The following is a 129,057-nucleotide window of genomic DNA, read 5'->3' on the forward strand; positions in this document are numbered from 1 at the left end:
GAGCTTTACAACGTCGGTGCGGGGGGGGGGGGGGGAAGAGGGGGGAAGGAGAAGGATTGGGATTGTGGGGGAGGGGGGAGGCTGGGAAGGGATGTGAAGGGTAAACAAAGGAGTAGGCTGCAATGCTTGATAAGAAATGTACTCATTATCTTGCCCATGTAATTGTAACCCCTCTGTACAGTATGTTCACAATAATAAATAAATAAATTTAAAAAAAGATTTTAAAAAAATCAATGGCTTTTCTGTATGCCAATAACAGTAAGAGCATGGCTGAAATCAGGAAAGCAACTCCTTTCGTAACAGTGTTACAAAAAAATAAAATACTCAGGAGTTAACTAAAGAAGTGAAAGACCTCTATGATGAAAACTTTAAAAATCTGAAAAAGCAAATTAAAGCAGCTCTAAGGAAGTGGCAAAACCTTCCATGCTTCTGGATTGGGAGGATTAACATTGAGAAAATGGCAAAACTGCCAAAGGCTATCTACAAGTTCAATGCGATACCCATCAATATCCCAACCTCATTCTTCAATGAAATAGAAGCAATCCAAAAATTCATATGAAACAATAAAAGACTCCAAATAGCAAAAACAATCCTTAGGAGAAAGAACAGTGCTGGAGGAATATCAATACCAAATTTCAAACTTTACTACAAAGCCATAATCATCAAAACAGCTTGGTACTGGCACAAGAACAGATGTGAGGACCAATGGAATAGAACTGAAAACCCAGAAATGAACCCACAGACCTACAGCCACCTAATCTTTGATAAGGGAGCTAAAACTAAATAGAATGGAAGAAAGACAGCCTCTTCAGTAAATGGTGCTGGCAAAATTGGTTAAACACTTATAGAAAACCAAAGTTAGATCCGTATATATCACCTTGCACCAGAATCAACTCCAAATGGACCAAAGACCTCGAAATAAAAGCAGACTCCCTGAAAACATTACAGGAAGGAATAGGAGAATTTCTAGGGCTCCTTGGCACAGGCTGAAATTTTCTTAATAGAAACACAACAAATCAAAGAAAGGGCAAATGGGATTGCATGAAACTGCAGAGCTTCTGCAAGACAAAGGATATAACTAGCAAGATCAATAGAAAGCCCATGGACTGAGAGAAGATCTGCACTAGCCATACAATGGACAAGGGTCTCATATCTAAAATATACTTACAACTCAAAAAACTAAATCCCCCAACAACAAATCCTCAAAGAAACAACTGCCTGATTAATAAGTGGGCTAAAAACTTAGAGACTTCTCTGAAGAGGAAATAAGAATGGCCAATAGACACACGAAGAAATGCTCAACTTCTTTAGCCATAAAAGAAATACAAATCAAGACAACGTTGAGATTCTACCTCACCCCAGTTAGAATGGCTATAATCAAGAAATCTAATAACAACACATGCTGGAGGGGATGTGGCCAAAAGGGAACCCTACTGCATTCTTGGTGGGAGTGTAAAACTTGTTCAAACACTCTGGAAAGCAGTATGAAGGTTCCTCAAAAGACTCCACATAGAGCTCCCTTATGACCCAGCAATCCCACTTTGGGGCATTTACCCATACAATCACAAACAAGGTCATACCAAAGCTGCCAGTACAACCATGTTTATTGCATTATTTACCGTAGCTAAGATATGGAACCAACCCAGATGCCCTTCAGTAGATGAATGGATCAACATATATATATATATATATATATATATATATATATATATATATATATATATATATATATATATATATATATAATGGAATTCTATGCCTCCATCAGAAAGAATGATATCACCCCATTTGTTAGGAAATGGAAAAAGTTGAAATTATATTAAGTGAAGTAAGCCAGGTCCAAAGAAACATAGATCCCATGGTTTTCCTTGTTTGCAATGACTAGTACATGTCTAGGACAAGCAGAGACGGTCAAAGGCTATGTACATATGACCACATGAGACATTGTTAAGCAAAATGTACCCCAAGACAGGAACACAAGTGGTTCTTTTCTTTCTTCCTATTGCTTTTAATGTACTTATAATGCACAATGTGATTCTTTTGCTCCTTTTGTATGTTCTTACTCCATGATATTACCCTTGTTTTCACCGTATTTGATTCTAGTGTTCTGCATCTTGTATATACATTTTTATAATTTGGGGAGGGGAAGGGGTATAACAGAATGCTTAAATGGGGATGCAGGTTGACCCGTCGTGACGATGAGATGTACAGGACACTATACTGAAAATGAACTTTACAATATCAGGGTATGGGGGGTAGGAGGAATTGGGGAGTGGGGACAGAAATAATGGTAGGCGGAAAACAAAGGAGGTAACAATGCTTGCTACAAAATGTAGTCATTACCCTATTCATATAACTGTAACTCCTCTGTACAGTATTTTTACAAAAAAAAGGAGCCAGAGTTCCAAAATATCTTCAAGGGCATGACCCCCGTGACCTAGCTTCCTAGGTCATGAGGACTCACCCCAGCAAGGGCGACAAGCCACACAGCAGCTGTAAACACTCCACTCTCTGACCTATCACTGCTCTAGCAAACTCACTCCAGGAATGCTATGGCTCACTACCAAGTTATAGGACTTTTGCCTACTAATATGTATGTGTAAAGGCCAAAAGTTCACCCAAGATGATTAAACAAAACTCTAAGCAGCATCAATACAGGACAGAAATCTTATCTCAGAGATCTGGCAATGGCTCTGCTTATGTCAGAAGACCACCCTAAAAATAAAAGATACTGAGCCCTGGGCCACCTCCTCATGATCATGGCTTGCCAACAACCAAAGCTGAGGATATGGAGTGACAGAGAAAGCAGAAAATCAAAGTATACAAAATCTCAATACTCCAGAAGCTTCCACACCAACTAGGACTAATGTCTCCAAAGCATAGGGGCAAGCAAGACAAGCTCTTCCTTAGGTGATGGTTTAAATGATTAATGCCAGTCTAATTTCCTCACAGAAGACTTGGTCCAAAGCAATACAACCCAAAGGATGTAGAAGTCAAAACTTCCCACCAAGATGCAGGGAATGTGATAAACTGAGCCAATTCTACTGTAGGATTGAGGGAGATGGCTGATGATTCCAGTGGTTAAAACGTGTCTATTCTAAGTGGGCTAAAAAAAAAATCTCAGGAAGCTCTATATCAAAGAACCTGCCTGTGCTGCTAAACCTTGTAATTCTTCCATCACCAATAAACCCCAGTAACCTTTTATGCTCAAGATGTTCTAGAGTGCAGTGAATTTAAACTCTAAAAAAATTGCCAAGTCTCTTGTTTTACTGCTTTGTTTCTGTGACAATTTTATTCTGAGGTCTACACTGGCCTGGACCTCATTAAGTTGCCCAGGCTGCTTAGTATTCAGAATCCTCCTGCTTCAGTCTCCAGAGTGCTGGGATTATAGGCATATACAACCAGATGGGCTCTGGTTAAACATTTAATAATGAAAAGGAAATAGAGGCATGGCTGCCTAGCAAGACTCACAACCCAATACTGCTAATGTGTATGTGTGTGTGTATTTAATGAACTTAAACCCAAACATTTACAATTAGACATCTGATGTGCCCTTAAATTTATTAGTATACACTAATAGTACAAGAGGGCATAATTCTATAGATAGGCAGTATACTTTGAATGAGTCCACCCCTTTATTCCCTTAATAAATTTTTATCAGCCTCTGGAAGAATCTTTTGTCTCTTCACCTCTTGAATCTGGTTAATGAGATACCAGCCATAGCACGGGTACCAAGAAATGAGCTCCTACTACAGAATTAAAAAGTGCATTCATGAAAGGGGAGGAGGGTGGAATCTTCTCAAAGTACTTGTAGTGTCACAATATAGTGTTTCAATAGCTTAAGTCCATCTTGAACAAAATGCAGATAAAGCAAAGCAAATTTGCTATCGGAAAAACAGCAAGGACTCACATTTGACCAGGCAAAAAGCTGCCGTACTTTCTATCTCCTCACAGACCAACTCAAGTGATGAAGCACCAAGCTGAGTAGTTACAGTTCTGTTGCCCAAAAGTGCTTTACAGAAGGCAGAATGAGGACAGGTTTCATAGGAAATAGCTGTGATTCTGTAATTCAAAGAAATTACCCAAAATTCACATAGAAAACCTTCACAAACATCTATGTTATTTGGAGATGAGAGAACAAACCTACAAAATGATGGAAAAGTCAGATTCCTTAGCATGCCCAGCCTCTTCTCTCCACTTCCTCCGCTACCATCCTAGGGCAAGCCATCAGCATCTCTTACTTGGGTTATGCCAAGCATGCACAATTCAACTCGCCCAGACTCTGGTCAATCCTCCAGAGGCTATAGGAAACCTTTCAAGACAGAAGTCAGGTCCCATCATTCCTTTGCTCACAACTCTCCAACAGCCTTACAATAGCTGATTTCATTGCTTGATTCTAATGCTTTAGCGCCATTTCTAGAGTAATTCCACCTCAGGGCTTTTCCATGACTGTTCACTGAGCCTGAAATGTTCTTCCTTCTTGACATGCACATAACTCAGCTTTTTATTGGCTTGTTTTTTGAGACAGGGTTTCACTATGTAGTGCAGGCTGGCTTATGTAGTCAAGACCAGACTTGGTTTGGAACTCTGCCACGCCGACTCCAGTGGAGTCTGCTTAGCATGGGAAACCATCTATCAGACCATGATAGGGGCTTCAGAGACCTATCTCTGAGTTTTGGGACTTCACCGAAGTCTACCTCAGAGAATGGGGCTTTACAGAAACCTATCTCCAAGTTTTGGGACTTCACCAAAGTCTACCTCGGAGAATAGGGCTTCTAAGAGGCCTACTCCTGGAAAAAGGCTGGCAAACCCCTGGGAAAAGATGTGTTTCTGTCTTTCTTCCCTCATAAGAGTGCCTGTTAATCTTTTACTGCTTCTACTGCTTTTTGTACTTGCTCATTGTCAATGTCCCCTTATTCAAAGCTTTTTCTTAAGAGTGTTGACGACTCCAATATCTGATGAGTGTCTTAAAAAATATGACTAACTCACCAGAGTTAAGTGCTACCCTGAAACCCCTCTTACGAAGGCTAGTAGACAAGTTATAAGTAAATATAAAAGTATTGGGGGTTTCACAAAGTCACTTCAGCAGAAGGAATTATTTGTAAGGGATTTACAAGAAGCTATAGGCTCAGCTAAAACAGAAAGAATGTATGGCAATTGCTGAGATAATTATTTAGGAGAGAGAATTTCCTGCTATTTACTAAGAGAATTGCTAGGTCTCCTTAAAGTTTACTATTAAAGAAGAGACAGGAAAGATCTTATGGGAAAGTTAAGGCCTCTATAAAAATAGGTAATGGTTAATTGGTGACAAACATCGAAACCCAAACCCATTGTATTCCTTAGAGATAAGCCGGAGACAAATGCCTATCAGGTGCCCAGCTGGTGACCACCCAAGAATGAAGCCATGCAGCAAGATTGTGTAACCTTTTGCCCTTTCTCATGAGACTTCTGTTATAAAAGTTTGCTATCCTCTGCATTAAATCGCACTCAGCACTCAGCATCCACTCCTAATGTGTGTGAGTTGTCTGTTTGCCATCTCCCCACCTTCCAGGTTCCTCCCCTAGGTATCCTCCGTCGTCCCGACAGAACCCGGTCCGCGGCAGAACTCACAACCCTCCTGCCTCTGTCTCCTGAGTTTGGGATTACAGGCATGTGCCATGAAGCCTATCATGACTCGGTTTCTTTATGTGTTTAAATATCATCTCTCAGTATGGCCTTTCTAAGAAATCTACTTTACACTGCCAACTCCTACTTCCCTGAGCATTCTCCCTTCTCAGTGTTACTTTCCTTCCATAGAATTTATTGCCTCCTGATAAAAATTGTTTATCTTCCTATTAAAAAGTGAACTATTAAAATAGAGCAATTTTGCCGGGCGCTGGTGGCTCACGCCTGTAATCCTAGCTACTCAGGAGGCTGAGATCTGAGGATCACGGTTCAAAGCCAGCCTGGGCAGGAGAGACCGTGAGACTCCTATCTCCAATAAACCACCAGAAAACCGGAAGTGGCACTGTAGCTCAAGTGGGAGAGCGCTCGCCTTGAGCTGAAGAGCTGAGGGACAGCGCCCAGGCCCAGAGTTCAAGCCCCACGGCCGACAAAAAAAAAAAAAAAAAAAAAAGAGCAATTTTTGTCTATTTTGTTCACTGATATATCTCCAGCATTTAATATACTCAAATATCTGAGTAATGGATGAACATGACAAATAATTAACTGTGAGAGGTGAACTGAGAAGCCACAGTTCCAAGAATGCTAATGGTGACAAATGCCCACAGATGTGCAAAAACAGAGCTGAGATAACTGATTATACCCAGTGATTTCCATCTCAGAAGTGACTTTGGCATGTACAAAGAAAGCAAAATGAATTCTCCACATTTGTCCAAATTGTCTTTATATATACATAAAAGTTACAGATGTCCATCATATTTAAATATTTACATGATTCTAAAAATGTATTTGCAGGAGAAAAATATAAAAGTTAAAATGTAAAAAGTTCTTCTTTAATACCATAAATAAATCTCTGTCATCACCACTCCAGTGACTGTTAGAGATGGACACCTGAATCAGTCTCCATAGATGGCTCATGACAAAATTTGTTAAAGTGAAGATGCTACCTTCCAGCTTCATGCAGCTCCAAGCTCAGGTAGGAAAGGTAGCTGGGTAGAGGATGGAAGAGATTGGAGCCCTCATTCTATTTGCCTTTTTTTGTTTTGGATGCCTTTTCTTTTCTTTTTTTCACATGTTTAGGAATCTTGTTTTTTCTTTTCTCTCTCTGGGCTTCCTTGACCATTTTTTTTCTTTCCTGTAAAAAAAAAAAAAAAAAAAAATCAAAAAAATCTCCATGTATTTCATTAAGAGTATTTCTATTATTACATAAAATTTGTATGCATAATAAATAGCCTAGCAATCAAAAATAAATACAACAAGCCACTTATAGTAGATAGTGAAATTTAGTCTTTGGATTTACTGTCTTTTTCTTTTTTGCAAAGCTAGGGATTGAAACCAAGGCTCCACATATGCTAAAGCATTCTCCAGCCATGCCCAAAGTTCAGCACTGAACTTTGAACTCAGGGCCTGGTGCTCACTAGGCAGGTGTTTTATCACTAAGTCATCTCCGACCTGTTTGTGCCCTGGTTGTTTTTCGAAACAGGGTCTCACTTCCTGCCAAGGTATATATCTTGGGCCTGGGTATAATATTATACTAAGATGAGAGACACACCACTGTGCCCAGCCATCAATTGATAAGGCATCTAATGAACTTCTTGTCTAGCCTGGCCTCAAATAGTGATCCTTCCAAATTGCTTGTATTACAGGCATAAACCATCAATGCCCAGATCAAGCCCACATGTGCCCCCCCCCCTTTCTTTTGAGGTACTGGGGATAGAACCTAGGACTTCACACATGCTGTAGCACACAAGTGCTCTAGCTGTATCCTAGCTTCTTAAGCTTTCATAATAGGAATTTGTTGACAGCCCAACAAAAATGTCCTGTGGATGTTAACACATTTCATATTTTGACAGAAATAAAAGTTGGAAAGAAAAATGTTTTATTCAACGAGACAGAGTATAGTATCCTCTCATTACATAATGCCTGAGGAATCCCTAATAACAACTTAGTTTCTATTATTACCTCCAAAAGCAAAGCTCAGCTTATTGAAAATTCTAATTAAAAATCCAATCAATAATGTTTCAGCTAACATCATCTCTTGAGAACCCTTGAACAAAGAATTAAGAACAGCTACTACCATACCGAAGAGGACAATGTAAGTTCTTGGCCAACCTTTTTATCAATGTCAGGGTCAGTGGTATGTTTTTTGCAGTGAGTATGGTCCCCCTGCTCTTCAGAGTCTGTGTCAGAGCGCTCAGAGTCTCCAGCATCTTCTGAATCAGAATGAGTCTTTTCCTCAACTTGGCTTTCTAGGAGTGCAGGGACCTTGAAATCATTACATATCCATATTATTTGAAGCAAATTGGCAATCTGTTTATTGTTACTAACATGTTAAAACCAAATGTGTACAAAAATAATATTCTGTACTGAAACATCAAAACTGCCCAAATGAACATGTGAGAGAAAGAAGCCATTCTACTAGGGCTCAAGAGCACAGCCAAGTCAAAGAACCTAGGGCTTCATGGATGACCCAGATCAACAACACAACTGGCCTCAGTCCACAAGTCAGAAGGTTGTGGTGAGATTTGGGAGTATATAAAGTATACATGGAGGCTGAAAATAAGGAAGTATTTAGATAATGTCACGCTGTTTTCCTTGGAACCACAAAACAATAAACCAATCAGAAGAATGGCAATATTCAACCGAGAGTAATTTTTATTTCTCTTGAAATGTAGCATAGTTACTTTTTGTTTTACTTTACTTTGTTTTTCTGCTGCTACTGGGACTTGAACTCCAGGCATTGAACTTATGGCCAACACTCTACTACTTGAGCCAAATTTCCACTTTTGGTTTTTTGTTAGTTAATTAGAGCTAAGATTATCTTGATTATCTTGTATTGGGGGGGGGGGGCGAGCTCCAAAACCTCTGTCCTCAGATCTCAACCTCCTGAGTAGCTAGGATTCCTAGTAGCTAGATTAACTAGTAGCAGGAACCCTACTGATAAGCTTGCCTCTGTCCTGTTTCTGCACTGGCTTATTCTGGGATAAGATGTCACTTTTTGCATAAGCCCATGCCTGGACCACAGTCCTCCTATTTTTTGCCTCTGTCATAGCTGGGATGACAGATGGGCACCACCACACCCCTCTATTAGTAGAGAAAGTATCTCCTGAACTTTTAATCAGGGTGGCCTTGAATCTCAACCTCCCAAGTACCTACTAGAACTACAGGTAAGCGCCATCATGCTTGGCCCCACATTACTTTTTTTTTTTTTTTTTTTTTGGTCAGTAGTGGGGCTTGAACTCGGGGCATGGGTGCAGTTTCCAAGCTCTTTTGCTCAAGGCTAGCACTCTACTACTCTACCACAGAGCCACTTTCAGTTTTCTGGTGGTTAACTGGAGATAAGTGTCTCATGTGAACTTTTCAGCCCAGGCTGGCTTTGATCTGTGATCCTCAGATCTCAGTCTCATGAATAGCTAGTATGTTATAGGCATGGGCAACCAACACGTGGCTCCATTTTAAACTGGCTGCAAAAACTATTAAGAATCACATGTTCACTGTTAATAACTTCAAGTTGAAGACCAGAGTATTAAAAAATGACTTCCTAAGGGATAGTAGAGGAAAAACAAAGGAGGAGGTAACAATGTTCGATAGGAAATGCACTCATTACCTTACTCGTAACTGTAACCCCTCTCTACACTATTTTTACAATAAAAAACATTAAAAAAAATGTCTTCCTTATTTGAACAGAAGAATTCAGGGACAGAATAAAAAATGTCTCCAAGTTTAATTCTAATATTTAAACTTTAGAAGAATTTTCACATAAACAAATAGCAACACATAAATTCATACCTTCTGAACTCCTGACAAATCTTTCTTTAATCCGGTGACAGTCTGGTATAAAATCTTATAACCAAAAGGGGAAAAAAAACCACAATCAATATAAAAGCAGACAATGATATGTACCACTAAACACTGTAGGCTACATGGTATTTTCTGTGATTGTATAATATACTTGAAATATTTCTCAGAGTAACAGAAAGTATATGGTGTTATTCTCTTCTGGCCAAATCCATCCAGACACCTGGCAGGTTTTCTGCATGAACAACTGACTCAGAACCCCACTAGGTATCATCCATTTCTCCCACTTTTTCATTGGTCACTCTTATTACAAAAAGTTGTGTTCAATTTTCATTAAAGTTTTTTTCATTTAAGGAAATTTTTGTTTGTTTCTTGTTATATGAAGACTTACATAGATGCCTAAAGTTTGCTTCTTAGCTGGCAAAGACTAAAAAATTTACTAAGTAGTCCTTCAACAGCAAAACAATTTTCCTTAAGTATGTACATTAAGGATCTACTTAATGTTAATGGATTCTACTATAAACATTGATAGATTAGACTTCTAGATATATCTCTCCTCTTATCTCACTATAGTCTGCTATACTCATTCAAATGTGTCATTCGTTCATAAATCCTGTAACTTCCCTTTACATCCAGTGTGTATAGAGGCATATTCATACAAAGAGAGCCACCTCGCTAGCTCAAAGCCAGCATTCAAGATCAGAGGAATTCAAAAGCCATAAACAGGCTTGGGACAATCCCCTTCTCCTATAAACCTGCTTATTATACACAAACCAAGCTACTCACATTGTCTTGTTGAGCATTCATGGCCATGTCCTCTTCTTTCAGTTTCATCATTATGTCCATGTCCCTCTCATAATTTTTTACTTCATTCAAGGTTCTAGGAATATAAGCTCGCTTGAATACCTAACAGAGAGGAGAAAAGTAAAACCCAACTATTATACTCATGCCTTTCACAGCCATGGAAGAATGGATGTGCACCATCTCCTCTAGCCCTGGAACTCAGCCCAGCTACACACACTACCAGGCTGCAACATCTGGGTGGGGTGTTAAAGCAAATCATTAAGACAAAACAAACACTGCATTTTGCATGCTTTATTTTAAAGGGAGGGAAAAAAAATACATTAGAGGAGACTCAAGGTTTCCCTTAGAAAAAAACATTCTTCTTATTCATTTGCATTCCAATAAGCTCTACCTCACAGAAGGGAAGGAGATGGAATTATATTGCTGTCCTTAAAAAGGAACACACTTTTTTATTTTTGCCAGTCTTAGGGCTTAAACTCAGGGCCTGGGTTGCTATCCCTGAGCCTCTTTGTGCTTTAGGCTAACTGGCACTCTACCACTTGAGCCATGGCTCCACTTCCAGCTTTTTCCAAGTAGTTTATTGGAGAGTCTCACAGACTTTCCTGCCCAGGATGGCTTGAACCGCAATCTTCAGATCTCAGCTTCCTGAGTAGTCACCAGCGCTCAGCCAGGAAGACATTTTTACACAGCAACATAACTTATCCAAGTGTCACAAGGAGTCCAGAACTTCCAGAGGGGAACTCATATTCATCCATCATGATGAGTATTGTGAGAATTTAAAAAAAACAAAAGAGCTACTATGGAGCCTTTGGGGGGAAAAATGTCCTGATTTCTGAGACTAAAATACTTTTACCTTTTAATTAAAATATCAGTATTTAAAGTCTGCAGTATTATGAAATCAACAGTTTAGTCATTTAAAAATTCCTACTTGCAAATAGTAACAAGCTTTTCTTTTTTGGGGGGGAAAGGGTAACACTGTGTTTGAACTCAGGGCCTCTATGCAATTGCTGGGTAAGCACTCTACCACTTAACCACATCCCCAGCCTGACCTTGAACTTTTGATCCAACTGCCTAGCATCTCAACTATTAGTATTACAGGTATGCACCACCACACTTGGCAGCTTTTCTTTCTTAACTCAAATACACTACAGGCTGTTTAACTGGGCTGGGAAGGTGGCTCAGTGGTAGAGTGCTTGCCCTGCATGCATGAGGCCCTGGGTTCGATTCCTCAGCACCACATAAGCAAAAACAAAAAAGCCAGAAGTGGCGCTGTGGCTCAAGTGGTAGAGTGCTAGCCTTGAGCTGAAGAGCTGAGGGACAGCGCCCAGGCCCAGAGTTCAGGCCCCACAACTGGACCAAAAAAAAAAAAAAGACTATAACTGGGCATTGTGTTACATGCCTATAATCCTATGCATTCAGGAAACTAAGGCAGGAGGCCCGCCTGGGTGACAAAGAAAGACCGTTTGCAAAGATAAAGTGAAACAATCACTACCACCACAATAAAATCCAAGTGTTTCCAAAGACTAAATTGGTAATAAATCCTACCTCTTCATCCACATGATCCTGGTTAGACCTTTCTTCTTTGGTCCTTTGAGACGCTATTTCCATGGCCTTTAAATGAAAGCAAAAATTACATTTAACCTAGAAGAGACACATCAACTTTCCAATGTTAAAATCAGCTTACTCTAATCTGCACACACACTTCTGGAGTATTTACTTGAGCTTTAATGGTTTATTCTCCACTACAAACCTTACTAAGAAGGCTGACACCAGCCCAAAGAAACAGAATAGACTCTCCAAGCCTCGGGAATTGTGAGCCTCCTTCTTCAAAAGCAATATTGAGGGCACAGCTCAGTGGTAAAGTGCTTAATATATACATAACCCTGGGTTCCAGCCCACAAACCAACAAAAAAAAAGAAAAAGAAAGTAATACAACACCTTTACAAATTTTCAAATTATGACCAAAATTAAAGAACTGAGACCCAAAGAATGAGGCCATTTCTTAATTCTTAAAAAAAAAAAAAAAATCAATGAAGGGGGCTAGGAAGGTGGCTCAGTGGTAAAGTGCTTGCCTCACATGCATGAGGCAATGGGTTTGATTCCTCAGAACCACATAAGCAGAAACAGCCGGAAGTGGTACTGTGGCTCAAGTGGTAGGGAGCTAGCCCTGAGCTGAAGAGCTGAGGGACAGTGCCCAGGCACAGAGTTCAGACCCCATTACTGACCAAAACAAACAAACAAACAAAAAATCAATGAAGAGCACTATGAGGTTGAGATATGATCTAATACTGGTTAGTATAAATGATCAGAATTCTTTAACAATGACTGAAACTAAGACAAAGATTTTACATATTTTGGGCTTAAACTTTCTACTCTCTAGTTAAAAAGACATAGACAAAAAAACAGTGGCAGTTAGTGTTCTATTTTAAGTACAGACACAAAAATCTGTTCTTACAGCTCTAGACTAAGAATGATGTGATTCTAAGTCAAATAACATACATAGTTCTCTACTACATGTCAAGTGCTAGCAATACACAAACACAAGTCCTATCCCCTTAAGAGATCATAATCTAACAAAGTGTGTGATCCCAGCATTTGGAGGCTAATAAAGGAAGATCACAAGTTTGAGGCCAGCTTACACAGGTCTCACCCTATCTCAAAACAAAACAAAATTCTTTTTTTATTTTTTTTTGGCGGCTCTGGGGCTTGAACTCTGGGCCTGGGTGCTGTCCCTCAGCTCTTCAGCTCAAGGCGAGCACTCTACCACTTGAGCTACAGCGCCACTTCCGGTTTTCTAGTGGTTTATTGGAGATAGGAGTCTCACGATCTCTCCTGCTTGGGCTGGCTTTGAACTGCGATCCTCAGATCTCAGCCTCCTGAGTAGCTAGGATTACAGGCGTGAGCCACTGGCGCCCGGCAAAACAAAATTCTTTTTTTTTTAATTTAATTTTATTTTATTTGTGAACATAACAAAATTCTTATAGCTATACAATATTGAAACGTAGGAAAACCATTTCTGCTGAATTTGTCCCCTAAGAAAGATTTCTCAACTAAGACCACCAGGCTGGGTGCTAGTAGCTTACACTTGTAATACTAGCTATTTGGGAGACTTGAGATTAATTGGAAGGACTGTGATATGAGGCCATCACAGGCCTCACTGATTGATATCCCACCTCAGCCAATACCACCTGGGCATAGTAGGACATACCTATCATCCTTGCTACTGGGAAGGCTAAGATCAAGAGGAATTGCAGTTGTAGGCCAGCCCTGGCAAGAAAGTTGATAAGACTTTATCTCAATCAATATTTGTGTTTGGTAGCACACAGCTATCCAGGGGAGCATGGGTAAAACACAAAACTCCATTGCAAAAATAATTAGATCAAGAAGAGTCTGTGATATAACTCAAGTAAAGCATCTGCCTAGCAAGTGGGAAAGCCTAAATTCAAACTCTGGTACTGTCAAAAAATAAAAATAAGAAAACAAAACAAAACAAAGTGCTCACAAAGCAAAGCAAGATGAGAAAAAGGAGAACACAAGGAAAGGGGTGATGAGGAAGTAGGAACACACTTGAAAACCTGTGTAGGGACATACTTGTGGTAACTTCACAATCCTGTGACTAGAAGAAAACACAGAACAGATAACTGGACTATATAAAAATTAAAAACTTCTGAACTGGGTGCTAGCATTGATAATCCTAGCTACTCAGAAGGCTGAAATCTGAGGATTGTAGTTTGAAGCCAGCCTGGGCAAGAAGGTCTGTGACACTCTCATCTCCAATTAACCACCAAAGGCTGGAAGTTGAACTGTGGCTCAGCTGGCAGAATAAATAGCCTTAATAACAAAAGCTCAGGGCCAGTGCCTAGGTCGAGTTCAAGCCCTAAGACTGAAGGTCCTCCCTACCCCCAAATAAAAACTGGGCACTAAGGTCCAAACTAGAGAGTGAAAGGCAACCTATAGAATGGAAGAAAATACCTGGACATCACGTATTTTATAAAAAGTTAATGTTCAGAATATATTACCAATATTACAACTCAACAAAACAAGTGAACAAAGGGGCCAGGATGCAGTAGGGCAGGCCTATAACCCCAGCTATTTAGAAGGCATAGGTAGAAAGATCTGTCAGAAACAGGCATGGGCAAAAACATAAGACACTACCTGAAAATTAATGCAAAAAGGGTTGGAGGCATGGATCAAGTAGTAGAACATCTGTCTAGGCAGCACAATTCAAACTCTAGTAGTACTGCCAAAAAAAAAAAAAGAAAGAAAAGAAAAAGGAGGGGCTGGGAAGGTGGCTCAGTGGTAGAGTGCTTGCCTTGCATGCATGAGGCCCTGGGTTCGATTCCTCAGCACCACATAAGCAAAAAGAAAAAAGCCGGAAGTGGCGCTGTGGCTCAAGTGGTAGAGCGCTAGCCTTGAGCAGAAGAGCTGAGGGACAGTGCCCAGGCCCAGAGTTCAGGCCCCACGACTGGACTCCCCCCCCCCCAAAAAAAAAGAAAAAGGAGGTTTTTAGGTAGGCAAAATATAAGGGAAAAACCTAAACATGCTCATAACTGCAGTAACTTTAGCCCAATGATGAACTCACTTTCAGTGATCAACCTGCCTTCAGTGATACAAGTTTTAAATCGTATTTTCTTGTTTCCTCTTCATCTTTTCTTTCCTCTCCTTCCTTTCTATTCCCCCATGAGTAGGAACTCAAGAATGTCTTTATAGCTCCAGGAAACATTATTTCAGTCCTCTTTCACAGGAGTTAAAGAACACCCAGGACAGTTTTATCTGGGATCCAACTCCAAAGACAGCACAGTGAGAAATGAGACCCATGGCAACCACCCAGCCCAAAGCCCCACCTGGGCCAGCATATCTGCAAGCCCCTGTATGCTGGTGGGGTTTCTTTGAAAACCCATCTTCAACCACTGGGAGGAGGGTGGTAGCATAGGGGATAGTAACTCATGCAGTCTCCATTTTGCCCAGCAAAATTAATAACCCTTCACTTCCGTTTCTCCAAAAACTTGCTCTCATTATTTGGGAACTGGCATCAAGTTCAGAGGGCTGTATTTCTGGTATCAAAAGGACGGAAGAGCCATTTCTTCAAAGATGTTCATATGGGCAACAAAGTACGGAAAGATGTTCAACATCATTATCATTAGGGAAATGTAAAATAAAACCAAAATTATACCATCTCCCACCCATTTGGAGGGCAAAAATGCCTGAAAGTAAGCACTGGGAAGGATATAGAGAAACTGGAAGACTTGTGTATTGTAGGTAGACTGTCATTGTAAACAGAGTAATGGTTCCACCAAAACTTACAATTACCACATGACCAGCTTTAGATAAGTATTGAAAAGAATCAAAAGCAGGTTCTAGAAGAGGTATTTATCCACTTATGTTCACAGCAGCATTACTAGCAGTAAGCAAAAGGGAGAGGCAACCTATATTTCACTGACAGATAAAGACAGGCAAAGCCTTAAAAAGGAGAGAAACCGGGGCTGGGAAGGTGGCTCAATGGTAGAGTGTTTGCCTTGCATGCATGAGGCCTTGCGTTTGATTCCTCAGCACCACATAAGCAGAAAAAGCTGGAAGTGGGACTGATGCTCAAGTGATAAGAGTGCTAGCCTTCAGCCAAAGAGCTGAGGGACAGCGCCCAGGCCCAGAGTTCAAGCCCCACGACCGACCCTCCCCCCCCCCCGCAAAAAAAGGAGAGAAACCTGTCACAAGTTACCTTATGCACTTATGCATGAACCTTGATGGCATTCACCACAAAAAGGCAAACATGCAAGACTATTTAGAAGTGGTACCAAGAGTCAGTTCATAGGCAGAAACTAGAATAGTGGTTACCAAAGGCAGGGGAGTTGCTGGGATGTTAAGAAAATTCTAAAGATAGTAAATAGTGATGTTTGCACAGTAATATCAACATACTTAATGCAAATGTTTACACTTGTGCATTTTCCCACTACTGTAAAAATGCTGACTTAGGAAGGCCCCCACAAACACCAGACAGGAATTAATGACTAAAACCTCAACAGGCTTCTTACAAGACATTCATGAAGGATAACAATCTCAACAATCTTGTCAGATGACTGCGGTCAGGAATCCTGGCTTTCCTCCTCTCACCTCTTCCCTACCCCCAACATTACCTTGGCTAGGTAAGCATCTATGTTCTCAGCTGTAATGGAAGGATCCGTTACAAACTCAAAGAGCTCCCGCATAGTCATGACAGCCACAGCGTGCTTCAGAAAGAAATCTGTCAGAAGGAAAATCATCAACCATACTTTGTAAGATACAAAGAGAACAAAGTAACTGAAATACATAGCACTTCCAGACAATTTTTTTTTCTTTTTGGTGCTAGGGAACCAGGGTCTTATACATGGTAGGCCACTGCTTTACCACCAAGCTATATCCCAGCCCCAGAAAATGAGTTAAATGTTATCACACTGGACAAGGCAGTGAGAGACTTTTTGTTTTGTTTTTCTGCATTGGGATCAAATCCAGATCTCATACTTGCACTCTCCCAATCTATATTCCAGTTCCTAGTGGCAAGGTTTTACATCCACAGTTTAAGCAAGTATAGAACTAATGGACACCAACAGGCTATTCAAAATTCCACTTTCTACTCACCGTTGACATTGGCACAGTCTTTTCTTAGAAACTCTAAGGCATGCGGGTGGTCATGTTCCACAGACTGAGAAACATCAATGATATACACATCTCCGCCATGATACCTTGGTGGGTCAGAAATACCAAAGCTGTAATGCACTACTTTTTGGGGAGGGGGAAGAGGATTGCTGAGATTGAAGGAGTGCAAAACTCTACCTGGCTAAAAGCATTTTGTTTTTGTGCTTTTGTTTTTGGTGTGTTTTTTTTTTTTTTGGGGGGGGGAGGGAAGGCCGGCTCTAGGTCATCAACTCAAGGCCTAGATGCTATCCAAGAGCTTTTATTTACTAGCCATCTAACAACTTCAACCCACAGCTCCACTTCTCTGGCTTTTTGGTCGTTAACTGGAGATCAGTCTCATGGACTTTCCTGTACAGGCTGATCTCAAATCTTGATCCTCAGATCTCAGCTTGAGTAGTTAGGATTATAGGTGTGAACAAACAGTGTCTGGCAGAAACATTTTATTCCCAGGTTGGGCATAGTGGTTCAAATCTGTAATCCCAAGAAGAATGGGAGGATCATGGTTTGAAGCTAGCCTGGGGCAAAAAGTTAGTGAGGACTCTCACACACACCCACACCATTTCAACAAAAAGGCATAGTGGCACACACTTAAAATCCCAGCTACATGAGAAACATAAATAGGAAGAATGTGGTCTAGGCCAGTTTGGGAAAAAATATAAAACCTTATTTCAAATTAACCAACGCAAAAAGGGATAGAAATAAGTCTCAAATGGCAAGAGTATCAGCCTAGCAAGAATGAAGCCCAAGTAACTACCAAAAGGTGAGTTCTTTCTGTCTCTTAAGAGCAAGGGAAATAATTCATAAAAGGATAAATAAGAAAGGACCAATGTGACTAATGAGAAGCTGAGAACATTTCCAAATCCCACTAACTATTAATGATTAAAGTGATTTCTTCCTTGTTTCTGCAGTGCTGGGGATTGAACCTGGGGCCTCATGCATACTAAGCAGTCCTTTCAAAATGGTCACTTCTAAACCTAAAGAAATGAGAAAGACACCTTTGCAACAGAAAATAGTATGACTTTGAGAACTGGGATATTGTTCAAAAAGGTATGAAATGACTAATGTCTAAGAGACAGACACTTACAGCATGTTAAATTCGCTGAGGTCTGCGTGGACAAGCCTGGCGTCCTGATACATTTTTCTCATGTACTGAATGACTTGCAGATACAACTCTCGGGCCTTGGATTCAGATAACTGGGTGTTTTTTAATAGTGGTGCAGGCCTTGAAAAAAAACAAAATGAACAAAGATAAAATGACCAGGAACAGGTTTTCTTGCTTTATACACTACACCGTTATATTCTCTTCTTCATGTGAATTGTATATGAATCACTCTAATATGACACTCCAAGCAGCTGCCAATAAACAACTAGATAAAACACTGAATAAAATATCTCAAAAAACACCAGGGATAACAATTATTCTGAGGCACTTTGATACTTTAAAAGTAACTTACTTTATAAGTAAGTTGCAATAAAAAGTAGGAAAGATTGAGGAAAAGAACTACTCAAATAATATTGGATAAGCACAAAATACAGTTCTGAGCATACATTTCTTAGGCTTCCCATGTACTCACATGTCACCTTTACCAATGAACCCCATGACAAGAACATGACTTCTTAGCATTATTGGCTTTGGACATGGTATCTCTGCTGTGTTCAGCCTGTGGTAAGGACAAGTGAAAAGTCAAAAAGGCATATACACAAATTACAATACCAACAGTGTACGATACTGCTGCTGGGAAACAGGACATTGAGTCCTCTCAATTACATTTTATTTCATAAATTAAGGTACCAAGGATTTTAAGTGATAGCACAAAGAATAAAGCAGCTGAGCATGTTGACACATGCCTATAATCCTTGCATTTGAAGCAGAAGGATAATGAGTTTGAAGCTGGTTTGGACTAAATAGTGAGACCTTGTCTCAAAAACAAAAATGACAGGACTAGGAAATTGGCTCAGTGGTAGAGTGCTTGCCTTGAATGAATGAGGCCCTGGGTTCGATTCCTCAGACCACATAAGCAGAAAAAAGCCGGAAGTGGCACTGTTGCTCAAGTGGTAGGGGGCTAGCCTTGAGCTGAAGAGCTGAGGGACAGTGACCAGGACCAGAGTTTAGGCCCCACGACCAAAAAAGAAAAAAAAAAGACAAAAAGACAAAGACAAAACACTAACAATTAAACCATTAGATCCCATAATCTATAACTTGTAACACTAAATTCAATTCTTGCACTGTAAATTAAAAAAGGGTACAATTTAGATGGAATACAGAAGGTAAGTGTACAATGTTCTTGAACACCAGCCTGAAGCATGCTTAATAAAACTGGTTGGCACTTTGGAAAGCAGTCTGGAGGGTCCTTAGAAAACTAAAGATTGTCCTCCCTTATGACCTAGTCATACCACTTCTAGGCATCTAGCCTGAACAACAGGAACCAATATACAAGGACATGTGCACCTCCCTGTTTATTGAAGCACTGTTCACAATAGCTAGGATATGGAAACAACCCAGATGCCCCACCACAGATGAATGGATCCAAAAATTGTGGTATCTATACATAATGGAACATTATGCAAATGACAAAATAATGGCATTTGCAGGGAAATGGATGGAGCTAGAAGGAATCATGTTGAGCGAGGTAAGCCAAGAGCAAAGAGACAAATGGTACATGGTCTCCCTGATAAGTGGATGCTAAATCCAAAATGTTAGGTGATACGACAAAATTAACAGGACTTAAGAAACAAAGATATCCTGCCCATGTAATTGTAACCCCTCTGTACAGTATGTTCTCAAATAAAATTAAATTAAATTAAAAAAAAAAAAAAAGAAACAAAGAACTCCCACTCATCTGGTCGAACCACTACTAAATATCCCCATGCTGTTGATCACATGTATGGTGTATAGTGTACACCGTTATATGTTATAGACTGTGATAGACAATTTGCTCCAGGAAAGTTAGAATGAACTTGTGACTTTAACTGAGCATCATTATTCTACAATACTGTGAAATTTGGGAAATTATGTAATCACTTAACCACAATTAAAAAAAAAAAAACCTCGGGGAAGGTAGAGAGGGAAAGGATGGTAGGGGGAAAACAATGGGGGGGGGTAACAATGCTCAATAGGAAGTGTACTCATTACCTTGCTCATGTAACTGTAACCCTCTGTATAGTATCTTTACAATAAAAAATTAATAAGAAATAAATAAATAAAACTGGTTGGACTCATACCTAATAGCTAATTGGGCACAAAATTTCAGAAGGACTTTCAAAACCAAAAGTATTTACTGAAGCATAAACAAACTAATGTATAACATGTATATGTAACAAAAAAAAAAAAAAAGACATAGTAAGAGGAAATAGTTGACCTCAACTAAATAAGCAAGTTTGTTTTTTAACTCTGTTAGTGCAAACCTGTAATATGTATGTTTGGAAGAAATACACAAATATATTCAAAACTGGACTAAGAAAATAAAATTGACACAGTATCTAAAATTCTAATAACTAATTGTGATACATCTTTCGCACTTCAATGTGTCATCTGTCTTGTTTAAAACCTGCAGCTGCCCAGTAAAAGTTCTATGTATTTGCAAACAGTTCCTCCACGATCTGTTTTAAGTAAATATGAGTTGCAGTCAAGTTTTCTGCTTATAACTGAGAACAGATAGCTACTATGTATAGTAATGTTTCCTGTGCTTGTCTCAGCAGGTAAGAGAGCTAAGTGGCATAAGGAGCCCATTTACTTGGGCAGAAACAGCAGGACCTGTGGGCAGGAAGGGCTGGAGCAGGTGTACAGCCCAGACACGTATATCCCAGATAGTCACCTGATTAAGTTCCTCATTTCCTTTTCGGCCCAAGTTTTCACCATTTTTCGAGGATTTCCTTTACAATAGCCATGACGAAATCTTGAATTTAAAAAAAATTGGTTATTTTAACCACTTATTATTTTAACATTTTATTAAATAGAAATTAAATAGGAAAGGGGCAACTGGGCTTACCTGAATTCCCCACTAACGTACTTATCCCGATCTTTAAACACCAGAATTGAAGTTTTATAAATTTTGATTGCTCTGCTCTCTCCATCTGCTGTGCTAGCATGGTATACATTAGCCTATTTTAAGCCAAAAACAATGAAACAAAGTTTATGTTAAATAACTACAGTTTTACTTTTCCAATCAATATAGTTCTCTTAAGAGAAATGAAACAACATGTATAAGCAACATATTTGGAAGATGTGAATTAGGCATGAATATAAAAAGGCACAGTAACTATGCCTCTCATATAGTATTGTACCCCATGATATTCTAATCATAATGGCCGTGTATACCCTAGATGTCCTATAGCTGCATCGCAGCCAAACTAGTTTTTCTAGGTTTACTGTTTGCACACAAAATGGTTTAATGATCTAATGCTCTGAAATGTATCCTATTGTTAAACAATGTGACAGTACAAACTGCGCAAAATCCAATTTAAGATACATGAGGATTGGTTTCAAACTAGTATATGGAAAATATTTAAAGATAATCTAACATCTAGTAATCCCCACAGAATGAGTTGTTAATTTAAAAATGATCCTGTTTGTCTTTTTCTACATCTACATATTTAAACAAATAAGAAAGACTTACTTAGAAGCAAGTCCCTAACCAATTAGTACTTTTTTGTCAGTCATGGGGCTTGAATTCAGGGCCCAGGCACTGTCCCTGAGTCTTGTGCTTAATGTTAGTGCTATACCACTTTGAGCCACAGCACTACTTCCAGTTTTTGAATGATTGGAGATGAGTCTCACAGGGACTTTTCTGCCTGGGTTGGCTTCAAACTGCAATCCTCAGATCTCAGCCTCCTGAGTAGCTAGGATTATAGGCATGAGCCACTGGCACCCAGCTCCAAATGGTACTTTTTAAACTAGGCCCAAAATGATCTAAGCACCTACGCTTGCAGTTGGACACAATCAGTTACACTCAATATAATGTAGTAATTGTAGTGAAAAGGCATGGCACTCTACAACTTCCCATCTAGCTATTAACTCAAAAACTATTAACCAAGATCTATCCTGACCTATGTATAGCTTTTTTTTTTTTTAATTGGTAGTAGGGGGGTTTAAATTAGGTGCCTGCCAGAGAGATACTCTATCAGTTAAGCTATGTTCCCAGCCACTTTTGCTCTAGCATGTTTCTTGTTGTTGGGGTGGTGGTCATGGGTGCTAGTTTCTGAGTTTTTGCACTCAAGACTAACACTTTACCACTTTGAGCCACAGCACCACTTTGTTTTCTGGTCCTACCCAGGTAGGCTTGAAACCATGATCCTTAGATCACAGCCTCCTGAGTAGCTAGGTTTATAGGCATGAGCCACAGGCACCCAGCTATGCTCTGGCATTTTGAAATAGGGTCTCCTTCCCTGCTCAAGTCAGCATATACTTCTAGTTATGGTTCCTACAGGCTTGAGCCACCAAAACCAGCTTTCTCTGTTAAGATGGGGATCTTCTGAATAAATGCCTCGGCTGGCCTCCAACTGTGACCCTCTGGACCTCAAGCAACTAGGATTATAAGCATATGCCACCACATCCAGTCCAGTCTGTTTTTTTTTTAAAGGCACAATTTATTTAGTAAGTGCCTAAGTTCCCTTTGGTATTTGAAATAAAGAAACTAACATGAAAACATTCAGTGATCCAAAGAAAAGCTCACTTCTTTTCCTGTGCTAATACATCCATTTATCTCTGTTATGATTCCTCGGGTCAACATCTTAAATAAAATCATTCTTGTTCTGGGGTCCAAAACCTACAAAGAAATGAAAAATAAGTTTCTAAGTCTTGTCATTAAAACACATCCTAATTACTAAACAGAAGCACAAATCTATAGTCTGTTAAATGAGAGTTACTACTGAGTTTTATTCTTATTTTTTTCATTCTCAATTTTAGTAAATGAAAAACCCATGTGAAGACCAAAGCAACCAGAAACAACAAATCCCGACATTCATCCAGCCAAGGAAATCAAAGTCTACCAAGTCTGATGAAAGCAGAAATGGATTCTAGACCAACACTGGTAAAGAAATATAGAACAAGCCATATAAAATAATTTTACAGAAAGTAAAACATAATAGGTGATATTGTTTTAAAATATTTCATTTAAGCTAATATGTCAGCATCAAAAATCTATTCAATTTAAAAATCATTAGAGACCTGTAGGTATGACTCAGCAATATAGCAACTGCCTAGCAAACTTTAGGCCCTGAGTTCAAACCTGAGTACTGCCCCCACCATAAAGAAAAATTAATGATATTTAGCATTCTATCTCTTTTTTTTTGGGGGGGGGGGTGTCAGTCGTGGGGCTTGAACTCTGAGCCTGGGCATTGTTCCTCAGCTCCTCAGCACAAGGCTAGTGCTCTACCACTTGAGCCACAGTGCCCCTTTGGTTTTCTGGTGGTGGTGATAAGAATCTCATGGACTTTCCTGCCTGGGCTGGCTTTGAACGGAGATCCTCAGACCTCAGCCTCCTCAGTAGCTAGGATTAAGAGGAGTGAGCCACTGGCACTCAACTTAGCATTCTCTTTTTTACACTATCTACACAAGATCTAGCCTTTACTTTTATATTTATAACATAACTCAGGCAAAGCAAACTGCAAGTCCTCATGCTACTGTTATAAACAGGCAGTTTTAACAGGTCAACACCCAATGGCCATGTTTACACAAATCCTAGCCATAGCCAATAAGCTAAATATGGTTTCTACATTTTAATAACTATTACCAAAAAAAATTATTATTCAACAGAAATCACAAATCCTGCCCTACAATGCCTGGAGTACTTGTTAGTCAGCTCTTTAAATAAAGCCTGATTGGGCTGGGAAGGTGGCTCAGTGGTAGAGCGCTTGCCTTGCATCCTGAGGCCCTGGGTTCAATTTCTCAGTACCACATAAGCAAAAAGAAAAAAGCTGGAAGTGGTGCTGTGGCTCAAGTGGTAAAGCACTAGCCTTGAGCTGAAGAGCTAAGGGACAGCACCCAGGCCCAGAGTTCAGGCCCCATGACTGGGCACCCCCCCCCCAAAAAAAAGAAAGCCTGATCATCTCCAGTATCCTTGATGAGTAAATCATGTGAGTCTCCTTCAAAGACACAGGCTTTTCGTTTAATAAGGGGCAAGGAACTTAAAGCTTGTTCTTGTTCTTCTGACACTGAAGCAGACCGACATTTGTACCTCTGTGGCTCAAGTATATCTTCTAGTTCCTGATGTGAGCTGGAAGTATACATTAACCAAACCTAGTTATATATTTTTTTTTTTAATTTTTTTTTTGGGTCCGGTCATGGAGCCTGAACTCTGGGCCTGGGCGCTGTCCCTCAGCTCTTTAGCTCAAGGCTAGCGCTCTACCACTTGAGCCACAGCGCCACTTCCGGCTTTTTTCTTTTTGCTTATGTGGTGCTGAGGAATCGAACCCAGGGCCTCATGCATGCAAGGCAAGCGCTCTACCACTGAGCCACCTTCCCAGCCCAACCTAGTTATATTTTAGGGACTATATACTTAGGTCATGTCATAAACCTACAGTTGATATAAACAAAAACAAGCTTAAAAGACAGTAGGACCAAATAGATGCTAGAAAAGAAAGGGAACTGAGTGAAGAGGCACTAATTTCCACCACTCTCTTGACAGCTAGGTAAAGGGGGAAGTAACCTGGCTAAATGTAGGAATCTACATTTGAGACTATGCGTTGAGACTATGCGTCTGCAAAATTGGGAATTAGAGAAGAGGAAAAGAGGAAAGAGCCACACACCAAACGGATTAAGAACATGGCAAAAAAAAATAAAGTGCAGTGGTTCATGTCTGCATTCTCAGTACTTAGGAATCTGAGGCAGGAGGATCACAAGTTCTAGGCTAGCCTAGGCTACCTAGTGAGCCCTTGTCTCAAAAAAAAAAAAAAAAAAAAGGAGAAGTGGTGCTGTAGCTCAAGTGGTAGAGCGTTCGCCTTGAGCTGAAGAGCTGAGGGACAGCGCCCAGGCCCAGAGTTCAAGCCCCACGACCGATTAAAAAAAAAAAAAAAAAGGTCAACTACATAGCCTAATACTGTAAGTATACACACCAACATTAAAAGAAACAAAAGATTTCCTAAGCTATTTTGAGTTCTTGAAAAATAGGGTTGCTTCATCTCTAAGCCAAAGCATACTGTTCTAAATCACAAAAACCAAATTAGACAACATAAATGATAGAACATGGACCCTGCTCCTGCTTACTAACGATGTCATTCTTCAATTGCATAAATAGTTCTAGATCACCAGTTAGCTTCTACTCCCTTGGGGGCTAAGGTACATAAGAAAGTGTGCTTAGGCATTAATGCAAGCTTATAGGTGAAGAGGGTATTACACAAAATGGGTTTGAACATGTGTGCATGAGTGGTGAAAAGTATAGCAAGCAACAGTGATGTTCTGACCCTTTCTATCCTTTCTTCACACCAAAAGTCTGGGCCAAAGCCATAACACTCATGGGCATCTACCCAGAATATCAAAAGCCAGGATACCATAAACACACTTGCATATCCATGTTCATTGTTGCACTATTCACAACAGCCAAGCTATGGAAACAGCCCAGAAGCCCTATAATAGATGAGTGGATTAAAAAAAATGTGGTTCCTATACACAATGGAATTTTACATAGCCATTAGAAAGTGTAATATTGTGTCATTTGCAGGGAAATAGATAGCTAGAACAAGTCATGTTAAGTAAGGTAAGTCAAGTTCAGAGACAGTGCATGTTTTCTCTCATATCCAAAAGCCAGAATTAAAATATACTGGGACATGATAAATTATACAGGACTCTAAGCATTCAGACACAGTGAAGAAAGATATTCTTAGGGAAGGAGCACAAATGCATAATTCCTATGTGCCTCTGATCATATAAAATAATATTTATTGAAATGAACTTCAGGAAATGGAAAAGAGGTATTTTTTGTAATTGTCTTTTTTCTTTTGGTCTTATTTGATCATTTAGCTGTCTTTGAGAGGATAAGGAGAGGCATAGGAATGGAGGGATAAAGGGTGAACAAATGCAGCAGAGGTACTCACTAAACACTATTCTGAAAACAAACTATACAACTTGTAGTTGAGGATGGGAGGGGAAAAATGGGAAAGAACAAGGGAAGGGGTGAGTGATATTGTCCAAAAAAAAAGGTACTAAACTACCTAACTTATGTACCTGTAACCTCTCTGTATATCACTTTTATAATAATAATTTTTAAAAAAGAAGAAAAGAAAATCTAGGCTACTGCCAACATCTAATCACATCCCTCTACATAGGGGAAGAAATTTAGTCCCCCGCTTTTTTTTTGGTCAGTCATGGGGCTTTAACTCTGGAGCTGGGCACTGTCCCTCAGCTCTTCAGCTCAAGGTTAAGAGTTCTACCATTTGAGCCACAGTGGTACTTCCGGTTTTCTGGTAGTTTATTGGAGAAAAGCGTCTCGCTGACTTTCCTGCCTGAGCTCGCTTTGAACTGCGATCTTCAGATCTCAGCCTCTCCTGAGTAGCTAGGGTTACAGGCGTGAGCTACCAGCACCCCACTAGTTCCCTTCTTGAACAGAAACACACAATTTCTAAACAAAGAAAGGCATTTCCAATTCAAAATTTGAAGCTATTATCTTTTCCTCTCTCTCACCCATAACCATACCCCTGCTTAATGGCAGATAATCAACCTATTTTCCATCAAAGCTAACAAAATCTGGAAAAAGATTCTGGGTCTGATGATCTCTGCTCACCCCTCACCCTATGGAGGAAAGCACTGCATTGTGGTCTGATGATTTCTGCTCACCCCTCACCCTATGAAGGAAAGCACTGCATCGTGGTTGTCACTGTGCTATGGAAGGACCACTAACTCTCTTAGGAAAGCAAGATGTAGGTTTCTAGACTATAAACAAAAGGAGTATTTTATATAGAACAATTGTAGGTAACACCACCACTTAAGAAGGATAAAAGTGTATCACAATTCAAAGAAAAGAGAATGCTAATTCAAAATAAGAATTACAACACTTAAATGGTACCTGTTCTACAGTTGCTCGATCAGCTTTATCCTTAATGCGATACCTGGACCAAAAAAAAGTGAAGTTAATACCTTAAAATTCAGTGAGAAGCCAAAATAAAGCTAAATGTACATCAATTTACAAAAATTCCTAAGTAGTTGTTTCATAGCAAAGTTCATGATTTAATTGTAAATTTTTCACTTAGTGAAACTTCTTTCATTTTTCCTGAACATAAAGTTCAATACTCTCAAGTAAAAGATACGTGTACACACCACATACACAGGAAAAAAAAAGTCTCTCCATATTCTTGAAGAACTATGTAAAAGAGCAGCTGGGAACTGGAAGTGTGGCTCAAGTGGTAAAGAACCAGCTATGGAAAAAAATCAGAAACAGCTCAAAGCCCAGAGGTCAAGCCCTAGCACATATAAACACATAAACACACCACTACCACCCTCCCATTCCCCATCACCAGCAGCAACAACTAGGTTAAAGTAACAAAGAAAACACCAACCCTGAACTTTTCAATGATCCTATTAATTTAATGATTCTAGAATTTTTTTGGTCAGTTGTGGGGCTTGAACTCTGGGCTTGGACACTGTCCCTGCACTCTTCAGCTCAAGGCGAGCACTCTACCGCTTGAGCCACAGCGCCACTTCCGGTTTTCTAGTGGTTTTTATTGGAATAAGAGTCTCATGGACTTTCCTGCCCAGGCTGGCTTTGAACTGCGATCCTCAGATCTCAGCCTCCTGAGTAGCTAGGATCACAGGCGTGAGCCACCGGCACCTGGCCTAGCAGTTTTTTTGTATATATTTTTATTGTAAAAATACTGTACAGAGGGATTAGAGTTTCATGAGTAAGGTAATGAGTACATTTCTTATTGAGCATTGTTCCTCCCTTTGTTTTTCCCCTATTACCTTCCCTCTCCACCTCCACAACTTCTCCCTCCCCACCCCCTGAAGTTGTAAAGTATCCTGTACATCTCCTTGTTACAATGGGTCATCCAGTAATCTTATTTCAGCATTGTTATTTCCCTTTTCATCCCCAAATTAGAAAAATGTATATACAAGATTCAGGGCACTGGAATCAAATACAATCAAAACAGGGGTTATACTTTGGGGGAAGAACAACAAAGGAAACAAAAAAATCACATGGTACATTATAAGTACATTAAAAACAACAGCAAGAAAGATAAAACCACTTGTGTCTCTATCTTAAGGTTCATTTTGCTTGGCATCATTTTATATAGTCATATGTACATAGCTTTTGAGCTTTTCTGCTTATCCTAGACATATACTCGTTAATGCAAGTAAGGGAAAACATGGAACATATGTTTCTTTGGGCCTGGCTCACTTCATTTAATTTTTTTCCAAGTCTTTCCATTTCCTAACAAATGGGGCAGTGTCATTCTTTCTGATGGAGGCATCTTAACATTTTTTTATATCATTTTCTCTGTAGTGATATTCTAGGAACACTTATGATTTCAAGACAGTCTTCAAATGTAGGCTCACACACTAGCTCAGTTCACACACTAGTTCAGTTCACACACTAGTGATTCAATCTAGCACACTAAATTAATGCAGATTTAAAGATAGTCAGAAATGTTAGTGGATCTAAAAAGGCTACTACCTCTTGGATATAGCAATTAACCATGGAAAACTGGTTATAAATTTAAATTCTATGCTGGGGTGCTGGTGGCCAATGCCTACAATCCTAGCTACTCAGGAGGCTGAGATCTGAGGATCTCGGTTCAAAGCCAGCCCAGGAGACTCTTATCTCTAATAAACCACCAGAAAATGAGAAGTAGTGCTGTGGCTCAAGTGATAGAGCACTAGCCTTGACATGAAGAGCTGAGGGACAGTGCCCAGGCTCAGAGATCAAGACCCACAACTGACAAAAAAAAATTTAAATTCCAAGCCTGATTTGATTGCTCCTATCTACAATCCCTGCTACTTAGGAAGAAATCAGAGGATCTCAGTCTGAACTTATACCTTATCTGAAAAATTTCCTAAAGCAAAAAAGGCTGAGGATATGGCTTAAGTAGTAGAGCACTTGCCTAAAAATCTCAGGGCCCTGAGTTCAAACTCCAGTATCATCAGTAAGTTGTAACATTGCTAGTTATATTATACTGTTATTTTCTATGATATTCTGGTAATATTAAGAGTTATTTCTGAGAAGAAAAGCATACATGGAAATAGTTCTCAGTTACATTACTATTTAGCTTTTAGTCTTCCTTGAATTTTAAAAAATATTTCTGGAAGAGAGCAATTCTTAATAAAAGCTAAAAAGGGAGAAGTTTTATATATTTAACCTAAACAAACACTGTTACTGTAATAAAAGCACACTAGTGAATTTCACACAAGATCATAGTTTTATCATGTTTTTAAGAATTCGTATATTTTTAACTTACAAGAGGTATAAAACACCCTCACTTAAGCTTTAAAAATTATCCTTTGTAAAACAATTGTTACTCATCAGAAACAAGTCCCTATTACACATGTTTATAATTAAAATAGTACTTACATATCTGCTTCTTTTTGTCTAGATTTTTCCGTGACTTTATTTATGACAGAATCAGTAACATTTAGCTTATCTAAAAATATAAAAGCCCACAATATAAACAATATGTAAGATAAGACGATATTAAGTTTCTTTGAATTTATCATAATTACAATACATTAGTTATGAAAAAAATTAATGTTTTTAATGGTAACTATTAAGTTGTGTTCCCTTCATAACAAGTATTACTTTCTTTTCAAATCTATAGAAAGTTAGGCCAGGCACCAGTGGCTCACAGCTGTAATCCTAGCTACTCAGAGGCTGACATTTGAGGATCATGGTTGAAAGCCAGCCTGGGCAGGAACGTTCATGAGACTCTTATCTCCAATAAACCACTAAAAAACTAGAAGTGGCAATGTAGCTCAAGCGGTAGAGCACTCGCTCACCTTGAGCTGAAGTGTGCAGGGACAGCACCCAAGCCAAGCCCCACAAGTGACCAAATAAAAAAAGAAAAAGAAATCTAGACATAGAAAAGAACTCTTGGGAGGTGGAGATGAGAAGGATCTCAGGTGAAGGGCTAATAGCGTGGCTCAAGTGATAGAACATCTGCTTAGCAAGTGCAAAGCCATATGTTCAAACCCTAGATGACATATTAAGCAAGAAAAGATCACAGTTAAAGAACAGCTGACAAAAAGTAAGCAAGATTCCATCTCAATCAACAAAAAGAATGTTGGTACATGCATGTGATCCCAGCTATACAACCATAGCAGGAGTACACATAGTAAGAGTATCAGACTTAAGAGGTATGCCTAAAGTGGAAGAGCACTTTATAACACTTTACTCTGTATAGCAAGCATAAAGTCTTGAGTTTCAAACCCAATCCTACCCAACCCTCAAAAAAGAAAAACTCAAAAAACTTCTTTAAAAAATACATATTAAATCTCATAATACACATAAAATGCATATTAAACCTCAGGTACTTAATATTCTTGTACAATATAGACAATGCAACTAACTGCCTGAATTTCAAAATAATTTTCTAAAATACTTGTTTTCATTATTTATTGACTACTTATATAAGAAACACTGTGCTAGGTTTATAGTCAGCCTTGTAAGGAGAAAATAATGGCCTTGCATTTAAAATAGTTCAAACCAGCAAATTGATTCCTTGAATTCAATAGTTCACTAAATGATTAACACCTACATAAAAGTCTTCAGTAAAATAATATAGCATTTTCAACATATTATTATGAGATGGCCCTACCAAAAAATCTACTACAGAATGAACAAGAACTTGAATGATTATCTGTAACTTCATAGTCCCTCAACAGATGAGAAAATAGCTAAAAAAAATGACACTTTTGGGGGCTGGGAAGGTGGCTCAGTGGTAGAGCGCTTTCCTTGCAAGCATGAGGCCCTGGGTTAGATTCCTCAGCACCACATAAGCAAAAAGAAAAAAGCCGGAAGTGGCACTGTGGCTCAAGTGGTAGAGCGCTAGCCTTGAGCTGAAGAGCTGAGGGACAGTGCCCAAGCCCAGAGTTCAGGCCCCACGACCGGACCCCCCCCCCCCAAAAAATGACACTTTTGGTTTTTTTCTAGTTTATATTGACTATTGACATGCAAAAAGTCTTAATCATCTTTAAGCAATATGTATAGTTCATAGTTTTTGAAGAATTTCCTCATAGCCTAGTGAGGTAATGTATTTTATGAACTCACCTAGATTAATTTTATTTTCAAATTTCCTTAAGACCTTATCAGTTGGAGTAGACATTCTGGCTGAATTGCAGTTGGAAGCCTGTCGATTAGCCTATAAGAAATGAATATAGAGAATAAGGCATTAGTTGTTCTAAGATTCATCATCATGCGTTTTCCTTGGTTTACAGTTAACTATTGAAGAATCCATACTTAAAGCAGGGCCAGTGGCTTACACCTACAATCCTACTACAATCCTAGCTATTCACGAGGCTGAGATCTGAGAATTGCAGTTCAAATCCAGCTCAGACAGTCCATGAGACTCTTTACCTCCAATTAACCACACACACAAAAAAAAGTCAGTAGTGGAACTGTGCCTCAAGTGGTAGAACACTGGCCTTAAGCAAAAAAGCATAGGGACAGGAGATGGGACAGAAGTCCTCTGAGAAAAGAACAGAATTGGCTCAAGGACATATTTTAAGAAGACACATGAAATAGAATAGAGTCAGCATAGGGACAGGAGATGGGACAGAAGTCCTCTGAGAAAAGAACAGAATTGGCTCAAGGACATATTTTAAGAAGACACATGAAATAGAATAGAGTCAACATGTTGTTTCCTTCTCTTCAATATGTAATTCATTATGATAAAATTGTTTTTCTAAGGTTTATAGATTCAATACTTTAAAATGTTTATCTAATCCATATTGTTTAATGAAGACCTTAGACAAACATTAAACTCATTCTAACAATTTTGAGTCCAGTATCTTGAGAAGGAAAATTAAGCATGATGCTTACCATTTAGCTTGGTGTAAATAGTAACAAAAGGAGACGGTATCTAAAACCCCTAAATAATATATTATATATAAACACAGTACCTCTTAAATTGTTAATTCAATATTTTTTATGTGCCAGTACTGGGGCTTGAACTCAGGGCCTGTGTGCTCTCCCTGAGCTTTTTTGCTTAAGGCTGGTATTCTACCACTTGAGCTACACCTCCACTTTCAACTTTTTCCCTCAGAGTCTCAGGAATTTTTCTGACTTGAGGGATAGCTTTGATCCTCAGATCTCAGCCACTTACATGGCTAGGATTACAGGTGTGAGCCACCAGCACCTGGCTTTTTCAATCCTTTTCTTTTTCTTTCCCTCCTTCACTCTCTTCCTCTTTCTTTAGTCCTCTGTATCTATGCAGTGCTAGGACTGAGCCCTGGACCTAATGCATGTTAGGGAAGTGATTGAACATTGAGCTGTACTCCCAGCCCAACAAAGATAAAAATTTAATTGCTGTAACTTCAGCACATAAACCTAACAGTTAACATACATTTAAGCACATATACTTCCATTCTTTTTCCCTAGATTTTTTTTTTTTTTTTGTCAGTTGTGGGGCTTGAACTCTAGGCCTGGGTACTGTCCCTCAGCTCTTTAGCTCAAGGAGAGTGCGCTACCACTTGAGCCACAGCACCACTTCCGGTTTTCTGGTGGTTTATTGGAGATGAGTCTCATGGACTTTTCCTGCCCAGGCTGGCTTTGAACAGCAATCCTTAGATCTTAGCCTCCTGAATAGCTAAGATTATAGGTGTGAGCCACTGGTGCCCGGCTTCCCCTAGATTTCTTAATAGGGATCACAGTGCATCTTGCAATTGCTCAGTCTCATCAATGAATCACTGGAACAGTTATCAAAACAAGACTACAGCAAATAAATATAAAGTTTCCATAGTTTTAAAGCATGTTTTCTGTATCTGATGGCAGCAGTTTGAACAGTGGAAGGACTACTGTTGGGTGTATCTTTTAGTAATCATTACATACGACAATAATCCTGTAGCTCTGCCAAATTCCCATCTGAGAAGCAGGTTCCATGTTTGGTAATTGCTTTTTGCACACAGACCATGACAATAGTTCCACCTAATTAACACAGATTTTAGAATAATATTCTAGTGTGTAAATCAGTCCTGAAGTTACTAATGCTCCTCTTTCATAAAGTCTTGGACAATCACTCTTTTAATTGTCTTGGCACACTCATAGAGGAAATGCTGGTCAAAGCCATTTGAAAACTTGTAAAGTTTCAATCAATTAATCTTCCAAATAACTGTACCCACTTACTTACCATCAAGTACTCATTATCTGTCAGTTTCATAAACAAGAGTGCCATGTCCACATACTCTTCATTACTTCAATTACTGAGGTTACATATTTTCTGTATTTGTACTATTATTCACAGCCTTTCCTCTGTGTATGTGTGTACATTTGTATGCATACATATTTTTATTTTTTGGCAGCACTGAGGTTTGCTAGATAGGTGCCCCATTATTTGAACCATTGCCCCAGATCTGTATGTTGTCATTACTCTCCCAGTAGGTCTTGCTTTTGGCCCAGGTAGGCATGTTCCACTATACCCAGATTTTTATTGGTTGAGATGGGGGGCTCTCAAAGTTTTTGCCCAGGTTGGCCTTCAATGGCAATCCTGCTGAGTAGCTAGGATTATAGGCACAATTCACTGTGACTCTATTCCTATGAACTTTTTGTTGGTCATGGGGCTTGAACTTAGCTTGGGCTGGCTTTCAACCTCAATTCTCAAATCTCAAGATGGCAGCCTCCTGGGTAGTTAAGATTTTAAGCATGAGCCACTGGTACCTAACTAAATAACTCTTTAACATTTAGTAATTATGGAAAGACTCCTAGCTCAGAAAATTGAGAAATATGGAAAAAATAGAAACATTTTTTTAAAAGATCAATATAAGCTGGGGTTACAGGACAGTAGAATCCCCCCCAAAAAATCTTCAGTAACTCAATTACAAAGCCACAAAAAGTCCTTTAAAGTGGGGTACCTGTGGCACACGTCTATAATCCTAGCTACTCTGAAAGCTGAGATCTGAGGATTGCAGTTCAAAGCCAACCCGGGCAAGAAAGTCCATGAGACTCCTATCTCCAATTAACCACCAGAAAACTGGAGGTGGCACTATGGCTCAAATGGTAGAGTGCTAGCCCTGAGCTGAAAGCTCAGGGACAGTTCCCAGGCCCAGAGTTCAAGCCCCGTGACCAACCAAAAAAAAATGCAGCTAGGTGCCAGTGACTCACATTTGTAATCCTAGCTACTCAGGAGGCTGAGATCTGAAAATCATGGTTTCAAGCCAGCCCAGGTAGGAAAATCCATGAACTTTCATCTCTAATATACTACTCAGAAAAAGCCAGAAGTGGCACTATGGCTCACATGATATAGCCCTCACCTTGAGTACAAAGAGACTCAAGGACACACCCAGGCCCCTATAAAACTTGTAGGTGGGAATAGGAGAGAAAAACTGGGAGTGAGAGAAGGGGTGACATTAAACAAAAAGAAATGTACTTGTTACCTTATATAATACTTCTGTACATTGCCTTTACAATAACTTTTTTAAAATACAAGTGGGATTGTCCAAAAATGAAATGTACACATTACTTGACTTACAAAATGGTAACCCCTCTGTAAACCAACTCTATAGCAATTAAAAAATAATTTTTTTTAATTTTATTTTATTTTATTTGAGAACATACTGTACAGAGGGGCTACAATTACATGGGCAGGATAATGCATACATTTCTTACCAAGCATTGCAGCCTCCTCCTTTGTTTACCCTTCACCTCCCTTCCCAGCCTCCCTAAAAAATAATTTTTTAAAAAGACATAAGCTGGGTGCCAGTGGCTCACACTTCTGTTTTGGCATGTTTACATATCCTCTAAGCAACATTCAAATACACCCTAGGAAAGGGAAGGTTGTGTTCCAGGTCAACCTTAGCAGAGAAGCCCATAAGATTCCTTCTTAATGAAGGAAGCTCAATGACCCAATGGCACACACCTGTCATGACATCAATAAATAATGGATGCCTAACATAGGTGGCCTGAGGCAAAGGCATGTACAGGAAGCAAGACCTCATCTCACAAATAACCAGCAATGGCTGGGAAGGTGGCTCAGTGGCAGAATGCTTGCCTGGCATGCATGAGGTCCTGGGTTCGATTCCTCAGCACCACATAAGCAGAAAAAGCTGGAAATGGTGCTGTAGCTCAAGTGGTAGAGAGCTTGCCTTGAGCTGAAGAGCTGAGGAACAGTGCCCAGGCCCAGAGTTCAGGCCCCATGGCCGGCAAAAAAAAACAAGGCAAAAAAACAGGGATGAAGGTATGACTCTGCAGTCTAGTGCCTGCCTAACAACGCAAGGTTCAAGTTCAAAACTCTATATAGGAGCTCATATCTGAAATCCTAGCTACTCAGGAGGCTGAGATCTGAGGCAAGGCAGGAAAGTCTGTGACATTCGTAACAAGTTAACCACCAAAAAGCTGGAAATGGAGTTATAGCTCCACTAGGTAGCCACTTGCTAGCCTTGATCAAAAAAGTTTAGGGACAACATCTAGGGGACAAAGGGAGGGAGCTGGTTGAGACACAATGCCAGTGTAGCCTGGTACACAGGCTTGCACCTGTTATACTGAGTACTCAGGAGATGGAGATCAGAGAAAATGTCAGTTCAAGACACACACACGCACACACACACACACGCACACACACACACACGCACACACGCACACACACACACACACACACACACACACACACACACACACACACACACACACACACATATGAGTAGAAACATACAGATGTACAGAATCATTTGATACCTGTGGGTTACTCCCTCCATTCCAGGAATAACCTTTGGTGAGTTTTCCAACTCCGTCATCCCAATCCCAGTCACTGTCATCATCATAGTAGTCCTCTTCTTCCTCCTTCTCATCTTCTATCTCACCTTCACTCTTCTCCATCACATGATTTTGGAGGTTTCCAAACAGACTGCCATCTTCCACTTTGATTGTCTTCAACTCAATGTTCTCACTAAAAGTAACAATGTTTTGGCATGTTTACATATCCTCTAAGCAACACATAAACACACATAACACATGCAAGCAATACATAGAGAATACAAATACACCCACTTTTATTGCTAATTCTCCATGTCCTGTCCTCCTAAGAAAGAAGTACACAATCTGTTAAATCTACTTCTGTCTTTAAAAAAAATAAGTCAGGACTTACATTATTTTTTCTATTGAATGAACTGACTTTAATCAGTGTGACAGATATGACCTAGGAAACTCATTCATGAAACTGCTAATTTATGAAGGGGAAAAAATTCCAACTAAATTTGGGAATAATTTTTTTTTTTTTTGCCAGTCCTGGAGCTTGAACTCAGGGCCTGGGCACTGTCCTTGAGCTTCTTTTGCTCAAGACTAGCACTCTACCACCTGAGCCGCAGCTCCACTTTCAGCTTTTTGTTTATATGGTACTGAGGAATTGTACCCAAGTGCTTCATGCATGCTAAGCAAGCACTCTACCACTAAGCCACATTCCCAGCCCTTGGGACTAATTCTAAAGCAATCTTATCTTGAACTCAATAATATCAAGATTACTATGACAGAAAGAATTTCAATCACTTATTTGTAAAAGAGGTGAGACATTACAGAAGAGTGAAATAGGCTGAGAGGGAAGGGACTTTGAGAAGAGGCTCCCATAAAGGGCACACAGATAATGAGGTCTTTTAATGCCATGCAATAACTGAGACTTTGGATTAGTTTTTCAAGATAAGCCAGAAATCCAAATGTTTGTGTAAAATCTTCCACATGATTGGTGTATTCTTTTTCACATAACTGATGTATTTAATTTTATATAACAGTTCATATCAAACAAAACATGTCTACAAGCCAAATTTGATAAAGGAATTCCCAGTTTTGATCTGTCATATAGAGTGAGAGCAGAAATCAAAACCCTTTTCCCTAAGTTTCTTTCTTTTTTTGGGGGGGGGGGGGAGGTCCAGTCGTGGGGCCTGAATTCTGGGCCTGGGCACTGTCCCTCAGCTCTTCAGCTCAAGGATAGCGCTCTACCACTTGAGCCACAGTGCCACTTCCGGCTTTTTTCTTTTTGCTTATGTGGTGCTGAGGAATCAAACCCAGGGCCTCAGCCATGCAAGCACTCTACCACTGAGCCACCTTCCCGGCCCCCCTATGTTTCTTTTAAGTAGGAGTTATCCTCCACTGCTCTTTTCTCAGATCCCTACACCCATTCAATCTAACACCAAATCCTAACACTTCTACCTCCAACTCATCTCTATAACTCTAGCTTTTGTTGGCTGTTACTGAGATTTGAATTCAAGGTCTGGGCTTGCTTGCTCACAGCCAGGGAATCTACCATTTGAGACATGCCCCCAAGCCCTAATTTTTTTCTTACTATTTTACTTTATTCCACTCTTGCTACTGAAGATGATCTTCCATAAAGCAAATGACACAATTCCCTTGCTAAAATCCTCTTAACCCCTTAGCCTCACTTGTGGGTCTATACAGCATCTGTCCATCACTTTCTCTATCTCCACTGTACTGGCCTCTTGGTTTTCCTTTAACAGACAAGGAGGATCCTATCTCTATGTGTCTTCTATGCCCACCATACTGTTCTCCTCTGCTCCTGCTCATTTCTTGCCATTTAAATCTGGGCATTCACTAGTTCTCCCCTGACCATTACTAAGTATGTAAATCTACTGTAAGTACTTAAGTGTAACGATCTGTTTAAGTGTCTTCATGGTTGCCCTTCTTCCTAAACACAAGGTGAAGGTCCACGAGGCAGGGACTTAAGTTTCTCTTGTTCAGCGCTACCTCCAGCTAAAAACAAAAACCTAACCGAGTGTTCCTACAACACTGATTGTAAACACCTGGGTTCCGCACGCCCATTAGCACTCTCCGTTTCTTCTCACCCCAGCCCCTGGCAACTGTGAATCCTATTCTGGGTGTTTTAAATCAAGTAGAATCATACCACAAAAACGACATGCTGAGAACCTCTGTTTCCCAGCTGCGATCTGCACGCCTGCCTCTCGGCTTCGCTGATCACCTGGGAGCCCGCACACTCCCTGACAAGTGACTTTCAAGAATCCTAAACTAGGGCGGCGGCGGCGGCCAGGATGCAGACACGAAGCCTCGACACCCTCAAAGCACAAACAAGAGTCAGCTTCCCAGAGGGGGAAAGGAGCGGGCAGAATGTGTTGGGGGGAGGGGGGAGGAGTGTCGGTGTGGTCCCCTAAGGCCTACCTCTCAGAGGACTCCGCGTCGTCGAACTGCCCGGGCTCCACCTGGCTCATCAGCAGCCGCCGGTAGTCCATGGCCGAAGGCGCTTCTTGCACTGCTGCCGGAGACCGGCCTCTGCCCTGGGACCCGAGTGGCACTGAGACGGTGTGACCTACAGCGACGTGGGTAAGCCGCTCCGAGCCGGCCCCACGCTCACAGCGCGGTCCACGTGCGGAGAGAAACCTGCACCGACAACTCGCGCCGCCGGCGCTCCCCGCGGACCGGAAGTTCCCAGCCGGAAGCAGCACCGGAAGTCCCGCTCGCGCCGTGCGGGCCGCCGAGAACTCGCTCAGGACGGCGTGCGAGAGGGACAGTCCTCAGTCTCTGGCAGACGTTTTGGACGGTCCGCACAAGTGACGCGTGGGCCGCTCGTTTTGCGTGTAGTTTTTCGTCCCTTGCGCATGCTCGGCTTAGAGTTTCCTCCCATCCGAAGAACGCACCAGAATCCCCACAGGCTCTTCCGTGGGGGCTCGCACGCTCCTAACGTCATGCTTCCGGGAGCGTGATTGACGGGCCCCGCGATTGGCCGGCGCCCGGTGACGCCACAGAGAGAGGACGCGATCCTCAGATCCAACGGCGGGGTCGCCGAAGGCTGCGGGGGGAAGGGGGCGTCCTCCCTCCCGCCGCGTCTGTCCTTCCGCGCTGGAACTGAGAACGCCTTCGTTTGGGTCAAAGAAACTATCAATGGATCATGGAAGTGAGCACAGTTTTACTTGTTAGCGAATTGGGTGCGTCGTTTTGACGGGAAGACGAGATAAGAGGTTTTCGAAAGTTAGAAGTTGGTGAGACTGCAATCTGTTAGGCACAAGATGGAAGGACACCTAGAAAGTTCCTAGGACGCCTCTTCCCCCTTAAGATAGCGGCTTGAGAATACCAACAGGATAGGTATCCTAACATTGAATAAGTTGTTTTATTGGTGCCAGCCCTGAGGCTCCTCCCTGAGCTTCCCCTCCCTCCTCCCCTCCCCCAAGGCATACTCTTTCCATTTGAGCCACGTCTCCACTTCCAATTTCGGCTTTGGGGCAACGAGAGACTCTTATCTCTAATCATAAGGTCTTCCCTGCCCGGATAACTTCAAATTGTGATCTCCTCACCTCTATCTCCTGAGTAGCTAGGGTTATAGATGAGTACCACTGGCGCTCAGCTGAATAAGTATGTTAAATCTGTTAAGGACTCAAATGGAAGGTGGAAGACTGGGGACATGGCATTAATCTTAAGGCCTTTGGTTCAGTACAGAAATTTTTAAACAGTGAAAGAGATGGAGAGAGAAAGGCTGAATTTAAAAAGTAATAATAGTGTGAGTTCTAATGGCTTTATGCCTACCTACTCAGAAGGCTGAGAGCTTAGGATAATGGTTCAAAGGTAGTATAGGCTGAAAAGTCTGTGAGACTCATATCCAGTTAACCAGCAAAAAGCTGGGAGTGGAGTTACTGGTGTAAGTGGCAGAGTGCTAGTCTAGAACTTTTGAAAAAAGCCAAGGGAGAGTGTCCAGTACTGGCACCAAATAAATAAATCAGTGCCAGAAGATGGATGAAAAAGTTGTAAAATTGTAATTGGGAATTGTGGATTTACAAATATAAACCAAGAAATTAAGCTTTTGCTGTTGTGCCTGTTTGTTGGTTTTTGCATTTGGAAAGCAAAGCAAAACTTTTCCAGATTCTCCAGTCACCACAACCCAGGGAACATTTGTTTGTATGTATGACAGGGAAATAATGAGTATAAGGTTGGGCCTTTCACTATTGCTGCCTAACCTCTTTGACTTACTTTTTTATAATATACCAAGTAATAACACAGGCTGGGACAACTTAAAATTATCTTAATTAATCTTAATACAGAGGCGATTTCAAGGATTGGTATATGTTGTAAACATAACAAAGAATGCAGAACTTTTTAAATTACTTCGTAGACAACACTGACCTGTCTGCAGTAGGAAATATTGGAAAGCCTCTGTCAATCTCTCCCCACACTCTTTTCCTCCCTCTCTTTCTGGTAGTGGGGCTTGGAGCTTGCCACCCAAGTACTATTATCACTTGTGCTACACTTCCAACCCTTTTACTTTAGTGATTATTTTTCAGATAAAGTTCTTGCTTTGAAATCTCAGACACCTATGCCAACTGAGTAGCTGAGATTGTAGATGTGTTCCACCATGCTGAGCTTGTTAAAATAGAATCTCTGCTATTTGTCCATGCTCTCCTCAAACTGAGATCTTCCCTATCTCCATGTCCCAGGTATCTGAAATTACCAGCATGCACTACCATCTTAAAACATCTTAAACTGCTCTTTTTATACAACAATATATATTCTCTAAATAAAAACACTGGGAGCACTGTGTGAAGATTCAAACATTAAATGAACAGATGCTAAATTGTTGGCTAGAGATTTAGAGACCATAAGCAATAGGAAATTTATGAACAGTTGGATGAGGAGATAGGAAAGTTTTTACCAGGGCAAGATGGCTCAAGTGATAGAGAACATTCTCTATGTGTAGGAAATAAGCTTGATTTGGTTAGAAGAGGAGAGGGGATTGGCTTAGCAGCTAAGTACAGATAGGCACTAGAGTGGTACTAAGTGTTGAAGGATCCAATGAAGAATCCCACACATCCATCCCAGGGGACCAAGCAGAGACAGGCAGCACAGGAGAAAGATTATTATAAGGTTTATTAGAGGAACCATATTTCCCCCAAGAGGGAGCACATGGCCTCTGTTTCCATCCAGGTAGCAGGAGAGTTTGGGGGATAGGTGGGTCTGGGCAGAGAGAGGGAGGGGCCAGCTGTATGGAGGGAACTCCAGGAATGGGAGGGGGCCCAGGTCTGGGTGGAGCTGAAGACCAAAGATGAGCATAATACTAACAAGTGTAACTGGACATCTACTGACAGATGAAAGTGGGCGTGGGCTCAGCAAAAGCAGCTTATCAGTTGTCCTCTTACATGGTTGTAATAGGAGATGAAGTGAAAGCATGGGTCATGAAGAGACATTTTTCTAAGGAAAAAGAGAAGGACAGGACTTAGTAACATGGCTGTAGATGATGAATTAGAGGGATACCCAAGATGCCTCTAAAATTTCAATCCCTTTCCATTGTATGGTAGCATTCAACTAAAATTCCAGTTCTTGGGAGGCTAAAATAGGGTTGTTAGCCCAGAAGCCTCCTCTTAACATGCTCTTTCCCTAGGCAACACTAGGCCCGTGTGGTAAAGGGAGCAAAAGCTTTGCCCCTACCCCCTTTCCCTGAGAGAGCACCCTGTTGGGATAGCTATGCCATATAAGGCAGCGAAATCCCCCAAATCCCGGAGATTATAAAGGTCATCTGAGACAATAGCTGTCATTTCTCACTTCCTCTCACCTGGTGAGATGGGATCTTGTCACTGCTGGCATTAAACCTTTCTGTATGGTTTTCTGGCTAAGTCTAATTTACTCTAACAAGGATAATCATAAGATTGGGAGTTAGATGCCAACCTAGGCTACATAGCAACAACTTGTCTCAAAACTTGTCTCAAAGCAAGAGTAGAGCAGCTTCTCGAGAAGAGTCTGAAAGGGTAAGAGTCATGGTCAGTTGGTGAGGGAAGGGAACTGTTCCTGGTGGAGGCCTGGTATGTACAAAGTCCTCAAGTGGAGATATAGTCTGGTAAAACAGGGTGTGCAGGAGTTGTGGGGTATGAACATTTGAATGTCCTCATTTAAAAAGTAATTATTCTCATCCTGTTGGTTATTAGCTCTATTGTTTAACTTTTTGAGGCTATTATATATTGTAGAAATTAACTCCTGCCTTGGATGAATATATCACAGATTTGTCTCCACTGCCCCCATCCCATCCCCAGAAAAGTAAGGGGAGTAGCCAGGTGCCCATGGCTCACACTTGTAATCCTAGCCACTCAGGAGGCTGAAATCTGAGGATTGTGGTTCAACACCATCACAGGCAGACAAAAAAAATCATAGAAATTATTTTTCTCCAAAGCCGGGCGCTGGTGGCTCACGCCTGTAATCCTAGCTACTCAGGAGGCTGAGAGCTGAGGATTGCAGTTCAAAGCCAGCCCGGACAGGAAAGTCTGTGAAACTCTTTATCTCCAATAAACCACCAGAAAAACAGAAGAGGTGCTGTAGCTCAAGTGGTAGAGCACTAGCCTGGAGCTGAAGAGCTGAGGGACAGCGTTCAGGCCCAGAGTTCAAGCCCCATGACTGACAAAAACAAAAACAAATTATTTTTCTCTAATTAACCAGGAAAAAGCCAGAACTAGAGTCATAGCTTAGGTAGCAGAGTGTCAGCTGTGAGTGGAAAAGCCAAGCGAGTGGGACACCCTGAGTTTAAGCCCCAGGACTTGCAAAAAAGAAAAAAAAAGTGGGAGGAATAGCTAAGAAAGGGTCATGGGGTAAATTTGACCAAAGTGCGTTATACATGTGCATGGTAATATCACAATGAAACACCTTTGTACAGTTAATTTATGCACATAGAAAATAAAAAGAAAACAATAGAGGGGCTGGGAAGGTGGCTCAGTGGTAGAGCGCTTGCCTTGCACGCCTGAGGCCCTGGGTTCCATTCCTCAGCACCACATAAGCAAAAAGAAAAAAGCCGGAAGTGGCGCTATGGCTCAAGTGGTAGAGTGCTAGCCTTGAGCTGAAGAGCTGAGGGACAGTGCCCAGGCCCAGAGTTCAGGCCCCAAGACCGGACCCAAAAAAAAAAAACAAAAGAGAAAACAATAGAGAAATTCAAGTCCAGTTGCTTGAGAGAATAGATGTGACAGGAAAATGAGGAAAGAAAATTGATTTACAGGCTTAGGCATAAAGTATTCAAATAAATAGAAGGTATTAGATAAATAGCAACAGTATTTTGTGCAGACTAATAGATTTGTAATGGTATTTGTAACTATTCTTTTTTTTTTTTGGGTCCGGTCATGGGGCCTGAACTCGGCCTGGATGCTGTCCCTCAGCTCTTCAGCTCAAGGCTAATGCTCTACCACTTGAGCCACAGCGCCACTTCCGGCTTTTTTCTTTTTGCTTATGTGGTGCTGAGGAATTGAACCCAGGGCCTCATGTGTGCAAGGCAAGCGCTCTACCACTGAGCCACCTTCCCAGCCCCTGTAACTATTCCTTAATTGACAAAGCAATCCATTTTTTGTAGTTCTTAAGCCTTTTATTATTATTACTATATAGTAGCCATACATATAACTTAGTATTGTCCAGATCAGTATGTACTATCATACTAAGCCAACAAATGAGATTTAAAATTTAGAGCAATGAACGTTGCTTCCTAAAGTGAAAGAGGGTAAAGGGGAACCTTTTTATGTGCACATACTAAAACTAAAATTTGTTTGTTTTAAGAAACCTTCTATCATTCAGCAATTAGGAATAAGAACTCTCAGACATTTTGGTCATCGTCCCTGGCACCGCAAAAAGAAGAAAAGGCTTTTGTCCTCCCCTGCATATCCTATACATTCTGAAGTGGATGCTTCTCATGAAAAATTAGGAAGCATGTCAGAATCAGATGCCGTGAATGTCAGTGGTCTTTCTCAAGACTTATCTCACTCAGATTCTCTCTTCTGTATGGAAGCTAGCCCTGTCACCCTGGACTTGCCTCAGGTGAGCTTTGTTACCAAGTTCTAGGAGTTCAGGTTCATTCATTACTTCTCCTCACATCTCCCCTACAAACATTTCCCCAAAAGAATGAGGGATAGTAAAAGGATCTCCAATGAACCCATATTGGAGGAATTCAGGGTCAGGTTTTCCTAGTCCCAATAACATACAAAGAAAGATAGAATTTTGAAAGTAGAGTGTTAAAATTTATCTTTCTTAGCTTGCTCCTGAAATTCCAAGAATATAGCCTAGGGTCCTCCACAAATTTCACAGTCTAGACTCAGTCCCAAGCGAAAGGAGACCCAAAAGGACTCGATTCCTGGTCGAAGGCTTCCATCACTGTGGTAGTATGCAAATGATTTGACTGGCATGTACAATGACAGTGACATCATCCTGAATGGAAATGACTACCAGCCTGTGTCTTCATGAAATCAGAGACTGTAATGTCTCAAGATCATGAGTGTTACTGTAAATGTTTGATAGTTCCCATCAAAAGAGTAAGGGAAGCCGGGCGTTGGTGGCTCATGCCTGTAATCCTAGCTACTCAGGAGGCTGAGATCTGAGGGTCGCAGTTCAAAGCCAGCCTGGGCAGGAAACTATGAGACTCTTATCTCCAGTAAACCACTCAGAAAATCGAAAGTGGCTCTGTGGCTTGAGTGATAGAGAGCTTGCCTTGAGCTGAAGAGCTGAGGGATAGTGACCAGGCCCAGAGTTCAAGCCCCACGACTGACAAAAAAAAAAAGTATAAGGGAATAAATAAAAATGTATTAAATTGTGCATATGTTAGTGCATCTTTCACAGTTAAGATGGAAATATCAGAAATTTCATATGGTCCAGCCTATGAATTTGTTCTAAAAGGATTGTTTATGATAGGAATTAATAAACTACCAGCTGGGGGCCGGTGGCTCAAGCCTGTAATCCTAGCTACTCAAGAGGCTGAGATCTGAGGATTGTGGTTTGAAGCCAGCCCAGACAGAAAAGTCCCCATGAGACTCTTACCTCCAATTAACCACTCATAAGCTGAAGGTGAAGCTGTGGCTCAAGTGACAGAGTTCTAGACTTGAGCACAAAGGATGCTCAGGAGCATCCAGGCCCGGAATTCAAACCCCACAGCCAACAACAACAATAACAAAAAATTCTTTTTTTTTTTTTTTTGGGGGGGGTTCAGTCGTGGGGCCTGAACTCTGGGCCTAGGCGCTGGCCCTCAGCTCTTCAGCTCAAGGATAGCGCTCTACCACTTGAGCCACAGAGCCACTTCCGGCTTTTTATTTCCTGCTGAGGAATCGAACCCAGGGCCTCATGTATGCAAGGCAAGCACTCTACCACTGAGCCACCTTCCCAGCCCAATAACAAAAAATTCTATCTCTAGGGAATACTCAAGTACTTAAAAAAATGGTCCATAATAATTTCACATTGGAAAAACATAATTTTTTATGAGTAAAGGAATAGTTATTTTATAGATGGACAGTGGAAATGTAACTTAAATATTCTACTAGTATATTTTTTACACAGGAAGCTGAGATCTGAGGATCACAGTTTAAAACCAGCCTAGGCAAGAAAGGAAATTTCTGCAAAAAGCTGGAAGTGGAATTTCCAAAAAGCTGGAAGTGGAGCGGTGGCTCAAGTAGTAGAGCCCTGGCCTTGAGCCAAAAATCTCAGGACAGAACCCAAGGTCTGAGTTCAAGCTCCAGGACACTCTCTCCTCCCCACCCCTCCCCACATGCACGCATACACAATATAATAAGTTAGAGGTATCTGTACTCTCATTCACCCCTATGTCTACAGAGAGTCATGATCTAAAATATTAAAACAATATTACTTAATGACTTTCCTAGAGTCATAGGTGTTAGTAATAGGAACTAAACACACAGTGGGGAAGATACTAGAAGCACATTCTACCTGTAAAAAAATTCTAATAAAAATTGCCTAATACATGTTCCTTTAGAAGTTTATGTTTATTTGAAATACAAATATTAATGCTCTTTAAATTATTAATACAGAATGAAACAAAGAATGTAAAAATGGAAAATGAGTCTACACCCACACTTTCTGAAGACGTTTATAGCATACAAGACAACTTGCTTAGTGGTGAGTATCTCTTTTTTTGCTGTTGTTGGTCATGGGGCTTGAACTTGCTCAAGGCTAGCACTCTTCCATTTTGAGCCATGACCACGTCCAGTTTTCTTGTGGTTAATTGGAGATGAGTCTCACAGACTTTCCTGACTGGCTTTGAACCACAATCCTCAGATCTCAAGCCTTTGAGTAGCTAGGATTATAGGCATGAGCTACTACTTGTGTCCAGTTGTCAGTATCCCTTTATGAGTAATATGCAAAACACATGCATTTATTTGTGCATCCTTGATAATAAGAGCAGCCATCAGGCACATATATATGACAGAAATATTATATACATTATATTATATTATCATATAATATATATGATATAATATACACATTATATATTATTATATATATACATATATCTTACATTTAATACAAAAAATCCTATGGCATGGGTTTTTAAATTTTTAATAAGGATAGTTTTTTACCTTTATTTTACATATGAGGATATTGAGGCCCAATAATTTGCCCAAGTATAGCTTTGTCTGAGTGAGCTGTGAGTCAAGTCAGTCACAACACTTGGATTATATATTGTGCAAGTATCTTAAAAGATGGATATTAATATAACCAAAGTGTCTTCTTATAGTCTTAAGTTGATAAATGAAAGCTATTTAGGAATTCATCATACAATAATAAGACACATTGATCATGTTCATTAAAGAAAACCCAAATGTTGTATCGAAATGTCTTTATTTTCTAGTATTTTTAAAAATAATATTAAAAAGACTCAAAAATGCCTATTGACATCAGAGACTTCAGTATGTACAGTATAAGAAAAATAAGGTTTGAAAAGGAAAAGAAATAGAGAGGCTGTGAACCCAAGATCAATATGCCAAGAAGGTTACAGTCTCCTGAAGTACATCATTGACTTGTTAGATGGCCACCTTCTTGCTGTATCTCAAACCCAGACTTCTCTGCACCAGTCATTCTGGATTTGGATCTACGGTTTTGACTGCATATGATGTACTAATTACTTTTTTATGACCTTGTCTTACAATATAGTCACAGTCTAAGCTATTGGGAGTTAGTGCTTTAATCTATATATTTTTGAATTTTCTATAATTATAGAAAAGCAAGAACTTTATACATACAAAAAAATGAACATAAAAAAGATGACAATAAGCTAAATACTGGTGGCTCACACCTGTAATTCTAGCTACTGAGATTTGAGGATTGTAGTTCAAGCCACCAGAGCAGGAAATAAACTACCAAAACACAAGAAGTGGTCTATAGCTCAAGTGAAAGAGTACCCAGCTCCTGAGTTCAAGACCCAGGATGGCACACACACACACACACACACACACACACACACACACACGCACATGCACACGCACACGCACGTACACGTGACAAGGAAACAGAAGTTGAGCTTGCCTCAAGTGGTAGAAGGGCCAGCTTTGACCAAAAACTCCAAAGGACAGTGCCCAGGCCCTAAATTCAAGTCCCAGTACTGGCATAAATGAGATGGGAGAAGGGAGGGAGAGAGAAAGGGAAGGAAGGGAACAAAGAAAAGACAAAGTAGCATTTACTTTGTTGTACTGGAGATTGAACCCAGGGCCTTGCACATGCTAGGTGAGAGAGAGTATACCACTTAAGAGAGGTAACTCCACCCCTAAAATATCATTTGGTAGATATCAATTTGACATGCCTGGAAGATGTAAAACATAAAAATTCTTATGCTATTAGTAGAATATAAATTAACACAATCAATTTGGGAAGCAATTTTACAATATCTAGTGAAGTTTAAGGTAAGTATTTTTCTGTAATTTAGAAATTCCATTTCTAGATTACATACCTGGAGCCTTCATATCCAGTGTATAAGGTAATGTGTGTAAGAATGTTTGCTAGAGTGCTATTTCTAATACTAAAATCAGAAAAATATTAAATAGTCAATAAAAGAGGGATATTAAATAAAAGAGGAATAATGTGTAATCTCTCAATACAATGAACTAGATCTACCTGTATATACATAGCTAGGTCTCAAAAGCAAAATTTTAAGTGAAATAAAAGACTTTTTTATTTGTTTTGTTTTGTTTGTAGTGCTGGGAGTTGAACCCAGAGTCTTACACATGCTGGGTAAAACTGTTTACATAGATAGGCATTGCCGCGGACCGGGTTCTGTCGGGACGACGGAGGACACCTAGGGGAGGAACCTGGAATAGGGTGGGGAGATGGCAAACAGACAACTCACACACAAGAGGAGTAGATGCTGAGTGCGATTTAATGCAGAGGATAGCAAACTTTTATAACAGAAGTCTTCATGAGAGAGGGCAAAAGGTTACACAATCTTGCTGCATGGCTTCATTTTTGGGGTGGTCACCAGCTGATCGCCTGATAGGCACTTGTTTCCGGCTTATCTCTAAGGAATACAACGATTACGATGTTTGTCACCAATTAACCATTACCTATCTTTACAGAGGCCTTAACTTTCCCAAATAGATCTTTCCTGTTTCTTCTTTAATAGTAAACCTCAAGGAGACCTGGATCTAGCAATTCTCTAGGTTTAGCAATTCTCTTAGTAAATAGCAGGAAATTCTTTCTCCTAAATAATTATCTCAGCAATTGCCATACATTCTTTCTGTTCTAGCTGAGCCTACAGCTTCTTGTAAGTCCCTTACAAACAATTCCTTCTGCTGAAGTGACTTTGTGAAACCTCCAATACTTTTATATTTACTTATAACTTGTCTCCTAGCCTCCATAAGAGGGGTTTCAGGTTAGCACTTAACTCTGGTGAGTTAGTCATATTTTTTAAGACACTCATCAGATATTGGAGTCGTCAACACTCTTAAGAAAGAGCTTTGAATAAGGGAACGTTGACAATGAGCAAGTACAAAGAGCAGTAGAAGCAGTAAAAGATTAATAGGCACTCTTATACAGTGAAGAAAGGCAGAAACACATCTTTTCCCAGGGGTTTTTCCAGCCTTTTTCCAGGAGTAGGCCTCTTAGAAGCCCTATTCTCCGAGGTAGACTTTGGTGAAGTCCCAAAACTTGGAGATAGGTTTCTGTAAAGCCCCATTCTCTGAGGTAGACTTCGGTGAAGTCCCAAAACTCAGAGATAGGTCTCTGAAGCCCCTATCATGGTCTGATAGATGGTTTCCCATGCTAAGCAGACTCCACTGGAGTCGGCGTGGCAAGGCATAATGATGCTATTTATGTAAAAATTTACAAAATATCATCTATGTATTTGTAGTTTGCCTAGGGTGCTACAAGGATAATTTGAAACTTGAGAACATCTCAAAGACCAGATATCTGACAAACTCCATAAACTAACAGCTCAAAGCAGCTCACTATTTTAATAATTTATACTATAACCCTTTCTATGATGCCTTTATTTGCAAAGGCAGGTTTTTGGAAGTTGCTGTGATTTAAAAAAAAGTAAATGCTGCGTGAAAATCAGTGTAGAATAAAGAAGTATTGTGCTGTTGTTTTATCTGATTCCAAGATTGAGAAAATACATGGTACTCATTTGTAGTTGCTATGGTTAAGACAGGATCTCACTGTCTAGTCTAAATTACCCTTGAATTTTTGTGATCCTCCTGCCTCAACCTCACAAGTCCTGGTATTACAGGTGTGTGCCAACAGTCCTGATATGACATGTATATTCTCAAAGAGCTAATGACAGGACAAATACTAACTTGTTTGGACTTACCCAATTAAATGGAACTCTTAGGTGTTTTGCTGCTGTTGTTCTAAGATTCTGTGAAAAAATTACTGAGACATTATTGAATCAAAAATGAGCAAGTAGGTTGAGATGAGGGTTAGACAAATGAAGAGGGAAAAGGCGAGCAAATGTAGTTATAATATTCAATGTATGTATGTGAAAAAGGAAAATAGAGGTGATGGTAGGGTTGGGAGAGAGAGGAAAATGATGAAAGGGGTGACATTGATCAAGATGAATTGTACTCATAAACTGACATTTAATTAAAACCGCTTTGTACAACTACTTAATGAAAGGCTTAAAAAAAAGAGCTGGGTGCTGATGGCTTACACCTGTAATCCTAGCCACTCAGAAGGCTGAGATCTGAGGATCATAGTTCAAAGCCAGCTCAGGCAGGAAAGTCCATGAGACTCTTATCCCCAGTTAACAACCAGAAAACCAGAAGTGGTGCTGTGGTTCAAGTGGTAGAGCACTCCCCTTGAGCTGAAGAGCACAGGGACAGCACGCAAGCACAGAGATCAAGCCCCAGGACTGACAAAAAAAATAGTTTAGAAACCTGATGTATAGTATTTGGGGTACATAAATGGCTAGTAAAAGTTGAAAAATATAAATAGGAAGAATGCATATAGTAGTTATGCTTAAAGAGGCAGAAGATGAAAATTAGAAAAGTGGGCCATTTTATAACATTTTGTTTCATTTTGTCTTAATTTCTTCTGATGTTTTAAGCATGTGTTAGATAACCTGGATTCTTTCCCATATTGAGAAATGGTACAGCATTGCATTTAGAAATAATATTCTAGAATATCACCTGTACTGCTTAGCAGATATGAGTCCTTAGCAAGTGACTTAATATTTGCTTTATCTCAGTTTCCTGATTTGTAAAAATAGGGATGTTAACATTTTCCTCAATGGATTTTTTTTAAGTAAGATAAGATAAGTAAGATAAGTGAGCTGCAAGTGGTAGAGTGCCAGCTGTGAGGGAAAAATCTGAGTAAGAACTCAGGCCCTGAGTTCAAGCCCTAGTGCCAGCACAAAAAGAAAAAATAATTAAACAGGTTTGTGTTTAGTATTATATCCTACAATTGTATAATCTTTTGAGATATTTTAAATTTAAAATATTTCAAAATTACAGCAAAAACAACTTTGAAGCTCTCTTAGAATTTATTGTATTTGAGCAGGATAATACATAATGTGCTTTCAACCACTAAGCCTTACCCTCAGTAGTATTTGGAGATTGAACCCAGGGCCTAGAGCATGTTAGAAGAGCACTCTGTCACTTGAGCCCTGTACCCAGTCCTTATATTTTGTTTTTTGAGATAAGATCCAGCCAGCCTTGCATAGTCTGGCCTCAAAGTTTGGTTCTCCTGCCTCTGTCTCCTAAATAGCTTGGATTATAGGCATATACTACCACATACTTTTATGTGGCAATCCTTTGGAGACTTCTTCCTTCCATATAAAAAGAGTTGCTTTGTTTCATTTGCTAGCACAAGCCATGCTAAATTCTATATAATGAATAAGGTTAAAATAATATGTAATTCTTAGAAGACTTTCATAGTTTATTTCTTAAATATAAGTTGCCACATAGATTTATGGTCAACCGTATCCTTATTTCCTCCTTTCTGTTTCTAAGGAGATGTCAGCATTGGAAATGACACACAGAATGTACAAATGGAGCCAGTTAACTCCAGCATTTCTTCCTCACGACAATTTGAACCCATTTGTAAATTTCACTGGATAGAAGAATTTTATGATGACACGACAACATTTCAGAATATTATGGAAAGCCTTTCTTATACAGAGAACTCAGAATTGGGAAACCATGGGTATCATTATGCAAAAGAGACCAATACAAAGCAAGATTCACTTGAGGAAGAAAATCCAATGGAAACTTGCCTGTCAGCAAATAAGGACCAACCTGCTCATAATTGTATCAACCAGTCTCCTGGAAATCCATCTATAACCTACTACAATAAAGAGACACCACAGTTCACAGAAAATTTAAAGGCTGAATGTACTGCCAAGGAATCTGCTGTCAACACTAGTCAGCTCCACGACTCTTTAGATAAAGGAAGTCTCCCCAGAAATGTTGAAAATGCATTTTATAATAAGAATAGCTTTAAACTGCTTGATCTGAGAGTTAATTATAAAGCAGAGGAGGTAAGATTATCAATAATGAGTAAAGCCTTGGAATATTAAAGGGAAAAGATGTCTTAAAAACATATATTTAGCCATGTGATGGTGGCTCACACTTGTAATCCTAGCTGTTCAGGAGGCTGAGATCTAAGGATGGAAGATAGAAGCAAGACCAAGCAAAAAAGTTTGTGAGACTCATCTCCAATTAACAACCGAAAAACCAAAAGTGGAGCTGTACTCAAATAGTAGAGCTAGCTTTGAGCAAAAAAGCTTAAGGACAGAGTCTAGGCCCTGAGTTCAAGCTCCAAGAATGGCACAAAAAGTGTATTTAATTTGTATCTCCCTGATGAAAATGAATTCTGAGCCGGGCGCTGGTGGCTCACGCCTGTAATCCTAGCTACTCAGGAGGCTGAGATCTGAGGATTGCGGTTCAAAGCCAGCCCGGGCAGGAGAGACTGAGACTCCTATCTCCAATAAACCACCAGAAAACCGGAAGTGGCGCTGTAGCTCAAGTGGTTAGAGTGCTTGCCTTGAGCTGAAGAGCGAAGAGCTGAGGGACAGCATCCAGGCCCAGAGTTCAAGCCCCACGACCGACAAAAAAAAAAAAAAAAAGAAAGAAAGAAAATGAATTCTGAGAGATTAGTCAGTTCAAATATTTTTTTTCTAATTCAAGTCCATTTTGGGCAGGAGTTCTACCAATGGTTGGTTTTATGCAGATCAGAACTCTTTAGTCATCTTTTTATATGTCCTAGCATATACATGGTGTGTTGAATATAATGTTTTTGTATTTGTTAAAGCTGTTATATTTGTTAAGCTTTCAGAAACTAAGATCATATGTAATGAGGGGAAAATAAGAAGAGGAATATGTGAGAAAGATGTTGATTAAGCTATTTGATGAGCTTGAGATCTTACTATTTTGTGTGGATAAATTAAAAAATCAAAATTTTTTCTGAAGTGAAAAAATTCATTTATCTTTTGGTTTATTTTTTATTTTTTGCTGGTTCTGGGGCTTGAACTTAGGGCCTGGGTGTTGTCCCTGAACCTCTTTCTGCTCAAGGCTAGTACTCTAACATTTGAGCCACAGTGCCACTTTAGGCTTTGTCTAAGTAGTTTTTTGGAGATGAGTCTCATGGATTTTTCTGCTTGGGATGGCTTCAAACTGTCATCTTCAGATCTCAGCTTCCTGAGTAGCTAGGATTACAGGCGTGAGCCACCAGCACTCAGCATGGTTTATTGATTATGGGCTTACATGTAGAATTCAAAAAGCACTGAAGATATCAACAATATAAGTTCTATACTCCCTAAATCAAGAAAAATCTCTTAAGAATTGGAATGGACAAGTACATATAATTCAAGTTTTCTTTACATTTGCAATATGTGAATAATAAGAAAAGGTATAGCTATTATGTTTCATTTTTAGATATAAGTGGAGGTTTTTAGTTATTCTTTTGAAGTAGATGGCAGAATGTGAAAGAGTTCATTTATCCAATCTTGATTTCTCAAGGAAACAGTAAAATCTCTACTCAATTTTTTAAGATTGTACCTTCTTCTTTCTGTTGCATTTAGTCATTTTTTCAGTCAATCAATAGCAATAAATATTTTGGCATCTCTTATGTGACAGGTCCCTTGCTAAGTGTTGATTATGTACGGGTTAAAAAGAAAACAAAATATATGGTTCTTTATGAAAATAACATTCTAGTAGAGGAGAGAGACAAGTAATCACACAGTACATGTGCACATGCAATAATGGTAAGAGCTTTATAAAAGTCAGCTGATTATCTACACTCAGGATACTTGCCTGGTCAGAGAGTCTGGGGAGACTTCCCAAAAAAGTGATCATTAAGCTGAGTTTTACAGTATAAGTAATTCAGAATGGGTGAGTGATTTGTGCATGAGGAACAGCATCTACAAACCCTCTGCGTCTTTTGGAATCATGGTACCGACTAGGACTTGAAAAACAACAACAGGGTTTCAGAAAACAAGATTATAGTTGATAAGGATGGAGAGGTGCCATAGGTCAATCATCTTGGGGTCTAGGAGGCCTCAATAAGATTACTTTTATCCCAGAGCAATTAAAAAATCATTAAAAATGTAAAAGCTGGCTATCTAAATTAATCTACTATTACTCTTATGATATCTCTTACTAGGTGCTTAATGTCATATTTATTTCAAGGTTTCATGTCATAATTTAATACCATTTGTTAACCCTCTCCCCACCAAAAACCCTGTATGGTGGGCACAAAGTCAACCATGAGGTTTGCCTGTCTGTTAATGTTCATAGAGTTGTAGCATAGTGAGGTAATGGTCTCAGCGAAGAAATTTTAGAAGTATTTTAACAGAAAAGCCATTGTAGTCTATAGGGCAATTGATACATTTATTTGTTTTCATTGATTTGAAATCAAAGAAAGCATCGTGAAAATTAGTATCATAGAAAATGGAGAATATCAAATGATACTTCATCTTTTGCGAATGTTACATATTTCTCATATACCTACTGGTTATTCTGTTGTGCTGTTAGGATCTGTACATATTTTCAGCTACTAATGCTTTGTTAAGTAGTTATTATTAGTGAAAGTAGGTGATATTATTATTTAGTAGCTGAGAAAACCAAACTAGGGTTCAGCTCTGTCTGACTCCTGAGCTCCCAACCCTCTCTACTCTTTCACATTTATTTTATTCACTATAATTTACAGACTGAAGTTTCTTCAAAAGAAATACAGAATTCCAGGGATGTCAGTCACCAGGAAGAAGTGACATCAGCAGGTGTGAAAAGCATAGGGATTGCCATGTCTTGGTCTCCAGTAGGCAACCCCAGGAGTGGTGTAGCATCTCAAAAACACTGCATGACACCTGCCGTGGGGCAAGACATTGAAAATTTATGGCCTCTGGAAGAGGACTTGGCTTTAAATGAAGTCTTACAAAAATTAAAACATACTAACAGAAAGCAGCTCGTGCAGATCCAAGACCTCCAGTATAGAAATGAGCACTTAGAGAAGCAGGTGAAAGAATTACAGATGAAGATCACCAAACAGCAGACATTTGTTGATATCATAAGCAAACTAAAGGAGAATATTGAGGAATTAATTGAAGACAAATACAACGTAATGCTAGAAAAGAGCGATACTAACAAGAAATTGCAAAATTTGCAAGAGATTTTCAATGACACACAAAAACATCTTCAAGAGACCAAGAAAGAGAAGGAAACTTTACAACTCCAGTTTAAAAAGCTGAAGGCTAATTATCTTCATTTACAGGAAAGATTCCTTGCTGAAATGCAAGAGAAAAACCTCTCTGTAGATCAGTGTATAGAAATGGACAAAACCTTGTACAAGAAAGAAGAGGAGATCAAAAGCCTGCAACAACTAAAAGGAGAATTGGAGATGGCCACTACTTCTGCTTTGGAATTGTTAGAAAGGGAAAAAGAGACCCGAGAACAAGAGCTCTTGACTTTACAAGCGGAGTTCCAGAAACAGGAAAAAGAAAGCCTGAGAGAAAAACGGAAATTGAAATTAAGAGTTGAGAAGTTGATCATGCAAGTTAAAAATTTGCTATTCACATGTGAACATGAAAAGGCTAAAAGTGCAAAACTTCAGCAGCATATTGACGAGATGAAAAATGAAAATGCAGAACTTCAGCAACAGATTAGAAGGTGTGGGGAGCAAAATCGTGTCCCTAAATTTGAGATGTCTCAGTTAATGGGCCAATTAGAGGATGTCATGGAACCAGGTATTATTAAGGTATTGATGCAGATTTCTTTTGCTTGCTTGTTTGCTTTTTTTCCTCCTGTAGTTGTTTTGTACAGATACTGGGCCTTTAACTCAGCTCTCATTCAACTTTTCACATTCATGGCTGTGCTTTACCACTTGAGCCATGTCTTCAGTTCTTCATGCAGATTCTTTTTTTGTTGTTGTTGGTTCTGGGGCTTGAACTCAGGACCTGGACACTGTCCTTGAGCCTCTCTGTGCTCAAGGCTAGTACTCTACCACTTGAGCCACAGCGTCACTTCTGGCTTTTTTTTTTGTTTATGTGTTATGAGGAATCAAATCCAGGGCTTCATGCATGCTAGGCAATCACTCTATCACTAAGCCACATTCCTAGCCCCCAGATTCTTAATCTCTAATAGAATTCCAAAAGTTTCTAGTAGTCTGGTGATAAACAATTCAACATATGCCATACTTAATACAGTATTTGTAGAAAGAATTACTAACAAAAAGAGAAACTAATAGAAAATTTCTCCACTAGTTTGGATAAATTTCTTTTGGTTCATGGGTGTTCACCTTAATGATGAATAATTCTTGGTTTCTTGTGATTATTTTTGTTGAAGTGGCAACCTGGGAATTTTCCCCAATCCTCTTAGACCTCTCTCCTCTCCCCCCCCATCCCCCCCCCCATCTCTTTCTTGTCCTGGGTCTTCAACTATGAGCCTGGGTACTACTCCTGAGCTTTTGTGCTTCAGGCTAATGCTCTTGAGCCACAGCTCCACTTTTGGCTTTTTGTGACTAATTGGAGAGAAGAATTTCAAGGGATTACCTGCTCAGGTTCGCTTTGAACCATGATCCTCAGATCTTAGCCTACTGAGCAGCTAGGCTTACATGCATGAACCACAAGTACCTGGCTTGACGAAGTTCTCTTTGAGGAAGGATTTTCTAAGTGTGACTGACAATCTTATTTAGCAATAAACTTAGTAATGCAATTGTACATTTGGTTTGCAAGGCAAAGCAAACCTGTGTTATAAAAGTTTTATAAAATGATAAAGTATTTAAAAAAACTACATTAGTTCCTCATATTAGTATGTTTACAGAGGCAGCAGGTTTTTGTTGTTTGTTTTGTTTGTTTTGTTTTGGTACTTGGGTTTGAACTAAGGGCCATTCTCACTCAACTTTCTTACTTATAGCTAGTATTCTACAACTTGACTGCATTTTGTTGCTTAATTGGAAATGGAATCTCATGGACTCTTCTGCTTGGGCTGACTTTAAACTGTGATTCTCAGATCCCAGCTTCCTGTATTGCTAGGATTACAGGTGTGAGCCACAGGTGCCTGGTTCTGTTTTTTAAATTCTATACTTCAAGTGATTCTTTGCTTTACAGCCAGGAACTTGAAAGCAGAAAGGGATAATTTCCACAAGCAGGCAGTAGTCTGCCTTAAAGTATATGAATCTTAACCAAATATAGGAAAATATTATTAACTCTGACTACTTAGAAAAAAAGCTAATTTGAGCTAGGTGGTTTTTTTCCCCTACATTTGTTATAATTTAAGCTGTCAAATTGCCTAGAAGATGTCCTTAGTGGACCCACATGATCTGTAATCAGTGTGAATAGTTTCCAAGTATATAATTACAATTTTAATGATTCTTTGGAAAGAATGGAACAATATTTCATGTTTTAAAAATTCTAAGATCAGCCTAGAATGGTGGTCCCACCTATACTCTTAACACTTCAAAGACTGAGGCAGGAGGATTTTGAGTTCAAGGCCAACTTGAGGTATGTAGTGAATCCCTACCTCAAAAAAAAAAATTAAGGTCTGCTAAGGATAATCTCTTAAGGACTATTTAAACCAGTGATTCTCTCATTTGGACTTGTGGCAATATGGCCTAGAGAACATGTTAACACATAAACTGCTGGGCCCCACCCCAGAATTTCTGAATCAGTTGGTCTTGGGTGGGGCTCAAGATCATATAATTCTTGTAAGATCCCAGGACTTACTGATGTTTCTGATTCATCAGGGATCACACTTTGAGGATAGTGGTTCACAGCCAGCCCAGGCAGGAAAAGTCCGTGAGACTTTTTTTTTTCAGTCGTAGAGCTTGAACTCTGGTCCTGGGTACTGTCCCTGAGCTCCTCAGTTCAAGGCAAGCGCTCTACCACGTAAGCCACAGCGCCTCTTCTAGGGATCACACTTTGAGAACAGTTGACTTCACTAAAGATGTTCTCCTAACTCACTCAGGATAAATTTTCAACCAGTAACTTCTGAATGAATTAGAGGTTTAATATAGTATGTAGTTTTTTTCTTCAAATCAAGTTCATTTTTAAATCTTGACTAAAGAGTTTTGCTTTCTACTTATTCTATGTTCACTTCCTCAAATTATAGTCTGAGACCATCTGTGGGGTCAAAAGTATTTTTTGTTATCATACATTAGTTATACAAGTGAGTTTCACTGTGAAATTTCCACATGAATATGCAGTGTATCACATCAACTCACTCCTTTCATCACTCTCCCTTATAAACTCCTCCTCAAAACAAAAATTACAACAGGTTTCATCGTTCTATTTTCATATGTCCAAATAAACCATCCTTATTTACTCTGTTAGCCCTTCCCTCCAATTACTGGTACTTACCCCTCCATCTTGAGTCTGTTTGAAAAAATACTTTCATAGGAATACATTATTGCCAGGTGTCAGTGGCTCATGCCTATAATCCTAGATAACCAGGATGCTGAGACCTAGGATTACAGTTCAAAGCCAGCCCAGGCAGGAAAGTCCCCGAGACTCTTATCTCCAATTGACCACCAAAAGCTAGAAGTGGAGCTATGACTTGAGTGGAAGAATGCTAGCCTGGCACACAAAAGCTCAGGGATAGTGCCTACACTCTGAGTTCAAGTCCCAGAACCAGCAAAAAAAAAAAAAAAAAAAAAAAAAAAAAAAAGAAAGAAAGAAAGAAAGAAAAGAAAAACAAAATAGAATTGCATTATTGCCACTTAGGCATGGTGGCACACAGCTGATTTCCCAAGTGTACAGCTCGGTTCTTTAGAAGCTATGTGACATGTGGCAACCTAACTGCCCTCATAGAAGTTGAGAGCAAATATGAGAATTTAGCTCTCATAGTTTAACCATATTTTACAAAATGAGCTAGATGTTTAGCTCAGGGGCAGAGCATTTGCCTAGCATGTACAAGGCCCTAAGTTCCATGGTCAGCACATGCACACACAATACACACACATACACACACATACATACACATACACACCTTTTAATTAAAATGTTATATTGATACATAATAACTTAGTAACCATCCATTCCAAAGCATTCGGAGTTATAATTCCTAACTCACAAACGCTGATAGCCATTGCTGGCAGTGCCCAGGGCTTGAGGAAGGCTCAGGGTCTCTGAGTGGCTTATGGAGTGCCTTAGGATCCATAGTTGCTGGCAGCACAGGGATGCCATTGAACTTCTGAACTTCTCCTGCCTTGAAATAGCTTCTTAAAAGTTTTAGTGCGCATTTGAGAAGCCTGGATACATGTACCCACTTTTCTCTAAAATATAGACTTGAGACAGACCAACTTGGGCTGGGAAGGTGGCTCAGCGGTAAGAATGCTTGCCTTGCATGCATGAGGCCCTGGGTTCGACTCCTCAGCACCACATAAGCAGAAAAAGCCGGAAGTGGCACCGTGTCTCAAGTGGTAGAACGCTAACGTTGAGCTGAAGAGCTCAGGGATGGCACCCAGACCCAGAGTTCAGGCCCCACGACTGACCAAAAAAAAAAAAAAAAAAGACAGACCAACTTCACAAAAACAAAAAGGGCTCCTTTTTTGGCTAATACTGGGACTTGAACTCAGGACCTTGTGCTTGTTTTTTTTACTCACAGCTAACACTCTACCACTTAAGCCACACCTCCACTTCCAGCTCTTTTTTTTTTTTTTTTACTGTTTATTATTTTTTGGCTGGGAATGAAACTCTGGGTCTGGGCACTGTTGCTGAGCTTTTGTGCTCAAGGCTTGTGCTCTACCACTTAAGCCAGCTCCACTTCTGGCTTTCTTTTGTAGTTTATTAAGCTTAGAGTCTTAGACTTTCCTTCCCAAGCTGGCTTTGAACTGTAATCCCCAGATCTCAGCCTCCCGAGTAGCTAGAATTACAGGAGTGAGCTACCAGCACCTGCCTTTTTACTGCTTATGTATTTTATTTGTCTGCCCCGGCTTGCTTGAAACTGAGATTCTCAGTAGCTAAATTATAGGTGTGAGCCACTGGTATTCAGCAAGGGTTCCTTAGCTTGAAATAAAAATTGCCTGGCACTGGTACCTCATGCCTGTAATCTTAGCTACTCAGGAGGCTAAGATCTGAGGATCATGGTTCAAAGCCAGCTCAGGAAGGAAAGATAGTGAGACTCTTTATCTCCAAAACAGGCACTGTACCTAAAAGTGGTAGGACACTAGCAGAAGAGCTCAGGGACAACACCCAGGCCCCATGACAAAGAAGAAAAAAGAGGAGGAAAAATTTCTCCTATTCCTAGACTCCAATGTCATTAGATCTCTGAGGTAGATAGCAGCTATCTCCTTATGAAAATTTCTCTGACCAAAATTTTCCTCTTGGGAGAAAAGACTAGTGAAAAAGGCTGGTTCTCTCTGCTGGAAGAAGATCCTAAGAAGGACTCATGAAAAAGTCTTCCCCAGACTTTTGATCCCCTGATGAGAAATGAGCAGGAGTATTCTGAATCACAGGATTACTGGGCGCTCTCTAGTGGCCAGTGACAGTGCACATATACCTCTCAGGTGTCCTTCCAAGAAGACAGTCAGCTAGCCCCCAGTGAGTTGTGAGTTGTGGCCACACTCTTCAGGAATTTTTTTTTAAGGGAAATGGATCGACCAATTGTTCATGTTCAAGGAGAAAAAGTCTGGTCACCTTAGAAAAGATACTGCTTGCAGAACACAGCCTACATGATATGTTTCCTATTTCAGAAACAGCATTGGGATTGGAATCAAGATTGACAGCCTTATTATTATGAAGTCTTTGTCTAATTTTGATGATTAAAATAATTCACCACAGCCATACATATTAGGTCCTCAGATTATGTTTTCTTTGGTTACATTTTCAAGTTCATGGCAGTACTTTGAGTAGATTTTGTGAATGAAAGTCCTGTGTAGCAAAGTAGCAACATCCCATATGTGAAGAAAGCAGCATGAATCCCCTAAGGCCTGAACTCAACGACAGTCGTTCTTCACCTTTGACTCTTCCAGGATTTTTTTTTACAAGGTGAATCCTCAGCAAAGTCTACTCTCAAACCGTATTTGTGCTTCACTTGGCCATGTCCGAGTAGAGCACTTTTTCCAACAGCTTTTTCAAAAGACAACGGCCGTTTCAAAGTCAATATTTACATCTTGATAGGAACATAGACGGACAAAAGTGGACTTTTCAAAGCTAGTAAGTCAAACAAGACTTCAATCCCAAGAAAGGAAATCTGACCCTGTTATTTGTTGACTTCTACTGTGGCCATGAAGAGGAAGATGGACGGCCAGAACAGAAGACTTCCACAACCTTTAAAGAAGTTGGAAAGCTCTGGAAAAAAAGTGAAGTTTATGAATCACATGAAGCATAATTTGGAACTTGAAAAGCAGAAGAGTGATAACTGGAGAAACCACATTACCTGTGGGATACGGCCACCATCAGTCTCCCATGCCCTTCTACTTGTGCCGTCACATGGAACATGTGCGCACACTGCACAAACACTCTGCTGTCTGTGAAATCTGTGAATCGACATTCACAAGAGATGTTATTATAGCACATGAGGGACAATTACAACCCTGGAGAAAGGCGCTATGTGTGTCAGGTTTTCAGGTCAACAGACTTGGCTGGTGTAATAACACATTTAAGAGTGTACCATGCAGGCCGGGCGCCGGTGGCTCACGCCTGTAATCCTAGCTACTCAGGAGGCTGAGATCTGAGAATCGCGGTTCAAAGCCAGCCCAGGCAGGAAAGACCGTGAGACTCCTATCTCCAATAAACCACTAGAAAACCGGAAGTGGCGCTGTAGCTCAAGTGGTAGAGCGCTCGCCTTGAGCTGAAGAGCTGAGGGACAGCACCCAGGCCCAGAGTTCAAGCCCCACGACCAACAACAACAACAACAAAAAAAAGTGTACCATGCACATACTGGATACTTTTTTTCTCAGAAATTTCAAAACTACATTACCATACATGTGTCATTTTAATGGGCACTGGCAAAGGGGTGTTCACTAGTTTTCTAAATGCCGGCTACAGTGTTTGACTTTCAAGGAAAAACTAGAGCATAAGAGTCAGTGTTATAAAGGTTTTCCTCCTGTGAAACAAGTTATTTAAGTGTCCCTGGATCCTTTTCATGCAAGATAAGGGAAAGTAGCATCCAATATTATGAGCACAAGTGACTTTGAGGGCTGGGAAGGTGGCTTAGTGGTAGAGTGCTTGCCTAGTATGCATGAAGCCCTGGGTTCGATTCCTCAGTACCACATAAATAGAAAAAGCTGGAAGTAGTGCTGTGGTTCAAGTGGTAGAATGCTAGCCTTGAGTCCAAAGAAACTCAGGAACAGTGCCCGGGCCCTAAATTCAAGTTCCAGGACTGGCAAAAACAAAAACAAGAACAAAACAAACAAGTGACTTTGAACCATCTTCTCCCAGGTCTAAAAGTAAAATTTCAAAATAACTCATTGCTTAATTTTAGTAAACCAAAAGCAAGTATTTTGGTCTAAAAACTCCCATAGAAACAAAAAATGCAAATCACAATCCATTATACTAAAATTATTTGAGTGTTTTTTCTTTGTGGCATTGAGGTTTAAACTTGTAGTCTTATATGGTTTTACCTCCAAACCTTAAGATTTTTTTAAAATTATAGAGCCTTTAGTGATTATAGATGCTAAATCTTAGACATCACAATTCTCTGTGGCTCATGCCTGTAATCCTAGCTACTCAGGAGGCTGAGATCTGAGGGTTGCAGTTTGAAGCCAACCCTTGGCATAAAAGCCCGTCAGACTTTTATCTCCAATAAAGTGCTCAGAAAACCAGAAGTGGCACTGTGGCTCAAGTAGTAGAGCACTAGCCTTGAGCTGAAGAGCTGAGTAACAGTGCCCAGGCCCAGAGTTCACCCCACAACTGACCAAAAACAAAATTTCTTAAAGAATTTTCAAAAAAATTAATTTCCCATACATAGTTCAGAGAAGCTCTCTCAGTCCCACTTTATTATCAGGTATATTTTCCCCATGCATGCTTGCTCTTTCTCCCTGGCTCCCTTTTCTCTCTCTCTCTCACTCTCTCTTTGGCCATACAGTGCTTGAACTAAGGGCCTTATGCTAACTTGGCTTGTTTGCTGGGTCAGCATTCTATTCAGCCCTGCTTTTTTTTTTTTTTTTTTCAGTTGTGGGGCCTAAACTCTGGGGCCTGGGCGCTGGTCCCTCAGCTCTTCAGCTCAAGGCTAGTGCTCTACCACTTGAGCCACAGTGCCACTTCTGGCTTTTTCTGCTTATGTGGTTCTGAGAAATCAAACCCAGGGAAGCAAGCACTCTACCACTGAGCCACCTTTCCAGACCTTTCCCACATTTTTAATTAGCATTATTTATACAAGGAAGTTTCATTTTTACATGTCCATATATTCATACAGTATACCTTGATGAGACCCCTGTCATTCTCCCTTACTCTTCTTCCTCCTTCCCAAACCAATCTCAACAAGCACTGTTGTTCCATTTTCACACATGCACGTAAAATATTCACCCTTTTTCACCCTCAGTTTGCTTCCCCTGCTCTCACTAGTGACTACACTCTAGAAACAACCTGTTTTACATTCCCATCATTCAAGTGGGGCACTGGTGGCTCACTCCTATAATCCTAGCTACTCAGGAGGCTGAGATCTGAGGATCACAGTTCAAAGCCAGCCCAGGCAGGAAAGACCATGAGAAAAACCAGAAGTGGCGCTGTGGCTCAAGCAGTAGAGTGCTTGCCTTGAGCTGAAGAGCTGAGGGATAGTGCCCAAGCCCTGAGTTCAAGCCCCACAACCGACAAAAAAAAAAAAAAAAATCCCATCATTCTTTTTTTTTAGTATATACTTTTGTTTTTATTGGTTTTACCATAATACTTGACACGTGCGTTTATAGTACTTTCATCAGACTGACCCCTCATTAATTTTTCCCTTTCCCAATCCCCACAATCCCTATTTCAGTGACTTCATTTTCCTATTTTCATTTCTAGACACAAAGTATTTTAGTATTATTTAAATTCTGGCATTTTTTTCTTTCCTTACTCCCATGCCCTCAAACAGTGTCACAATTACAAACCTGTTAAATATGTAGCATATACATTCCACTGTGTTTATGTATGTATTTATCTGTTAAGAGTAACATTCATACCAGGCACTGGTGGCTCATGCCCATAATCCTAGCTACTCAGGAGGCTGAGATGTGAGGATCACAGTTCCAAGCCAGCCCAGGCAGGAAAGGCAATGAGATTATTATCTCCAATTAACCACCAGAAAACTGGAAGCAGAGCTGTGCCTCAAGGTGGTAGGACACTAGCCTTAAGTGCAAAAGCTCTGGGACAGTGATCTGAGTTCAAGCCCCATGACCAATTGCAGCGGGGGCTAGGGAGTGGTAAGGGAAAAGACTAGCATTCACATATGAGAGAAAATACGACCTTTGTTTTTCTGAACCTAGCTTGCTTAACATCATCATCTAAAGTTTCCCTTGAATCCATTTCCCTTTAAATGACAAAATTGTATTATTTATGACTAAAGAACACTCCATCGTGTATACGTACCACATTTTCCTGATCACAGTCACTGGGCATACAGCATATGGGTTTTTTCTATAGCATGGCTATTGTGAATAGTGTTGTAATGAACACAAGTGTGTATCAGCCTCTTGTATGGTGACACATGTTCCTTTGGATATACGCCTAGTAGGGGTGTTGCTAGATAATATAGTAATTTGATTCTTAGCTTTTTGAGTTGTTCTTCAGGAACTCTGTTTTTGTGTTGATGGCATATACATAGCATTGTTACTTTGTTTTGTTTATAAATATAGCAAATATCTTTTATCAACCTTTGTGAATTTCTTTGTCTTATTCACTGTTCTTTCAGAGAAAATTTATTATCTTATTAATGTTGCCAAAAATATAAAAAAATCAGAATTACAGTAATGAAATGTTTGGTGGAAAACATTGGTAGCTCTCACTTATATGAACAAAAGGTTTTTGGGGTGGTCAGTAATTTTTAAGCGTATAAAATTTTCCTCCCCCAAAAAAGGTGGAGAGCCACTGCTGAGAGTTTTTAAGTATTAGTTCACTTAGGACTTTACATAAGAGGTAATTCAGGTTCTTTATCTTGTACCTGTAGGATACAAAGATGTCTTCCAATTTGTGCCTGAATTGTAAAGAAGACAGCATGAACTCCTCAAGCGCGAGGGAGACCCTGCAGATGCAGACCTCCAAAATTCACAGTCTTCTGAGCCTAGTGGCAAAACTTCTTACATGTCAGGTGATTTTAAAATATCTGATTCGTTAGGTGGAAGAGTGCTGTACTAAACCTAAAGAGGCTATAAAGTTCGTCAGAATTATACCCTAGAAGTAAAGAAGTGGAAGACAAAAATGCAGATTTCTAAATCAACCAATCCATCTTTCCTTTTTCCTGCTGCTGCTTCTTACAGTTTTCCTTCAACAACTAATTCCCACATACACATTTTATACTAGAGACTGAACCCAGAACATTGCACATGCTAGACAAGTGTTCTACCACTTGAGCTATACTTTTAGCCATTTTATATTTTGTCTTTTTTTTTGTCAGTTGTAGGGTTTGAACTCTGGGCTTGGGCACTGTCCCTGTGCTTTTCAGCTCAAGGCAAATGCTCTACCACTTGAGCTACAGCACCACTTCCTGTTTTCTAATGGTTTATTGGAGATAAGAGTCTCACGGATTTTCTTGCCCAGGCTGGCTTTGAACCTTGATCCTCAGATCTCAGCCTCCTGAGTAGCTAGGATTACAGGCATGAGCCACCAGCCCCCAGCTATATTTTGTCGTTTTTTTTTTTGGTTTTCTTTTTTGGTCCAGTCCTGGGGCCTGAACTCTGGGTCTGGGCGCTGTCCCTCAGCTCTTCAGCTCAAGGCTAGCACTCTACCACTTGGGCCACAGTGCCACTTCCAGCTTTTTTTCTTTTTGCTTATGTGGTGCTGAGGAATCGAACCCAGGGCCTCAGGCATGCAAGGCAAGCACTCTACCACTGAGCCACCTTCCCAGTCCCTATATTTTGTCTTTTTTTTAAGATAAGGTTTCACTACTTTCTTTTCTTTTCTTTCTTTTTTTTTGGGGGGGCGGGAGGTCTGGCCGTGGGGCCTGAACTGTGGGCCTGGGCGCTGTCTCTCAGCTCTTCAGGTCAAGGCTAGCGCTCCATCACTTGAGCCACAGTGCCACTTCCGGCTTTTTTCTTTTTGCTTATGTGGTGCTGAGGAATTGAACCCAGGGCCTCAGGCATGCAAGGCAAGAGCTCTACCACTGAGCCACCTTCCCAGCCCTTTTTTTTTCTTTTCTTTCCTTTTCTTTTTTTCTTTTTTGCCAGTCCTAGGGCTTGAACTCAGGGTCTGGGCACTGTCCCAGAGCTTCTTTTGCTCAAGACTAGCACTCTACCACTTGAGTCACAATGCCACTTCTGGCTTTTTCTGTTTATGTGGAACTGAGGAAATCATGCATGTTAGGCAAGCACTCTACCACTAAGCCACATTTCCAACCTCTTTTCACTACTTTTGCCTTGACTGGACTAGAACTTCTGATTAGTTGGGATTACAGGGAGGTGGTACCACTATGTCTGATTGGATTATTCATATTAATGAGTTATTTACCTACTCTAAAAACAATAGGGTTGGGATAAAGTAGCAATGTATGTTTGTAGAATGAAAATGAATATTGGAGCTGAGTGAGCATGAGAGTGTATATGTGTAATCTTAACACTAGGGAGGTAGGAAAAGATCATGAGTTCCAGGCCAACCTGGACTATATATTGAGATCCTATCTTAAAAAATAAACAAATACAAAGGAGGAGACTGCAATGCTTGGTAAGAAATGTACGCATTGGGCTGGGAAGGTGGCTCAGTGGTAGAGTGCTTGTCTTGCATGCATGAGGCCCTGGGTTCAATTCTTCAACATCATATATGCAAAAAAGAAAAAACCCGGAAGTGGCGCTGTGGCTCAAGTGGTAGAGTGCTAGCCTTGAGCTGAAGAGCTGAGGGACAGTGCCCAGGCCCAGAGTTCAGGCCCCACAACCGGACCAAAAAAAAAAGAAATGTATGCATTATCCTGCCTGTGTAATTGTAACCCCTCTGTACAGTATGTTCACAAATAAAATTAAATTAAATTTTAAAAAGTTTAAAAAATAAAATAAACAACTAAACAGAACATTAAAAAGAAAGAGGGACATTAAAAAGGAAGGGAAGAGGCAAAAAAAAAAAAAAGATCTAATCCTGACTTAGCCATTTCCTGGTTATGTGTTTTGGCAAATAATTCTCAGTTCCCACACTTAAATAGTGATGATAACTTTGTGCAGCCCCCAAAAGCACTTTATTTGACATTTAACAATGCATGTGAAAGGATATGTGTGTGCTTGACAGGCTTTCATATTAATGCTTTCTCTTCCCTTGTATTATTGTACATTTCTTTTATCTTTTTGTAACTGAGCTGAAATTTGGGGCATAGATTTTCCATGTTTCTGATCCAAGGAAAATCCTATGTCTGTGTTTTTTTTAAAATAAAAGTTATCCAACACTATTGTTTGTTGGGTTCCAGAAACCAAGCTAAGTGTTTCATACACAGATCAACAAGTGGTAATCCACAAACCACATAACTTTATTTTTAAAGATCTGAAAGTAAATACAGCACAAATTCTTCGTTACAACAACTCCTTCCAACATTTGTTTGCTTAGATTTCTCCTTTATTCAGTCTTATTTACGGGTTATTGCTTCTCCACTAGACTTCTTAATGGTAGTGCCTTGTCAGGTGATAACAAACATCAAATTCCAAACAAATGTGATCTGCTTGTCTGTTCTCTATCTACCACACCCACCAGAGGCAGGCGAATTCAACTTCAGACATATAGGAGTGCTGTAGTTCTAGTATCTCAAGCAGAGAGAGGTAAGCTCATAATGGACTCTCAGCAAGAATTGCTTACCACATGACCCCAGGGCTTTGGATGCATTTATATTTACTGTCCTTGATACTTAAGGAGTATCTCATTCTGTCCTTACCTTGTTATCGTTATTGTTATTGTTGTTGTTGTTTTATCATATTAGGCTTTAAGTTTGTTTTTTTTTTAACTCAGAAAACCAGGCCTACAAATGGATAGTTGAGTTTCTGGTCTGAGGTTTCATGTATGATTAAGTGACAGAACTCAAATACAAACCCTTGCACATTATACCTCTAAGTTATGTTACTACAACTATTTTCATTCTGTGGACCCTTAAAATATCTAGAGTTTCCATATTCTTGAGAGTGTTGAATTATTCTGATGTTATGTATAAGGAAGTTGTCTAAAATTTGGTTAAAGGTTTATATACAGTTAAACTAATGTGTCCCAATAACAAATGTAAAAGTGTGAATCAATAGGAAGTCTTTCTGTATTAACTCATTATGGGAGGTCTTGTGAAGAGTATAGGAAGAATGAAGTATGATTTTATCTCATTTGGTCTGGCCACTTACTTCAGAAGGGAAATTTGTTTTATTTACCTTTTCTCTTTCCTCCTTTTAATGTCCCAGAAAATCTTTGAATCTGTTTTCTCCAACTATTACCCTTAGGACATCAGCAATCCTGATACTGAACATTTCAAAGACAATAAGAAAGTTAGTGACATAATGCTGCAAAAACTGAAGAACTTTCAGCACAGGAAGAAAGAGTTAGATAAACAGGTACTATATATTTCATTCTAAATTTTTTTAGTGAAAAAACATAGTCAAAGGGTCTCAGAAAAGTTGCTCCTCAAATGTGGATTCATTTAAAAAATGTTTTTGGGGGGATCAGATTAGTTTGATTATGCCTCTGATAAAGTAGATCTATCATTCAACATTTGGCTTGTTTTATCATCTGAGAATGTAATGGAAGGTCTTACTCATCTACAGAAAATTTGGAGTGATTATGTTTTCATTAATGCATGGCACTACTTGTTTGTCTTGTTTCATTTGTTTTTTGTATGGATACTGGGGCCTGAACTCAGGCCTCCAGCTGTCAGTTGGCTTTTTTTGCTCAAGGCTGAACTGTACCACTTGAGTCACTCCTCTACTTTCAGCTTTTTGTTGGGTAATTGGTAAGAGTCACATGGACTTTCTTTCTGGCTTTGAACCTTGGTCCTCAGATCTTAGCCTCCTGAGTAGCTACGATTACATGTGTGAGCTACCAGCACCCACCAACAGTGTTTAATATTGCTGTAGTGCTTTAAAACTTTGTCATTCATAATGGGAAAATGGAAAAAAAGTGATTTTATTTCTCAGGTGGGAAGAAGTGCAAGAGCATCCATTCCTCGATGTGTTGGTCATGTTTGTATTGCCATGGCCAAATATCTGACATAAACAACTTAAGAGAATTATTTTAGCTCACAATTTTGGAGTGCTAAGTCACTTGGCTCTGTGTTTCTTGGCCTATCATGAGGCAGAACATCACAGCGGCCAGAGTATATGGTATAAGAGGTTGTTCACCTTGTGGCAGCTGAAGTGGAGAAGAAAAATATAGAACCAGTCTAGGCAAGATAATGTCCCCCCCTCCAGAACACATCCCCATGACCTTTAACCCAAAACTAGGTCAACCTCCTACATCTCTTTCACTACCTCTCAATAATGCCATTATATTATGAATACATCAAATGGGATCAATCCATTCATTAGAGCACTATCTATGTCTGAAATGTTCTCACAGATACCTCTAGAAGTGTGCTTTACAGATGTCCTAGGCATTTCTCAATCCAATCAAGTTGACAGTGAAGTTTCTTCAATTATCCCTTTTTGATGTGGTAATAAAGAGATTGAGAAACAAAATTAAGAAAGCATGTTAACGTTGCTGTTTTTATCTGACAGGAATACATAAATGACAATTTTATGGGGCAAAGGGAATAAAACATTGAAATCTGGACTCTTAGGTCCTAAATAACTGTGAATTTTTCTGAATGGAAAACATGTTGCAGATATCTGGGGAAACCTTGTGTTCTAGTTAATCTTAGGGGAAGGACCAAGAAATATGCCCTGTCACACACAGGAAATACCCGCCTCCACTTCTCTACAACAGTCTTTCAAATCTAAGTCCAAATGAGGATGTTACAAAAATGCAGTTTCAGACTTTTATATTGTTTGGGTTACTTTCTCTATGTTACTAAAATGCTGACAGACTATATGATACAAAGTTAATAATTTGAAGGAGTATGGAGAAAATGGGAATGAAATGTAAATGATATGATTGAATTGTATTTTTTGTGTGTGTGTGCTGGTTCTGGGGCTTGCACTCAAGTCCTGGGCATGGTCCTTAGGTTTTTGGTTCAAGGCTATTGTTCTACCACTTGAACCACAACTCCATGTCTAGCTTTTTGGTGGTTAATTGGAGATAAGAGTCTTCTGAATTTTCCTGCCCTATCTGTCTTTGAACTTTGACTCTCATATCTCTGCTTCCTGAGTAGCTAGGATTACAAGTATGAGCCACCTGCATCTAACTACGAATTGTTTTGAATGACAATTTGTATTATTCTTATGTATAGGAAGCTCACCAGTATACAGTTAACCCGATTAATGTTAAATTTTGTAGACCTTGCCTTTCCCCTCTCTACAATGTGAGCTGCAGATTTTGAACCCTAGCCATTGCCTCCTCAGTGGTGGTGGGTCTAATCAGATGCCTTTATGGTTGTTCCGGATGACTTCTACTAGCTCATCCAGAACAGTTTCTGTGTGAAGGCAATAGCAGCACAATGGCTTTCTGTGGGTTAGATATTCCAGCTCGGCCTTCCCTTTGTTGCACCAGGGGCATCCCTGTCTTGTGACACACGGAAGGAGCTCAAAGGCAGACTGTATAGCTGGAGGGGAGAACCAGTAACTATTAATTGCTGAAGCTAAGTTATTTTCTTCTATTTTGAAATATATATTGGAAATATTTCACAATGAAATTTTGTGTGTTTATTTGTATTTGGTGAGTTTAAATACTTGAACATTAAGATGTATTTTTCAGGTTGGTGGCATGGTTCAAATTGTAGAATACCAACCATAAGCAAGGAAGCCCACTGAGTGAAAGGCCCCTAAAATCAAGGCCTGGTACTGGCAAAAAAAAAAAAAAAAGACAGACAGACAGATAGATCAAGCTTGATATCTATCAGCTCTATATCTAGACATATCTAGATATACAGATATCTATCTCAGTTTCGAGGTAGATGATAATTATCTAGATATACAGTTTTTCTGGGTGCTGATGGCTCACATCTACAATCCTAGCTACTCAAGAGTCTGAGATCTGAGGACTGTGATTAGAAGTCAGCCTAAGCAGAAAATGCCAGATTGGAGGTGAGGCTCCAGTGGTAGAGTGCCAGCCAAGAGTTGATGGGAGGGGAAGTCAAGAGCATAAAGCTCAGAGTTCAGAGTTCCTATACCAGCACACACCTGTGCGCGCGCGCACACACACACACATTATTTTTATTATAAAAGGAATGAATAAAAAATTATTGTACCCACAACCTTGTTATTTTCCTTAAAGTTGAATTTTAAGCTGGGAATGTAGCCCAGGCCTGCAGAAAAGCCTGTAACATCATCTTTTAGAGACCACAGATTGGATTGTGTGTGGTTTGATTTTTTTGGGCGGGGGGTGGGGTCCGGTTATGGGGCCTGAACTCTGGGCCTGGGCGCTGTCCCTCAACTCTTCAGCTCAAGGCTAGCGCTCTACCACTTGAGCCACAGCACCACTTCTGGCTTTTTTCTTTTTGCTTATGTGGTGCTGAGGAATTGAACCCAAGGCCTCATGCATGCAAGGCAAGCGCTCTACCACTGAGCCTACCTTCCCAGCCCCTGATTTTATCATGTATTTTATACAATGTAGTTTTATTTCTTCTCTCCTGAAATTTAAAATTCTTTTGTTTTCTTAGCTACTGAAGCATAATTCTTTTGTTTCTTAGCTACTGAAGCATAAAGACAAAATCTCCATGCTTCGAGAATTGATTGCTAGAGAGACAGCATATCACAAGACTGAGGTGAGTTTAACATTTGCTATACATTGTCTTCAGCATACAAAAACATAAGTTCAGGTAAATTTGTTGATCTTCTAACTCATAATCTCTTGGATGTTTAAATCAATAAAGTATTATCAAATGTCACAGGTACTAAAAGAGCACAAATTTTTTATCTTAGGGCGCAGACATTGATTCAAATGAAGCTAATGATTCTAGAGATACATCTTTCTTATTGACAGCCAAACTGGATAAGTACCACAATCTAAATGAGGAGCTTGACTTCTTGGTAAGAAAGACCTCTTCATGCCCTGCTATCATTTTTATATCCAACACCATTATATTAGCAAGTTTAATACACTATAAGCCTTCAGGAAGTGTGCTTGTTAAGATAGCCATATGCTGGTGTTGTAGCAGGATTATTTACCAACAGAAGTAGAGAAATGATTATTTTCTTTCTTTCTTTTTTTTTTTTTTTTTGCCAGTCCTGGGGCTTGAACTCAGGGCCTGGGTACTGTCCCTGAGCTTCAATTGCTCAACACTAACACTCTACCACTTGAGCCACAGTATCACTTCTGGCTTTTTCTGCTTATGTAGTACTGAAGAATCAAACCAAGGGCTTTATGCAAGCTAGGCAAGCACTCTACCACTAAGTCAAATACCCAGCCCCTATTTTTGTGATTTGAAATTTTTCTTGTGTGTGTACAAATACTGGGGTTTGAACTAAGGGCCTGGATACTTGTCCCTCAGCTTTTTCAGTCAAGCTTCTACACTTGAGCCACAGCTCTATGTCACATGTTATAAATTTTTAAATCTTGTCTATTTAGACTATTGTGTCTGCTTTCTAGTTAGACTATTGTGTCTTTCAAAGTGCAGAAACTAGGGCTGGGAAGGTGGCTCAGTGGTAGAGTGCTTGTCTTGCATGCCTGAGGCCCTGGGTTTAATTCCTCAGCACCACATAAGCAAAAAGAAAAAAGCTGGAAGTGGCGCTGTGGCTCAAGTGGTAGAGCACTAGCCTTGAGCTGAAGAGCTGAGGGACAGTGCCCAGGCCCAGAGTTCAGGCCCCACGACCAGACCCCCCCCCAAAAAAATGCAGAAACTAGCAGGATACTGGTGGCTCATGCCCATAATCCTAGCTACTCAGGAGGCGGAGACCTGAGGATCACAATTCAAATCTAGTGTGGGTAGTAAAGTCTATGAGACTCTTATCTCCAATTAACCACCAAAAAACTGGAAGTCGAGGTATGGCTCAAGTGGTAGAGTACCAGCCTTGAGTGAAAAAGCTAAGGGGTAGTGCCCAGCAAGCCTAGGGCTCTGTGTTCAACCCCAGTATTAAAGAAAAAAAAAGTTACTGTGCTGAAGCTGGAGTAAAGCTTATGCTTAATGAATATAAAGCCCTAAGTTCAATACCTGGCACCAGAAAGAAAATATAAAAATTACGTTCATTTTAGCAGGTGTGATAGTAGTAGTAGTATGCTTTCAAAAGCCCTTATTGGTTAGTGGTGTATGTCAAAAAATACTTACAAGTGAATTAATATGATAAGGTTTGTTTTAAGTACTCCAGGAAGACAAAAAAAATGGCACTGGAGAGAGATAAAAGATAAAACTGGGGACTGGAGAGAAATAAAAGCATAAAAGACATAGCATACATCTAAACCATTATTCTTACTTTATATGTCTATTCAACATATTCCTGCATCTCTTAATAGTTATAATTTAATAGGATTTTTGTTGTTGTTTTAGCCCATGTGCACATGCTTTGCTTCCAAAGCTCTGAGCTCTTGCTCTTTCTCAAAACTGGTACATTAACACTCCAACCACACCTCCACTTCTCGCTTTTTGCTGGTTAATTGGAGATAAGAGTTTCAGGGACTTTCCTCCCCAGCTAGTTTTGAAATATGATCCCTCAGATCTCAGCCACGTGAATAGTTAGAATTACAGGAATGAGCCATTGCCCTTTTGCCTCTCATTTACAGGTGCTTTATATTTTCAAAGATTAAAATTATCATAGAATAAATACTATCCACTATGGGTAGATTCCAGATCAAGACAAAGTATTGAACCCCACAGAGTACATATTCAGGGTCTAGAATCCACAGATTCTTCTTTGTTCACTTTAATTTGTCCTCAAATCTGAATCCTCTTCTTCCTTCACTGAGCTACAGGGAATGAGTTAGTGGGGGAAAGATAAGAAAAAAAAGATTGTCCATCAGAGTTGAGATCCTTAATTGCCAAATTCAAGCACAAGGACCAGGCAGGTATTATGTGGAAATCTAGACAAAATGCCTCAAGAAATAGTTATTAAATAGGAGGTTGAGATCACTGGGCTGAGCTGCCAAACAGTATCTATGAAATCTGAGATTGAGGACCAATTGAATGAGTGCTGTCTCTCACCTGACTTCCTGTGTGTTGACTCACAGTGCTATTTCCTTCTGTGTAAGGTCAAGTGCATTTCAGTTCACTCTACTAACCCACAATTTCTCTTCCTTTATTCAATGCTGCTTTCTGTTGTGGAGGCCTTGATGGTTTCCCTTTCCCTAGCATCCATCCCTGATGAGACATCAAGGAAAAGACACCGTCTTAAGAAGAGAAATCACATAATCACATAGCCATGTTCAAGGTTATCTAGTAATATCTTCCATTGCAAAAGAAAAACGTTGTCACTCTCCTATCAATTCTTGCATAAATATTACTTTACTTTAATAAAGTACTCTTTGGCATACTTTCATGTGATGTTTTATAGCCTCTATCTTCCAAATTTTTCTGTCTTGAATTTTTTTTTAAGTTTTAAAATGAGCTCTTAATGAAAAGACAAGCCACAGACTAGAAGAACATTTTTGCAAATCACAGATCTGATAAAGCACTTGTATGTAGAATATATTTTTAAAGAACTCTAAAACTCAGTACTGAGAAAAAAAATACTTGGGGAAAATAGACACAAAGGTTGGGGGCCAGGGAGGCTTGCAATTCAGTGCCTGAAAACTACACGAGACTCCATCTCCAGTTAATCAACAAAATACCAGAGTACAGGTGTGGCTCAAGTATTAGAACACTAGCTGTAAACAAGCATGTAAACCCAAAGCCCTGAGTTCAAGTGCCAATACTGGAAGGAAAGAAAGAGAGACAGACAGACAAAAGAGAAAGAAAGAAAGAGACACAGAGACAGAGAGCAAGGGAGGAAGGAAGGAAGGAAGGAAGGAAGGAAGGAAGGAAGGAAGGAAGGAAGGAAGGAAGGAAGGAGGGAGGGAGGGAAAGAGGGAGGGAGAGAGGGAGGGAGGGAAGGAGAGGAGAAAGGGAAGAAGGAAGGAAGGAAGAAAGGAAGGAAGGAAGGGAGGGAGGGAGGGAAGGAGGAAGGAAGGGAGGGAGGAGAGGGAAGGAGGGGGAAAGGAAGGAAAAGGAGGGAGGGAGGGAAGGGAGAAAGAGAAGAAGGGAGGGAGGGAGGAAGAGAAAGAGAGGGTGAGAGGGAGGGAGGGAAGAAGAGAGAGGGAAGAGAAAGGAGAGAAAAGAGGGGAGAGAAAGGGAAAAAAGAGAAAAAGATTTGAATAGACACATTACAAAGTAGATACATGGATGGCAGCTTTTTATGTGAAAATATCCTCAACAATTTTAAGTACAAATTAGTGAATAACAGTAAAAAAAAAATCACATACCTAAAATTAAAGATTGACCATACCATAAGTTGGAGAGAATGTGCAGCAATTACAACTCTTATACATTGCTGGAATTATGTAAAATGATACAACCACTTTGGAAAATATTTTGACATTTTCTTTAAATAGTAAACATATTCTTTTATCATTATACTTCTAGGTACTTACCCAAGAGAAATCTCTGTTCATACAGAGATATATATGTGAAGGCTCACATACATAAAAGCCCACAACTGAAAGCAATCCAAATGTCCAACTATGATTGAATGGATAAAAAAAAAAAAAACATTATAAGCCAGATCTGATAATCACAGTTAAAAGCCAGTCCAGACAAGAAAGTCCATGAGACTCTTATCTCCAATTAACCACCAGAAAACCAGAAGTGGCACTGTGGCTCAAGTGTTCGTGTTGAGCTGAAGAGCTCAAGGACAGTGCCCAAGCCCAGAGTTCAAGCCCCACAACTGACAAAAAAAAAAAAAAATCAGATCCATACAATGAAATACTATTTAGCAATGAAAATTTACATGCAAGACAAATGAGTTTCAAAATAATTGTGTGCATTGAAATGAACTAGACAAAAAAGGCATGAGTGCTATTTGATTTCATTATATAAAATTCTTGAAAATAAGTGGCGCTGTAGCTCAAGTGGTAGAGTGCTCGCCTTGAGTTGAAGAGCTGAGGGACAACGCCCAGGCCCAGAGTTCAAGCCCCACGGCCGACAAAAAAAAAAAAAAAAAATTCTTGAAAATACAAAATAATCCATAGTCAGGGAACACAGGTCAATGGTTGCCTGAGGCTGTAGTGTGGAAGTAAGAGACAGCAGGGGACAGACAGGGAAACTTAGGTGGTAGAGGTAGGAGTGCTGCATACAGTCATTAGTTTGATTGTAGTGATATTACATATGCCAAAACTTAACACTTAGAAAGTTGAGGCAGGAAGACCAGGAGGAGTTGGATACAGGGTGATTCTAGAATGAAACAGAAACAAAACCTGACCAACGTGCACATTTTAAATATATGCTATTATGTATGTATGTATGATGTATGTATGTCTATATGTATGCTATTATGTATGTCAATTATAATCTTAAATTGGTTACACTTTACACTCTTAACAGAAATATAAAAAAATTCAGTCCTTTTTTTGTGGGGGAGAGGGTCATGGGGCCTGAACTCTGGGCCTGGGCGCTGTCACTCAGCTCTTCAGCTCAAGGCTAGTGCTCTACCACTTGAGCCACAGTGCCACTTCTGACTTTTTTTTTTTTATGTGGTGCTGAGGAATTGAACCCAAGGCCTCATGCATGCAAGGCAAGCGCTCTACCACTGAGCCACCTTCCCAGCCCTTTAGTTATTGTAAGCTAAACTGGCTTTTGCAGAACTATTGCTTTGTCTCTAAAATTTGTATTATCCTATAAGAAATATTTTGCTATTGTTTCTTTCATCTGAAGTTAGCAAATTAAAAAAAATCCAATCTGTAAAATTGTTACTACTCTGATCTTGAAAGTCATTCATTCAAAATATGTCATGAAGTTTACAATAAAAATAGAAAGATTTTCATTCTGTTTTATTAGAATGTGTGAACTCACTATTCCAAGATAAAACTAGGAGAGGCAATAACATGGAATACAAAAAGGCCTACACTGATGGATGACAAATATGGATTCTAGTGTTTTCCACTTCTAGACACATCCTTTCAAATTCTCTTTACTTTGCTACCATCTGTTAAAATGAGATAATAATATCTATATTACCTACTTTAAATGATGTGTGCAATCAATGTATGTAATCAATCAAAGCAGTAGGGACACTGATGTGATATTTTCTTCATTAATTAAATAAGAAAAAAGGCCAGATGTGATAGGGAACACCTGCAATCCTAGCACTTGGGATACTGAAGCAGGAGGATCGTGAGTCAGTTTGAGATACATAATTGTGGTCCTGTCTAAAAACAAAACAAAACGAGCTAAATTGGGCATCAATGCCTCATACCTGTAATCTTAGCTACTCAGGGGGCTGAGATCTGAGGATTGAGGATCAAAGCTAGCTTCTGCAGATAAATCCAAGGGACTCTTAGAACCAATTAAGCAGCAAAAGTCAAAAGTGGATGTTTTGCTCAAGTGGCAAAGTGCCAGTCTTCAAAAAAGCCATGTAAGGGCTGGGAATGTAGCTTAGTGGTCAGTGTTTGCCTAGCATGCATGAAGCCCTGGGTTCCACTCCTCTGTACCACATAAATAAAAAAAGCCAGAAGTAGTTTTGTGGCTCAAGTGATAGAGTGCCAACCTTGAGCAAATGAAGCTCAGGGAGAGTGCTAGGCCCTGAGCTCAAGCCATAGGACTGGCCAAAAAAAAAAAAAAAATTGGAAAAGTTTTGCTGGGCAGGTGCTGGTGGCTACACCTATAATCCTAGCTACTCAGGAGGCTGAGATCTAAGGATCATGGTTCAAAGCCAGCCCAGGCAGGAAAGTATGTGAGACTCTAATCTCCAATTAACCACCAGAAAACTGGACATGGCACTATGGCTCAAGTGGTAGAGTGCTTGCCTTGAGCAAGAGCTCAGGGACAGTGCCTAGCCCCAGAGTTCAAGCCCCACAACCAAAAAAACCAAAAAGCCAATTAAGAACATTAGGCCCTGCCCCAGTAATAGTAAAAAAATAAAATAAACCTATCTTTTTTTTTCTTTTTTTTGTCTGGCTCTGAGGCTTGCACACTTGGCCTGGACATTGTCCCTGAGCTATTTTGCTCAATGCTAGTGCTTTACCACTTGAGCCACAGCTCCACTTCTTTTTTTTTTTTGTCAGTCATGAGGCTTGAACTCTGGGCCTGGGTGCTGTCCCTCAGCTCTTCAGCTCAAGGCTAGCACTCTACCACTTGAGCCACAGCACTACTTCTGGCTTTTTTCTGCTTATGTGGTGCTGACGAATCGAACCCAGGGCCTCATGCATGCATGCGAGGCAAGCGCTCTACCACTGAACCACCTTCCCAGCCCCTCCACTTCTTCTTTTTTGGTGGTTTATTGAAGAGTCTCATGAACTTTCCTGTCCAGGTTGGCTTCGAACTGCAATTCTCAGATATCAGCTTCCTGAGTAGCTAAGGCTACAGGTGTGAGCCACCAAGGCCCAGTTTAAACAAATATATCTTACCTGGTGATAGATGTCATAAAACATTTTATCTGCTCAATCATTATGGGGGCCATAAGGACTGGGCATGTACAGCTCAATAATAGAACATGATCCTGGGTTCAATCCCCCCATACACACACATGAAAAGATGGAGAAAGAAAACCCTATGAATTTTGTAGCAAATTTGTTTCACCATTGTGTAAAGCAAATACTCATTTATACATGAATATATTTCAAACTTTAGGAAACTGAAGGGCATCCTTAAAATGGTTATTAAATGGGAAAGCCTATGTAAGTTTTTCCTCTATAATTGCTTTGAAAAATTAAGATAACTCCTCAGGAGAACTTGTGAGTAGCTTTCCTGATAAATAATCCTATATGCCATCTTTAAAAGGGCATATTCTGAGGATTTAGTGATGCTGGGCAAATGCTCTGCCACTGAGCTATATCTCCAGCCTATGAACACAACTTTTAATTTTTAATGTTTTTCCTGAAAAAAATACCATAGGTAAGAACATGAAATATATTAGGCCAGACTTAAAAGGAAAAAGAACTGGAAGCCATTTATTCAGGGTTGAGAATGTCTCTTGACCTACATATGTGTCTTGTTTTACTTCAAATAGAATCAAATGTGTGTATACATTGTCTATACAAAGAAAGTTGTAAAGATTGGACCTAATAGGTGTTATTTGCAAAGCAGTTTCATAGTATAAATTAAGATGTAAAACTCTAGAATAACTTGTGCTCATCTGTTTATGTATAGTCCAACCAAGATCTGATTCACAGCATCCCATTATTCACCAGTGTACAACAGTGTAAGAGAATTTTGGAATGAAGTATAGATAGATGACTGTCTTCATTTGTTCTTAACACCCATATATAGCTTGTATGATTGTTCCAGGTTAGTGTTTTCACTGATTTTTCTCCATAGATCACAAAATTGGGAGGCCTCCTAGAGTCAAAAGAAGACCACTATAGCAGACTCATTGAAGAGAATGCCAAGTATCGAAGACATGTAGGCAACCTAATAAATAAGGTACAGATTTCCTTACTTGCCTGTTGACTTGGACCTACAGAGAAAAAAAAAAGAGAAAGTGTGAAAACATGACAATTCTCCTCTTCTGAGGAAGGCTAGGATACGCATAAAGAATTCCTTCATTTTTGTGCATCTGCAAAGCCTAAAAATCAGTTCAATGAGCTAGGGGACATAATGTTTTTTCTTTAAAATTCACACGTAATTATTTCCTCAAAAACTCCTTTCCTCTTTCCTGTACCATCACATTGATCAAACTCTGTTCATCCATACAAGTGAAGAAAAGCAATGCTAACTTACCCAAAGAAAACCAGGTTAGATTGCACCAAAATGACTACACTCAAATCTCTTCTCAACTGACACCGTTGTCTTTCCTGTGGCAGAATTGTGGAACATGGTACCGCAAATGTTGTTTGGAGCACAATGAAGTCCTATAAGAACTTCTAGTAAAGGAAGGCATTTTTTTCAACTGCACACTTACATCTGAAAGAAATGAAAGTAATCAATCAGGATACATGAAGAACATATCATCTCTTCTCAATAGTCTTAAGTCTTCCTATATTCAAGAAGGGTTTATGCTTGTGTTGTAACAGTGTTTGATCAAATTTTTTAAAAATTGCCTGTTAAAATGATTCCACAAAGCTGGACACTGGTGGTTCATTTCTGTAATCCTAACTTCTCAGGATCTGAGGATCAAGGTTCAAAGCCATCCCAGACAGAAGTCCTGAGACTCTTATGTTCAATTAACTACCAAAGAAAAGCCAGAAGTATGGCTCTGATTCAAGTGACAGAGCACTAGCTTTCAGCAAAAAAGCCTCAGAGACAGTGCCCAGGTTCTGAGTTCAAACTCCAGGACTAACACGCATGCATGATGCATCAATGAGATACATCATGAGATACATCAGTGAGACAGATAAATGTGCTATAGCCACATTTATGTTCCTCCGTTGGATTTTGTAATGGTGTGTAAAATATCCCCCTAGCCTTGTAGCTGGCTAGCCAGGAGGCTTTGTGTATATCCATGCATTTGCCTGTAGGCAATCCAAGTCATAGTATTATGATTTCTTTCTTTCTTTCCTTCCTTCCTTCCTTCCTTCCTTCCTTCCTTCCTTCCTTTCTTTCTTTCTTTCTTTCTTTCTTTCTTTCTTTCTTTCTTTCTTTCTTTCTTTCTTTCTTTCTTTCCTTCTTCCTTTCTTTCTTTCTTTCTCTTTCTTTCTTCCTTTCTTCCTTTCTTTCTTTTTCTTTTTTGTCTGTCATGGGGCCCGAACTCTGGGCCTGGGCACCATCCCTCAACTCTTCAGCTCAAGGCTCACACCCTTCCACTTGAGCCACAGCTGCACTTCCAGCTTTTTCTGCTTATGTGGTGCTGAGGAATTGAACCCAGGGCCTCATGCATGCAAGGAAAGCACTCTATCACTGAACCACTTTCCCAGCCCTAGTATTATGATTTCACTTTCATGACATTCTTGTCAACTTAGAGTTCTAGTTTACTGATTTTGTGTGTGTGTGTGTGCCAGTCCTGAGCTTGAACTCAGGACTTGGATGCTTTCCCTAGGCTTTTTGAGTCAAGGATAGCTTCTACCTACCATTTGAGCCAGAGCTCCACTTCTGGCTTTTTTTTTTTTTTGGTAGTTAATTGGAGATAAGTGTCTCACAGACTGTCTTGCCCAGCCTGTTTTAAACTGCTCTCCTCATATCTCAGCCTCCAGATTAGCTAGTATTACAGGCATGAACCACCAATGCCCATCCTAGTTTACTTTTTAAAAATGGCATCAACTTTAGGCAGATGCTAGTGGCTCACATCTGAGATATGAGGATCCTGATTTGAAGCCAGCTCGGGCAGAAAAGTCCTCAGACTCTTAATTCCAATTAAGCAGCAAAAAGCTGGAAGTGGAGGTCTGGCTCAAGTGGTAGAGCATCAGCCTTAAATGAAAAAGCTAAACAAGAGTGTCAAGCAGGGGCTGAGAAGGTGGCTCAGTGGTAGAGTACTTGCCTTGCATGCATGAGGCCCTGGGTTCCATTCCTCAGCACCACATAAGCAGAAAAAGCTGGAAGTGGCGCTGTGGCTCAAATGGTAGAGCACTAGCCTTGAGCTGAAGAGCTGAGGGACAGCACCCAGACCCAGAGTTCAGGCACCATGACTGGCAAAAAAAAAAAAAAAAAAAAAGAGTGTCAGGTATGCACACATGTGCACATGTACGCATGCACTCTAATTTTGAGCAACTAGATTACATTCCTCAGTTGACACACCACTGTGTGGAAGATCACTGGATCACAGGTGATGTACTAGTGTTGTCATTTGAGGTACTTTTGCTGCGTAATGAACAGGCATGTCATGCTATTCATTTTCCTGATCTTTAAATACAAGGAGGATGCTTTTTTATCTGTTGTAAAAATTTTTATTGATTATAGTTAAATAATTGAACTTCAACTTGTAAAGATTTTAAAAAACACAAAAGAACAAGTCCAATAAAGATACCAGAATTTATCAAAGGATAATGTTTGCCTTGTGTTGTTCAAGGTAACATCATATGAAGAAATTATCAAATGTGCTGACCAAAGACTAGAGATATCCCATTCTCAGATTGCACAGTAAGTTGCTAAAATATGATTTTATAAACATGTACTACTATTTCATTCACTGGATTCTATATTCTTTTTCTCTAACTCTTAGAAAGAGGAAAAACTTGGAATATGTTCTTCAGGATGATTTGAATTCTGGTTTCAGGGACATGATGCATATTTGGCTCAGGAAAACTATTTTGTTATTTCTTTAAAGCAGACTTACAACAAAAGGGAATTGCGCGGGGGGGGGGGGGGTGCGGGGGGGGGGGGGAAATGAACGGGCCTGGGGCTTAAACTCAGGTTTGGGTGCTGTCCCTGAACTTTGTTTTTTGTTTTTGTTTTTGTTTTTTTTTGGTCCAGTCATGGGGCCTGAACTCTGGGCCTGGGCGCTGTCCCTCAGCTCTTCAGCTCAAGGATAGCGCTCTAACACTTGAGTCACAGCGCCACTTCCGGCTTTTTTCTTTTTGCTTATGTGGTGCTGAGGAATCAAACCCAGGGCCTTATGCATGCAAGGCAAGTGCTCTACCACTGAGCCACCTTCCCAGCCCCTCCCTGAACTTTCTTGTTCAAAGCTGGCACTCAACCACTTTATATAGCTCCACTTCCTGATTTTTGATGATTAACTGGAGATAGGAGTCTCAGACGCTTTTTTGTCTGGGTTGGTTTCAAACTGCAATCCTCATATCTCAGCCTCCTGAGTAGCTAGGATTACAGGCATGAGCCACCAGCACTCAGTTTAGAGAAAATATTTTGAAGATGAGACAGGAAATGTCAGAGAGATACGCAGTGGGGAAGCTGGGCTCTTGGTGGCACAAATCTGTAATCTTAGCATTTTAGACACTGAGGCAGGGGGATCACAAGGTCAAGGCCAACTTGGATTACATAATTAGACCTTGTCTCAAAAACCAAAGGTAGCTGGGAGCCAGTGGCTCATACCTATAATCCTAGCTACTCAGGAGGCTGAGATCTGAGGATTGTACCTCAAAGCCAGCCTGAGCAGAAAAGTCTGAGAGACTCTTATCTCCAATCAATCACCAGAAAATTGCAAGTGGTGTAGTAGCTCAAGTGGTAGATCACTTGCCTTGAGCTGAAGAGTTCAGGGACAGCGCCAAGGCCCAGAGTTCAAGCCCCACAATCAAAACAAAACAAAACAAAAAGACCAAAGGTAAATGCTGTGGTCATGGCTCAAGTGGTAGAATAAGCATGAGGTTCTGAGTTCAAAAATCCAAGTAACACCAAAAAAATAAAATAAAACCCAAAACATATCAAACGAAAACCCAAGGCCTGAGAGTATATAGCTCAGAGATAAAATGTTTGTCTAGCATTTTAAAAGCCCTGAGGTCTATCTCCAAAACTGCCACCAAAAAAAATGCATTTTCATAATTCAGACTATTCTTCATTAATGTAGCTGAGCTAGTCAATTTCTAGACTACTTAATAGAGCTGAATACTGTAACCAGATTTTCACTGTCAAGGAATTAGCAAGGAACATCCAAAATGTTTAGAGAATATGATCACGGTATTGAAGTAAAATAAGTTTTCATTGCTTACAGCTTAAATAGAAGCCAGATGTGGTGGGACAAGCACGTGGGCAACTGAGGTAGAAGGATGTCAAGTTTGAAACTGATCTTTGTGCTACATATGTGTTTGCAGCCAGCATAATGAAGCCAACATAATGAGACTCTGTCTCAAAAAAAGATAGCTGCTAGATGCTGATGGCTCATGCCTATAATTCTAGCCAATCAGGAGGCTGAGATCTGAGGATCACTATTCAAAGCCAGCCTGGGCAATTAAGTCCATTATCTTCAGTTAACTACCGGAAAACTGGAAGTGGCACGTGGCTCAAAGTGATAGAATGCTAGCCTTGAAAAAAACGTTCAGGGACCAGTGCCCAGGCCCTGAGTTCAAGCTCCACCATCGATAGTAATAATAATAATAACAGAAAATTTGTTCCCAAAAAGCTGTCAAGGGCTCACACTTATAATCCTAACTACTTAGGAGACTGAGACCTGAGGATCCTAGTTTGAAGATAGCCTCGGCAGAAAAGTCAGTGAGCCTCTTCTCTCTAGTTAATCAACAAAAAGCTGGAAGTAGAACTGTGGCTCAAGTGATAGAGTGCTAGCCTTGAGTGATAAAGCTAAGGACCAGAGCCTGAGTTCTATCCCCAGTAATGGCATTAAAACAAAGTTATTAAATGTGCACCAAATTAGCATAACAAAAAGCCATAAAACTAAGATATGTTTAGAAAACTGCGGGTGGAAGCTGGACACTGGTGGTTGAGATCTAAGGATAGCAGTTCCAAGGATGGAAGTTCTAAGTTAGCCTGGGCAAAAAAGGCCACAAGAACCCCACATCCAATTCACCAACAAAAAGGCAAAAGTGGAGATGTTACTCAAGTGGACATCACCCAGACCTTGAGTTCAAGCCCAGAACTAGAAAAAAATGTACACCAAGTAATATGCCCATACATCAAATACTACATTAACTCATCAAAATAAGATTCACCATAAAACACTCCAAAATTAGCATTTATTTATTTCTTTTTCAATTCTCTATTGGTCTCATTCTAATATGCATCTCTCTCTCTTTTTTTTTTTTTTGGGTCTGGTCATGGGGCCTGCTGGGGCTGGGCACTATCCCTCAGCTCTTCAGCTCAAGGCTAGTGCTCTACCACTTGAGCCACAGTGCCACTTCTGGCTTTTTTTCTTTTTGCTTATGGGGTGCTGGGGAATCGAACCCAGGGCCTCATGCATGCAAGGCAAGCGCTCTACCACTGAGCCACCTTCCCAGCCCCTAATATGCATCTCTTGTATCCTTCCACAGTTTCATTTATACCATGCTATCTTTAGAACTTAAGCAAAAGGCCTAGTCTGACCTACCTTCCCCAGATTTTGAACATTCTGTAGGATTTCTCTCATCATCACAATTGGAAACTTTGAAAATGTGTTTCTGTGGTGTGTGTGTGTGTGTGTGTGTGTGTGTGTGTGTGTGTGTGTGTGTGTGTGTGTGTGTGTGTGTGTGTGTGTGCTTGATCGTGCGTGCGAGTGTATGTGTATGTGTACACACGTGCACATGCCAGTCCTGGAGCTTGAACTCAGGGCCTGACTACTATCATTGAGCTTTTATGCTACACACTTCTGGCTTTTTACTGGTTAATTGGAGGTAAGAGTCTCATAGACTTTCCTGCTTGTCTGGCTTCAAATTGCTATCCTCAGATGTCAGCCTCCTGAGAAACTAGGATAACAGGCATCAGCCACCAGTACCTGGCACTGAAATTGTGCTTCTGTAGCTTGGTATACTGGCTATAATCCTAGCCACTGTGGATGTGGAGAAGGAGTTATTGGGTTCAAGTCCAACCCAGGGAAAAAGTTCATGAGACCCTCATTGGGCATAGTGATCATGGTGCTACGTACTATAATTCCAGCTATGCAGGAGACTGTAGGTAGGGGGACCATGACCTGTTACATGACCTGGCAAAAATATAAGACCTTAACTGAAGCCGGGCGCTGGTGGCTCGCCTGTAATCCTAGCTACTCAGGAGGCTGAGATCTGAGGATCTCGGTTCAAAGCCAGCCCGGGCAGGAAAGACCGTGAGACTCCTATCTCCAATAAACCACCAGAAAACTGGAAGTGGCGCTGTAGCTCAAGTGGTAGAGTGCTTGCCTTGAGCTGAAGAGCTGAGGGACAGCGCCCAGGCCCAGACTTCAAGCCCCACGACTGACAAAAAAAAAAAAATTCCTAAGACCTTAACTGAAAAATAAGGGCTAGAGGTATAGCTCAAGTGATTGGGTACTGCCTAGAAATCATGAGCTCCTGAGTTCAAGCACCAGTATCATCAGAAAAAGAAAGTTTGCTTTTATTTTTTTACTGTTATGTCTAATCAGAATGAATGACAAACAATTTCAGACTATAATAAAGACATGTTTTAAATTTGAAGGGGATATAAGAATGTTGTGGAAGTGGTACTGTGGCTTCAAGTGGTAGAGTGCTTGTCTTGAACAAAAAGAGGCTCAGGGACAGCGCCCAGGCCCAGAGTTCAAGCTAGGACTGGCAAAAAATCAAAAACAAAAAAGCCATTTTAGCCAGGCACCGGTGGCTCACACCTGTAATCCTAGTTAGTCAGGTTGCTGAGATGTGAGCATCGTAGTTCAAAGCCAGCTGGGGCAGAAAAGTCTGTAAGACTCCAGTTAACCACCAGAAAAAAACAGAAGTAGTACTGTGACTCAAAGTGGTAGAATGCTAGCTTTGAACAAAAAAGCTCAGGGATAGAGCCCAGACCCTGAGTTCAAGCTCCATGACTGAAAAAAAAAAAAAAAGAAAAAAAGAAAGAAGCAAAACCAAGTGTCTAAAAGATGGTGCTTTAAAGAAGCAGTGTGTGTGTGTGTGTGTGTGTGTGTGGTGTGTGTGTGTGCCATTCTGGCATTACAGTGGTGGTGTAGGCAGGTATAGTCAAAACATTTTCTGCCGCACATGCATAGGAATGCAGGGAGTGATGCTGAACTGAAGGGTTTAGAAGTATACTCCCTGGTCCATTGAACATGTCCAGGTGAACAAAGCACCCAAGATGCTGAACTTGAGACCATGCTGGGATTAACCCATCAGTGAGCTCCCCCTGTCACACTGAGATGATCCTTACTGAAAAGGAGCAAATTGTTCCTAAGCCAGGAGAGGAGGGTGCACAGAAGAAAAAGGTATCCCAGAAGAAACTGAAGAAACAAAAACTTATGGCTCAGGAATAAATTTAGCATAAAATAAATGCTAATAAATGGGGGGGGGGAGAACCACTGCCAGATATCTTGTGTGTTGATTTGCTTTAAGTGATCAGGATTGTGATTTTTTTTTCCCATAATCTTAAGGAGGTCAGCTCAACAAATCAGTTTATGAGTACACTTCATCTTGGTCCAGAACAATGACCCCTTATATCATTGTTCTGCATCTTTTCCAACCCCATCCATACCCCCAAATTATGTGGTTCCATCTTCACATATGTACACTGAATTAAAAAATATGTATGTATTTAAACCATGTACAGTCTTTTATAAGCCACAAAGATACATTTTTGTTATAATGAATTTATTTGGGATTCATGAAAAGTTAGTGTCCATATTGAGGACGGCTTGATGACAAGACGAAGAGGCAATTTGATGATGGAAGAAGGGAGAAAAGGCCATGTGATCTGAAGCTGTGAGCCCAGAAATCGGGCAAGGCAAAGCAAGGCACTCTCCTGCAGACACTGCAGCGGGCTGCACATCCTACCCGCCCCTTGACTTCAGTCCAGTGAAACTGAATTTTTCGACTTCTGACATCCAGAACTATAAAAGAAGCAAAGTGTTTTTTTTTTTAATTGTGAAAATACCATACAGAGGGGTTATAATTACATGGGCAAGGTAATGAGTACATTTCTTATCAAACATTGTTGCCTCCTTCTTTGTTTCCCCTTCCTTTCCCTTCCCATCTCCCACTTGTTATAAGCAACCAAATCTGTCGTTATTTGTTGTAGCAGCCAGAGACAACTCAAAACCTGGGAGGGAAAATAGCTTTGGGAAGGAAGCTGTTGTAACTCTATTTGCCCTGCTAGGAGCAAAAAGGAAATCCACTAGCGTCATTCTCACTAAAAGTCATAGCAACAGAATACATGTAAATCTCTTACAGTTAAATGTTGTGACCATCCTATGACAACATTGCATCTTCCTGTGGTTTTATTTTAAATATACCATCTCTAGGTATATAATAACGGGCTTGTTCATAAGGGGGTCCATCCACTCTCTATCTACTGTGCAAACAAATAGAATGTCACCCTACAAATTCACTACGCTATACTTGTATTTTACTCCGAAATTGTAAAGGAAAAAGTTGACCAAATAGTTTGTGTTCCTACCAAAAATAAGTTCTTATATGGTGAGATGGAAGTTACATGAACTACACTACTGCTTAAATTTATCTACTTATCCTCCAATCAATCTATAAAATACTCATCTAGAGACATCTATGTTAGCCAGCAAATTAAATTGATTTTTTTGCTTTAGTTTGGAAGAAAGAAATAGACATTTGGAAGATTTAATTAGACTACCCAAAGAGAAAGCCAGAAAACAAAGGTAAGTTTTCTTTCCTTTCAAAAAAGAATAGTCTTGAAAAATGAACGTTTAAAATAGTACACTTTTATTTACTATATATTTATATATTCCTAAATAGTACATTTTTATTTACTATATTTATATTTATATATGTATTTGTATATGTATTTACATATGTATTATATACTACTCTATATAGCATATATACATATATAAGTATATGTAACTATATAAATAAGTGCATAAACACATATAAATAGTATTTATATATAATTATATATATAAATGTACTATTTACTATATTTATTATATAATAAATATTACAGTAAAATCCTTTTTTCTTTTTATAGGCTTTTTAAAAAATTTATTTTATTTTTTGTTTATGTGGTACCAAGGAATCAAATTCAGGGCCTCATGCATGCTAGGCAAGCACTGTACCACTAAGCCACATTCCTAGCCCCAAACCTTTTTTTCTTATCTTTAAGATAAATTATATGAACATGCTTGCCTAGCATGAAATAATTGCTTTATAAAACTTAAAAAAATTATTCTTTGCCTTCCATCATCATCATGTACATATCTGTAAATTTAGTTCCTTAGGAGCTTGAGACAGGAGGGTCTTGTATTTGAAGCCTGTCCAGGCAAATTGCTAAGACCCTATCTCCAAAAAGGGGGGTTGGAGGGAGGCACCAGCAGCAAGAACCTCAAAAAGAATGGGAGGTTCTTTGGGCCTGATTAAGGAGGTACTAAATAATTATCAGAAGAAATATGCATCAGCCTGTGTCAAGGGAACTTCAGGTCAGAAGTCACTAGGAATGACAAGCTCCAGAGAGTTCACTTTTAGTCTCAAACTTTGAAACTCTCAGCCAATAAAAACTGTCCTGTTACCTTCTTTACCTCTCCTCTCTTCTGCCAGGGAGAAGGTCAGCACAAGGAGAGCAGAAACTCTAAAGGCAGGCAGAGATGGTCACTAGCTGAAAATTCATATGCATGTTCACTATTTTAGTCCTTCCTCCTACCCTTTTTACATTGTTTTCTTTCTCTTCATTACAGGTCAAGATTAGAAAATCGTCCGAAGTCTATGACTTTGGTAGGTTGTGTTGATGGTCATTAGAATGTTCTGTTTCCATTAGAAATAACACAAGAAGGGCTAGGAATATGGCTCAGTGGTAGAGCGCTTGCCTCACATGCATGAGGCCCTGGGTTCAATTCCTCAGCAGCACATAAGCAGAAAAAGCCGCAAGTGGATGATGTGGCTCAAGTGGTAGAGCGCTAGCCTTGAACTGAAGAGCTGAGGGACAGCGCCCAGGCCCAGAGTTCAGGCCCCATGACAGACCAAGAAAAAAAAGAAAGAAAGAAAGAACACAAGATTAAATATGCACTCCTGAGCAACATTTCAGTTGTGATCATAGCTGTCCCTGTGCTCGCAGAGGCAGGCACCTTCGGTTTCCTGTCACACCCTGTCACACAGTGAGACGCCCCTTTCTTTGAAACTTTTCTTGTTTGGTCCCCTTGATCTCAAACCCACTGCCACATTTCATTTTTTTCCTTTTTTTTTTTTTTTTTTTTTTGGTCAATCATGGGGCTTGAACTGAGGACCTGGGCGCTGTCCCTGAGCTCTTTTGCTCAAGGCTAGTGCTCTACCACTTTGAGCCACAGCGCCACTTCCCTTTTTCTGGTGGTTAATTGGAGACAAGAGCCTCACAGACTTTTCCTATCTGGCTGGCTTTGAACCATGTCACCTGAAAGTGCTAGGTTTACAGGTATAAGTCACCAGCACCAGTTTTTTCATTAGACTTATTGCTATTCCCTCCTACTTGGGGTTTCTACCTTTAGTTTGTGCCCTCATTCCATCCTCCACAGCATAGATAGTAATTTTCAGTGCCAAGTATAAGCTTATCCCTTCCCTAAATAAAGCCCTTCAATGGTTCCCAACTGCATATCTAAGGTCCTCTGTAATCTGCTTCTTGCCTTTCTATCCAGTCTTATGATACATTACATTTCCTTCTGGCCATATACATCAGTTACATATAACCACTTGTTTTCCTTCCTTCCTTTTTTTCTTTCTTTTTCTCTGTCTTTCTCTTCCTTCCTCCCTCCCTTCCTTCTTTTTTTTTTGTGTGTGCTGATCCTGGGTCTTGAACTCAGGGTCTAGGCACTGTCCCTGAGCTCTTTTTGCTCAAGGCTAGTGCTCCACAGCTCTACCTCCAGCTTTTTAGTGGTTAATTGGAGATGAGTTTCATGGACTTTCCTGCCTGGGCTGGCTTTGAACCACTCTCAGATATCAGCCTCCTGAGTAAGATTACAGGTATGATGTCTGGGAAGATGGCTCAGTGGTAGAGTGCTTGCCTTGCATGCATGAGGCTCTGGGTTCAATTCCTCAGAACCACATAAGCAGAAAAAGCCAGAAATGGTGCTGTGGTTCAAATGGTAGAGTGCTAGCCTTGAGCTGAAGAGCTGAGGGACAGTGCCCAGGCCCAGAGTTCTGGCCCCATGACAGGCATAAAAAAAAAAAAAAAAAAAAAGATTACAGGTATGAGCTACTGGTGCCTGGCTTCCATCTGGGATTTTGTAAACACATTTTCTTAGTTCTATGCCTATTATACTCACACAGCTTCCTCTATTTTGGGGGGGGGGGGTCCAGTCGTGGGGCCTGAACTCTGGGCCTGGGCGCTGTCCCTTAGCTCTTCAGCTCAAGGCTAGCACTCTACCACTTGAGCCACAGCACCACTTCCGGCTTTTTTTCTTTTTGCTTATGTGTTGCTGAGGAATCGAACCCATGGCCTCATGCATGTAAGGCAAGTGCTCTACCACTGAGCCACCTTCCCAGCCCCCAGCTTCCTCTATGTGGCATGTTTTTACCAACTCCCTTCCTCTTCAGTCCTCACCTTACAACCCCCTTCAAGACATCTTTCTTCTATATAGACAGGACATATTACCACCTACCATATTTGAAAAGGCAATGACTCTAAAATCCTTTGAACTGAAATTCTAAATGAAAAGAGATAAATGATCCTTTAAGACCTAACCTTATTTTCACCTTAATATAGTTTTGAGGAATTTGTTCTGAGTTTAAATAGAGCCGGAGATGGCTGATTTGTGAGATGCACCAGGAAAATAAACATGTTATCCTTTTCATAAATCCTAGAAACAAGATTGAAGATAAAGCTATTAATCAACTATCCCTTGAGTAGAAAGGAAGATAATATTTTATCTCACTGAAGTTAGTATACCTGTAATCCTAGCTGACATCTAAGGAGCACAGTTCGAATCCAGCCTGGGCAAGTCTGTCTCTTATCTTGTTATTCATCAGAAATCCAGAAGTGGAGTTGTGGCTCAAGTGGTAGAGCCCTCCCTCAGAGAAATGCCCAGGCCCTGAGTCCAAGCCCTAGGACCACCATAGACATACACAAAAAATTTTTGGAACATAGAAGAAAAGCATAGTAAGTTGCTGCTAGTAGTATTTGCTTTAAGAAAAGCAAGCATTGAAAGCTTGTAGGTGATTCAGATTGTAAAAGCAGACATGAGCTCCTCTAGGAAAAGCTACAATAAAGGCAACTGTTTTGATAGTCAAATCTGGGGCTTACACACAAGTGAGATGAGATGGTGTCAACAAGAGGTTGTGAACAGGATTCTGTGCATCAATGCTGGCTTATAAGACATTTATGTCCTTTTACCTACAGGTTATCTCCAAATAAATGTGCCTCCCTTGATACTTGACTCAAGGAGCAGAGTCAAACTTAGACCTTTCATTAAACATTTAATGACATTCAATAAACTAAGAAAAGTGAGGTGAAGAACACAAGGAGTACCTACTTTCCTGGGGTAACAGATCAGTGAACTGTTCTACAACTATGGGTAGCGTAACAGTCCTGTGTGCTATAGAAGCAGATGGGAAATGGTGCTGGACTATATGACGAAGAACCAGGGCAGGTTTTACAGAAATGCTGACACCTTAGCCAGACCTTCAGCACTGATTAGGTGTTCCCAGCATAGAAGAAGAAAACAGAGTACCCTCAATTCATGGGGATTCTCTGAACATCATGTTGCATCTGAACCCAAGTAGGCAAGTGATGAAGACGATCATGATGAGCATCAAATGCAAACCTAAGAAATTCATCATGGAGCTTGATGAGAAACTCTTGAAAGATTTTAAATAGAGGAGTGTATTTACAAAAAGGTCACCCTAGCCAGGTATTGGTGGCTCACTCCTCTAATCTTATCTACTCAGGAGGCTGAGATCTGAGGATTATTGTTCAAAGCAGGAAAGTCCATGAGACTTTTATCTCCAATTAACCATAAAAAACTGGAAGTGGAGCTGTAGCTAAAGTGGTAAAGTGCTAGAATAAGAAACCTAAAGGAGGGCTGGGAAGATGGCTCAGTGGTAGAGCGATTGCCTTGCATGCCTGAGGCCCTGGGTTCGATTCCTCAGCACCACACAAGCAAAAAGAAAAAAGCCGGAGTGGCGCTGTGGCTCAAGTGATAGAGTGCTAGCCTTGAGCTGAAGAGCTGAGGGACAGCGTCCAGGCCCAGAGTTCAGGCCCCACGACTGGACCCAAAAAAAAAAAAAAGAAACCTAAAGGAGAGCACCTTGGCTGTGAGTTCAAGCCCCAGTACTGGCATGTGCATATGAACGTACATACCCCCCCACACACAGAGTCACCATAGTCAGGTGCCAGTTGCTTATGCTTGTAATCCTAGCTACTCAAGAGACTGGTTCTGGAGGATTGAGGTTCAAAGCCAGCCCAGGCAGAAAAGTCAGCAAGACTTTATTTCCAATAACCAGCTGGTTAAGCCAAACTGGAGGTGTGGCTTAAGGGGTTTCACTGCCCTCTTTGGGCTTAAAGCAGTACTACTGTAGGACACCCATCTTTGAGATGTGTCTAGTTTCTGGGAAAGTGTTTTTATTAACCATTATCATAGCTCTCTGGAGGTTATGGCCCTTCTCCACCACTTCTCTTGTTCTGCATCTGCAGCTTAGGTGGCTACCACCTGGTTTCCACCTGGCCTTCATTCTCATCCACTCACCCCCCCATTGCTTTGGCCCCACCTCTGCACCATCATCCCATGCTTAGACACCAGGCTCCAGAGTGCAGCTGACTACTGTCTTCCCGGACTCTCAGTGGTGCATTCCTTTCAGCTTTGGTGATGGATGTCCTCCAGTTCCTCTTACAGAGTGCGATTTCCAGCTGCAAGTCTGGTAGCCATTCTAGCAGCCCTACATAGTAGAAAGACAGGGAAGAAGGGACTGCAGAGGTGGAAGAAAAGCCAACTAAGGATGGTTGTTGCTGAGCTGGGAGTGTTGTAGAACAAAAGGATCCTTAGATTTAGCCAAGTGGTGGTGGAATGTTAAAAGCCTAGTTGGAATAGGCTCAGATGAGAAAGTTTAGCACTATCTAGGAGCAGAGAAATCAGATTCAGTTTAGAGGAAGAAGGAATTTTCAGATTCTTACAACTAATGCAATTAAGAATATACTTGGATGTTAATGGGAGCCATGAATTGATTTGTAGAAATTTACAAGGAAGGGCTGGGAAGGTGGCTCAGTGGTAGAGTGCTTGCCTTGCATGCCTGAGGCCCTGGGTTCGATTCCCTAGCACCACATAAGCAAAAAGAAAAAAGCCGGATGTGGCGCTATGGCTCAAGTGGTAGAGCGCTAGCCTTGAGCTGAAGAGCTGAGGGACAGCGCCCAGGCCCAGAGTTCAGGCCCCATGACCGGACCCCTCCCAAAAAAAGAAATTTACAAGGAAGTAAAGGGACCTGTTTTCAGAATCTCAAGTCTGTTAGCAGGTGATGGGATTCTAACCATAAGTGGTAGCTGGCCTTTGATTTGCCTATAAATCTTTTTTATTGTAAAAAGGAAGGAAAGCAGAGCCAGGGGCACAGAGGCTGCAGGTGAGTGGTAGATTTTGTGGTGGGCAGTTTCCTTGTTTTGGGGTTTTTTTTTGTTTGTTTAGTGGATTGGTTTTTATAGTGCTTGGCCTGGGGCTTGAACTCAGGGCCTGGGCACTGTCCATGAGCTCTTTTTGCTCAAGGCTAGTGCTCTACTACTTGAACCACAGCTCCATTTCCAGTTTTCTGGTGGTTAATTGGAGAGTCTCATGGATTTTCCTGCCTGGGCTAGTCAAACTGGGATCCTCAGAGCTCAACCTCTGAAGTGGCTAGGATTTAGGAATGAGCCACAGGCCCCCTGCTGTTCCTGAGGTTTTTAGCTGAAGCCAGCTACTCTATCACTTGAACAATGACTCCACTTCTTTTTTTTTCCTGGTAGATAACTGGAGATGTGTCTGATTTTCCTTCCCCAAGCTTGTTTTGAACCATGTCTTCAGATCTCAACCTCCTGAGTAGCTAGGATTACAGGCCTGAGCCACCAGTGCTGAATTAATTTGGTATATGTTTAATCATGTTTTGGTACCAGTTCTGCTGTCCCTTTATCAATCAAGACAGATGCTCTACCACTTGAGCCACAGTTCCATATCCAGCCTTTTTAGTGATTAATTGGAGATAAGAGGCTAATTTTTTTTTTTGTCAGTCGTGGGCCTTGAACTCTGGGCCTGAGCGCTGTCCTTCAGCTCTTCAGCTCAACGCTAGCGCTCTATCACTTGAGCTACAGCACCACTTCTAGTTTTCTGATGGTTTATTGGAGGTAAGAATTTCACGGACTTTCCTGCCCAGGCTGGCTTTGAACCACAATCCTCAGATCTCAGCCTCCTGAGTAGCTAGGATTACAGGCGTGAGCCACCGGCACCCGGCAAGAGGCTAATATTTTTAAGACACTATGATGGGGAAGGAATGGAGGAGTTAGCCTTAAGAGCCAGCACTCCTGACATCTTCATTGTTGTTTCCTTTTCCCTTATCAATGGATCATAATATTTTTTTCTCTCAGAGGTATAGTACCAAAAAATTTTTTTTAGAAAGCTGGGAAGGTGGCTCAGTGGTAGAGTGCTTGCCTTGCATGCCTGAGGCCCTGGGTTTGATTCCTCAGCACCACATAAGCAAAAAGAAAAAAAAAGCCGGAAGTGGCACTGTGGCTCAAGTGGTAGAGCGCTAGCCTTGAGCTGAAGAGCTGAAGAGCTGAGGGACAGTGCCCAGGCCCAGAGTTCAGGCCCCACGACCGGACCCAAAAAAAAAAAATTCTTTTTAGCCCATGCTATGTTAAACAAAAACAAAAACAAAAACAGGGCTGGGAAGGTGGCTCAGTGGTAGAGCGCTTGCCTTGCATGCATGAGGCCCTGGGTTCAATTTCTCAGCACCACATAAGAAAAAAGCCGGAAGTGGCGCTGTGGCTCAGGTGGTAGAGTGCTAGCCTTGACCTGAAGAGCTGAGGGACAGCGCACAGGCCCAGAGTTCAGGCCCCATGACCAGCCCCCTCCCCCCAAAAACAAACAAAAATCACTTTTTTGCTTGTACATAACAACACATAATTTTTGTTTGATTTTTTCCCACTTACTAGTTCTATATTCAAAATTAGGTTGCAAGTTTTTGGAGGGAAGATATAATACTAACAATACCATACTTCATTGATTCAACAAATATTTACTATCCAGCCACTATCCAGCCAGCATGCTTGTAATCCAGGCATTTGGAAGTTGAATCAGAGGGCTAGAGAATTCAATGACAGAGCTGAGAATGTGGCTTAGTAGTAAAGTGCTTGTCTAGCATGCATGAAGCCCTGGGTTCCATTCCTCAATACTACATAAACAGAAAAGACCAGAAGTGGTGCTGTGGCTCAAGTGGTAGAGTACTAGCCTTGAGCACAGAGAGGCTCAAGGACAGTGCCCAGACCCTGAGTTCAAGCTCCTGGATTGGGAAAAAAAAAAAAATTAAGTTTCAGTGTTGGCTACACAGTAAGAAACTATCTCAAAGTATGTTGTTGTGTAACTATTTTCTATTGGGAGTTAGGCACTGAGTCAGAGGCATAAGCCCTCTCTGGCTGTAAAGATGCTCACAGGAGACAAATGGGGAACTTTGTGAGTTTGTATTGTGTGGGATTTTTTTTTTCTTTGTCAGCAGTGGGGCGATGTTCCTGAGCTCCACAGCCCAAGGCTAGTGCTCTACCACTTTGAGCCACAGCACCACTTCCAATTTTCTGGTGGTTACTGATGATAAGAGTCATATGGACTTTCCTGCCCTGGCTGGCTTTTTGAACAGTGATCCTCAGATCTTAGCTTCCTGAGTAGATAGGATTACAGATGTGAGCCACTGGGTGCCTAGAATGAGGAAATTAAAAAAAAATTATTGTAAAGATGCTGTACAGAGGGGTTACAGTTACATGAGTAAGGCAATGAGAACATTTCTTGTTGAGCATTGCTACCCCTTCCTTTGTGGTTCTCCCACTATCCCTCCCCCAAAAGGGAAATCTGAAGTCATCAAAGGGAATAACCTTCTGCTCTTAAAACTGTAAAGGAATAAAATGACAAAAGTGGAGTATCAACTGGGTGTGCCCAAACTGGAGAGAAACAATATTTCTGGAAAACAGAGAGGGAGGAGGTAGTCAAATATCTGGGAAGACTAACCTAGTAAACAGGATTTAAACATTTTTTTGTGGGTGTGTGTCAGTCCTGGGCTAGAACTCAGGGCCTGGGCGCTGTCCCTGAGATTTTTATGCCTAAGGCTAGGGCTCTACCACTTGAGCCACAGTTCCACTTCTGGGATTTTGGTAATTAGGTGGAAGTAAGAGTCTCACAGCTTTTCCAGTCCTTATTGGCTTTGAGCCATGATTCTCACATGTCAGCCTCTCGAGTAGCTAGGACTTTTAATTCTATAAATTCAGGATTGGCTTAATTGGGAAGATATTTATTTATTTGCCAGTCTTGGGGCTTGAACTCAGGGCCTGGGCATTGTCCCTGAGATTCTTTTGCTCAAGGCTAGCACTCTATCACTTGAGCCACAGTGCCAATTCTGGCTTTCTGTTTATGGGGTAGAGGAATCGAACCCAGAGCTTCATGCATGCAAGGCAAGCACTCTACCACTAAGCCACATTCCCAGCACGTGAACATAGTTCTGAGGGATAGCTGCTTAAATAGGGAGAATGTGGGTCACCTAATGCTGAAACTCGTGAGCTCAGGGCCAATGTTTTACCCTCCAAGCTTTGGCCTTTGACAGGGCAGGGCAGTCGTGCAGGTCCTTTTACTTTGTATGTTTCCATTTTCCTTGCAGTCACCACACAATATTCAGAAAAGCCGCTTTATTGGTCTCTGCGGCACTTTTCCTAGATGATAGTCTAAACAAGTCCCAAGTAGAACCCACGGTGCTGCTACAGCTGCTGTAGTTATCAGAAAACACCCTCCCAAGCCGGGCGCTGGTGGCTCACGCCTGTAATCCTAGCTACTCAGGAGGCTGAGATCTGAGGATCGCGGTTCAAAGCCAGCCCGGGCAGGAAAGACCGTGAGACTCCTATCTCCAATAAACCACCAGAAAACCGGAAGTGGCGCTGTAGCTCAAGTGGTAGAGCGCTTGCCTTGAGCTGAAGAGCTGAGGGACAGCGCCCAGGCCCAGAGTTCATGCCCCACAACCGACAAAAAAAAAAAAAAAAAAAAAAGAAAACACCCTCCCACTTTGCTTCGGTGGGTGAGTAGCTGCCGAAGCCACCACTTTACGCCACAGCCACCAGCACCGGTGACCACTCGGCTGTGCCCCAAACCCTGAAGGGGTTCAAATCCCCTCCCCCACTCCTGACCCAGGAGGGGTCCAAAGCCCCCTCCCCCACTCCTCTGACCCTGGAGGGGTCCCAAGCCCCCTCCCCCACTCCTCTGACCCTGGAGGGCTCCAAAGCCCCCTCCCCCTCTCCTCTGACCCTGGAGGGGCCCAAAGCCCCCTCCCCCTCTCCTCTGACTCGGGAAGGGTCCAAAGCCCCCTCCCCCACTCCTGACCCTGGAGGGGTCCCAAGCCCCCTCCCCCACTCCTCTGACCCTGGAGGGGTCTAAAGCCGCCTCCCCCACTCCTCTGACTCGGGAAGGGTCCAAAGCCCCCCCCCCTTCCGACCCTGCAGGAGTTCAAGGCCCTCCTATACCCCGAGGCACTCCGTGCGGCCCGGCCCGCGCTACGCCACTTGCGCACACCCCCAGCCCTGTCATAGTGTTACTTAAAACTACGCAGACTTCACCGCGCAGCGGACCAAGCGGATCGCTATTCAAATAAACCACATACAGCGCTGACGAATTGGAGGCGAAGGGAAGGGCCCGGCCGAACCACTGTCAAACCGCAGGCAGTCAGCGGTGGAAGGAACTATCGCCGGAAGCCGGCTCTCGCGGGAACTTCCAGAGTGGGGACCGCTAGCCACGTGACCGTGAGGGCGGGGCTGACGCTCTCCGCCTCTCCGCGCCGAGCAGCCACGTAGGCTGCATTCGGTAGTCTAGGTAGGAGGCGTGGCCTAGGCCCTTTGCGTGGTACGTGCCTTGCCCCGCCCCTTCCGGAGCCCGGATGAAGAGTAACGCCATTGCCGCCGGAGCCGCCGAGAACACTCGCGGACGCGACTGGACCGTGGACCGGCCGCGCCATGAGACTCCTCCCACGCCTGCTTCTGCTGCTCTTGCTGGTGTTTCCCGCCACCGTGTTGCTCCCGAGCAGCCGGGCAGGTGAGGCGAGGGCCGTGGGCGGCGGGGCTGGGTCGGCGTGAAGACGCCGAAGAAGGCAAGTTTGAAGTTGGAGGCGGTAGCCGCGCGGCTTCCGTCCTCGCCATCTCGCCTCCAACGCCCCGCGCGAGCCGGCGAGCCTCCTGGCGCCCCGGGACCCCGGCCCGCAGCGGCGGCCGCCCGAGGGCGCGGGGCGGCGGGCACGCGTGCGCGCCGGGCCCCCGAGGCCGCCCGCGGCGCCGCTCCGCCCCCGGCGCCCGCGCTGACGTGTCTTTAGCGGCTCGCCGGACCCGCCAGCTCCCCATTCATTCGCGCTCGCGCCGGTGGTCGGCCGGCCTCGGCTCTCGCCGCCTCGCGATTCCGGCCCACTGGCTCGCTTCTCCGCACCGGATCCCCGTGGGAGGCTCGACTTCAGAACCTCCCGGGGCCCGCGCCCCGGTTGGCAAGCTCTGCGCCCCTGCGCGCTGATTAGCCCGCCTTCGTCCTTTCCCTCTGCACGGTCATTTGCACTTTTGTTGTTGTTGGCTGGAAACGTATTTAAAAAAATAGAAAGAATTGGTGTGTGGCAAGCTGTGTGTGTGTGTGTGCGTGCGTGTGTGTGCGTGTGTAACGTTACTGGGGCCTGAACTATGGCAAGTTTGTATGTGTGTGTGTGCGCGCGCGCGCGTGTGTAACGTTACTGGGGCCTGAACTATGGCAAGTTTAATGTGTGTGTGTGTGTGTGTGTGGTGTGTTACTGAGGCCTGAACTCGGCCTCAGCGCTGTCCCTTAGCTTTTTCCACTCAAGGCTAGCGCTCTACTACTTTGAGCCACAGCACCACTTCTGTCTTTCTGGTGGTTAATTGGAGATAAGAGTCGATTGGACTTTGGGTCTGGCATTGGGGGATCTCAGCCTCCTAAGTGGCCGCAATTACTGGCTTGAGCCACCGACACCCTTCTAAAGTTTTACTTTTTGAAGTATAGCTTTATTCATTCCAGTGGTTAACCTGGGGCAAAAATAACTTAATATGGCAGAAAACAAAACCATGGAGATGGAACTGAATTGCCCTGGCATTGTTATCAACTTCGATTTTCTACCTTATTAAGTGAAATAATAAGTCGAAGTGATCACTACATGTCTTTCCATTCTCTTAAGTTTGAGCAGTCTGTGTGGCTGAGTGAGTGATAATGATTAGTGTCCTCCGGCTGCTCCGTAGCTGCAAGGCAGAGAAAAGTGAAGTGTCTGGTTTTTTGTTGAGTGGCTGGTATAACTTTGTATTTCGTGTTTAAAAAGGCTTTTGAAAATAATTTGCAAGCTGTAAATATGACACTTCAGTCCTTTTTTAGCCAATAAGGACTTAATGAGGTGAAGACTGAAAAGAATGGTACACACACACACAGACAGACATGCACACACACTGCATTGCCTGGGCCTTGCACATATGTCTCTTCCCACAGTTTTTCCTCTACTAAATTGCCACATCATCATTCCTTCTGAGAAGTGGTCAAAGGCTTGTTAGAACTCTGAAATGAATATTTGAGGCTCTTGCCTGAAATAGTGTAGCTTATGTAAGTTACCAATTATAGTCAACTCTCATATCAGTGTTTCTTGTCTAATACTGAGAATGATATTTTCTTTTAGACCAAGCCTTTTGTTTTTGTTTTCATTGTAGGAATTTCTTGCCTTTGTAAGAAAATTCCTCTGTGTGTGTGTGTGTGTGTGTGTGTGTGTGTGTGTGTGTGTGTGTGTGAGAGAGAGAGAGAGAGAGAGTGTACTGGAGTTAGCACTCAGGGCCTCATGCTTGCTAAGTAGGTAATCTACCACTTGAGTCGCCCTGCCAAGAAAGGGTCTGGACATTGATCCTCCTTTTTGTGCTTCCCTTTGTCACGATGACAGTCCTGTACCACTGCCCACCAGTTATGCTTCTCTGGTAGCCTGGGATGGCTTTGAATGATAGATGCACACATCCATGTCCAGCCATTGGTTAAAATGGAGTCTCTTAAACTTGTGTGCTGAGGATAGTCTTGAACCACAATCTCTAGATTACCACCTCCCAACTAGTGAGGATTTTATGCTTGAGCCACCATGCCAGGCTTTTTGTTTTTTGAGACAAGTGTTCACAATTTGGCCCAGACTGAGTTTAACATTATGTTCAGACTACCAAGTGCTGAGGTTATAGACAAGATTACAGGTATGCCACACACAGCTCAAATTTGTTTTTCTTAATTTGTATAACAAAATTGCTTGCAGTTCTTATTTTGGACTTAAAGCCAATTTCTGTAGTTCATTTTTTCAATGTCAAGTGCATTGTCTAATTAAACAGCAGTTCCCATTAAAATTAATATATAGTAAAGACTGCTGCATAAGATAGTCTATTTTTGGATTGGGATTAGTGGTAGAGTGCTTGCCTAGCATGCATAAAGCCCTGGGTTCAATTCCTAAGTACTATATAAACAGAAAGCCAGAAGTGGAGCTTTGGCTCAAGTGGTAGAGTGCTAGCCTTGAGCAAAAGAAGCTCAGGGCCAGTGCCCAGGTCCTGAGTTCAAGCCCCAGGACTGGCAAAGAAAAAAAAGATAGTGTCTACTTTTACATGCATAGTTTAGCATCATTAAAGTGATTCAGGAGACTTGAGTTATTTCAGGGGGAACATTTTCTTGCCTATCCCTGATTTTTAAAGAAACATTGGTATTGTTGCCTATCCCTGATTTTTAAAGAAACATTGGTATTGAGGTACAAGGTAACTGCTTATTTTATATTTTATTGTTAGGGTCATTAGTAGTGGCTCAAGATCTTACAGAAGATGAAGAAACAGTGGAAGATTCAATAATTGAAGTTGAAGATGATGAAGTTGAGGTAGAAGAAGATGAACCCACAGATTTGGTTAGTATTATACACTGTTTAATGTAGATTTATACAGTGCATTAACAATTTACTCTTTATAGACAAGTTTAGTATTAAAATTCTTTTATGGGGTTTTAAGAATTTATATTCAAAGTGGCTTGAAGTTGGGAGAATAGGGTCTAATTATTGAGGTGGAGCATGAATATATGTATTTTCTGGAGTAGGGAAGGAGACAGGAGACACTTAAAAGAATTATTCAGGATCATATAGATGTAAATGTAGATGGATAACAGTACAGAAGGCTGACCCTGGACCATAAGATGTTGGAGTCCATGGAGCTTGGTTTTCCAGCTTGTCTTTTGTAACTTTGCTTTTTTTTGTATGTGTTTGCTTTCGTGTACTAAGTATTCATTGAATCATATTCAGTGTGCCTTGACTGTGTCAGGCACTGTTCTGAAAGCTAAAATGAGCAGGTAAGATACTTGCTCTTGGAATTTCCATGTCTCAGAAATGGTATATGTGTGTTTTGGTGTTATGAGATGAGGAGCAGATGTCCTTTGAAGAGTATACAGGGATTAGAAAAGGTCGCCTAGAAGTTGTATACTCTGAAGTTTTTACCATGTAATTAACAGTGTGACAGAATCGCTAATTTTACTATTTCTGTAGGAGTACACTGTGTGTGTGTGTGTGTGTGTGTGTTTTGTTTTATGCCAGACCTCTAGTTTGAACTCAGCCTGTACACGTGTGTGTGTGTGTGTGTGTGTGTGTTTTGTTTTATGCCAGACCTCTAGTTTGAACTCAGCCTGTACGTGTGTGTGTGTGTGTGTGTGTGTGTTTTGTTTTATGCCAGACCTCTAGTTTGAACTCAGCCTGTACACTGTCTTGAACTTCTGTGTGTAAGGATAGTGCTATACAACACTTGAACCACAACTCCACTCCTGAGCAGATAGGATTACAGCTTTGAGCTACCAGCACCCAGATTCATTTTTTTTTTTTCCTTTCAAACTGGTCCATTACTATAATTGTTGGTTGTTCCTGGATGCTTGAAACCTTCAGTCTGAAACAGATCTGCTAGATTCTTAGTGGGTTGATATGCACACTCAGAGGAATGTTCTACAGTTTTTTTTTGTCAGTTGTGGGCATTGAACTCTGGGCCTGGTTACTGTCCCTGAGCTCTTCAGCTCAAGGCTAGGGCTCTACTACTTGAGCCACAGTGCCACTTGCAGTTTTCTAGTGGTTTATTGGAGATAAGAGTCTCATGGACTCAAAGCTTTGAACCATAATCCTTAAATCTCTGCCTTCTGAGTAGCTAGGAATACAGGTGTGAGCCACCGGCACCTGGCTGTTCTGCAATTTTTTGTGTGTGTGTGTCTATCATGGGGCCTGGGCCTGGGCACTGTCCCTTATGTCTTCAGCTCAAGGCTAGCACTCTACCACTTGAGCCGTAGTGCCACTTCTAGCTTCTTCTGCTTATGTGGTGCTGAGGAATCGAACCCAGGGTCTCATGTATGCAAGGCAAGCACTCTACCATTAAGCCACCTTCTCAGCCCCTGGTCTGCAATTTTTAACTGTCATATGATGAAATTCAGGAAGAGTTATGAAGAAGCATTATTTTTTTCTAAATTAGGTGAAGTTTTTTATTTAAAAATGTGTTTTACTTTCACAGTAATCCCTGTTCAATATTGTTTTTCTTAGGCAGAAGATAAAGAAGAAGAAGATGTGTCTGGTGAACCTGAAGCTTCACCAAGTGCAGATACAACTATCTTGTTTGTAAAAGGAGAAGGTAATGCAGAATTACTCATTTGAACTCATGTATAGGAAGGGATGTTTCAATCTTGAACTTGCTTTTTTTGGGGGGGAAGCGTTAGTAATATCTAAAAATCTTATTCATCTTCCTCTTTTATGTAACATATATTACAATATTACACATACAAGGATATTGGAAATTTGATAAGCATGAATACTAGTATCTGTGGTGTTGCTGGTGTTTAAACTAAAGAGAAAAATAAGTCATATGGTTTACTTAGGAATTGAATGTCCTTTTCAAAGATACTTTTTTCAGCACTGTAGGCGTAGCTCAGGTGATGAAGTGCCTACCTAGCAAGCACAAGGTCCTGTGCTTAAACCCCAGTACTATACTATCCAAAAAACAAAAACTAAGTTACTGGGAGTTTTTTTGTTTGTTTTTGTTTTTGTTTTTGGTGTGAGTTTTGAGGCTTGAACTCAGCATCTGGGCACTGTCCTTGAGCATTCTATACTTAAGTAAGTCACTGTTCCACATCTGACTTTTTAGTGGTTAATGGGAGATAAGAGTCTCATTGATTTTCCTGCCCTGGCTGGTTCGGAACATTGAGCCTCAGATGTCAACCTCTGGTGTAGCTAGGATTATAGGCATAAGCATCTGGTGCCTGGAGCCTCAAAGATACTGTGTTTAAATTTGTTTTACAAAGTGGCTCAGCAGAGGAATTTTGTACATGCATACATACATATATACATTTATCTATACATACATACAGAGATATTATATATGTATATACTTTTATTACTTGAGCATTTTATTTACATATATTATTTGTTTAAGGAAGGTTCCATTGTAACAGTTTTCACATATGCATAGTGTATTAATCCCCCATCACTCTCTATCTACTCTTATATTCCCAAAACAATTTTAGCATGTTTCACTATTTTCACACATACAAACAAATTACTCAGACCATATTCATCCCTATTCACCTTCTTTGTTAGTCTTTTCCCCTCCCACTGTTGCCTATTTCCCCAACAGAACTTGTTTTGCTTTCCTGTCATTCTTCCCCCTTATCAAGACATATACTTAAGTACTGTACATGTCTTCCTCACTCCCACTGGTACCATGTTACCCACTTGCACCCCTCAGTAGTGCCTGTACCTTGCTCAGAACAATCCACTACTGCCTTCTCCTTCCTCAGCTCCCAAACCTTTGATCAGCAGCTTTCATAGAGACAGAATCTTATTATATAGCCCAGGTTGGCTTCGTAGCTCAGACTGACCCCAAACTTGTGATCATCCTGCTTTAGCCTCTTAGGCTTTGAAATTACAGTTGTGTACCACCATGTCCAGCTAGAAATTCTGTTATATTCTTTAATGTTTGCATACTAGTGAAATATTAATTATCATTAAACTGTGGATCACGACTAGGTCAGGTTGAATAATACTTTGCACCAGAAATGTTACAGGGTTTTTGTAGTGGTGGTGGTCTGGGTCTTTTTGGCAGTTGTTTTTTGTTTTGTTCTGTTTTGGAGTTTAATTTTTATTTTTTATTTATTTTATTTAATTTTTTGTGTGCCCGTACTAGGGCTTAAACTTAGGGCCTGGGTACTGTCCCTGAGCTGCTTTTGCTCAAGGCTAGCTCTCTACCATTTGAGCCACAGCGCCACTTCTGGCTTTCTCTGTTTATGTGGTATTGAGGAATCAAACCCAGGGTTTCATGCATGCTAGGCAAGCACTCTACCACTATGCCATATTCCCAGCCCTTAGTTTTTATTTTATTTTTTTTTTTAGTGTTTGTTTATAAATAATGGGGTATTTTGTGCATGGAATCCAGGTCCACACATGAAATTTCATGTGTACCTTATCTATATAATGTAAAGGTACTTTTTTTCTTTTTTTTTTTTGCCAGTCCTAGGCACTGTCCCTGAACTTCTTTTGCTCAAGGCTAGCACTCTACCACTTAAGTCACAGCACCACTTCCAGCTTTTTCTGTATATGTGGTACTGAGGAATCGAACCAAGGGCTTCATGCATGCTAGGCAAAAGTCTACCACCAAGCCACATTCCTAGCCCTGTAAAGGTACTTTTATGCAATATTTTCAGTGTGCCTGCATTTTGACTACAACCCATCACTTGAAACCAGGTGGAATTACCACTTACAGCATCCTTGTCAGTGCTCAGAAAGCTTCCAGATTCTAGAGCATTTTAAGTCTTTAGATTAGGGATGTTCAACCTGTGAATCTAAAGCTGTTGCATTTACTGAGGGTTCTGTGATAGGGAATGTTCTCAAAACTTTGTGTGTGTGGTTTAACCCTAACCGGGTGTCCCAACACTATCCAGTTTGCAAATAGATTGTGGAGATAGAATTCATACTCAGACTTACATGACACCTAGCCTGTACAATACTGGGTAAAACTGCTTAGTAGACTACAATACAAATTAGTTACAGAAAACTTGATAATAGAAATTATTAATTTTCCTGGTGTTTTCAAAATGTTTTCGGTCTTATTATACATATTCCAACTTTATGCCTACAAAAAGTATTTGAATGACTTTTTTTCCATTACGTTCAATTTTCAGTTTGACTTAATTGCCTAATTAGGATAACCAGTTTTCAGATACCAATTTTCAGATGAAATGCTAGACTTTTTCTTTGTCATTCCTTCCATTTATTTGCACAGGTAACTTTGATAATTATGCTGACTAAAGTGCAGAAGTCTTTCTTGGACCACAAAATTTGGAAATAACTCGGCCTGAAATTGTCATTCTCAGTTCAGTTCCTTAGTGGGAATCCTACAGTACAGATGAAAGAGTTTAAGCTTTTATCATTGCTCCAATCAGTTACTAGTGTGTGACTAGAGCACTCAGTTAAAAACAATTCTGAAGTCATTTCCATGTGTGCAGAAAATTGTGCCAGAATCTGTTAATACTGTCTCTTTTGTTTTATTACTCTGGAAATGTGTACTGATTTCTTGTCTTTTGTGTTTTAGATTTTCCAGCAAATAACATTGTGAAGTTCCTGGTAGGCTTCACAAACAAGGGTACAGAAGATTTTATTGTTGAATCCTTAGATGCCTCGTTCCGTTATCCTCAGGACTACCAGTTTTACATCCAGAATTTCACAGCTCTTCCTCTGAACACTGTAGTGCAGCCTCAAAGACAGGCAACTTTTGAGTATTCCTTCATTCCTGCAGAGCCCATGGGTGGAAGGCCCTTTGGTCTGGTCATCAATTTGAACTACAAGGATTTGAATGTAAGGCCTTCTAAGCCTTTGCAGTTTGACTTTTGTTTTGTTTATGTTAGAGATGGGTAGGATAGTTTACATTATTTTATATATACCGTATTCAGGTGCCTGTTTTGTGGTTGAAACTATCAACAATACAACAATTTCTGTCAAGTCTAGAGGGGAAGATGGTCATAAACAAAAAACAGGCACTAAAACGAATGTGATTTATATTAGAGCTCTGCAATTAGATGCTGTTGTGTGGTGTGAAAGTGACTTGAGCTAGATCTTAAAAGGAAGTAAGCCATTAGTGGAGTCTACTTCTTAGGTGTTACTATGTGTCCTTGTTGCTTGCTTTTTGCTCATTTCACTGTTGCTAAAGACTTTGTCACTTTTCCTATCATTTTATGTGCTCATGGTAAAATACAAGATTTATAAGGATAGTTTTAGCAGCAGAGTGTATATCTTAGTACTAATTTATGAGACTCAAATGTCCTAAATAACACCTCAGTGTCCTAGTAAAACCTATTTCCAGTGCCAACTAAATTAAATTTAATTGTACTTCAGTGAGACATGAGATAGATTATTCTCAAGTTATATAACTTCTTTTTTTTTGTGGGGGGGAAGGTCCGTCTTGGGGCCTGAACTCTGGCCTGGGCGCTGCCCCTCAGCTCTTCAGCTCAAGGCTAGCGCTCTACCACTTGAGCCACAGCGCCACTTCCAGCTTTTTTCTTTTTGCTTATGTGGTGCTGAAGAATCAAACCCAGGGCCTCAGGCATGCAAGGCAAGCGCTCTACCACTGAGCCACCTTCCCAGCCCCTGAAGTTATATAACTATTATTTTGAGAAAAGGATGAAAAGTCTACCTCTCTACTACCAAGTAACTTTGTTTTTATTTTATTTATTTTTATTTATTTTTTGTCGGTCATGGGGCTTGAACTCTGGTCCTGGGTGCTGTCCCTGCACTCTTCATCTCAAGGTGAGCACTCTACTGCTTGAGCCACAGTGCCACTTTGGTTTTCTAGTGGTTTATTGGAGATAAGAGTGTCATGGATATTCCTGCCTGGGCTGGCTTTGAACCGAGATCCTCAGATCTTGGCCTCCTGAGTAGCTAGGATTACAGGCGTGAGCCACCGGCACCCAGCTTATTTATCTTTGTAGCCAGTACAGAAGCCTGAACTCAGGGTTCATGGTCTTGCTTCGCTTTTTTCTGCTTAAAGTTGGTGTTCTACTACTTGTGACACATTTCCACTCCCAGTTTTTTGCTGGTTAATTGTAGATAAAAGTCACTTGGTTTTGTCTGCTTTGGCTGATTTCAAACTTAGATCTTCTGATCTTAGCCTCCTGATAGCTAGGATTATAGTTCTGAGCCACCAGCACCTGGGATTATCATTGAAAGACCTTGAAATACAATTTACGTAATTACTATTTAGCAGTTTGTGACAGTGTTGTAAAAGTAATACCTTCATGTGAAGCACCAAATATTAAGAGGCATACTCTTTGAATATGTTCTAGTGATTCTGATGTCTTTGCCACCTGTTAAAAATTGTTTCAAGACTAGCAAAAAAAATAGTTTGATACTGAAAACCACCAGCCCATTTATTATGAAGAAATTACTACCCGCCCATTTCTAGTTTAGTATATGCATTTGATTTGGTTTAGGTCTGTGTTGTGTCTTGACACTATCTGCTGTTACAACTATTGTACATTTTCATGTGTCCTTCCTTGTTTTTTTTTAAAGATTGTAAACAGAAGCTAGAACTGCTAATGTGGAATGCTCTGTGAGCTTTCTTTCTGCATATTTTGTATAATTTTTACTGTATTTTCTTGGTTCTTCGCACCACCATCTTTCCATTCCCTGCTGTAAATGGAGAGCAACTTAGGCAAAGTTGGAGACATTTTTAATCCTGTAAGAGAAATTAACTTCATAGTTTTGAACACAGTTAGGTATATAAGTGATGAGAAAGAAGTTATATTGTCAGAGTAACTTAAGAAATCTTGCAGGCTTTTATTTTTTCAATAAATGGCATGTTTTTGAAATTTATAATTATTTTTTAATCAGGGCAATGTGTTCCAAGATGCTGTCTTCAATCAAACAGTTACAGTTATTGAAAGAGAGGATGGGTTGGATGGAGAAACGTAAGTGAAAGTTATAGTCTGTAGGTCTTGATATCTCATAAGATGGGAATGGAAGTATGTTTTTAGGTGAACAAAATGGAATTGACTGTACAGATGTGATGTGGTGAAATCATTAGCACAGAGGTCCATACTTAGGTGATTCTTATACTTTAATGCTTTACTAAGCAGGAAAGATAGTTGAAAGTGACAAAAATGTCTTGTAAAAGTAATATTTTGGTTTCCATCCTTTTCTAAATTCTTTTCCACTCCATGGTAAGTTAAATTCCTCTAAATATTAATTTCTAGTAATTGAAAGAACTCATCTTGAAAGCGAGTTCTTTTTTAGTTAGAAAAAGATCTTACTGTAACTTATATTTAAATCTTTTATTGACGGTTGCACTTAAATACCTAAAGGAAATGTATAGAACCTGTTGCCTAGATCTAAGTTGAGTTAAAAGTATTTTATTCCTTTTCCCTACAAATGACCTGTTTATATTATCTCTTTACTCAGAATCTTTATGTATATGTTCCTTGCTGGTCTTGGACTTCTGCTTGTTGTTGGCCTTCATCAACTCCTAGAATCTAGAAAGGTAATTACGAGTGAATGAACAGCTGTTTTTCAGTCCTGGGGCTTGAACTCACATCCTGGGCACTGTCTTTGAACTTCAGTTGCATTCTACCACTCAAGCCACAGTGCCATTTCTGGCTTGTTCTGTTTATGTGGTACTGAGGAATTGAACCCAGGGCTTCATGCATGCTAGGCAAGCACTCTACTACTAAGCCACATTGCCAGCCCCAACTTTTTTTTTTTAAAGCAAGGATTTCTTTTAGTATAGCATGGTTAAAAGTAAGGAAAAATAGAAAAATTTTCTGCTTAGGCAGTGGAAGTTAAAGACTGAATGACATTCTTACTGTACTGAATACAACATAGTTCTTAATGGCTATTCTTACAGTTTTACGTTGTCTTTTCAAAATAGCCAACAAACAGCTGAGTGCTGATGGCTGTACTAGCTACTCAAGGCTTGGAGGATTGAGGTTTGAAGCTAGCCTGAGTAGAAAAAAAGTCCACGAGACCTCCAATTAACCAGCAAAATGTTGGACTAGAGTCAGGGATCAAGAGGTAGAATACAGTCATGAGTAAGAAAGCTGAGTGAGAGCAGAAGACCCAACTGTAAGTCCCCACCATCAAAAACTGCACATTGGATATGTAACGTGAATTTGTATTTGCAGTTAGTGTCCTGTGAGTGATATTTACCATTTATTGTTATTCTCAATTTTATTAGTTTTTATTCTTCAGACTTAGAAAAATGTCATTGTTCTGTTTATTGTACTTTTTTAAAAAACCAGTTCTGGGGCTTGAACTCAAGGTCTAGGCACTTACCCTAAGCCTCTTTGTGCTCAAGGTTAGCCCTCTACCACTTGAGCCACATCACCACTTCTGGCTTGTTCTAAGTAATTTATTGGAGATGAGTCTCGATGGCTTTTTTTCTGCCTAGACTAGCTTTAAACCATGATGCTCAGATCTCAGTCTCTTGAGTAGCTAGGATTATAAGCATGAGCCACTGGTGCCTGGCTGTTTATTGTACTTTTTTAGTGGATGTTGCAACTAATCAGAAATATTTATTACATTTTCATGGTATGCTACTTTAATCATTATGTGTGTGTGCATGCTGATACTGGACCTTGAATTCGGATCCTGGGTGCTATTCCTCAGTTTTTTTGCTCAAGGCCAGTGCTCTACCTTTTGAGCTACAGTTCTACTCCAACCTTCTGGTGGTTAATTGGAAGTAAGAGTCTTAAAGACTTCCCTGCACAGGCTGACTTTGAACCACAATCCTTAGATGTCAGCTTCCTGAGTAGGTAGGATTAAATGTATAAGGCCACCAACATCTGGCTTTACACAAGATTTTATAAGCTGTAGGAAACTTAATTACAAGAATAATTTCTTTTTTGGGTTTTTTTTGGGGGGGGGGTACTGAGTTTGAACTCAGCACCTCGAGCTTACTTGGCTTGTTTGCTAGGTTGGCATTTTGCTGGTTATTTTGGTGTTGGACCCTTGTGAACTTTTCTGTCTGGGCTGGCCTGAAACTATGATGTTTCCTCCTGAGTAGCTAGAATTATAGGCATGAGCCACCAGCTCTAGGACGATGTTTTAAAACTAAAACATGGACTGGGAAGGTGGCTCAGTGGTAGAGTGCTTGCCTTCCATTCATGAGGCCCTGGGTTCGATTCCTCAGTATCACATAAGCCGAAAAAGCCAGAAGTGGTGCTATGGCTCAAGTTTCGGTAGAGCACTAGCCTTGAGCTGAAGAGCTGAGGGACAGTGCTCAGGCCCAGAGTTCAGGCCCCACCACAGACCAAAAAAAAAAAAAAAAAAAAAGCTAGAACATAAAATCAAAGCAATAATATAATCTGTATGTTTAGATACTTAACATACTTTTCTTCATCTATGTTTAAAAAGTAGGATAAACAATACTGTGCTATTCCTTTAAAATACATCTTTATGTTCTCTCAGCGCAAGAGACCCATACAGAAAGTAGAAATGGGTACATCAAGTCAAAATGATGTTGACATGAGTTGGATTCCTCAGGAAACTTTGAATCAAATCAGTAAGTAGTCTTACAGAGTTGGTAAGACAATGTGCTTCAGTGCTATTTGAATTTATCTTTTCTATTACCTTTGTAAAATCTAATATGGCTCCTGAAAACTGTAAAGACATTTATTTTTCATGCTTTAACTTAGAAATGCTTTTAAACATAGTTATTTCCAAATATCCGAGTTCTCTGTTTCTAATCTGTTTCCTATGTCTTTCTTTCCTGTGGCTTCAGTGCAGAGTAGAAGAGGTGAGGCAATTTTCTTACGGTATTTGCTATAGTTTTGGGGACTCTTGTATAGCACAATAATATTGTACAGCAAGTTGAATGTGTAATGGAACAGTTTACAGGTACTGTATTTCACTAAAAAAAACACTAATTACTGCTTTTTGAAGCATATATGTTTAAGTTTACCTGATAGTTTACCTGAAATACATTTCCAACTTTCCTGTAAGTTTTTTAAATGTTAATTTTTATGGAGTATAAGAGTTTTGTTCTCCATTTGTTAAAGGTCTTTAAAAGTTTTATTTTAAAAGCAATAACTTACAGAACATTAAATTGTTCAGATGTGAAAACTAGTCACTTCCTGGCTTCAATAATCCCCTTTCTCATGTCTGATTGGTACTATGTATCAGAAATATGTCCTATGCATTTTTGTGAGTGTTAAACTCACAGGGCATGATACTGTCACACAGTTCCAGTGGAAACTTTCACTTTATAGGCATTGGACATCTATGTGCTAGTTGCATATATGTTTATCTCACTTGATAAAAAAAAGTATTCCTTTATATAAATACATAAACATTATAATAGATAAAGCCTATTTTATATGAAAAGTGTTTTAAGTTATTGACAGTTTTTCCCTCTGTGATAATGCTGCAGTATCCTCACATATAAATTTCAATGTTAAATTAAAATGTATTAAATTTTGTTAAATTTGAAATAAAATATTAAACAATGAATATTCTCACAGTAGATTTGTAAGGTAACACTGTGTGCTGATACCAGGGCTGTGAACTAAGAGCCCTTTGTTCTTACTTGGCTTTTTTGCTCACAGCCAGCACTCTACCACACCTTTCTACATCTCCTGTCCAGCATTTTACTGCTTAATTGGAAATAGAATCTCTCACATTTTCCTGTACATGCTGATTTCATAACTTGATTCCGCAGATCTCAGACCTCCTGAGTTGCTTGAATTACAGATTTGAGCCACTGGCATCCAGCTTTTAAGGACTAATTACCATTAATATTTTAGTCAGCACATAAACAGACTTAAGAGATGTTTTACTTTTTCAATTTTTTGCCAGTACCAGGGTTTGAGTTGGGGTCTCATGCTTATTTAGCTGGTGCTCTACCCACTTGAGCCATGTATCTAGCCCAACTTTTTGTTGGTTATTTGGGACTTTTCTCTCTTAGGTTGGCTTTCAACTTCTGACTCTTACCACCTGAGTAGCTAGAATTATAGATGTGAGCCATCAATACTCAGTTTTTAAAATGTTTTTAATAAGTATTTACTGTAAAATATTAAAAACAGGAATGATGATCTAGTAATTTTTTGAGGGAAAGATGTTAAGCATGTTTTGTTTTCATTTAATAAAGAATATAAATCTCATATTAACTAGAAGAATTGTTTAGTGGATAGAGACAGAATCTCTTTTATGTTGCCCAACCTGGCCTTGAAACTGAGTTCATCTGGTGATACAGGCATACATTCCCACACCTTTTATTTTTCCTTTGGAATATTAGCTTATGTCACAGTCCTGATACATAAAATGTTCTTTGAAAGTAAGAAAGGGGTACTTTCCTTTTCACTTCCTTTCATTATTTTTTCATATCCTTTTTACTTTTTTTTTTTTTTTCGTGCCAGGGTTTGAACTCAGGAGCTGAGTGCTGTCTTTGAGCATTTTTGGCTCAAGGCTCGTACTCTACTATTTAAGCCACAGTTCTACTTCAGGCTTCTTGGTAGTTTATTGGAGATGAATCTCATGGACTTTGCTGCCTATGCTGGCTTTGAATTGCAATCCTTAGATCATCCTCCTGAGTAGGCAGGATTACAGGTGTGAGCCACTGGTGCCCAGCAGCCTTTCTTTCACTTTTTAAGGAAGACTATTCTTCTATGGAATGGAAATAGAAAAAGCACAACACATTTATTTTCTGTAAACCTTATGAAAAGTCTCCTGTGGGAAATAAATGAAGAGATGTAAAAAAAAAAATAGGGAGATGCTAATTTTTTTTTTAGTTTTTTTATTTATTTTTTGCCAGTCCTGGCTTGAACTCATTGCCTGGGCACTGTCCCTGAGCTTCTCATGCTTGAGGCTCGCACTCTACCCTTGAGCCACAGCACCACTTCCAGCTTTTTCTGTGTATGTGGTACTGAGGAATTGAACCCAGGGCTTCATGCATGTGAGGCAAGCACTCTACCACTAAGCCACATTCCCAGCCCAAGAACTGCTAGTTTTCTTTTTTTCCTACTTGCTAGTCCAGGTAAATTTATTAAATTGCCAAAGTTGTACAAACTGAATAACTGCATTAAAATTTTTTAAAGGATTAATTTATGCATGTATAAACAGGTTGAATTACAGAGTTCATGATTTTGCCTGGTGTTTGCAGCAGCACCGTAACCACAGTTTTCCTATGCTAGTTACAGAATAGGTGCATTTTAATTGGAGTTGCCCTTAGATGTATTCATGCATGTATATGTACTTTTTTAACATGGTGATAAAGTTGAAGGAAAACACTTACAAATTTTTCTTGTTATTCTTGTTGTTAGAATAATCAGGCAAGCTTAAAGCGTTTGTTTTCTTCCAGATAAAGCTTCACCAAGAAGGCTGCCTAGGAAGCGGGCACAGAAGAGATCGGTGGGATCTGATGAGTAAATGTTCCTTTGTGCAACAATTCAGTCTGTACTTACCCTGCCCTAATGTTTCTCGCCCGATGAGAATTAGTGCAGAGAAGTCATACCACCATAGAAGGCAACTACTACTTATGTGTGGACTGAGCAATCAGAGTCTGTGGCAATAATATTGCTGAAAATGCACTGCATTCATTTTTCTAAAAGTAACAAATTTGGTTTTTTTTTAAACCATTAAAATCTATGTGTGTGCGTGTGTATGTGAGCAGTTGGTGTTACCATAATCATTGTTGAACTACCTGAAATCTGCCTTTAGAATACTAAATATAATGTTCTTGTCTCTTTTTAACATTTTCTTATTTTTGTCCCCAAACTCTGGATATTTGCTCTTATTATGAAGTCTCACCTTGAACTATTTTAAGGAAATACTTTGTTTCTTCCTTGGAACCATCTAGATTGAGGCTCAAATTAGCAGTTTGTTGTTGCTCTGCTCTAAGAAGTATTCTAAAGGCATGAACAGGAGTAGCTGCTTCATTAGCAATAGAATTGTTTTGGTATTCTGCTGCTGTTTGCAATAATGCACACCTTGAGAAAACTTACCAAACTTTAGGAATTTGGGAATTCTGGCAACAAAATTGTGAAATATGAAAATTTTGCTGACTTTGGAATACAAAGTTTAACCCTGCCTCTTTTTTTAAAAAACAAAACAAAACAAAAAGTAGTACATTTGTGCAAACTGAGTTGTTGTGTCCTCCATTGTTTTTTATTTCTGACCCAGGACAAGCTCTGGAATGATGAGACCTATTCTAATGGTCTTTTGTTTTTTAAAGGGAGAAGGTTTTTCTCCTTGAAAGTGTTCCATCTGAAAAGTTGTCTTGCTTTGCCAACCAAGCAGAGCAAATGATAGGGCAGAGATGCGTTTCAACTAGTTCTTGCCCACAAAAACATGAATTGAAAAGTTTTAAACTAGTTGTTTCTGATCTGATTTTTGGGGGGAGTGGAAGGGATGTTGGTTATTGACATATCTATTTTTGGTTATTGTGGGAAAATTCAAGCACTTAAGACATTGGAATCAGATTAAATTGGACTTTATAAAATCTTAGAGTTATTCTTTACCTTGGTGTAGTAAATTTAAGTTTGGCATTACTGTCAAACTAGATAAAAGGTAAAATTTAGTATGAGTAAATAAGAGGATTTCCCCTCTGTCTTTAAGCCATACTTATATATGAAATTTTAAAGGCTCTTCAATTCTTGACCTCTCCTTAATCTCATCTTCTTTGGTACAATCCCCTCCACACACACTCATGCCCACACATCCAAAGGAGGAAAACAGTGGCAAAACAAGATACACAAACACAAAACCTTTTTCAAGCTGTTGATGTGTTTATTTAAACATCTGAGCCAAAACCAATGACAATGAGTTTCTGTATAATTGTTAATTACTTTGCAAGAGGGGCCAAGGATATATGTATATATATATATGAACTGCTGGACTATGAACTTTCTATTCCTATAATATAAAGTAAGTTTTAATTGGGTTGTGTGTTTATTTTGAAAAAGTTCTGTGGGGTCTAAGTAACTGCATGTTTTCTGGCTTAATGTAATATAAGAGACCCTTCTTATTTTTCAGGAAACATTTTCCAAAGCATTTTAGTGAATATCTGTTTTTGAAACTACTAGAGCATAATGCAGTAAGGTGTGATTACGAGATGTTAAATGGCCTGTGGAGTCTTCTTGAATACCTGGTCATGCACAGGCAATCAATCGCAAGGCCGAACTGGGCTCCAGCCGCCCTTCTCACCCTCAAGTCACTTGCCTTACACATAGCAGTTCTTCCATCTCTGACATTTAAACTAGTATAGAATGGGAACGGTTGAAACTTAAATCTTCAACTGCCAGGAGTGTACTATATAGCATCAGTCAGAATTTAGCAGCAATCTAACTCCATAATAAATGGAATTCAATTCCACACATGGTTTGTTCAAGCACACTTAATAAGTAGTCTATTTTTAAATGTCTTTTTAACATGTAAATGTTTGGATGAAGTTTTTCTTAGTTTGAATATATTCATTTGCTACATCAACCATGATTTCAGAATTCTCCTTTTGAACAACTTGGTTTCAGAATCTGTAAAATGGACTTAATCTTGTGTAACTGACCTGTTATCGAGATATGTGAGCATATGTGTTCATAAAGAATGGATCTTGCTTTGATTGTATATCTTCATTCTGTACATGTTCTTTCCTCCTGCCTCTAAAACATTATGTGGGGGTGGGAGGAGATTGCCCAGCTGCCCTGTGCTTCCTCAGAGGAGAAGCCTAGGGGAAGGAATGGAGTAGAAGTCATAAATTCAGAAGGAAAAAAAAAATTAGTAAGGTTTTTCTTCATTTTCTTAAGCAGCTTCAGAAAATTTGATGGAAAAGGTATATTTAGATCTTAAGATATAAGAGCATCTGCCTTAAATATGTAGTGCATCGTGCACTACTGGAACCTTTATATATAAAGTCTTGTTATTTTGGAGGTACTGTAGGTCAATGTGATCGCATGTAGGGCCTGTATTGAGCACTCACCTTGTGTTGTACAGTAATATCCATGCCCTTGATAGAAAGGAGAATTTGTTTGTTTAGTGGATTTAAATAATGAATATTTAAACTTTTTTTGAGGTGGTGGTCTCAGTACTTCCTAGGATGGCCTATATTTCTAGGCTCCTCCTTCCTCATTGTCCCTAGTTTCTGGACCCTCAGGTTTCTGCCACTGTACTGCACACGAAGTAATTTTAGCTTACTATTCTCTCTCTCTCTCTCTCTCTCTCTCTCTCTCTCTCTCTCTCTCCTCTCTCTCTCCTCTCTCTCTCTCCTCTCTCTCCTCTCTCTCTCTCCTCTCTCTCTCCTCTCTCTCTTCTCTCTCTTCTCTCTCTCTCTCCTCTCTCTCTCTCTCCTCTCTCTCTCTCTCTGTCATGGGGCTTGAACTCTGGGCCTGATCGCTGTCCCAAGGCTTAGCCCTCTACCACTTAAGCTACAGCGCCACTTCTGGTTTTCTGGTGGTTTATTGGAGATAAGTATTTCACGGACTTTCCTGCCTGGGGTGGCTTTGAACCATGATCCTCAGATCTCAGCCTTCTGTGTAGCTAGGATTACAGGCATGAGCCACCGGCACCTGGCTTATTATATGTCTCTTATCCAAGAGTTGTGTAGAGCACACCTGATTTTTAAGCATTCAGTTCCAGAACTAGATGTTAATATAAATCTAAGAGCATTTTCAGATGTACTTGAGGTATTTACAGTTTTAAAAGATACTGTTTGTGGGCTGGGAAGGTGGCTCAAGTGGTAGAGCACTTGCCTTGCATGTTTGAGGCCCTGGGTTCGATTCCTCAGCACCACATAAGCAAAAAGAAAAAAAGCCGGAAGTGGTGCTGTGGCTCAAGTGGTAGAGCACTAGCCTTGAGCTGAAGAGCTGAGGGACAGTGCCCAGGCCCAGAGTTCAGGCCCCACGACTGGACCAAAAAAAAAAAAAAAGATACTGTTTGTAATTTTAGAACTCAAGTCAGTACATTTTCTTCAGTAAAATCCTACCTTCTGCGAGCTGCTATCTCCAGCTTAGTGAAAACCAGCTAACCGAATGAGATCCTTAGTACTAGTGTTAACCAGTAGAACATGGTCATGCATGCAGCTGAGAACATCACCTTTACTGGATGTTTAGGAAGGGGGAACTGACTTGCAAACATCTAAATACTTTAATATTTATATAAATTTTATTAATATTTGTATGACTTTTTCTCAGTGTTGGAGATTAGACCTCAGACCTTGTACTTGTGGACAAGCACCCCACCTACTGCTGGGCCATACTCTTCACCTCTATCCTTTTACACTTTCATAAGAATCTGAACTTTTGGGGTAATTGTATTATTGGAAGTTCTGGCTTTTTTTTGTTCTCAAATCTTGGAATTAAAATACAGAACTTAAGTTTGGGCCTTGTGTAGCTGTTGCTTTCTGGTACTGGGTCTTGAACTTGGTCTCTTGTTCTGTAGCTTTTTCATTCAAGGCTGGTGCTCTTAACACTTGAGCCACTGTTCCACTTCCAGGTTTTTTGCTAGCTAAATGGAGATAAGAGTCTCGTAGACTTGGGGCTGGGAAGGTGGCTCAGTGGTAGAGTGCTTGCCTCGCATGCACAAGGCCCTGGGTTTGATTTCTCAGCACCACATAAGCAGAAAAAAGCCAGAAGTGGCACTGTGGCTCAAGTGGTAGGGTGCTAGTCTTGAGCCGAAGAGCTGAGGGACAGCATCCAGGTCTAGAGTTTGGGCCCCACCATGGACAAAAAGAAAGTAAAAGTATAGACTTTTCTATCCAAGCTGGCTTTGAACATCAGTTTTTAGGTCTCAGCCTCCTGAATAGCTAAGATTATAGGTATGAGTACTAGTGTCTGGAGTGTAGTTACGTATTTTAAGGAGAAGGGAACTACTTTATTCTTTGTTCACTGTCTCATAAACCTCAGTAGCTCACTAAGGGAGGTGGTGATATTGTTTTGTCAGTGGAGGGGAATCTCAAAGCTGGGCATGATGGCCCATGCCTGTAATCCCAGCACTTGAAAGGCTGAAGACAGTAGGTTTATCAGTTTTAGGCTAGCCTGGCAGGCATAAAAAAAATCCCTGGCTCAAACACCAAAAAAGATTCCAAGTTATATTATTATATAATAATATATAAAAACTTGACTGGTGTTTCAAGCTATAAAGGGTAAAACATTCATGTTAGACATGAGGGAAGGTTTCTGCTCATACATACAGCTGGGTGGTAGTAGGGGTGGGGTTACAGTTAAGGCTTCTCTGCTCATCTTTGTGTTCAGTTGCAGATTTTCCCCTAGGCACAGTGGGACATTGAAAGAGAACACAGTATGCTTGGAAAATGACAGATAGCTTTATTTAAAGTCTAAATCACTAAGAATTGGCTTCTTATACAGACTGTCCCTTATATAGATTTCTGTTGGTACAGTGACAAACTACCCTGTTGACATGTCTATTTTCCTATGCTAGGCTTTATTTTGTTTGTGTGTGTGTGTGTGTGTGTGTGTGTTAATTTCCAGCTTCTGATTCAGTTATGTGGAAACGTATTGTTTCGTGTTAATGAAAGAACAAGAAAATGTGGGCCAGTTTTTGCTTGATGTTCTATGTGACTCATGGTTAATAAATATTCCTGGTGATTAGCCATGTCATGGGCAGCAGATCTGTGTGGCTGAACAGGTGTTACTGCTTTGGCTGCCAGTGTGGAAACTTGGAGATCTTTGGGACTTTAAGAGTCTGTTTTGCTTGCTGACCAAAGCAGCTCAGGGGTTCTCTTGTAAACTGAGATACTTGAAGTGTCCTTCCTACATTGTTTGGTTCTGTTAATCTACAAATCCTAGTTAGTACAGTGTTATTAAATAGTCCTTCCTTTAAAGGTGGTAGTTTCTTAGCAAAACACAGTTCCTATCCAGCTCTTCTTTTAGTTGCCATGTTTTGTACTCTTGTGACTGGTGCCTGTCTCCTAAGCTTGTTGGGAGTTCCATTTGTCAAGTGCTTACAATATGCCTTCTTCACAGTGGTGGTTCTTACTGTTGTAGAATGCCATCTAGTAGTATTTTCCCATGATGCATGAGGGGGTACAGACTGTGATAATTTTGGGCTAAAGAATAAAAGTTGGAGGCTGGGAATATAGCTCAGTGAAAAGATACTTGGTCTGGCATGCACCAGGTCCTGTCACTGTGAGGGGAAAATAAAAGAACAAAAGTCCTAAGAGCCAGGCACCAGGGCCTCATGCCTGTAATCCTGGCTACTGAGGAGGCTGAGTTGCCAACCCGGGCAGGAAAGTCCTGAGGCCCTTACTCCAATGAACTACCAGAAAACTGGAAGTGGTGCTGTGACTCAACTGTTAGAGCACTTGCCTTGTGCTGAAGAGCTCAGGGACAGCGTGCAGGCCTAGAGTTCAAGCCCCATGACTGACCAAAAAACAAAACAAAACAAAAACCTCGTAAGATGGGTAGCTATATATGTAGCCCCAGAATAATAAGGCTGGTAATGGTCTTCGAACATTTGAAGAGCTACCTAGTAAAACTTGGTGTTCAGAACACTTACACTTATCTCTTGGGATTCTTCTCATAAGACCAAACTACCCAAAGCTTTCTCAGTCTTCTGAAATCATTCTAATTGCTCATCTTACATCTGTTGGACAAGTACTTGTCCAAATACCAAATACCTGCTGTCTCCTCTCTCAGGCACTCTCAGTCATCCTCCTGACTCCCCTAGACAATCTCAGCAGCCATGGCGGCAGCCTTGGAGAGGCCACGGCTCCTGCTGCATGCATGTGCAATGAGGGACAGGACCTGCAGTCTAGTTGCAGCACTTAAGACTTGAGAATACTGAGTAGGCCTAGGAAGCTTTTGGTATTTACAGTGCCACTGTGGAGAAGAGGAAGACCATGGTGGAAGACCATGGCATGATCTACTCTGACCCTCAGTTTTGCTCCCTTGGAGAGCCAGCCAATTTCTCCTGCTGCTGCACCTCATCTGCTACCTGGGTTCATTACTTCAGTCCTAATCTACCAGATCTAAATTATTTTCTTCAGTGCTATTTTAACTGTTTGTGACTCACTAGCCTTTAACCTCATACCAGTAATGCACACTTGTTACTTTCCTCTTGGAATCTTCCCAGGCCTTTGTGGTCTCCAGCAATGTGACTATCCAGCCTTAAATCTTGAGGAGCACCAAGTATGGTGTTCTGCACATAGTTGTTTAATAAATGGATATTACTTTTGCTTTGCTGTGGATTAAAATTGAGTTCAGTTCTCTTCACTTTAAAATTTAACATCTTAAGCAACTATGAAGAAATCTATAGTTGGGGCAAAATACCTCTGGTTCAAAACATTTCTATGTTTTCCAATTCGGCAGCAGGTTTTAGATTTGCTTTTTTCTAGCATTTGCACACAAAACATGATTTCTGACAGTGTAGTTCAACCAGATATGTTTATTATAAAACTTTGTTATGTAGTTTTGTGGTAAGGATGTGTGAAAATGTTACTTGGATATCTTTAGGGTCTGTTAAGTGAAAGTGAAGTGACCCGTACAACTCTTGTGCCTCCTTGACAGATATTTTTTGAATGTCTAGAAATGACAAGTTTTAAAAGTCTAAACCCAGGGGGCTGGGAAGGTGGCTCAGTGGTAGAGCACTTGCCTTGCATGCCTGAGGCCCTGGGTTCGATTCCTCAGCACTACATAAGAAAAAAGAAAAAAGCCGGAAGTGGTGCTGTGGCTCAAGTGGTAGAGCGCTAGCCTTGAGCTGAAGAGCTGAGGGGCAGCGCCCAGGCCCAGAGTTCAGGCCCCACGACCGGGTTCCCCCCCCACCCCCCCAAAAAAAAGTCTAAACCAAGATGTAAGTGAGCAATTTCCTTTCCTGGTTTTACCCATTGGTCTGGCCTTCTGCTTAACTATTATTCCACTCTTCTGTCAAAGGCATCTTTTTATTTACATGTCCTGTAATTAAAGCAGATCTTAAAAGCATCTGTGCAAAATGAAGTATTTTCTAAGATGTTGACCCATATCACTGACTGGTCTGGAAGAGAAGCCCAGAAGGAATCTGCTAAACAAATACAATACTGCAATTTTGATCTTTCCCCCAGAAGTCTTGTTTTCAAACTTTCCAGTGTCTCAAGTAGTAATGTGGAGTCAGGGTATGTTTTCCATGTGCAGTGGAGCTGATGTAAGGTCCTCCTGACAGGATCCCTGCAGCCTGCTCCCCCAGATGGCATCCTCTGCATGCCTCCCACAGCTGTCTGAGCAGCCCGTCTTGACTTGATTTTTTCATCTGGATTCCCTGTGAGTCCTAGGTTTCCTTCAAACTTTTCTTCTAAGCAATAGAAAGTAATTAATATGTTCTTCCGAGAAAAAGTAGTTTTTGATAAATAATGCAAACTTTGGGAGACTTAGTCTTTGTAAGTATATGATACTTTCCATCTTTCTGCTGAAAAAAGTTCAGAAGAATTTTTTTAAATCAGAATAGTAAGAACCTGCATTCTCATATTGTCTCTAATTCTTGAAACACTCAACATTAAATTTTGAATTAATCCAAAGTAAAAAAAATATGCCAAAATGCCAAAGTACAGTCTTTGTGTTAGGGAGATGTTTTCCTTCAAAATGTTTGTGATGTGCTTATACTTTATAATGGAAGCAATAAATGTGAAATTTATCTGAGTCTCTAGTGATAAGTATCATGACCAGCTGATTGTGGATAGTTTATGCTCCCCTGTTGTACAGTGAGAAAACAGAAGCCACAATTTGAAAGATCTGATCGAGTCTTTATTAAAAGGCCAACAACTGTGTGATGGACTCCTGTCTCAAAGACAGCAGCATCAGCTTGTGACAAGCTTTTACTTGGGGGTGGGGGGGTGGTCAGTCGTGGGGCTTGAATTCTGGGCCTGGGTTCTTCAGTCAAGGCGCTCTACCACTTGAACCACAACACCACTCACAGTTTTCTGGTGGTTAATTGAAGAGTCTCATGGACTTTCCTGCCCAGGCTGGCTTTGAATCACGATCCGCAGATCTCAGCCTCCTGAGTGGCTAGGATTACAGGCCTGAGCCACAGCGCCTGGCACACCAAGCTTTTAAAGACGACAACCACATGCTCAAGCAGACTTTACATGGATATACTGAAGTACGAGCTCAGGTACCAGCAGAACTTTTCCATCTAGGGACGGTATGCCTCAACTTTCCATATAGAGGAAATGTTAGAAGCTACTCTGGCTGGTGATTTCAGCCATTTAGGGAGGCAATCAAAGGCAGAATCAGAGCATTCTTTATGGAAAGCTTTCCTAATGAAACAGTTTTCCTAACTCACCTTGAGCTAGGCATCTGCATTTAATGCCCTTCTCACCTCTAGGCTTTTCAGCACTGGGCGGAGAACTCCCTCCACCTAACAAGAGACACCAGGATAGCTGTAAGAAATTTCTTAGACTTAGCTTCCTTTACTTCATCCTGAAAACAGCCGGTTTTAAAAACTTGGGTGTATTATTTACTCCACGTTTGGAAACATGCCATTACCAATAGAATCCCCTTTAGATGCCTCCTATGCAGACCCAGTTCCTCTCTACCATGTTACAGCCCCTGTCCTGCCAGAGCCCTCTCACTGGCCCCTGTCTGAACATGGTGCTCCCCCATGGCCCACAGAGTGCTTCACAACCCAGTTCCTCCCTTCTGCTGCTCCCCTCCTGTGTTTTCTTCCAGCCTCCTGGCTGGCCACTTCCCATTCCCTGGCCCACCACACTTGTGCCAGCAGCAGGGCCTCTTCTGGCTCTGCTGGGAGGTTCCAGGCCCCATCACTCCTTCCACTGCCTTCTCTGACCAACATACCACATGGAAACGCCTGAGCATTCATGCACAATCTGGTTTGGTTGTCCTTGTCTCCTTACCACCCAGTTCTTCATTACCTGCCACTCCTTGGAAGTGTGAGGTTTAGGACAAGAATTCTTTAAGGGTTGGGAGTGTACCTAATGGTTGGAGCACTTGCCTAGCATGTGTAAGATCTTGGCACACTCCCCAGGTCTGTGGTTGGTAGGTAGGTAGGTAGGTAGGTAGATAGATAGATAGATGTTTAATAAAAGTGAATTATAATTACATGGCTGCATAGTGAAGTAGGTATGTTCCCATTATGAGAATAAGGAAATTAAATACAGAAGTTAAATAATGTGTTTAAATTGACAAAACATTAAAACAGTTGCCCAGAGCCTTCCCATGACCATGCTTCCTTCCCTAATGTAAAGAGGTTTTCAGGCCACCTCCTGGTCCCATTCACTGGAAACACAGGCCATGCTTGGAATTCACAGATGAACAGAACTCTGGCAGGAAGGAGCTTGTTGGGTTTTGGAGCAGCTGCTGCACCTTGAAGGTTGTTTTTTTGTTGGGTTTTTTTTTTTTAATGGGTTGAAACAATCTTAGTTGTACTGCAGCTCAACTAGGGTATTTACAAAAAGGAAAAAAATGCAACCAAGTACATAGGAGTGCACATGGGATTTCCTTAGATGATTGCTATAAAAGGAAGCAAACGGGCTGGGAAGGTGGCTCAGTGGTAGAGCGCTTGCCTTGCATGCCTGAGGCCCTGGGTTCAATTACTCAGTACCACATAAGCAAAAAAGAAAAAAGCCAGAAGTGGTGCTGTGGTCAAGTGGTAGAGTGCTAGCCCTGAGCTGAAGAGCTGAAGGACAGCGCCCAGGCCCAGAGTTCAGGCCCCACAACTGGACCCCCCCCAAAAAAGGAAGCAAACAGATGAAAGCTGTAGTTTCAGAATGGAAAATTGGAGAATTTGTGAGGTGCCAGGGGTTCCTGCCAGTAATTGTAGCTACTTAGTCTGAGGATTGAGTTTCAAAGCCAGCCCAGGCAGGAAAGTCCATGAGACTCCTATCTCCAGTTAACCATCAAAAAGCTGAAAGTGGAGGAGTGGCCCACCTGGAAGAGCACTGACCTTGAACAAAATAGCTAAGGGGCACTGCTTGGACCCTGATTTCAAGCCCCAGTACTGATACGTGCACACACACAACAAAGAAGAGTTCATTCCTAAGTTGTGAGCAAACTGAGATTTCTTTAGGCATAATGGAGCTAGGCATCAGAGGCTCACACCTCTGATCCTAGCTGCTCAGGAGGCTGGGATCTGAGGATCATGGTTCAAAGCTAGCCCAGCCAGGAAAGTTCTTGAGACTCTTATCTCCAATTAACCAACAAAAAGCTGGAAGAGGTGTGACTCAAGTAGTAGGGCTCCAGCTGTGAGAGAAAAGGGCTAAAAGAACACAAGATTCTGAATTGAAGCTCCACTACAGGCACCAAAAAACAACAACAAAAACCATAATGGCAACTTTTACAGATGCACAAAAATTGCCCACTGGCCATCACAGACCCATGAAGAATGGAAGGAAAACTAGTTTAAGCCTTTTTGTAGTATTTTGTTCTCACTCACAACACTAGCTGAGTCATTCTGTTACAGAGTTTCTTAGAAGGGAACGGACAGTTACTTGTTCCTGATTACTTTGTTTTCATAACTTCAAATCTGTGATATCCTTCCACTGCAAGAATTCTCTAAATGCTGTGAAAACATTTGCTTTGGCCTCCCAGGCTACCCCATGCATGTCTGCCCGTATGTGTTTTGCTGCCCTCTGCTGCCCATGCATGGTACAGCAGCTGCCTGCTTGGCCATTGCCAGAAAGCTGGAGAGACCTGGGAAGTAGACAAAACTGACATTTTTCTTTCCTAAAACAACTTGTTCCAGCCGGCCCACACCCCCTCAGCTGTACTCCACCCCAAAATTACATATCATGCCAAAGCAAAAAGTACTATATTGCTATATCACCGAAATTATCTTGAGTTTTTAAAACAAACTTAAGATTTATTTTTAAGGTTATTATTAATTTGTTGTTGTTTATGTGGTACTGAGGAATAGAACCCAGAGTCCCATGCATGCTAGGCAAGCACTCTACCACAAAGCCATGTTTTCAGCCCAAGAAGTGATTTTGATTTTTTGTTTTGTTTTGTTTTGTGGTGGTGGTAGAGCTTGAAGTCAGGGCCTGAACATTTTCCCTGAGCTCTTTTCCTCCAGACTAGTGTTTTACCACTTTAAGCCACAGCTCCATTTCCAGTCTTTTGTTTAAGTATTGGAATGATTTATGTTGATAGCATAATGGAAGACAAGTATTTTCCTATCCCCGTGGCCTACATTAAGGATGCGCTGTAGACTCTGTGTCTATGGGAGCAGCCTTGGCAGACAAAGCGGACCTCATCATGTCCTTCCCCACGATAGGCCTCGCATGAGGAGACAGACTGCTTCACTTGTTGCTTGGTGATGTCGTACAATGGCTCACAGCCACTGGAGTGTGCCCTTCATTGAATCCAGACCCCCCTCACTCACTGGCAGGACAACTTGAGGCAAGTATCTAACTTGTCTTAGCCTGTCCTTCACTTGAAGAAATGAGATGAAAAGCAACTCGTTATTTATCTGATGAATATTTATATATCCCTTGCCATGTGTTCACTGTTCACTTTTTAAAAATACATCATGAAAAAATATCCCTATGCCTGACTCAAAGTGGTTTTCTAATTTTCACTACTAGAGTAGTGCCCCAAACCATCGCCAGCAACCTCTTTCTTACCCCCTGGGAAATTTGTGTAAATGGTTGGTCTTCTTTCTTTTACCCTCTCCTTAATGGAACTTCAGAATATTAGAGTTGGGAAGGACCCAAATTGTTTGTTTTCTAGTCCAGCTCTTTGCCCAGTGTCTGGGACACTCTCCCCCGCCCCCCCCGCCCCCACACAGTCACCTGCCATGTGGCAGCTCGTATATATCTCTGGATAGTTTGATTCTTAGTTCACCTTGAACTCAAACCAACTTCCTTGGTTCCTAATTATGCTCTGTAGGTCTTCTTAGAAAAATAATCCCTCTTATGACACACTTTTATATTTTTTAGACGAGGTATCACTTCTTGTTTTGTCAAAAATAAAACCCAAAACTTTTCATCTGGTGACATGGTTCAAGTGGTAGAGCTCTTGCCTAGTATGCTGGAGGCATGGTTCAATCCCAATGCTACAAAAAAGACAACAAATTAGTGCTGAGTCAGATGGTACATACCTGTAATCCCAGTAATCAGGAAGATCTTAAGTTCAAGGCCAGTCTAAGTGACAATAGTACCGTCCCTCAAAGAAACAAAGGGTTAAGAATGTTGATGCTTGAAGCCCTGGTTTTGTTCCCAAGGGTAGCAGAGGTGTGTGTGTGTGTGTGTGTGTGTGTGTGTGTGTGTGTGTGTGTGTACACATATCATACCAGGCTAAGGTAAAGGGCAATTTTAGGATATAGTTTTTCCAGAGTATTCCCATAGAGTAATTTGGTTTTCAAAGAAGCTCTTTAATATGATGTTGGAAACCTTACATATTTTATTGGATTATATAAAAATACAAGACGGCTTGAAATACAAGTGGAAGTAATCATTAGTTTTCTTCCTCTAAATGGAATTACTGCAATAGTTCTTGCTCTCAAACAGGTCTTGCTGGTATGTTGTGTGTGAGCTGGGGGTGGGGAGGGAGGGATTGAGGATGATTGCTTAAACAACTACATTTTGTTGGGCGATCAAGGTTTTGAAGCCAGCCCAGACAGAAAAGTCCCTGTGAGACTTGTATCTCCAATTAACCACTCAAAACCCAGGTAGTGGTGCTGTGGCTCAAAGTGTTAAAGTGCTAGCCTTAAGCAAAATAGCTCAGCGAGAGTGCTCGGGCCGAGTTTCAGCCCCAATACTGAACAACAAGAAGCAGCAGCAGCTACATTTGGAATACCATCCGCAGACTGTGACTCTAGCCCAGCACCCAGAACCCTCATTTACCATGTCCTGCTGGCTCTCCACAGCCATACCCTAGCCATTCCTCAGAAGGGTCTGGGGCTTCCCCTGGCTGAGCCCTCTGTCCTGGGTACACCCAGGAAGATGCTTGCCAACCACGTAGCAGGACATACACACAGACCAGGCATGGTGAGGAGCTGGGCCTGACTATGCCTCCTCAGACTTGCACAGACCCCTTCCTACTGTTTCTCACCCTCTAGTGAAAAGCTGAAATTGCTCTGGTGTGTGTGTGTGTGTGTGTGTGTGTGTGTGTGTGTATCCTGTGGCGTGAACTCAGGACCTTGTTTTTTGTTTTGTTTTGTTTTGCTCAAGGATAGCTCTCTACCACCTGAACCACAGCTCCATTTCTGGCTTTTGGGTGGTTAATTGGATATAAGAATCTATGGACTGGCTACGAACTTCAACCCTCAGATCTCAGCCTCCGGAGTAGCTAGGAAAACAGGTGTAAGCCACCAGTACCCAACTCTACTTGTTCATTTAATTCTCTGTTTGAAAATGGTCTTGGATCACCATTTTCCAGCTGGGGAAATGGAGACATAAACCACACAGCAATTTGCCTCAGGATTCCCAGCAGGGGTGAGGCAGCTGATGCCACCTGTTGCATCCTGCTGTAGCACTAGGACCTCTCAGGCCACCAGACCCATCTGGATAAACACCCTGTGTCCCAGAGGTACCTGGGACTTAGCATGGGGGTTGGCCAGCTCTCTGTCCCCAGCACGCTCTCACTATTTCCACATAATATGGCCTACCATACTCCTCTCTTGGAACCATCTTCAGTCTGCCCCTGGGCCTCCACAAGCAGGCTGGCAAGACTCCTTGCCCTGCGTGGTTGGGAAGCACTTACCTGAGGCCAGCAACCTGCCTGTGGATGGGTGCACTGGTGACTTGGGAATGGCAGCGCTCATTCACTAGTCCTTGCCTTGAATACTTAGCTCCTAGGGTGGAGGGCCCCATGCTGGGCAAACAATCCTCTCACCCCCAAGAAGATCTAAGCACCTTGCCTCCTGATAGACCAGTTTGGGGAGTGTGTGTGTGTGTGTGTGTGTGTGTGTGTGTGTGTGTGTGTGTGTGTGTGTGTGCCAGTACTAGGGCTTGAACTCTCAACTTTTTCTTTCAAGGCTGGTGTTCTGCCACCTGAGCCATGGCTCCATTTCCAGCTTTTTGCTGGTTAACTGGAGATAAGAGTCTCATGGACTTTCCTACCTAGGCTGGCTTTGAACTGTGATCCTCAGATCTCAGCCTCCTGAGTAGCTAGGATTACAGGTGTGAGCCACCAGCACCCAGCATACCTTGGCATTTTTCAGGAGTAGGAGCTAAGTCATTTTACAGAGTTCCCGCCCCGTTGCGTACACCCCATTAGAGTTGGAGTGATGGTTGGATTCATTCCGCCTGTTGGCAGGAACACCTCAGAAGCCATAGTGACTGGCCTGGTCTCCTGGGCCGCCTGCTGCCGCTGGACTGACAAGCACACTGACGAGATGGGAATGTCCAGGTCTCATTCTCCAGCTCCAGGCGATGTGTCACCTAAGGGCGCTTGCTTAGACCAGGCGGCAGTTCACGATGCCGGCCCGGTGTCAGCACGCGGTGCTTCTCCACGGCCCCGCAGCCCGGCCCCACCAAGGCCGGCTCTGCTCACAGCCGGCCGCGTGGTTTCTGGGCCCGTCTTTGGGATTTGCTTCTGGCCAACGCGCTTGCGTGCCTGGCTTGCCATGCTGGGCCAA

At 40.8% G+C, this 129,057-nt stretch overlaps 3 protein-coding genes across 9 annotated transcripts; 2 read left to right on the forward strand and 1 right to left on the reverse strand.

Annotated features, from left to right (window-relative positions):
* Window positions 1-6,377: 6,377 nt before the first annotated feature.
* Window positions 6,378-38,528, reverse strand: Riok1 (RIO kinase 1). Its single transcript, XM_070024621.1, has 17 exons — window positions 38,184-38,528; window positions 35,739-35,949; window positions 31,122-31,212; window positions 29,430-29,499; window positions 26,931-26,973; window positions 22,605-22,697; window positions 20,922-21,034; window positions 20,748-20,828; window positions 18,507-18,593; window positions 18,017-18,154; window positions 16,876-16,979; window positions 16,395-16,501; window positions 11,809-11,874; window positions 10,246-10,365; window positions 9,451-9,504; window positions 7,774-7,926; window positions 6,378-6,796 (listed from the first exon to the last, which is right to left on the reverse strand). The coding sequence occupies exons 1-17, from the start codon at window positions 38,252-38,254 to the stop codon at window positions 6,686-6,688; spliced, it is 1,713 nt and encodes a 570-aa protein (XP_069880722.1). The 5' UTR covers window positions 38,255-38,528; the 3' UTR covers window positions 6,378-6,685.
* A 131-nt stretch (window positions 38,529-38,659) lies between these two features.
* Window positions 38,660-91,840, forward strand: Cage1 (cancer antigen 1). 7 transcript variants are annotated; one of them, XM_070024613.1, is made up of 14 exons: window positions 38,660-38,916; window positions 43,533-43,790; window positions 45,785-45,872; window positions 51,194-51,720; window positions 54,390-55,433; window positions 64,757-64,897; window positions 68,199-68,309; window positions 71,537-71,611; window positions 71,769-71,876; window positions 79,286-79,390; window positions 81,909-81,979; window positions 87,978-88,046; window positions 89,079-89,115; window positions 91,709-91,839. In XM_070024613.1, exons 1-14 carry the CDS (start codon window positions 38,911-38,913, stop codon window positions 91,721-91,723), a joined length of 2,655 nt encoding a protein of 884 aa, XP_069880714.1. In that variant the 5' UTR covers window positions 38,660-38,910; the 3' UTR covers window positions 91,724-91,839. The 7 variants fall into 7 exon arrangements, with proteins under 7 accessions (XP_069880714.1, XP_069880715.1, XP_069880717.1 ...); XM_070024614.1 differs by having other exon boundaries at window positions 51,197-51,720; XM_070024616.1 differs by lacking the exon at window positions 68,199-68,309 and having other exon boundaries at window positions 91,709-91,840.
* A 6,576-nt stretch (window positions 91,841-98,416) lies between these two features.
* On the forward strand, window positions 98,417-116,166 carry Ssr1 (signal sequence receptor subunit 1). Its single transcript, XM_070024622.1, has 8 exons — window positions 98,417-98,600; window positions 101,345-101,457; window positions 103,114-103,201; window positions 106,154-106,416; window positions 108,448-108,524; window positions 109,015-109,093; window positions 111,019-111,112; window positions 113,906-116,166. Exons 1-8 carry the CDS (start codon window positions 98,522-98,524, stop codon window positions 113,971-113,973), a joined length of 861 nt encoding a protein of 286 aa, XP_069880723.1. The 5' UTR covers window positions 98,417-98,521; the 3' UTR covers window positions 113,974-116,166.
* Window positions 116,167-129,057: the final 12,891 nt, after the last annotated feature.

Source organism: Dipodomys merriami, unplaced genomic scaffold, assembly GCF_024711535.1.
Source record: "Dipodomys merriami isolate MVZ:Mamm:240054 unplaced genomic scaffold, mDipMer1.0.p SCAF_16, whole genome shotgun sequence".
Classification (NCBI taxonomy): Eukaryota; Metazoa; Chordata; class Mammalia; order Rodentia; family Heteromyidae; genus Dipodomys; species Dipodomys merriami.

What these genes read in the sequence shown, in the direction of transcription:
- Riok1 (XM_070024621.1), bottom strand. Translation starts at nt 38,254, where the DNA reads ATGGACTACCGGCGGCTGCTGATGAGCCAGGTGGAGCCCGGGCAGTTC. An exon ending in ATCGAGCAACTGTAGAACAG is followed by an intron (nt 22,698 to 26,930) that starts GTACCATTTAAG and finishes ATTTCTTTGTAG; the next exon opens with GTTTTGGACCCCAGAACAAG. An exon ending in GTATTAGCACAGGAAAAGAA is followed by an intron (nt 21,035 to 22,604) that starts GTGAGCTTTTCT and finishes GGCTTAAAATAG; the next exon opens with GCTAATGTATACCATGCTAG.
- Cage1 (XM_070024613.1), top strand. An exon ending in ATGAGGAGCTTGACTTCTTG is followed by an intron (nt 71,877 to 79,285) that starts GTAAGAAAGACC and finishes TTTTCTCCATAG; the next exon opens with ATCACAAAATTGGGAGGCCT. An exon ending in TCCCATTCTCAGATTGCACA is followed by an intron (nt 81,980 to 87,977) that starts GTAAGTTGCTAA and finishes TTTTTGCTTTAG; the next exon opens with TTTGGAAGAAAGAAATAGAC.
- Ssr1 (XM_070024622.1), top strand. Translation starts at nt 98,522, where the DNA reads ATGAGACTCCTCCCACGCCTGCTTCTGCTGCTCTTGCTGGTGTTTCCC. An exon ending in GATGGGTTGGATGGAGAAAC is followed by an intron (nt 108,525 to 109,014) that starts GTAAGTGAAAGT and finishes CTCTTTACTCAG; the next exon opens with AATCTTTATGTATATGTTCC. An exon ending in GGAAACTTTGAATCAAATCA is followed by an intron (nt 111,113 to 113,905) that starts GTAAGTAGTCTT and finishes GTTTTCTTCCAG; the next exon opens with ATAAAGCTTCACCAAGAAGG.